This window comes from Prionailurus bengalensis, chromosome C1 (assembly GCF_016509475.1).
Source record: "Prionailurus bengalensis isolate Pbe53 chromosome C1, Fcat_Pben_1.1_paternal_pri, whole genome shotgun sequence".
In the NCBI taxonomy this organism is placed as follows: Eukaryota; Metazoa; Chordata; class Mammalia; order Carnivora; family Felidae; genus Prionailurus; species Prionailurus bengalensis.
Genome location: NC_057345.1, coordinates 214,265,881 through 214,387,776, shown reverse-complemented (window position 1 = coordinate 214,387,776; position 121,896 = coordinate 214,265,881). Strand labels below are relative to the sequence as shown.

At 39.4% G+C, this 121,896-nt stretch overlaps 3 protein-coding genes and 1 pseudogene across 5 annotated transcripts in view; 2 read left to right on the top strand and 2 right to left on the bottom strand.

Annotated features, from left to right (window-relative positions):
* The first annotated feature begins 4,042 nt into the window (after positions 1-4,042).
* On the top strand, positions 4,043-9,494 carry LOC122479533 (annotated as a pseudogene).
* Positions 9,495-13,921: 4,427 nt separating this feature from the next.
* On the bottom strand, positions 13,922-111,510 carry PSMD1 (proteasome 26S subunit, non-ATPase 1). Its single transcript, XM_043578141.1, has 25 exons — positions 111,081-111,510; positions 106,494-106,537; positions 105,796-105,869; positions 105,448-105,617; positions 103,301-103,506; positions 100,640-100,783; positions 97,185-97,411; positions 92,475-92,535; positions 91,448-91,576; positions 89,854-89,942; positions 89,338-89,416; positions 88,426-88,599; positions 86,706-86,817; positions 85,570-85,766; positions 84,515-84,610; positions 83,404-83,468; positions 45,942-46,056; positions 41,292-41,408; positions 33,379-33,481; positions 27,473-27,642; positions 25,400-25,492; positions 23,755-23,841; positions 22,836-22,982; positions 16,265-16,421; positions 13,922-14,142 (listed from the first exon to the last, which is right to left on the bottom strand). The coding sequence occupies exons 1-24, from the start codon at positions 111,094-111,096 to the stop codon at positions 16,275-16,277; spliced, it is 2,862 nt and encodes a 953-aa protein (XP_043434076.1). The 5' UTR covers positions 111,097-111,510; the 3' UTR covers positions 13,922-14,142; positions 16,265-16,274.
* HTR2B (5-hydroxytryptamine receptor 2B) lies at positions 60,639-76,872 on the top strand. The gene is made up of 4 exons (XM_043578143.1): positions 60,639-60,901; positions 61,869-62,480; positions 71,481-71,681; positions 75,696-76,872. Exons 2-4 carry the CDS (start codon positions 62,063-62,065, stop codon positions 76,586-76,588), a joined length of 1,512 nt encoding a protein of 503 aa, XP_043434078.1. The 5' UTR covers positions 60,639-60,901; positions 61,869-62,062; the 3' UTR covers positions 76,589-76,872.
* Positions 111,511-119,020: 7,510 nt separating the features above from the next.
* CC1H2orf72 (chromosome C1 C2orf72 homolog) overlaps positions 119,021-121,896 on the bottom strand; it is a 10,842-nt gene continuing 7,966 nt past the window's right edge. For 2 of the 3 annotated variants that reach the window (XM_043578138.1, XM_043578139.1), the window contains one exon: positions 119,021-121,594. In XM_043578138.1, the coding sequence (XP_043434073.1) occupies positions 121,455-121,594 (140 nt within the window). In that variant the 3' untranslated portion in view covers positions 119,021-121,454. Of the gene's footprint in view, positions 121,595-121,742; positions 121,779-121,896 lie in introns of all 3 variants that reach the window. The other variant, XM_043578140.1, reaches the window with a different exon arrangement.

The window sequence follows — 121,896 nt, the reverse complement described above, 5'->3', positions numbered from 1 at the left end:
ATAAACATCTTTGGTTCCAAGAATAGCTGGGGAGGGAGGTGCAAGGGTAGCTCCTTCTCAGCCTTCTCCCTGGAGCAAGCCTGGAAGTGCCGAAGGGGTGCTGGGGTCTGGGGGGTGGCCCTCCCTCTGGGAAGGCGGGGGTGCTGGCTGACCCACCACTGAATCCAGGGGTACTCTGGAACGGCAGTTTAGTATGGTGGCACTGCCCTGCAGTGTCTACGCCTTGGTCTGGACCCCAAAGCCCCTCGAGTCTATGCTGTCCAGGCCTTTGGGAGGCCAGGTCTCAGGCCAGGCCAGCTGCGACCACACAACTTCCTGAGCAGGCCTTTTGCCATGTCCACTCATGGCACCAAACCCAGAACACAGGTCCGGGGAAGGAGCCAAGATGGGGACAGATTTCCTTCCCCCCAACCCCCACCCCCCACCCCCCCCACCATCTTGGCCCCAAGAGCCCTCAGGATTCTGGTCTGTCCTGACTCACATTTTCTAGAACCATCTGTGTCATAGAAATGTGTGCGTGCCTCTGGCAATGTTCTTTACTTGCACTTGGAGGTCTGCCTCGCTCTGGATTCTCTAATCGGGGGCTCCTGGGGCCGGAACCACAGTGGAGCCCAAGCTCCGGGTGAGGCCCTGTCCTGGGAGGCTGCCTGGCCCCCGGCCCTCCATAGCCCCCACTCCCTCCCTCCGGGAAGCTGTGAGAGCCGCAGGCGCCAGCCAGAAGAGCCCATTCATTTTCTCTGCCTGCTCAGCCTTCACATGTCCTTTTAGGGTAGAGCCTGCCGAAGACGCAGCCAGCGGAGGCCAGGCTGCTGGGGAGGAACAGACGGGGAGGCCTCAGAGGAGCTCCCCCCCCACTGAGGATGCCTAGCTGCCCTGGGTGGTGAGTCTCCAACTTCCCAGACGTCCTTGTTAGCCTCATGTTTTGTAACGTCCTCCTTCCTATCCTAAAATGAAATTCCCAGGTAATTTAACCTGTTTGCCCACATGACTTTAAAATAATCATTATAATGCCCTAACTGTAATAAAAAGAAGAAATCAAAGGAAAGCGATTTGTAAAAACCAAACCTATTTCCGCATTTCAAAGTCTGGAAGTCGAGGCACAGAGCTGCCTCTTGGCTCGGCGTCCTCTGGGTTGGCATCACATCCAGGCCACATCGGAAACGGAAGAGAGGGGGTGGTTCCCAGTAGCCGGAACAGGTGTCCCAGGGTGGGGGGCTTATCGGCCGGGGTCGGCCTGACGGGAGCCGTTGGTTCCTCGCTGTCGCAATACCCATGGCCTGTGGCTGGAGGGTGCTGACCAGTGCCTGAGCGGAGCCGGCGAGCGGAGCCTGCAAGCGGCCCCTTTCCTCGGGGAGAAATGAAGATACAGATGCCAGTTAGCAGAGGGAACGGAAGTGGTGGCTGGACTGCAAAGGTTATAGAAGTTCTCTGGAGAAAGGGCGATATGTGAGTGAATGAGCTTCCTGGGTCCTCTCTAAAGTGGTACAGAAGTAGGGGCTGAACCCAGTCGTTTATGGATCTGACCTCCGCAGTTTGGTTTGTTCCCGCTGGCTTCCGCTCAGACGCAGTGCTCTTCCATATTCCTTCTTTGTGGCGGCTCCACCACCACAGCCTGGCTGCGTTGAAGCAGAGGCTTGGGAATACGAAGGGACCCAGCACGGGTTACCTGTCCCCATTCGGGCCTAGATCAGGGCCCTTGAAGACTCCAGGCACTAAAAAGATTATGGTGCTTCCACTTAACGCCCTTCCTTGCTCCCATTAAAAATAAACACATTTCTTTTCTTAAATTTTTTAATGTTTATTTATTATTGAGAGACAGAGCGAGACAGAGCACGAGCAGGGGAGGGGCAGACAGAGGAGGAGACACAGAATCCGAAGCGGGCTCCGGGCTCCGAGCTGTCGGCACAGGGCCCGACGCGGGGCTCGAACCCACCAACTGCGAGATCGTGACCTGAGCCGGAGTCGGACGCACAACTGAATGAGCCACCCAGGCGCCCCAAAATAAAACATTTCTAAGGCACAAAATAAATGTAAGGAAGTCTAGCAACTTGTTAATTTTTTCCCATCAAGAACGTTTCGACTACAAATATATGTTGATCAAATTATTTTCAGAAGAGGGGCGCCTGGGTGGCGCAGTTGGTTAAGCGTCCGACTTCAGCCAGGTCACGATCTCGCGGTCCGTGAGTTCGAGCCCCGCATCAGGCTCTGGGCTGATGGCTCAGAGCCTGGAGCCTGTTTCTGATTCTGTGTCTCCCTCTCTCTCTGCCCCTCCCCTGTTCATGCTCTGTCTCTCTCTGTCCCCAAAAAATAAATAAACGTTGAAAAAAGAAAAAAAAATTATTTTCAGAAGAATGGAATTACTTCGTCCTGGGCCCCTGCGATGCCGGCTCCAGCATGCGTGTGGCCTGCTGATGGCAGATCTGGTGCTGCCGTCCTCCCCCGCCCCTGAGCGTGACCCTCTTGCCTTCCCCTGGCTGCTGGCGGAGGTGTGACCGCGCTGACTGCTCACGGTTCCCTTTAGAGCACTCGAGAGAGGGGAGGCTGTGTTCAGGCCACTGTGGGGCTGGCCCGAGGCCTGGGGAATCCGGGGCCAGGACCCTCCGGATGGCGTCTACTCCCGGGCGCCGTCGGGTAATGCCGCGTCACGACGAGCCGCAGTCTCAGGCTGGGGCCACAGCGGGGCACCTTCCAGGGAAAGCGGGCATCGTGGCCTCTGGGCTCCTCAGTATGCCCATCACAGGGCTCTAGGAAAGACGGCAAAGAGGCATCTCGTAAAGTGGGGTGCTGCCAGAGTTAGACAAATCCCAAGTCCTTTTTGATGGCGAGTCGCAATCGCAGGGGCGTGTCTAGGAGAGCCTGGAGACGGAGGCCAGTGGGCCTGGGCCGCGTATCGCTTGTACCACAAAGACTCCTCCAAGGGACTGCTGCAGGACGGCACTCCCACTCCTGCCGCTTGGCCGTCAGTTTGGTTTCTGAGGACCTTTCCTTTGGGGAGGACATCCTGTCTCCAGGTGCGCTCACACTGTCTCAGTCGTGAGGTCCTGCATTACCCCCGGAGACACCCCTCTCCTCGGGTGGGCCTTTGCTGAAGGCCACGCTGTTGGAGGGCTCCCCGCTCTCCCCAGATCCACACCCCATCGAGGTGGCAAGGGGACACTGGTCTTGTGGAGGCGGTTTTGTATAGGACGGTGTCTCTCGGCGTGGCTTCGGGTCCATCTGCGTCACGATCATCTGAGCGGGAGCTAAACTTGCTGGATTTCCGAGTTGGACTCTAGATATGCTGAGCCACTGCCATAGTGACTAAAATATACGCAAAAGCAAAAGCAATAAAAAAAGATTTTGTAGTCACACGGATCTGGCTCTGAGCTCCCGTCTCACAACTTACGACGTGCCCTTACCCTCTCTGAGCCCCATTTCCTGGGGCAGAACTATTTACCTCACGATAGAATTGGGAGGATTAAAAATGTCAATGCGAGGGGCACCTGGGTGGCTCAGTGTCTGACTCCTGATGTTCAGGTCATGATCTCACGGTTTGTGAGATCAAGCCCCAAGTCGTGGTCTGCACCGACAGCACAGAGCTCACTTGGGATTCTCTCTCTCTCCTTCTCTCTCTGCTCCTTTCTCACTCCTGCATGCTCTCTCTCAAAATAAGCACACACGGGAGCAAAATACAGGCTTGTCGCTATCTGTCCCTCCAGCCGTCTGTCCATCCGTTCCTCTATGTAATACTTACTGAGTGTCTGCAGTGAACCAGGAACTGCTCTAGGCGCCAAGAATACGGCAAAACCATCTCAAGCTCCTTGTCCTCATGAAGTTTATATGCTAATCATGTGTAAGTCAGAATCACCAGACTCCCCAAGCTAACGCAATTATTTAATCTGAAACCAACAGGCTTTATTTATCAAACATTGTGACAGGGACTTTGGGGGATACTTTGATGCTTGCCCTTCAGGAGCTTATTTATGGACTGGCTTGTTAACAGACATCCTACACAGGAAACCATGGAAGAACAATGAATCGCCTTGCTAACCGTGTGTCGTACATGCCCGAGAGGGGCTTGGAGGAGAGACTGATTCCTGGGGCTGGCAGTGAGGTAAGTGAATAGCCCTTCCTCTCACCCTGAAGGCTTCTAATCTAAGAACAAAGAAAGGAATTTGCTTAGGGACCCGGCCCCCCCCCCACCCGCCCCCCTTATTTTGGACAGGCTAGTTTATACCCCTCATAAGCGAAAGCCTTTGATGCTTGTGAACGTCTTAATCTTTAGAACATGAATCAGGGCTTCTGAGAGATCATGGCACAGGAGTCAGAGGCTGCTCACACCAGGTCCTGGGAATATGACTTAATGGGAAACTCCTTCTGTCTCTTCAACTCTTCGCCAAGTCCCAGCTGTATGTAATGCCTGAGATCTTGGAAAGTAATTATCTCCCGGATGCAAATAAATAACCCACTGATTTGGAAAACACTGAGTGCATGCACCAAAGGAGCTGCCCAGACCCAAGCAAACAGATGGGAAATGCCCATCAGTAGTGGGCTGTGTTGTAGAGGCTCCGGGGATTAGAAAAATACTACTTTTGGAAGACCCACAGATGGCCAACAGACACATGAAAAGATGCTCAACATCACTGATCACCGACGAAATACAAATCAAAACTACAGTGAGCTATCACCTCCCACGTGTCAGAATGGCTAAAATCAACGCAAAAAACAACAGGTGTTGGCAAGGATGTGAAAGGGGACCCCTCGTGCACCGGTGGGAGTGCGAACTGTTGCAGCCACTCCAGAGAAATAGTATGGAGTTTCCTCAAAAAGTTAAAAAATAGAACTACCCTACAATCCAACAAATGCACTACTGTTTAACCAAAGGATACAGAAATACTGATTCAAAGGGATATATGCACGCTGATGTTTAGGGCAGCGTTATCTACCATAGCCAAATTATGGAAACAGCCCAAGTGTTCACTGACTGATGAATGATGTAAGATAGACACACACACACACACACACACACACACACACTATATATGTATATATATAATGGAATATCACAGCCATTAAAGACAATGAAATCTTGCCATTTGCGACGATGTAGATGGGGCTAGAGAGTATTATGCTAAGCGAAATAAGTCCATCAGAGAAAGATACCATCAAATACCATGATTACACATATGTAGAATTTCAGAAACAAAACAAACAAGCAAAGGGAGAAAAGAGAGGGGCAGACCAAGAAACAGACTCTTTTTTTTTTTTTTTTTTTTTAGTCTTTTTTTTTTTTTTCTGAAATTTATTGACAAATTGGTTTCCATACAACACCCAGTGCTCATCCCAAAAGGTGCCCTCCTCAATACCCATCACCCACCCTCTCCTCCCTCCCACCCCCCATCAACCCTCAGTTTGTTCTCAGTTTTTAACAGTCTCTTATGCTTTGGCTCTCTCCCATTCTAACCTCTTTTTTTTTTTTTTTTCCTTCCCCTCCCCCATGGGTTCCTGTTAAGTTTCTCAGGATCCACATAAGAGTGAGACCATATGGTATCTGTCTTTCTCTGTATGGCTTATTTCACTTAGCATCACACTCTCCAGTTCCATCCACGTTGCTACAAAAGGCCATATTTCATTTTTTCTCATTGCCATGTAATATTCCATTGTGTATATAAACCACAATTTCTTTATCCATTCATCAGTTGATGGACATTTAGGCTCTTTCCATAATTTGGCTATTGTTGAGAGTGCTGCTATGAACATTGGGGTACAAGTGGCCCTATGCATCAGTGCTCCTGTATCCCTTGGATAAATTCCTAGCAGTGCTATTGCTGGGTCATAGGGTAGGTCTATTTTTAATTTTCTGAGGAACCTCCACACTGCTTTCCAGAGCGGCTGCACCAATTTGCATTCCCACCAACAGTGCAAGAGGGTTCCCGTTTCTCCACATCCTCTCCAGCATCTATAGTCTCCTGATTTGTTCATTTTGGCCACTCTAACTGGCGTGAGGTGATACCTGAGTGTGGTTTTGATTTGTATTTCCCTGATAAGGAGCGACGCTGAACATCTTTTCATGTGCCTGTTGGCCATCCGGATGTCTTCTTTAGAGAAGTGTCTATTCATGTTTTCTGCCCATTTCTTCACTGGGTTATTTGTTTTTCGGGTGTGGAGTTTGGTGAGCTCTTTATAGATTTTGGATACTAGCCCTTTGTCCGATATGTCATTTGCAAATATCTTTTCCCATTCCGTTGGTTGCCTTTTAGTTTTGTTGGTTGTTTCCTTTGCTGTGCAGAAGCTTTTTATCTTCATAAGGTCCCAGTAATTCACTTTTGCTTTTAATTCCCTTGCCTTTGGGGATGTGTCGAGTAAGAGATTGCTACGGCTGAGGTCAGAGAGGTCTTTTCCTGCTTTCTCCTCTAAGGTTTTGATGGTTTCCTGTCTCACATTTAGGTCCTTTATCCATTTTGAGTTTATTTTTGTGAATGGTGTGAGAAAGTGGTCTAGTTTCAACCTTCTGCATGTTGCTGTCCAGTTCTCCCAGCACCATTTGTTAAAGAGGCTGTCTTTTTTCCATTGGATGTTCTTTCCTGCTTTGTCAAACAATTATCAGGGAATACTATGAAAACTTATATGCCAACAAATTGGACAACCTGGAAGAAATGGACGAATTCCTGAACACCCACACGCTTCCAAAACTCAATCAGGAGGAAATAGAAAGCTTGAACAGACCCATAACCAGCGAAGAAATTGAATCGGTTATCAAAAATCTCCCAACAAATAAGAGTCCAGGACCAGATGGCTTCCCAGGGGAGTTCTACCAGACGTTTAAAGCAGAGATAATACCTATCCTTCTCAAGCTATTCCAAGAAATAGAAAGGGAAGGAAAACTTCCAGACTCATTCTATGAAGCCAGTATTACTTTGATTCCTAAACCAGACAGAGACCCAGTAAAAAAAGAGAACTACAGGCCAATATCCCTGATGAATATGGATGCAAAAATTCTCAATAAGATACTAGCAAATCGAATTCAACGGCATATAAAAAGAATTATTCACCATGATCAAGTGGGATTCATTCCTGGGATGCAGGGCTGGTTCAACATTCGCAAATCAATCAACGTGATACATCACATTAACAAAAAAAGAGAGAAGAACCATATGATCCTGTCAATCGATGCAGAAAAAGCCTTCGACAAAATCCAGCACCCTTTCTTAATAAAAACCCTTGAGAAAGTCGGGATAGAAGGAACATACTTAAAGATCATAAAAGCCATTTATGAAAAGCCCACAGCTAACATCATCCTCAACGGGGAAAAACTGAAAGCTTTTTCCCTGAGATCAGGAACACGACAAGGATGCCCACTCTCACCGCTGCTGTTTAACATAGTGCTGGAAGTTCTAGCATCAGCAATCAGACAACAAAAGGAAATCAAAGGCATCAAAATTGGCAAAGATGAAGTCAAGCTTTCGCTTTTTGCAGATGACATGATATTATACATGGAAAATCCGATAGACTCCACCAAAAGTCTGCTAGAACTGATACAGGAATTCAGCAAAGTTGCAGGATACAAAATCAATGTACAGAAATCAGTTGCATTCTTATACACTAACAATGAAGCAACAGAAAGACAAATAAAGAAACTGATCCCATTCACAATTGCACCAAGAAGCATAAAATACCTAGGAATAAATCTAACCAAAGATGTAAAGGATCTGTATGCTGAAAACTATAGAAAGCTTCTGAAGGAAATTGAAGAAGATTTAAAGAAATGGAAAGACATTCCCTGCTCATGGATTGGAAAAATAAATATTGGCAAAATGTCAATACTACCCAAAGCTATCTACACATTCAATGCAATCCCAATCAAAATTGCACCAGCATTCTTCTCGAAACTAGAACAAGCAATCCTAAAATTCATATGGAACCACAAAAGGCCCCGAATAGCCAAAGGAATTTTGAAGAAGAAGACCAAAGCAGGAGGCATCACAATCCCAGACTTTAGCCTCTACTACAAAGCTGTCATCATCAAGACAGCATGGTATTGGCACCAAAACAGACACATAGACCAATGGAATAGAATAGAAACCCCAGAACTAGACCCACAAACGTATGGCCAACTCATCTTTGACAAAACAGACTCTTAACTATAGAAAACAAACTGATGGTTACCAGAGGGGAGGTGGGTGGGGGAATGGGGATTAGGAGGGCACTTGTGATCATCACCGGATGTTGTAGGGAAATGTTGAATCACTATATTGTACACCTGAAACTAATATTACACTGTATGTTAACTGGAATTTAAATAAAAACTTAAAGAGAGAACAATGAAATAAAATACTGCTTTTGTTGACAACCCCTTTCTAGAAAGGTGTCCTGGCTTAGGAGTGTGGCGGACACAAACTAGGAGCAGAGTCTGGGCATAGGGTAAGCAAAGAAGTAGCTATTTGCCATTTGTCTGTTGCCCCTTTGGATCAAACAAGGCCAGAAAATTAACAGGCCAGAGACCGACCAGCTTAATGGAAAGATGAACTGGAGACACAACTGTACAGATGGCTCTTGATGTTGAACAGGTCCCGTCACTGTTATGAGTGTCCTCATGTGTAAAATGAAGGGTGAGACCATACCGTTATTCAGCTAAAATTTAGTTAAGGCCTACATAAGTACTAGGCTCTTTAATAAAGAAGATCTTGCTCTTTGAGGAAAACGCGCTCGGAGCCACAGCGGAGCTTTGGAGGCCCGTCTCCGGCTCCTGTCTCACCGCTGTTCGCTGTCGCCGAGGAACAAGTCGGTCAGGAAGCCGCGCGGCAGCCGTGGCTTTTAAAGCCACCGGGAAGACACCTGTGGAACCGGAGGTGGCGATTCAGCAAATTAGAATTACTCTAACCAGCCGCAACGTACAATCTTTGGAGAAGGTATGTGCTGACCTGATCAGAGGCGCCAAGGAAAAGAATCTCAAAGTGAAAGGACCAGTTCGGATGCCTACCAAGACTCTGAGAATCACTGCAAGAAAAACTCCTTGAGGTGAAGGTTCTAAGACTTGGGATGGTTTTCAGATGAGGATCCATTAGCGAGTCATTGATTTGCATCGTCCTTCTGAGATTGTTAAACAGATTACTTGCATCAGTATTGAGCCAGGAGTTGACGTTGAGGTTACCACTGCAGATGCTTAAGTCAGCCTTTTTAATACATTGATTATCAGTTAAAAAAAAAAAAGATCTCAAGGTAAATGCGTCCATATCCTAGGGGGTCGTGAGGAATGAGTATATGATGAACACATGTGATTCCCAGTAGTGTCGGGCACATACTGAGGATGTAATAATTAGCCGTTATCATTTAATCCCTGTAACAACCTTGAGGTGAACATTATCTCTTTTGTACAAGTGAGAAAACCACCAAGGGACAAGATCAGGATATGAACCAGTCTGAGGCCAGAGTCCACGATTTTCCCATTACGTAGTTTGGCTTGGAAGGGCCCCCGTGGCTTTTAATCGTAAAAAAGGAAAGGGTAGAAAAGGAATTTGAACTTTAGAAACAATCAAGCTAACCACCTTCTAAGGAATTTTTCGTGGAAAGTGGAAGTGTTGTCTCATTAATAATGAAGATAAGGAGGTTGGGGAGGGGTATGGGACAAAGCCACAAAAGCTTCTTTGCCCAAGCTCATTTCTTCTCATCTCATGCCAATTATAGATTTCAGAGACATGATCTTCCCTACACACACAAAGAAAAGCCTGGGTTCTCCAAGAACAAAACTGAAAAACAGTCCTTAGCGGGAACGTTTAATCACGACAGGAATGAGAAAAGACTTTTATAGATCCCTGGAGAAGGCAGCTCCGAGACAGACGAATTAATCACCTCTTACGTGCTCGTGGACTCCGTCCCAATCCTTCTGTTAGTGCTCAGCTGTGGCTCTCAGTTCTCGATACAGGTAGTCAATGACTAGGTGATCATGCTCTATGTGCTAAGGTTATAAATGTAAGCAAGACAAATGAGGGGGAGGGGTGCCTGGTGGGTCGCTCAGTCTGCTGAGTGTCTGACTTCAGCTCGGGTGATGATCTCACGGTTTGTGAGTTCACGCCCCGCATCGGGCTCCACTGCTGTCAGTGCAGAGCCCGCTTCAGATCCTCTGTCCCCCTCTCTCTCAAAAATAAATAAACATTAAAAAAAAAAAAAACAAAAACAAAGACAAATGAGGGGGAAAATAGGTAACTTAGGTAATGAATGACGGTAGTAAGGACAATAGGGGGTGATACTGGGTGCTGGGGAAGCAGAAGGACCGAGTCCAGCTCTGGGGGTGGGGGAGGGGAGGTGGAATTGGTGTGGGTTTCTTGAAGTAAGTCTCTATAAATTGAAACCTAAAGAACTAACTAGTAGATTCACCAGACCTAGAGGGACAGGGTGGCAGTGAAGAAGAGAAGGGTATTTCAGGAACAGGGAATGGTATGTGCAAAGGCCAGGAGGTGACACAAAGCTTGGATCTTTGGAGGAAGTGTAAGTGGTTCTGGGCGTGAGGTGGGAGAAGTCAAGAGAGAAGCTGGAGAGCTGAGCAGCAGCTAAAGTCTTGTGTAGCTTTGAACACTTACTAAAGAATTTGGGCATTATTCAACAAAGAACCACTGAGAAACTTGAAGCAGATTACTATGATTTGCATTGTAGAAAGCTCAGTTTGGAGAATGGATTAGAGTGGGCTAAGTCTAGAGGCTGATAGACAGTTAAGTGCTTGAACCAGGGGTAGTGACCAGTGGGGGAAGGAGGGTGGATGAACTGAAGAGATAATTGAGGCTAAACATTGAGTCAAGGGGGAAGCGTGGGTTTCTGGTGCGAGCTGCCAGATGGAGGGGTTGTCATTAGCTCCAAAAAGCTAGAGGAGACTGGAAGTGTCTTGGATACACTATATTAAGTGCCCGAGAGGCAGCCCGAATGGGGATCCAGTGAGTGGCTGGATGTGTGTGCCAAGAGCTCAGATGAAGAGCGTGGGAGAGATGTGGACCGGAGAATCATCTGCACAAAGATGGTGGATGAAGGTGTGGGATGGATGGGCTTGCTTGGAGAGTGGACCAAGAAGGTCAAAGACCCAATTCTGAGGAAGGCTAGAGCTCAAAAGCAGTCAGAGGGAGTGGGACCTGCCAAGGTGCCCAAGAATCCTTGCACAAAGAAATGCTCAAATTAAGTGTTTTTTGTATTTGTTAAACGAACAGGTTGGTCAGAGGAGGAAAAGACTTGCTATTGATGCCATGAAGAGTACTTTTATTAATTTTTTAAAAGATAAGGTATCTTTAAGGATTTATTAGTTTGTTATACCTTTACAGTTGGAGGGCGAAGAGGAAAATATCAAAGCTCTTTGTCTAACAAAATGGCTCTTGGAGATTAATTTACGTATCATTACCCATGATAACCAACTAGCATAAAAAGCAGTTAAAAATGGTTATATTCCACTAGAGACATTTACTGAAGTCATGTTTTTTGCCTTAAAGTCTAAGGAGAGTGCTTTTATTTATTTATTATTATTATTTTTAAATTTTCTTCTTAACGTTTATTTATTTTTGAGACAGAGAGAGACAGAGCATGAACGGGGGAGGGTCAGAGAGAGGGAGACACAGAATCTGAAACAGGCTCCAGGCTCTGAGCTATCAGCACAGAGCCCAACGTGGGGCTCGAACTCACAGACCGCAAGATCATGACCTGAGCCGAAGTCGGCCGCTTAACCGACTGAGCCACCCAGGCGCCCCGAGTGCTTTTATTTTTAAAAAAATTTTTAATGTTTATTTTTTGAGAGACAGAGCCTAAGTGGGGGAGGGGCAGAGAGAGATGGAGACACAGGTTCTGAAGCAGGATCTGAGCTCCCAGCTGTCAGCACAGAGCCCGACGCAGGGCTTGAACCCACAAGCTGTGAGATCATGACCTGAGCTAAGTCAGATGCTCAACCCACTGAACCACCCAGGTGCTCCATAAGGAGAGTACTTTTAAAAGCCAGACTCAGCAGTCATTTAACTGCAGATGGGTTTGAGAAAGACAGGATTCTAGTATTCACCCCAGTCCAAGAAATCAATTTCCTTCCATTTGGTTTCCTTGCTGTGCATCTCACTTGCTTTCAAGTCGGCAAGTTCGCCACAATGACATCATCTGGGAGTTAACTGCCGCCACTTTCCCGTTTCTTCTGGTGAATGTGCCAATTCTTAGCTCCTATCCTGTCTTCACACGACTTTATTTCACCCTGTTCTATTTCACCTTAAATTCCTTTGCTCCTTGGTTAGCTCTCAGTGCTATGCACATGCTAGGAAGTCTTCTAGGAGAACAAGTCATCATGAAAACAGACAATCTCATCATAATCTGATCCAAGTGGCCATTTTACTTTACAGCTTACATTTTTTTTTAGAGCTACAACCTCAAGATTTAAGACCAAGTTACAAATCCTAAATTGCATTGCTTACAAGGAACTAAAGCTTGACCGCTCCCTGAAGTTCAATCTATAAGTGTGGAATAACTTTGGCCAGAGGCCAGTGAATGTACCACCTCTCCCAGACTACTCAATTTTGGACAGTGACATCATTGAGAGACTTCTGTTTTATAAACATCTCATATATTAAGGGAAATGTTAGAGATAACTGTCTGAAATGCAAGCAATGTTAAGAGCTTGAACAGGAAGGACATAGCTAATGAGAGGCTAGGAAATGAGATAATCTCTTTTATAGAATCATCTGATATTGAGGAAACAGGAATTTACAAAGGAGGGGATACAATGAAATTAACCAATGAGTGGAGCCATCCTTTGGGATCAGTAACCTTTAGACCTGGGTCTAACAACAAAGCTGTGGTGGAGTGGAACAGGGCTGATCCGTCTGGGCGTTTGTTTCCTCTAATGATAGCACCCCCCGCAGAAGCCCTTAGAAGGCTGTATCCTAAATTAAAAAGTGTAAGGATCAAGGTTGGAGCAAAGAACTATTCTTGTATAAATGCTGGAAGTCACCTTTTATTTTACGCGATTGAAGGCCAAAACACAAAGAACCCCACCCAATCCCCCCCAAACTAGCTCTTATTGCTGCGTCCCAGTACATCAAAGACCCGCTTCATATGGCAAGAAGACAGAAGGGGAGGTTGTCAGAGTAATGACTTGATCTGCTTATTTCAAAAGCCCAACATCTAAGTAAGATCTGATAATACAGAAATCAAAATAGGACTTGCCAAAACATACCAAATTGTATATACTTCAAATTTCTGCATTATTATATTACAGTTTTATTTCAAATTAAAAGGCACATGGGAAAAAAGGGCAGAAAAAAATGAGAAAAAATGTACATTATCAAATCCCGTGGCTAAATGAAATGAATTGTATCTATTGTCCTCAACAGGGTCAAAAGCAGGTAACAATAAGCAAAGCTTATTTAAAAATTATTTTTTAATGTTTATTTTTGAGAGAGAGAGAGAGAGAGAGAGCGAGTGAGTGCGGGGGAGGGGCAGAGAGAGAGGGAGACATAGAATCTGAAGCAGGCTCCAGGCTCTGATTTGTCAGCACAGAGCCTGACACAGGGCTTGAACTCACAGACCATGAAATCATGACCTGAGCTGAAGTCAGAAGCTTAACCGACTGAGCCACCTAGGCACTCCAGCAAAGCTTATTTAAAAACAAATGTTACCGAGCTGCCTAAACATTTCCCTTCGACCACTACAAGGACTTCTTCAGTAGATGATGGCACCCATACCCTCAATCCAATTTTAAAAACTGCAGAGAATTCTTGGAGTCATGAACAAAGGTTGATTTTTTTTTTTTTTGGCATAATTTTTCAAATAACCTATATACTAGTTTAACTTCATCAACATGAAAGTCATGCGTACTCATCCTGACAATCGACGATTTAGCTCTTTGGGTTTAGGCATTTCATGGTGGGGGGGAGGATATTAGGTCCATTCATTTAAAATCGAGGCTGAAAAACAAATTAAAAAGCTCTTGTCCATTTTGAGATTTTAATATATTTATTTGAAAACCAAGTTCTGTAAAGAGCACACTAAATAGTCCTGTATCTTCTCTTCACCAAAGACTTGGAGACAAGGTTCTTCAGGTCAACGCAGAGGCAATGATACATGCAGTGAATAGCGGGTCTCGGCATGAACGTCCTCACAGGCATTTCCCATACGAGCCTGGACAGTCTTCTTCAGAAGAGCAATGAGATCCTAGGGAAGGGGTGAGGGGGAAAGCGAGGGTCATTCTTTTTTTTTTTTTTAAATTGTATTTGAGAGAGAGAGAGAGAGAGAGAGAGAGAGAAAGAGAGAGTGCATATGTGAGCAGGGGAGAAGATCAGAGGGAGGGAGAATCGTGAGCGGGGTCCACACTAGGCATGGAGCCCAACAAGCGGCTCAATATCACAACCATGAGATCATGACCTGAGCCAAAATCAAGAGTCAGATGCTCAACGAGCAGAGCCACCCAGGAGCCCCTAGGGTCATTCTTTAAACATTTTTTTATTTTTTATTTTTATTACTAGCTGTTGAAGTCTAAAACTAGCCTCTAACCCTGCCTGTGTCGTCCTAAAAGCTACTTTTTGCTAAGACAGACTACAGTTTTTACACTCCTACTAGACTATTTTATCCTTTTGAAAAGAATAAGAATCCAATTTCTGTGGTGCCTGGCCTGGCTCAGTTGGTGGAGCGTACGACATTCGAACTCGGGGCTGTGAGTGGGCGCAGAGTTCACTTAAAAAAAAAAAAGGAAGAAAGAAAAAAAAGTCCAATTTCTAACTAAAACTTTTATAAGCCATCTTGTAATTAATTGCCTTGAAAGATTTAATCAGGGGGTTTTCAGTAAGGTGTGAAGGTGTTATAAAGGCTTAATTAAGGGGGCTAATGTGAGTCCGTTCAGTTCCACATAGACACTGAGTGCTCATTGTATCAACAGTGCCTTGTGCTGCTTGGGTAAAGCTTAGGAAACCAAAGGCTGAAAAATAATTTTCAAAAGTAAGTTTACATAACCAGGAAGTTAGTGTAAATCTCCCTCTCTCAAAGGTCCAAACACTCTCAGAGGCTTGAATATAGTTTCCTACTAATGGCAGGGTTTCTGACTTAATATTTATCTGAGACTTCTGTAAAAAGCTTTCATTAAATGCTGGTCAGTGGGTAACACTCATGGTGCTAGACTTACCACCTGACGTTTAAATGTATTTCTTTTGTCATAATGTAATAAATGATACTGTTTTTATTATTTTTATTTCCATTTTATTTTAAGTGTATTTATTTATTTGAGAGAGACAGAGACAGTGTGAGTGGGGGAAGGGCACAGAGAGAATCCCAAGCAGGTTCCACACTGTCAGCACAGAGCCTGACACGGGGCTCGAACTCAAGAAACCGTGAGATCATGACCTGAGCTGAAAGCAAGTTGGACACTTAACTGACTTGAGCCACCCAGGTGCCCCTGTTCTTCTTATCTTCGAAGAGTAGAAGAGTAAATTCTTATTTGTCTGACAATGTACGTGTACTAGGGTGGACTTAGTAAACCTTGATTACATAGTTCATAGGTTATCTTCAAATATGTGATGACTACTAACAAGATGGGGGAAAAAAGTACAATTTCATGACTTCAGATAGATTATTCCAATCTTCTGCACCTAAAGACCTACTCCAACACTGTTAGAATACTGGAATAATAATCTTTTTCAACTGGACAAAGCTTTGTGTTATAGTCTAATGGACTCCAAAGTACCTTTAAGCACCGTGTCTTATCACATTAGATGTTCAACAGCTTCAGTAAATAAATAAATTATTAAGGCTTTCAGTGCCAAAAGAACTGCTAAAGGAAAGGGAGAGAGAGATCAATCAGTGAGAAGCCTAGACCTGTGTGATCCATGAACCAGGCCGGCCCATGAACTGCAACTGATCTCTAATAAGGGGCTTACATCAAAATGTAAATCAACTCTACCGTAAGCAACTTGTTAGTTCAGCAGACTTTTTTCTAGGGGGAGCAGGTAAGTAAGCAAGGTTTTTTTGATGAAAGAAGCATTGAGTAGATTTACATTCTGGAGCAAGCTCCTTACCTCCTCATGGACCTATGACAACAGTTTGTAGCCACTTTAGTAGCATTGGTCAAACACTACAGGGCAGACAGAGTGGAGGGAAAAAGAAAAAGGAACGGGTGGTTATGTGCACAGGAAGAAATCAAAAAGAGGGGAAATTTTAATACATTTAAGTAAATAGGGATTAAGCATAAAAGGAATGGAAGAAGTGAGACAATGTCTCTGCCTAAAACATTTATGACGTACTGACAATAGATTTCCCTTGATACACAATTTTATTCTACACATACCTCTGGGTCCTTAATCATCGATATACTCAAATGGCTCTGGGGGTTCTGGCTCTTGTTCTTCTTCCTCAATTTTTGGGCCGTGGGCTGCCACAGGTTCTACCAGCTCTTCAGTGTCTTCACTGGTATCCTTCAGGATTATGATGCCTCCAATGGAGAGCTGGAAACACAGAGCAAGGAATGAAGAAGCACAAATTCCACTCATATTTTCAGACTGCTTCTGAGTCTAGGGCGCATATTTGTGAAATGGTACCTTTAAGACTCCTCGAATGATTTGGAAGTAAAGGACTGGAATAGAACTACACTTTACTAGACAAAAGTCAGAAAACCTGGGCATCTGTGCCTGTGTGATGCTACAGTGGTGACAGACTGTTCAACAGGGAGAAGGGGCTAATAAGATCTTCCACATCTATTCCTTCAGGAATAGTCTGAAGACTAAACGAGGAAAGCAACGTCAGTGTACATTACAAAGGATAAAGAAAATTGTAATCCATAAGGAATATTTACAAACTTAGCCCAGTGGCTATGGATGGTAGGTTTAGATGATGCATCCCAAGCGAAGAACAGTAAGCACTTCCAGTATTGTCTCAGTCTGAATGTAGTGAGAACGTCTACTGTCTAAGTATAGATATGAATTCTAACGCCCTGCTACTCAACACATGGTCCTGGACCAGCAGCATCATTACTACCTGGGGCTTTGTTAGAAATGCAGAAAACATAGCCCTACCTAGATCTACAGAATCTGCATTTTAATGAGATCCATAGGTGATATGTGTGCACATTCAAGTTTAAGAAGCACGCTAGTCTACTAGATACTTTATTATTTGTGAGAAAACTATCATTTTGGACACAAAAGACAATCTACGAATGAAAAGCCAATTTTTCTCCAGCAATTTCAGAATGACAGAGAGAACGACATAAATATCACAGATTTACCGACTGTTTTTCACTTTAATTTATAAATCCTTGTGATACAAGACAACAAAGTAGTAGATAGGCAACAAAGAAGAACTATAGTGTAAAAGCAATTGCATTAGCCCTCTCCCAAACATATTACAAGTAAATTCAAATACCAAACTCTTCACCCATCTCTGGTGTGCTAATCTTATCTTATTTTCTTGCCTGTGTCAAAGGAAATGGAAAGCTGCTCTCTGTAATTAAATCAGTCGACAGTGGCAGGGCACATCTGGAAAAACATTATTTCTACCAAAGCACATTAATGGGAAGGAAAAGAAGCACAAGCACATTAGTCAAATGATTCATGTATGTACAAGTATCTCTGCAGTTCAACCTAATCTGATTTTTACTCGTCGGAACTCTGCCCTGCCATGCTATAAAACTGGTGTGCCTTCATGAATTTCTATCTATATTCTATTTCTCTTCTCTCAACACCCACATATCCATACACATTAATTTCTGACTCTTTCCCTTAAAAAGTATGCTTTCCTTGCAGAGGAGCCATTTTATGAATGGACCCTGCCTGTGCTATCCATATTCACCCAAGAACAATCACAGTACAAGGCCACTAATCCTCCATGGCCTGCAAGTTTACCTGAACCATTTAAAGGACCAAATGGAGATGAACTGTCTACCAAACAGAAGAAAATATCTATGTTCAACAAATAGGACTTCCAATATTTTGGAAACAGATGGTTCCAGGTTATAACTGTACTATTTTACGCTTAATTGGAATGAAATAATCCAACTCAAATCCTGCAATTATAAACAACATAAGGAAAGAGCCTTTTACAGCTATGTGGTTTAGGTTTATTTTATTCTTTTTTAAGTAATCTTCTATATCCAACATGGTGCTGGAACTTACAACCCTGAGATCAAGAGTCACATACCCTGGGGCGCCTGACTGGCTCAGTCGGAAGAGCACGTGACTCTTGATCTTGGGATCATGAATTCAAGCCCCACGTCAGGTGCAGACATTACTTAAAAAAAAAAAAAAAAAAAAAAAAGAGTTGCATGCTTTATTGACTGAGCCAGTCAGTCCCTGACCTTTTTATAAAATTTTATAAAATGTTCTTTGTCTCTAGCAACAATTTTTGTCTTAAAATATATTTTTTTCTGATTTAGTATAGCTCTTTTTTAGTTACTTGTTTGCATGGGATATCTTTCCCCATCCTTTTGCTTTTAATTTTTGAATCTCTGAATCTAAAGTGTGTGTGTGTGTAAGATTTTATTTTTTTTTTTTGTTTTATTATCATTTTTAAATTTTAATAGTTCATTGTCAAGTTAGCTAACATATAGTGAGTATATATAGTGTAGTCTTAGCTTCGGGAGTAGATTCCTGATTCATCCCTTACATACAACATCCAGTGCCCAACAAGTGCCCAACAAGTGCCCTCCTCAATGCCCAGCTCCCATTTTCCCCACCCATCTCCCCATCAACCCTCAGTTTGTTCTCTGTATTTAAGAGTCTCTTATGGCTTACCTCCCTCTGTTTTATTAAGTAATCTCTACACCAAACATGGGGCTTGAACTCTGAGATCAAGAGTTGCATGCTCTACTGACGGAGGCAGCCAGGCACCTCATAAAGTGTGTCTCTTAATAAGAGAGCATGTAGTTGGGTCCTCTTCTTTTTTATCCATTTGGCTGATCTTTGGCTTTTAACTGGAGTGGTTAGTCCATTTACATCTCATGAGGGTGCCTGGTTGGCTCAGCTGGTAGAGCACAAGACTCTATGTTAGAGCTGTGAGTTCTAGGCCCATGATGGGCCTAGAACTTACTTTAAAAAAAAAAAAAAAGATATTTCATCTGATTACTAAGGTAAGACTTACTCGTACCATTTTTGAAATTTGTTTTTTGTATGTCTTCTATATTTTTGTTTCTCAATTCTTCCACTACTGGCTTCCTTTGGCATTATGTAGGTACTTTCTAGTGTACTAGTTTAATTTCCTTGTTTCTTTCAGTCTACTTTTGAGTTGTTTTGTCTGGTGGTTGTCTTTGGGGTTACAATTAACATCTTAATCTCACTGAAAAATAGCAACTTAACTTCAAAGTATACAAAAACTACACTTCAACATAGCTGTTTCCCCACTCCTTTGTTGTTACTGTGTTATGAACCGAATGTCTGTGTCTTCTCATCCTGCCAATCACATGTTGAAATTCTATCCCCCAAAGTGATAGTATTAGCAGGTGGGCCATTAGCAAGCAATTAGCCCTCATTAATAATGAAATCGGTGCCCTCATAAGGAGAGCCATGAAGAGAGCTTCTTTCCTCTCTGCTCTCTGCCTTGTGAAGACACAATGAGAAGAAGGCCATATGTAAAGTAAGATGAGGGCCTTTACTAAGACCCCAATCATGCTGGCGTCCTAATCTTGGACTTTTAGCCTCCATAACTGTGAGAAATGTTTGTGGTTTAAGCCATTTAGTTTTAAACGATAGGTGGCAATCTGCTTTAGCAGCCAGAACTATGACATAGTTTAATGCAAATTATGCTTTTGTGCATACATCAATACCAATTTATGACTGCTTAATACAGTTGTCTTTTAAACCAGATAGGAGAAGAATTACAAAAATACATTTATACTATCATTCGGATTTACCTATGTAGTTACATTTACCAGTGCTCTTTATTTTTTCATGTGGATTCAAATTACTGTCTAGTGTCCTTTCATTTCAGCCTGAAGCATTCACTTTAGTATTTCCTGTATGGCAAGTTGGCTAGCAACAGATTCTCTTCATTTTTATCTGGAAATGTCTTAATTTCACCTTCATTTTTGAAGGACCATTTTGATGGATACAGAATTTTTGGTTGAGAGTCTTTTCTTTCAGCACTATGAATATATCATCCTACTGCCTCCTGGCCTCCATGGTTTCTGGTGGCAAATCAGCTGTTAATCTTATTTAGGGTTCCAGTATATGAGTTGCTTCTCTCAAGATTTTTCAACAATTTTATCACGATGGGGCTGGGTGTGGATCTCTTTGGGTTTATCACTCTTGCATTTACTGAACATCTGGGATATGTAGATTAGTAACATTTAAAAAATCTGCCAAGTTTTCATCCATTATTTCTTTAAATATTCTATGCTTTTCTTTTTTGGGACTCCCATTATCCCATTTTATGTAGCTTGGTATGCCTGGTAGTGTTCCACAGATCTCTGAGGTTCATTTTTCTTCACCCTTTTTTGGAGAATTGTTCTTCAATTGACCTATCTTCAAGTTTGCCCAAGCCTGCTTGAATCAGCTGTTGAGCTCCTTTAATAGTTTTCATTTCAGTTACTGTATTTTTTAATTCCATAATCTCTTATTTTTTATGATTTCTATCACTTTACTGATACTACTTGTTAAGACATTCTCATACTTTCCTTTAGTTCTTTAAACCTAGTTCCTTTAGGTCTTCAGACATATTTTAAGTAGTTGATTTAGTCTGCCTAAGGCATCTAGGTTCTTATTTCTTTGTATGTCTTGTAATTTTTTGTTGAAACTGGACATTAAAATAATATCATGCAGGCACTCTGGAAATCAGATTCTCTCCCTTCCCCAGGGTTTGCTGTTGTCTGTTTTGTGACTTTTCTGAACTTCTTCCATAAAGTCCGTATTTTTTGCTGTACGTGACCACAGTGAGTCTCTACTCAACTGAGTGGTCAGCTACGATTGGGCAGGGCTTTCCTTAAACACCTGGAACCAGTAAGTCTCCAGTCTTTGCTGAGGGGCTGTGTGTGCATTAGGGAAGCACACCACCAACAGTCAGCCAGGCAGCTGGCAACTCTTCCTTAGCCTTCACTGCTGGCTTGCTCTGACAAAGCCAGTCTTTTGACTCCTAGATGGACAACGGTTGCAGCTTCCTCTCATTCTGAGCAAATGCTAATAAACATTTAATTTCCAACAGAAACATATCAGTCTTCTCATATGGCCTCACGATATGGAGCGTATACTTTGCTGTCTTCGGTTCTTCGTAATTGTCAAGAACACTGGGTGTCTTGTGTGCTTTCTGTATTCACTAGTTATGCACTAATAGATCTATTCTTGATATACCCCACTTAAACTGGCAACAGCAGTTTCTAGACACTGTTAGAATACACTCTCTGTAAACATGCCACTTAGATGAACTGGGTAGTCGAGTAGACAGTGACTGCATTTAAGGTGTGCATTGGTGGTTCTATGAATTCATTCATCGTACACTACAGACCAAGTAGTATTAGGTTCTAGTCATAATGAAGGACTAATAGAAGTAGGAAAAGATCTTCAAACTATTCCTGCCTTCCTGGCCTGACTGCCTTGCTACCTACAGCCATCTGGTGACTTGTTACCACCATCAACCAATATAAATTTTCTTAAAAAAAATTTTTTTTTAACATTTATTCATTTTTGAGAGACTGTGAGTGGGGGAGGGGCAGAGACAGAGAGAGAGAGAGAGAGAGAGAGAGAGAGAGAGGGAGAGAGAGAGGGAGGGAGGGAGACACAGAATCCGAAGCAGGATCCAGGTTCCAAGCTGTCAGCACAGAGCCCAACATGGGGCTTGAACTCACGGACCGGGAGATCATGACCTGAGCTGAAGTCAGGTGCTTAACCAACTGAGCCACCCAGGTGCCCCATCAACTAATATTTATTAAGAATTTACCATGTGCCAGATATTGTTTTAGGCATTTTACATATAATGATCTATTTAATCTTTACAACATTAACAGATGAGGAAATTGAAACATGAAAAGATCAAAAGACTTGTCTCAGTTATACAGCTAAGAAATGGCAGAGCTGGAGTATAAACTCAGTTCTACCCAATTCTAGCTCTTCACCACTAAATACAGCCATCTATCCCTGTCCTTCTCTCCTCTAGCTGATAATCTAGTTAGGTAAGACCTTGGCTCACAAGTGTAGGTAAGAGATGCCTTCCACTCACCACTATCGGGGACCACTTTCAAGTTGATGAGAATGGGTTTACTTTTTTTTTAGAAATCTCATCTATGGCACTGTAGACAGGCCCAGGATCTGGATGTATTAAATGTGTCTACTAACAGCTTTGTTTTCCAGTTATAAGAATGTGGGGGAAAAAAAGACATTTTCATGCTCAAATTATTGTTCAGTGTTTCTAACCTGAAACATTCTTCCTTAGAATAAATTAAATGGCAGAAAGATCCTTTTCAAATTGTAACATTCAATGCTCTAAGTGCTTGTGTATTAACTGTTATCACCTTATTCACTCTTTCATTCCTGAGTTAGGTATAATTCTTATTTTACAGGAGAGGAAACTGAGGCAGAGAGAGGTTTAGTATTAGACTTAAGGTTACACTGGCTGTAAATGGTAGAGTCAGGATTCAAACTCAGGATGTCTGGTCCTGGAGTCTATGCTGACCTCATAGCTATCACCATGCTGTATTAGGAACTTCTATTATGTAAGCCTCTGGTAGATGAAGGATGCTTGTAGGGTTACCCAAAGGAAAAAAAAGATCTCTCCCAAATCTATATGAAATGGAAGGGAATGTCCTCTCTTTTGCTAAGAGACTGATTTGTTCTAGAGAGCTTTCTCCAATGCTTTGGAGATTTATCCTCCTCTATCAATATGTCATTGTTCTACGAATTAATATCCCACTGGCATATAGCTAAGGGCCATAGATAACTTACTGGTTTGAAAGGCTGGTATCTACAGGTCTCTGGCATGGTCAGGACCTTAAGCTGGGCAGGCATAACTCGGGCTGGGTTATCCAATAACTGGAAGTTTGGCTCAGGTTCTTTTTTCTTCTCTTTTTCTTCCTTTTTTTCTGCTTCGTCCTGGAAAATATGAGAAAATAACCCAACAAAGGTTTACTTCTCTTCCACATCACTGAATAACGTTCGATAAGTTTACTGAGCAACTCCTTTAAAAAAAATTTTTTTTAAGTTTATTTATAGTGAGAGGGACAGAGACAGTGTGAGCAGGGGAGGGGCAGAGAGAGAGGGAGAGAGAGAGAATCCCAAGCAGGCTCTGCACTGTTAGCACAGAGCCCGATGTGGGGCTCGAGCTCACAAAATTGTGAGATCATGACCTGAGCCGAAACTGAGAGTTGGATGCTTAACCAACTGGGCCACTCAGACATTCCTTTTACTGAGCAACTCTTAGGTACAAAAGGTAGCTAGGATTAGATGTAATGAAAATACAACTAAAGTCATACCAGACTCAGGATGGACAGGACAACTGTGCTTAGGGGTGAGAATGCTATGTAACTTGGTTTTAAAGGATAAGGAAGTTTTTCTACAAGGAGAGACCATAAAAAGAGGGTCTATTTAAACAAATGATATTCTCTTTGCTTGAAAGGGCCTTTTTTTCTCCCAACATCATCTCATTGTCTGAAAATTCTACTCTGCCCTTCAAAACCCACTTTAGTTGTCATTTCCTCCAAGAACTCAACTCTCTTCCAATTAAAACTTTAGGAGTCTCTATGCTTGGAACAGGATACTTACTTAAGGAAGCCAAGAGCAAGGTATGGAAATGTTCACTTACAAAGAACCTGGACCATGATAAAGATAGATATATCAACCCACATGATCACCAAATTATACTTACCACTTCCATTTTCTCCTCCTCTTTTTTTTCTTTTTCTTTTTCCTTTTTTTTAGCCTTGGCAGTAATAGATAACACAGCAGTGGAAACCTAGAGGAAGTGAACATGGTAAATCATAGTCTCTTACCTACAAGGTACAAGCCCACAGAGAAATCAGTTCTATAATACTTTGTTTCCTGGAAGTAAGTATCATAAATAACAAAATAACCAGGGAATAAATGCAAAAAATAAGCAGGACATTTATTCATATAATTTTCTACTATAGTCCTCAGGTGATTCTTCAGTTCCTAGAGGCCTGCATCCAATATAACTCTTATTATTACTACTTTTTTAATCTGTAGTCTACCTTGGATGTGGATTTGCTGTCATGAGATTCTGAGATATTTGGGTGCTGCATACATTTTTACTTTATAGGGAAAGCACTAGAAAACATAAGAATTTCCTCCAAACTTGGTCATAAAGATCCTCTTACTGAATTAGATGCTCTACAGTTGTAATACACAGTGGGTGAATGGTTAGCCTAGAACTACCCTTCTTGATGGGTCTTGCTAAAATCGAAGGTAAAACAGGGACTTTAAAGACTGGCAGTATTGGTATAAGCTGATTTTGTTTCAGACCTAAAAGCCGGGGGTCTGAAACATAGCTGATGGAACAGGATGTTGTCGTCAGAGATATTCACCACCCACCACCCTCAAATTTGGTCAGTGTATAATTATCCCCACTTACAAAGTTTACAGCAAATAATCAACTGGCTAATACAGAGCACTGTTGAGAGGAAGAAAAGTATTTTCCTTAGTATAAGGTATCAAAAAGGATAATTTTACTGAGAAAACTTCAGGGGCAAGTGCAGCTCTCTAACTCACGATAGTTTGATTTAACACACATCAGTGAGTATTCTCATACATTGCTGTTAGTAGCGTAAGTTGGTTATATCCATTTTGAAAGGAAATTTAGTTAATATCTATGAAAATAAATAATGTACATTACTTCTAATCAATCACATCTAAGATCCTAACCTATAGATATACTCGTACAAGTGCACAAACATACATGTATAAAGACTCTTATTCTAGTCTCATTTGTAACAGTGACAAATTAGAAACCACCTTAAAGTGTTCATCATGCGAGGAACTGAGAAGACAGATAATGGTATTGTACGTAAAGGGAATGCTCTGCAGCAATAAATGAGATCCATATACACTGAAAAACTTAGATACTTTTAAAAATTTTAAGTAGGCTCTACACCCAAAGTGGGGCTTGAGCTCATGATCCTGAGATCAATCAAGTTGCATGCTCTCCCGACTGAGCCAGCCAGGCGTCCCCTAAAGATTAACTGTTAAAGTGAAAACAATAAGCTGCAGAACAGTGTGTCAACAATTATTTGTGGTATAAAAAGTACTGACATGTGCAGAGAAAACATTTGCAAGGATTCACAAATTATGATTCCTGTGACGTGGGACTTGGATGACCAGGAGAGAAAAAGGGCTTTTACTTTACATTCTTGTGTAATGTTGGATTTTACCATAAGAAGTATTACTTTGAAAATATCTAATTTAAAACATTAAAATATTTAAAACAAACCCAAGTAAAACACTAAGCAGCTTCTATATAGAAGTACAAATGCTGCTCGAGGGAACAAAGAACCTACCTTTTCCTTTTCTTTTTCTTTTGGTACTTCCAGAGGGGCAGGATATGCAAATGTGGATGGTTTACAGTTTGATTTATACTGAACTTTCGGCATCTGAAGAAATAAAAGAGTTTTCCTCCTTACATTAAAATAACCCAAATCAAGATTTAAGTATTTTATGCTCTTAACAAGCACACAATGCAAAGGAATGCCAGAAGTTTCAATCTAGGCTAAATGTTCTCTTACAAAACTCCCTTACAGGCATCTGTCTTCTTCACTGAATTTGTTTCTAGGTGCTTTACAAAACTACCTGCAGTTCCTTAGACTTTCCTGAGGCTCTGTGCCTGTTCACGGGCACCCCCTTGATCTCATCTCTACTGGCCACGCACCCTGCTTCATAAGTCTCACTCATGGTGTGAGCATCAGATCAACGGTTACCTCCTTTGTAAAGTGTTCTTTGATTAGTTAGCCTGCACACCTAACTTCCATGTACCTTCCTTATACCACTCTAACAATCTATAAAAGTCCGAACACGGTTTCTATACCATGTAATCACTCCTTACAAGAGCCCAACATGAGCCTGATGAAAAAGTCAGCTTCACATTACTTAGTGATTAGGTTTTAAAGTTCTCTAGTCTGAATTCTTCCCTATTTACCCAATTTACACTGACAGAGAATGGTAACTGGCATCATATTTACAGGATAAGAAATCTTGTCTTTTTTTAAGTTTATTTATTTTGAGAGAGACAGAGAGTGTGAGCAGCGGAAGGGCAGAGAGAGAGAGGGAGAATCTCAAGCAGGTTCTGCGCTATTAGCACAGAGCCCAACACGGAGCTCAAACTCACAAAACTCTGAGATCATGACCTGAGTCGAAATCAAGAGTCAGACGCTCAAATGACTGAGCCACCCTAGCACCCTTGGAATCTTGTCTTTTTCATTCTACTTTCCTTGTAAAGAATGGAAAACAGATATCAGAAGATTGTGTGCTAGAGGGAAAAGTCCCTACAGATTATACAGGATGCTTCACCACAATGTTAAAGGTTAAAGGTTAGGGACTGGGGAACCTAAAGATTCTTGTTTGGAAAGAATATTTACAAATATTTGCTCAATATTTACAAATGTGAGTAGTTTTATTTTGAAACACTTAAAGGATAAATGACTGTATAGCTATACTGGGGTGGGGGGGGGTGGGAGTCAATTGGATGAAATACTCAATCTTCATCAGCTACTTTCTGGTCCCAAATTTTTCCACTTTGAAAATTTAATAGAACATTTTAACAGAAGTGATGACCAGATTTAAGAGTTATTTGAAGGTCAAAAGGCTCTGAGAAGATGGAAGAACAAGAAGGTGAATCATCAGGCCACAGGATTACGAAAGACCTAAGCACAAACCCCGCTAAAAAAAACATGGACGGTGTGATGACAGGGGATGTATCACTTCCAGTCCTTGACTTATGTGACTAGTTTCTGTCAGATTCCTTGGCTTCTCATTGTTGGTCTTGTTTTCTGCCACTACCAAAGAGACATCCTCCTATTTTGCTTTTCCCTTTAGAAATAATCCTTTCTTCCATCAAATACTCTAGCATCATACAACTCTGAAACATGGCCCTGCCTCAAAGCCTCACTCCTTATTAAGATTTAGTTCAGGTCCTCTTTCTTCCTTGCCCAGATGATTACAATAGCATTCACTGTAATGGACTTCCACGGATACCAGAATGAGGTTTCTAGAGTGCAAACCTCATCATGTCATTTATCTGCATGAAATCCTTCAATGGCTCTTACAGAACTTCAGTATTAAATAAAATTGGTAACAGTGAGCTATAAAACCTTTTCGTATTTTTAAATTTGCCTCCTCTCTTACCATTCCCTCTCAACTGATTCATCCAAGGTTACACAGTTAGTAAGGAGACCTGATTTTCAAAACTTCCACTGACACACTCCACTCAACAAGGTGATGACTCAATTTGAAGGGGAAACAAATATTGGCGAGATGCCAATTCATCTTTAAAATTTCATGAAAATCCTTGTGAGTGGGTGATTACGTAGGATACAGTGAAGAAGACACACTATAAACGTGAAGTCTTACAAACATACCTTTAAGTCCTTGTTAAGGCCAATGACACAGGTAGGGGTATAAGCCAATGACAGGAAGTGTGAAAGAGGAAACCAGAACCAGAACTGGGTAAAGACAAGGACGCCAACTACAGAAGGCATATGGGTGTGCCCAGTCCTGGACTGCAAGGAGATTGTGACATTATGACCACCTGTAGAAAAAGAGAGAAACCATGAACATGAAACCAGTAGGGCCATAATAAAGATTTCTAAGCACTGCACTACGGAAGCATTTGGTGATTATTTTAAGCATACAGTTCACAAAATATTATATGGAGTAGCTGGAGTTTTTTAGCCAGTGAATTATCTAGGGTCTCCAAAACTGAAGTGCTGTATTTTACAGCACTAGACCTTCATTCTGTATAAGTAGGCATTTTCCAAAAACGAAGCCTAAAGGATATAAAAACTGAATGCTAAATTAAATATTAAAAAAATTTTAATGTTTATTTATTTTTGAGAGAGAGAGACAGACAGACAGAGCATTGAGTGGGGGAGGGGCAGACAGACGAAAACACAGAATCCGAAGCAGGCTCCAGGCTCTGGGCTGTCAGCACAGAGCCTGATGTGGGGCTCGACCCCACAAACCATGAGATCATGACCTGAGCTGAAGTTGGACACTTAACTGACTGAGCCACCCAGGTGTCCCACTAAATTAAATATTAATCTACATTCTACACTGGGGCTTTTAATGCTAACAAAAAGTAAAATTTCAGTACACATATTTGCAAACAATAGCAAAGAGGCAAGAGGCAGATATTGTTTGCTTAGTTTTACTCTTTCTGCTTTAGTTATGTCTGATAGTAGATTGCTCCAACATTTTAACTAGCCTTATGACCTTGGACAAATGACTTTACCTCTTAAAGTCTCATTTCCCATTGGCAATATGAAGGTTTGAACTTGAGCACTTGAACTAGAGTACTATCACTAACAAAAGAAAAATTTTAATCTCTAATCCTTGATTCAGATGAAATTTTTTGAGGACGCACAATATGTGAAACAATGAAACCAGAGCTAATTCTATGTAATCAGAAGTTTGGGCGATTGAGAGTATTATGGCTCAGAGCCTGTCCTGTTCGCCCATTCCTTGCCACATGCCCTAGACTATCCCTTGAAGGAGTGCAGAGAAACAGTTTGAAAACTAGTGAACAAGAGTGAAGATCCAACCATCAGTTAGACAGCTGGATCATTATTGGGCCCTTGAAAGACTAAGAATCTAAGGCTAATAGGGGTTGAAAAGTTGAATGCCTTTAGGAACCAGTCAGGCAAACAAATAAGAAAACTTGGATTGGAAGCAATGGGAAATTGAGGCAAATGGAAAGTTCATGTCATATTTAGAGAGGACATGTTACCAAGGGTGTAGGTCCAGGGTCACTAGGTAATTTTGTTTTTAAAAGCAGATTAGAATCTGGATTTTGTCCAATATTTTGCACATTTTGTTAGGCACACAAAACAAAACATGTTTAAGTCCGATGTGGCCCACAGGCTGCTGTGTTGAAGACTCTATATAAAGTATTAGTGCTGGACCCCAGAACTTTGAGACCCCAATCTTTTAGTTTATATAACATAGCCTATAAATGGCACTTGTCTGTGCCTAGTCACCATCCTAATTGAATTCCAATTCTGGATCCCTACTGCTCACATTTCACTTTTTTTTTTTTGGAGATTTTATTTTTAAGTAATCTCTATACCCAACACGGGTTCAAACTTACTACCCAAGATCAAGAGTCACATGCTCCTCCAAGTGAGCCAGCCAGGTGCCCCATACATTTCACTTCTTTAAACCTCAGTCTCTCCCAGATGCCTCCATATTAGAGTCAGGAAGTACTAATTCTACTACACTAAAAAGCACTTTAATTTTTTATAAGAATCAGGGTTCAGGGGCGCCTGGGTGGCGCAGTCGGTTAAGCGTCCGACTTCAGCCAGGTCACGATCTCGCGGTCCGTGGGTTCGAGCCCCACGTCAGGCTCTGGGCTAATGGCTCAGAGCCTGGAGCCTGTTTCCGATTCTGTGTCTCCCTCTCTCTCTGCCCCTCCCCCATTCATGCTCTGTCTCTCTCTGTCCCAAAAATAAATAAACGTTGAAAAAAAAAATTAAAAAAAAAAGAATCAGGGTTCAATTGTTCAACCAAATAACCTAGATTTTATCTGGAAAAAAAATCAGGTGTACTTTGTTTTCCAACAGGAATGAGTTATACACATTTATTGTCTGCTTGTATTTTTCTCTACTCAACCTCCCCCATTCACTGAATGCTTACAATACATATTGAGAATCTTGAACAAAATGCTGAAAGCGATCCTGAGGAGTCTCTAGTCTAGTGGGGAAGACAGATAACTAGATAATTAGACCAGAGCAGGCAAGCATTAGGATAGAAACCTGTGCACTAGTGAGAACATACAGCTAAGCATGCCTTGGCACCTACCCCAACATGAGGCTGGGCAGGGTAGAGCAGAGGGGAAGGCTTCCTAAAGAATGTGATCTTTGATTTAAGTTTTGAAGCCGAATTCCCTTTCATTTCAATGAAACCCATTTTCTTCAGACTTAGAAACTAAACTAGCTTTCTGTTCTAACAGTCGGGAGATTTACTACAAAACAAGAAAGAGTTTGTCCTACTAATAGTGTTTACACAGTTTTGCAAACTTCAACCATAAACCTTAATTTTTGGCTTTTCTCCCTGAAGAGACCATATCATTGAGTGAATTCTCAAATTTCAGTCATTCCTTTGAAGTTGCCCTCCAGATTTTCTCCATTACCACTAACTTCTGAGAGCCAGAATACATGACTACACATTTTTTCTAATGCAGTTGCAGCCTAGTTTGTAGGGGGACAGGACACTGACAAAGTAGAAAGGGGTGACAGAATAATTATGCTTGTAATAGTGAACACGACACTACAGAACCTTTATATACTAAATGACACTAAAATAAGTAAGGCAAAAAAACATAAATAAAAAGAGAAATGCAAAAAAAGCATCAAAACTTGACTGGTCCATAACAATTCAAAGAGATATTCACAAAAGGAAGTGAAGGGAGAAAGGCCTGAAAGAGTAAGGAAGAGTGGAGAGAAAGGACTTCCAGTAAAGACAGCGAAATGAAGCCGAAACAAGAGAATTATCCTCCCCCAGTTTTTTGTTTTTTTTTTTTTAATTTTAGAGAGAGGGCAGAGTGGGGGAAAGGGGCAGAGGGAGGGGAGGAGGAGTGGGGGAGAGAAAGAGCAAGAGAGGGAGAGACAGAGTGAGAGCCAAGAGAGGTAGTGCGCGTGTGCGCATGAAATAGATAGACAGAGAGAGAGAGAGGAGAGGGGGAGAGAGAGAGAGAGAGAGAGAGAGAGAGAGAGAGAGAGAGAATGAGAATCTTAAGCAGGCCTGAGCTGCTTGACCTGAGCTGAAATCAAGAGTCACACACTCAACCGACTAACCAACCCAAGCACCCTTATTTTCCCCTAATTCTTAACAACTCTGATATAGCAGAAACCAGCAAGAAACCATAGTAGCTCTGAATGAACACGTAAAGGGTTGTAGTATAAAAGTACAAACTTCAAAAACTGCAGCTAAAAAATAAATGAATACATAGAAGATTATGGAATAGTAAAATGTTACTCCTAAACCCTACTTAAAAACCAATTATCCAAAGTAGCCGATCTCAGGGGCGCCTGGGTGGCGCAGTCGGTTAAGCGTCCGACTTCAGCCAGGTCACGATCTCGCGGTCCGTGAGTTCGAGCCCCACGTCAGGCTCTGGGCTGATGGCTCAGAGCCTGGAGCCTGTTTCCAATTCTGTGTCTCCCTCTCTCTCTGCCCATCCCCCGTTCATGCTCTGTCTCTCTGTCCCAAAAATAAATAAACGTTGAAAAAAAAAAAATTTTTAAAACAAAGTAGCCGATCTCAAATGGCTACATACTGTATGATTCCAACTATACAATACTCTGGACAAGGAAAAACTAAAGCTACAGTGACAGTAAAAAGTTCAGGGGTTGCCAGGGACTGTGTGAAAGGAGGGAGAGATGAAAAGGTGGCACAGAGGATTTTTAGGACAGTGAAACTACTGTGTATGATGTAATGGCGGGTATATATTTATGCATTTGTCAAAACTCATAGAAAGTGAACCTGAATGTGGGATGCTTGGGTGGCTCAGTCGGTTAAGCGTCCGACTCTAGATTTCAGCTCAGGTCACGATCCCAGGGTTGTGGGATCGAGTCCCATGTCAGGCTATGTTCTGAGCATGGAGTCTGCCTGGGATTCTCTTTCTCTCTCTCTGCCCCTCTCCCCACCTTGTGCACTCTCTCTAAAAATAAAAAAAAAAAAAATTAAATTAATGAAATTAAAAGAAAAAGAAAGTGAACCTGAATGTAAACTAGGGACTGATAAAATCCAGCTAATTAAGTGTCAAGCCGTAGTACAGATACCCAGGAAAAAGCAGCAGTAATTAAAGAAATGGTGATGAGCACTGAATCCATTCAAATATGGAACTAAGACTAAACTGTAAGAATTACAACTTCACAAGAGGATGTAAACATTATAAACCATGACAATATAAAAATATTAGAAGGCGATGAAGAATAAGGAAGAAGAAATTATGACATGTCAATGTCTGTATTATTCATATATGGGAGAGAATCGATACCACTGAGAACTGAAATGTTTTACTAAAGTATCTATGGAGTATTTTCCTTATTTATACACAGCTACAAAGAACTGTCTTTAAATTAAAAAGACACAAATAAATTGTGCCTTAACCACTAAAAATTTAAGCAAAAAACTCTTTTTGGACAATGAAAACAAAACAAAAACCCCCATGTGACAATGGATTAAAAGAGAAGACTATCTGCCTCAAACATTTAGGGAAAAAAAAACAAAAAAACCACAAAACACTAACTCCTGAGAAAAGAGAGAAAAAAGAGAGAAAAAGACAAGAGAGAAAAAGCAAATAAAAGATTTCAGCAAAATGAAAAGAATTTAGGGAGGAAAAAAAGTAGCATCAGCAAAGAAACATAAAAAGAAATCTCTGGCAAATATAATCAAGAAAACACTCTGAGCAAGTGAAAACCTGGAGAGACTAAGAAAACTTTAAAGACATAAAAGGACTGCAACTTCTTTTCCTGACCTCCTACAGAAATATACATGCATTTCTAGTTGACCAAGAAAAGACTGACTGTAGTAGCTACGGCTGAGAGTGTTTTCATTAGAAGCTATACAGATGGCTAATCAATTTGAGAAAATATTCATTGAGTAACAGAACTGTTATGAAAACCTTGAGATACTATTCTTCACAGCTTTCAAATTAGCAAAGATCCAGGTACTAGAGCACACGCTTCTACCTTGGAAGGGTAGCCTGTCTCTGACATCAAGCATAATGTAGAGGTGAAGAGTGTGAATTCAGGAGCTAGATGGTGGTTACACTCTGTATTTATTAGGTAAATATTCCATACATCCTATTTTAAGATGATTTGGCTGCTAGAATTTGTCTAAAACCTATTTTTTTTTCTCAAAATCTTTCCAGTGTCAACTTGTTTCAAACGGATATATACTAAGAAAATTAGAGAAAAAAAATCCACGCTGAGCACTTTATTAAGTGATAGGTACTGTTTTAAAAGCTTTACATGGATTTTTAACCCTCCCAACACCACAAGGTAGACTTTACAAGACAAGAATATAAACATGGGGGAAAACTTCTCAAGGTTATACAGCTACTACTATAAAGGGCCTGGGACTCAAACCCTAACGGTCTGCACGCTTAACAACTCTACTAAAGTATTTCTATGAATTCGAGGCTCCACATTTTCTACAGGAATAATTTCCCCCAGACTCAATTTCTACTATGTCATAGAGCACATAGTTATTACTTCAATAGATTTAGTTTAAATAGATTAACACATCTGGAAGATTTAACATTTACCTGCATCCAGTATGCCCTGGGCCAAAATAGCGCCAAACTTGGCCATGACATCATCATGTTTATCATTGATAACTTTGGAATACAGCTGTCTGAACTGATTCACCTGTATGAACAAGAAAAAGATTTATAGTCAAATTCTATACATTTGCGGTGTCATTTCAGAACAGGGAATAGATTGCTCAAATTATAATGAAACTTGAGTTCTGAATTTTACAACATTTAAAAAGAGAGAGAGATATAAACCAGACTTGAAAGCAGAAAAGTTCCATGGCTGAAATCATGGGTGTTATGACTTTTCTTGTGTGGGAGTACCAGTTCTGTTTTCAATCCTCATTCCACAATGGATGATTCACACTCATGGGAATGCTGAAATGCGATTTCATATCGCACCACGGTTAGTCAGTAGGCTTAAACAGTTCAAGCAAACACTGAGGACTTCATTGTACTGTGAATTACAGCTATTTTGCTTACCATAACCACTACTAGCAGGCATAGTCCTTCAATTCTATCTTCAAATAAACTACCCTTTACTGAAGTTGTGTGAGGTATATTTTGGATTTAGTGTATATGTACACGTATTAATTTTTGAGAACATGTCACAATAATTAGTCTCATCAAAAAAAACACCAAAATGGAACATGTGCTAACTTAGGATGGGATACCCAGTAATTTTGTTTGTTTCTTTATTCTTTTCTATATTTTCTAAAATTAATATATCTTACTTTTACAATTAAAAAAATAAAGTTTATAAAATAAATATTATCAATGTATTTGCGATTCCTTTAAATCTGTTTGGGTGACAACAAAGGAACTATTTTACGCTTCTTCCAGGTCTTACACTTCTCTGTTTTCCCACCAGTGCTTTTCAAGTGGTAGGCACCCAGGAAGTCTGCTTGTTCAAGAAGCACATAATCAGGGAGCTCCCCAAATCTGCCAAAAGCAGAAAATATTGAATTTGAGTTTCCTAATATAATGACTTTATCTGCATTATATATTCTTTCAGAATCTCTTCCCTTCTTCACTTGCCTTGGTCTTAGAGGCCACACTGTGATACAGTGCAGGGTAATCTAGAATCAGACAAGCTTGGCTTATAAATATCTCCGCTCCAATAAGCTGTTTAGGTAAGCTACTTAGATTTTATGAGCTTCAGTTTCGTCATCCCTACAGGGATTAGAGTGCCTACACCTTACACGGCTGCTGTTAGGACTACCTGATGTAAATATATATGTAATGTAATGTGTAAAAGGCATTTTTGACTTCAATAGCATGGCCATCCTACCATACTAGGGCAGAATCCTACCAGTCCCCCTTGACTATGATCTCGGCAACCTAATACTGCTAACAAAACAATATTCCTTAAACACGCTTCTCATTTTTTATTCACAGGCAGCAATAAAAGGTGATGGGAAAAACAATGAAGTCACTCTGCCAATACCTAGCAACTAACCATTAGTAAGCCATTTCTATCGGTCTTACTTTCTCTTAACTATAAAACCCAGCATGATTAGATCATTGTAAAATTCCCTTCTAGTTTTACAAATCCTAAGGTTTGATGCTTTTACTCTGGTTCCACAGGTCAAATTCCTTTGATTCTGAACTTATTTTAGATGAACACTTACATTACCTTATATAGGATGGAAATTTTATGTGCTAAAGGTTTATGAAATATGTCATGATCTTATAAAAAGAAACACTGGACAAAGCACTGTATGTACATTATGAGGAAGAATTTAAATATAAAACTACACCCAAAACAATAGGAAAACATTCAGTGAAACTGAAAGATTGGTAAAAAAAAAAATCAACACAAATGTATAACAGGATTATCCAATTACTATTAAGTACACTACTTAAAGAGCTACTTTTATGTTTATCATTTAAACGTTTTTCCCCCCTCACATTTTATTACTTATGCAGCAGTAACTTAATTCTCATGTTTATGATTCTTCAGAAAGCATTATTGTTTTGGGGCACTGAGGTGGCTCAGTGGCTCAGCCACTGGGGTGGCTCAGTCAGTTGAGTGTCTGATTCTTGATTTCTGCTCAGGTCATAATCTTGTGTTTCATGAGTTGATGCCCTGTGTGAGGCTCCATACTGACGGTGTGGAGCCTGACTGGGATTCTCTCCCTCCCTCTCTCTCTGCCCCTCTGCTGCTCTCTCTGTCTCTCAAAATAAATAGATAGCTTAAAAAAATCTTTAAAAAATTATTTTAGTAGGTGAGGGCAGTTATCTTAAATTTGAAAGGCAAGTTTGAGATCATGTACTCCCTCTATTTACAGATGTGAAACTGAAGTAAGATGGGTGAAATGCCTGGTTTGCTTGTAATCACAAAAAAACTAATTGCAACCATAGTTAGGATCATGATTTTCTGCTTCAATTTCACTGTTATGCATAGTATGGCGCCCCCATATAAAGTAGAATTTGTGGGAGAAAAGCATATTTATTTCCCATTTTATATTATGATAATCTCACAGAAAAGACAATTAAACTCTAGGCAATCCTGTGATCCATGCTTTCTACTGGGCATGATTATCTAAAAACCTACCTTTTCCAAATTCATGCATTTTTAACATTCATCATATTTTTAACTCTATACCTTACACGGCTGGGGGTGGGGTGGGAAATCACTCTCAGAAAAAAAAAATGGGGAGAAGGGAATAAAGTTTTTTGGGGTCATTTCTGTTGGTACTTATCACCTGGGAATGTCTCCTTTCAATTTTCTTCTATTTTGCCAAATACAGAAATAAAGCAGCACATTGGCGATCAGTTTTAAAGTTGTTTTTCTTTTCTTTTCCATGAGATTTCATCTCCTCTTATGACTTAAACTAGAGGTCTATAACTCCTTCCATGAAATCCTTGAGGCCAGATGAATTTTGGAATTCAGAATTCAGAAAGATAGCATTATACATATACCCTACATTATGCAATACTCTCAATGGAGCATGGGGGCAATAAGTTATAATCAAACAAATTAATATTTTAAAAGCAGCTAAATGACTGAATATTAACACTAAATGGGCTAAAGGCTATAGATGAGTTCATATTAGGTCAAGTTCTGCAGCCAGTGAGTCCTTAAAAATTTTTTAATTTTTATGTTTTTGATGGAGCAAAATAGTGCATGAGTGGGGAAGGGGGAGGGGCAGAGAGAGAGAGAGAGAGAGAGAGAGGTAAGGACAGAATCCCCAGCACTTAAGCTCCATGCTCAGCAGGAAACCCGATGTAGGGCTCGACCCCACCAATGTGAGATCATGACCTGAGCTGAAATCAAGAGTCGAACGCTTAACTCACTGAGCCACCCAGATGCCCCCCAAATTGAGTCCTTAAAAATAAACAAACCTCTCTTCAATTTTCAGAGCTTTTTAGATTTTGGAACTGCAGATAATGGGCTATGACTTATATAATTTCTTTATGGCTAGTCCCAAATCTCTTTGGTTCTGACTTTTTTCCTATGCTCTCATCTTATTTCCAGCTGACTTGCTAACATCTCAAACTCAACATGCTTAAAACAAAAAAATGATCTTTATTCTTCTTTCAAGATATTGTCAATGCTACCATGATTTCCCCATTATCAATATGCCAAATGATGTTTTTAGCTCCCTTCGTAATTTTATGAGTATTATTTTGCTTACGGTAGTTGCTTGCAGCCCTTTCTTTATATTACCACTGACACTATTAGAGTCCAAGTTCCTACCTAAGGTGACAGTATGGTAATATATATTATTACTTATAGATGTATTATGCTGTAAACTATCACCTTATAATACAAAATTTCATTCTTATAATTTCATCCTATACAAGTTCAAACTTTCTCCATAGAAATACTTCTAGGTTACTATGATATTTCACAAAAGCCTCGTCTACTTAAATAGTGATTTTAGAACTGCAAAAGCTTATCAAGCTTGGCCAAACATGATCCTACTGCCAAAAATGTACCTGTCAGTGGTGGGAGAAGCTTTCCCCCAGCAGGTAACCTCAGGCCAGGGGATATTAGGCCAGGAAGAGCACCAAATATTTTATTCCTACACTGTGATATTTTTATCTGATTCTATATATGATAATATGTATGTGTTCAAAAATGCTAAAGGTAGATTTCATTTAATAAGGAAAATAAAAGATAGATCCTTCATAAAGAGTAGAGTTGGGTTCTTCAGAGAAAATAGTTCCAAGGACGTATAAAAGTACATTATTCTAGTTAAATGGTTCTGAGTCTGGTGTAAAGGCTTTTTAAATTGGGTTTGTAATCACCCAGGGGTATATGCATGTTCCTGGGTCTATGTTGGTGAGAGTGAGTGAGCAAAAAACCAGCAGAAGAAAAGCAAAGATGCACTGGGATTACTTAAACCAAAACCATAACGTATCAAATTAAGCATTAAGACAGCATTCTGTAAATGGATGTGATGTATATCATGATTACATAAAACATTTCCTTTGGAACGTCTCATTGTGCATTTCATAAACTGAGAAACGTCCCTTTTGGATTCCTTTGAGGGGTGGTTATAGTTTGATGAAATTAGCACTTGATCTCCACTTTACTTCCACTTTATTTCATGCACCAGTTTGCAACCTTGTGACTAGGACTCATAATCTTGAGAACTTCTCTTCAAGCTTAACAGCTTTTTCTTTTCAGCAAAATGTCACATACCATTCCAAAAGAATCTCAAGTTGTCTTGTTAGCAATTATCAGATAAAAGAGAAATGATATAAATGACAGTCCACAAAAGTCTTTACTGCATGCTTAATAGCAGAAAACAATGAAATAGAACTTAAATTTTAGAATTCATGAGCTGAGTAACAGTTTCCCTTTAAGGAATAGCGTTTCCTGGGGCGCCTGGGTGGCGCAGTCGGTTAAGCGTCCGACTTCAGCCAGGTCACGATCTCGCGGTCCGTGAGTTCGAGCCCCGCGTCGGGCTCTGGGCTGATGGCTGAGCCTGGAGCCTGTTTCCGATTCTGTGTCTCCCTCTCTCTCTGCCCCTCCCCGTTCATGCTCTGTCTCTCTCTGTCCCAAAAATAAATAAACGTTGGAAGGAATAGCGTTTCCTGAAAACTGGAGCTTTATACTGCCATACACAGGTTTGCTTTCATAGTTGGCAGGGTATACATTTAACTTTCCCTGTGGAGTTTATATTAATGGCAATGGCTACCAGCTCTAAATGCATTTCAACATTCTTAATCAATACTCAGGATTCTGGTACAATCTGAAGATGGAAGTGTGTCCCATGTATTCACATCAGCTAAGACTTGGTTCAACAGTATTTTATGGAATGATTAAAAAAAATTTTTTTTTTTTAACGTTTTATTTGTTTTTGAGACAGGGAGAGACAGAACATGAACAGGGGAGGGTCAGAGAGAGGGAGACACAGAATCTGAAACAGGCTCCAGGCTCTGAGCTGTCAGCACAGAGACCGACGCGGGGCTTGAACTCACGGACCACGAGATCATGACCTGAGCCGAAGTCGGCCGCTTAACCGACTGAGCCACCCAGGTGCCCCTATGGAATGATTTTAAAAATGCGAATTAAATTCTGTATTTTTTCACTTTTTCTAAATGTGAGAAAGTTTTATTTATTAGAATAAATAGTTGAATGCTTTTTCAAACTACACAGCCTATATCCTACCCCACCCCCATTCCAAAGGACTCTGCCATTGTTGGTGCAGAGTTTATGATTGAAAAATCAACAAAATCCTACAGCAGAGGATGGAAAGATAGTAAAACATTTGTCTTGTTCACAATACAAATAACATGAAAGCAACATGCAAGGTCAAAGTGAATAAGTATCTATATATTACTATTAGGGGAGGTGCATTCCATGGTCTAAACTTTCTTCTTTAATGACATTACTCAATTGGATAACCTCCAGCTGATAAAGCTCAGAAGATCAAAAACAGAAATAAAAGATGTGAAAACTATTCATACTATAACTGCTATATTTAAAAATAAAAACCAAAAAGAAATGCACTCTTTGAAAAGATGTTTATGTTTTAAAAGATATAATATATGAAGTAATATATTATTAAAACAGAATGAGAAGTTAGATTCTATTTTTGCAATAATACAATTTTTGGAAGTCTTACAAATTATTTTGACAGAAAGAGCAGCACTGGATAAATGAAATAAAAATGACAGCAAATGCTTAGAAATGGAAATCTATTAAACAAAGTTTCATAAAATGAGAATGAATAATCCAGCATCGATGAGTTCTGGCAATTCTTCTCTTCTCCACCCGCCCCATCAATCTACTTTGCTGAAAATGAGGATGTTCTACACTTGGCAGATGAGGCAGAAGACAGTATACTAATGGTTTTTCCACTTGTTAATTTTTACTGTTCTCAAACAGAAGCAAAATTAACACAAAACTATTAAATACCCTAATTTCAAGTTAACGAAAAGATCTGAAATTAGTGCATAAGCTCTACATATCTACTTAATATAGTAAACGTGGTAAGTTATAGTACACGTGAATAAGATCTACGCATTTTCTGTTTCTGAACAAAACGAAACGTTTTGGCTGAGGTGCCAATTTACATTAGATATTATACTCTTAACGTGATGTCTAGGGGATTGTCATGAGGAAATTTTAAAATAGATGTCTCTGTGAGGGGAGTCATCCACAGGGTTTATCTGAGAAAACGGGACTGCAGGCTATGTGAAGGGGATTTCTGTGGGTCTTTCCCCCTCACTCCAAGCCTAAAGATGGGCTTCAGAGGGATCACTTAGAGAGCTTAATATGATCAGTGGTCACTGTGCATTGACATCTGACATGAAAAATAGGAGGCATTAGCTATCGATTGAGGTACTAGTGGAGAGGGAGTAGGACGAAGAGGAGGGAAAGGAAGACAGAGAGGAGGGAGCAGATGAAGCTGCACTAAGAGCCATACTTCCAGCTACAAGGGTAAATATGCAGGACTGCCTATGTGAACAGAAGGGGTCAAGAGGGAAAGAAGGCCGTCCTGCAGCCATGTGAAACTCTGCCCAAAAGATCACCTAGGAGGGCAGTGACACTCCAAGAGAGTCTGGATGTACTCATTTTCCTTCCTTTTTTTTTTTTTTTTTTTTTTAAAGTTTATTTATTTTGGGGCACCCAGGTGGCTCAGTTGGTTGAGTGTGTGACTTCAGCTCAGGTCATGATCTTGTAGTTTGTGAGTTTGAGCCCCGTGTCGGGCTGTGCGCTGACAGCTCAGAGCCTGGAGCCTGCTTCGAATTCTGTGTCTTTCTCTCTCTGCCCCTCCCCTGCTCATACTCTCTCAAGAATAAATAAAAATGTTAAAAATTAAAAAAAATAAAGTTTATTTATTTTGAGAGAGAGACAGAGAGATAGTGAGCAGGAGAGGGGGAGACAGAATCCCAAGCAGGCTCTGTGTTGCCAGCACAGAGCCCAACACGGGGCTCGATCTCACGAACTATGAAATCATGACCTGAGCCAAAATCAAGAGTCAGGTGCTTAACCAACTAAGCCATCCAGGTGCCCCTGGATGTACTCATTTTCTAAACTGAGACTGGATATATCATATAAAGTGAATGTAAGACTTTTTATTATCTTAGAAAGATGGGATCAAAAACTCATGGACCACCTGAGTTTGCATCCTGTATCAGAGGAACAATTATCCTACTAAATACATTTTAAAAGGACAGCAGGAGGCAAAAATTAAAGTTCATTTTTATGATTTCATCAATCTGTAAGTTTTAATTTTTCAATTATGGCTATATAGCTGAATTAACAAACTGACTATAAATCTGTAAAAAATGCACTTAGGGAGTATTACTACATATTTAAAGTTTCCCCATTCTCACACCTTTTTACTTCCTGTGAGTTCAGTGTTCATTATATTTGAGTTACAAATGTCCTTAAAAGAACATAAGTTACTAAAGAAAAGCCTGCACCAGCTCTCTTCTACAGAGTTTTTTTGTTTGCTTACCTTTGGACAAGTGATTTCCGTCTGCTGGATCATGATGAGAGCTGAAGCTATAAGAGCTCCTTGCCTCACATAGTTCACAGGATCATTTGTCATCGGTTCTAGCAAATTAATTGCCTCCTGAAAGCATTAAAAAAACTTTAAATAAAGCTGGTATCGCTGGATTTTCAAATTAGTCACTGTCATTCTAAGTCAGTATTTTCATCTAACATTGTAATAAGTTCATTAAAGACTACCTGGAACTGAGTATACTTTAAGTTTCAATACAATTGATGGTAAATGCAAAGGAAGCTTATAGAACACAAGCACTCCTGTTGTGAAGTAAAAGAAGTCAAAAACAAAGTAACAGAAAATGAGATTAATGTTTGATAAACACCTATTATTTTCCAAGCACAGCACTATTTTATATGTGTTATCCCATATAGTTCTATTAATCCCAAAACAAACAAACAAACAAAAAACCCACAACATAAAACCATCTTTATAAACAAAGAAACAGAGTAAGAAAGGTTAAGAAATTTGCCCAAAGTCACACAAGTAGAATGACTCCAGGCTAGTCTGACCCCAAAGCCTGGATTAAGTATCCAACTTCCTTCAAATACTAGGGTAAGGTAATGTCTTTGATGATTTTATAAGACCTAACTTAAAAAATTAAATTGATATTTAGCAGGATTTCCCTAAAATCATATTCATCAGAATAATCAGTCCTATGAAAAAAAAGGATTCCTTGGTGAAATAAGTTTGGGAGTTCCTGTGTACTATATATCACCCCCTCTTACAGATTCAAAATATATACTGCTTATCAAATACTCTACAAATGTACATATCCTAGCAAAAGCTCCAAAAAGCCTTATTAAAGAAATCACTTGAACTTTGTATTTGTCCACTGTATTTGACCAAGAACTCTTTTGCCCTACTAACTTCTATTAACACCCTGTGGAACCTTAGTTAAGTGCCACGTTATAACATTCCTTCTAAGGTCCTTGGTAGGTATAAATCTAGAGGAACAGAGAAATGGGTTTACAAGATAATCAAACTGATTTCTTAATATAATATACCATTTCTTAAATATCCTTTGTTTCAAGGCCAAGGAAAGAAAAAGTTAAATCCTTTTTCTTGGGAAAACAATTTCAGTTTTCTTTACACGTGGATTTATTTATTTTAAATCAGTGCTGTTAACAGATACTATACACACCAGGTAAGTGTATTCTTTCTCCCCATTTCACTGAAAAATGTCATGACATTATGCAGAGGAGTAAGTTTTTCGACTATCACTCATAATGTTGGCAATACTGTTTCTAAGATAGTCATGATACAAATATAACCAAATTTCCAGCTTGTAAGTTAAAAGACACTAACTTGGTCTTTGAACTATGTGATATAACCTCAACGATAGATATTTTAGAATAAACAGGTGTTTCAGGTTTTTTTTTTTTTTTTAATTTTTTTTTTTCAATGTTTTTTATTTATTTTTGGGACAGAGAGAGACAGAGCATGAACGGGGGAGGGGCAGAGAGAAAGGGAGACACAGAACCGGAAACAGGCTCCAGGCTCCGAGCCATCAGCCCAGAGCCTGACGCGGGGCTCGAACTCACGGACCGCGAGATCGTGACCTGGCTGAAGTCGGACGCTTAACCGACCAAGCCACCCAGGCGCCCCATCAGGTTTTTAAGAACCAAACATAAAGCACCAAACCTTGGTCAGATAGGTACTGATATGGAGACGACACAAACTATCTAGAAACAAAGCAGACTTGCTTAGTAGGAGTAATAAAAATTTCTCATTGAATTAACTTGTTCAGATGCTGTGTCTCAAACAACATTTGCTCCTAGATATCATATTAAGGTTAGAATAATCTGGAAAGAAAAAAAAAATCTAATTTAAAATATTTAACTTATGAGGCCTGCCATAAATGTCTACTGAAGACCTGAGGGAGAAAATACTTTGAAAAACATCTATATTTTTCCTTTGTTTACAGATGTATCCCAGAAAAAAAAAATGAAGGCCAATTTCTATAAACTGTATTTTATATACTCAATGATATTTGTATATTATTAAAAAAATTTTTTTTTTTGAGAGAGAGAGAGAAAGACATCACATGTGACTGGGGGAGAGGGGCAGAGGGAGACAGAATCTTAAGCAGGTGCCATACTCAGGGCGGAGCCCAATGTGGGGCTTGATCCCATGACCTGGGATCCCATGATCTCATAACCTGAGATGAAATCAAGAGTCAGATGCTCAACCAACTGAGCCACCCAGGTGCCCCTACCCAATGATATTTCCAATAAAACTGCAGATATATTCTCATGTAAGAAATCTCCCCCAAAAGAAACAAAAGCATTTTAAAAACAAATCTCTGTGATGACAGACTATGTCCAACTTGTTCACTATCATATCCTTAAATGATCTCCACCCATCATTGATTTTTTTAAATTAAAATTTTTTGTGTTTATTTATTTTTGAGAGAGAGAGAGCACGCGCGCGCGTGCACATGAGTGGGGGAGGGGCAGAGAAGAGCGAGACAAAGAATCTGAAGCAGGTTCCAGGCTCTAAGCTGTCAGCACAGAGCCTGACACAGGGCTTGAACTCATGAAAAGTGAGATCATGTCCTGAGCTGAAGTTGGACTATTAACCAACTGAGCCACCCAGGCCCCCCAGCCCCCAATCACCGGTTTGACAAATATTTACTGAAACCTACTGTGTGCCAGGTCTGACCTTAGATTCCAGCAATGAACATTGTGTTCTCAGGGACCTTACAATTCAGTGGAGAGGAGATAGACAACAAATAAATAGGTGTAAAAATATGCTGGGTGGTGGTAAGTGCCATGATGAAAAATAAAGCAGGGTAAGGAGATGAATGAGAAATACTGGAAGGGAATGTTTCTCTATAAATTTTTATGTAATTCTTGTCACATGTAGTGAAAATGCCCATATTAATTCCTAGCTTCAGTAACATTTTACAGGACTAGGAAAAGTTATTAGTATCCAATACTAATACCCTTTATTTGAGAAAAAGTCAAGCAAATTAAAATTTAATTCCTGGATCAATCAATAAATACCTATGTTTTATTTTATCTAGTTTGGACAACAGAGGATAAAAAAATGATTCCTTCTGGGGCACTGGGGTGGCTCAGCTGAGTGTATGACTAGCTCAGGTCACGATCTCATGGTTTGTGAGTTCGAGCCCCACATCGGGCTTGCTGCTGTCAACACAGAGCTTGCTTTGGATCCTTTGTCTCCCTCTTTCTCTGCCCCTCTCCGCTCATGCTCTCTCTCAAAAATGAATAAACATTCAAAGTGTTCTCCTTCTCTCTGATGTAAAGACATCAGGAGCATACCCTAATTATGTTCTTGTTCTAGATGTTCTCATTCTCGTTATGTTTGTGTTCCCTCATGCACTCCATTAAAACAAAAAAGTTTGGGGCGCCTGAGTGTCTCAGTCCTTAAGCATCTGACTTTGGCTCAGGTCATGATCTCACAGTTCGTGAGTTTGAGTCCCAGGTCCAGTGAGCTCGAGCTCTGCTTCAGGGGAGCCCTGCTTCTCTCCCTCTCTGCCCCTTGCTCATTTGCACCCTCTCTCTCTCAAAAACAAAAAAGGAAAAAAAAGTGTAGCTTGGGGCAGTGGTCAAGGTGTGTCCGTCTGTGTTATGAAAGGCAAAAAATGTTATGATTAGGTCACTGCTATAAATCAAGAATACTTGTTTAAGCAACAGTGCATTTCTTTATGAATCTCATGATAAACTGTACTTTCCAATCATCTACTTATCTAACCCAACTCCTTATTTTGTCACTTTTGAGAACTTAACAAATATCAGGTTATCTGTTATGTTTGTGAGGAGAGATCAGGCAAATGGCACTTAAAGTGATTTGTTTAAAGTAAAACAAAAAAAGAAATCAAAGTGGATTGATTTTGGTGCTCTTATATGAGAATTTTGATTCTCTATCAAAATCATGAAAATTAAACATGTAAATTACCATTTAAAATGACCAAATTCTTTAAAGAAAAAAGTATTTTATCTTTTTCTTTTTTGAAAGAAATCAATGCTCTCAAAGAGAAATTCAACAGCATGTCTCCATTATAGCCACCCCATGGAATGTGGTTTGTTCTATTTTAATTTTTTTTTTTTTTTAATTTAAATAATCTCTGGGGCACCTGGGTGGCTTAGTCAGTTAAGTGTCCAACTCTGGCTCAGGTCATGATCTCATGGTTCCTGAGTTTGAGCCCTGCGTCGGGCTCTATGCTGACAGCTCAGAGCCTGGAGCCTGCTTCAGATTCTATGCCTCCTTCTCTCTCTGCTCCTCCCCTCCTTGAGCTCTGTCTCTCTCTCAAAAAATAAACAAACAGTAAAAAAAATTAAAAAAAAAATTTAAGTACTCTCTATACCCAACACGGGGCTCAACTCATGACCCCGAGATCAAGAGTCACACACTCTTCCAACTGAGCCAGGTAGGCTCCCCTGGTTTGTTCATAACTGGCTTTGAGCAATCCAGCATAGTAAAGTGAGGAAGGAAGTTCTGGTAAGCTTTGTGAGGCAAGTTTACTCTTACAGATCACACCACACTTGTATTTTTGCAGCGGATGCATAAACTTCTCTGCGAGGGAAAACAGTCTGGTGCCAGGAAAGAACTGACCCCACCGGCTTTGGACTTTACCTTGTTTCCGGTACCAGCACAGCAGATGCCTAGGGCCATAGCAGCTCCATAACGCACGTGAGGATTGTAACTCTCTGACAACAATGAAACAACGCTGGGGCACTGTTCAGGGGTCCTGAAGAATAGAGAAAGTGAAGACAGTGTTATAGGTAAAATATTCTAAATCAAGATGGAAGAATTTTAACCAAATTTTTTTTAACTTATGGAAAACAATAATTATTTCACACAGAAGTCGGAGAATTAAAAATCCACGGAATTCCAATTATTGATATTAAAAATCTATCTTCAATATTCAGAGTACACAAAGAAAGTGGAACGGATCAGTGATTCCTCAACCACAGCTCTGCCTTAGAGCATTACAGTCATTCCCTCATGCCTCCTCCATTGTGGAAACTAACCACGGGGAGCACACAATGCTCTACATCAATTCTTGTATTTCCTGCTTACTGTGTTTTGTTTCAGAAGACAAAAGTTGTTACAGAGACTCCGTATGTTTCCAAAGTGGAACACAAGATTTGAGTCACCCAGTATTACTGATTGAATATAAAATTGGTAAATATGCCTTAATAATGAAAAAATTCTGTTTTCAATTATTTTTGTGTTGGTAAGAACAGAAACTGTTCTCTTCTCATCCTCTTCATATACTTCGGCCAAGACCAAAAAATAGGATGACCCTGACTAATGAAGTACCTGACTCATTAAAAGACTACCCTGTTATAGTGGTTACTCTTTAGGGGGCAGCAGGATAGGGGTAGTAACTAGAAGTGAGTGTAAGGGGAATGTATGGGAGGCTGATAATGATCTTGAACTGGGTGTGTGTTATACACTGTGTTTGTTCAGTTGTGAAAATTCATGAAGCTGTTGGCTGATTATGTGCATATTTTTGGATATTATATTCAATAACAACTTTAAAAAAACACTACCATATACTACACTTAATAAAAATCTTTTAAAAGACTATCTTGTTGTGAATGAAACAGTAATTACCTACAGACCAATTAAAATCTATAACTCTGTTTGAACTATCCTCTAGCCTCAAATTCTAGTAAGTGGCAAACTCAAATTTCAAATGCAATAGAGGCAAATTGATGAAAACCATCCAGAAAAGTGGAATTTTGCTACAAGAGAAAGTTGGATTATTTACTGCTTACAGCAGGGTCCATCATTCTTTCTCGAAAATGTTCTCAGTTTGACTAAGTTTCCTAGTAGGAATAATCTGTAAATAATACTAATGGCAACACCATGGAGAAAAAGTTTGGGGCTGTGAAAGATTCAGTGTACTAGGAAATAGAAGATCTGGGTTGTAGTCCTAGTTTTGCTAATTTCTTAGTATGTGACATTAGGCAAGTCACTTTCTTCTTTTTGTAATTACAGATAACTTAAAAAAAAACTTTTTTTTTAACGTTTATTTACTTTTGAGACAGAGAGAGACAGAGCATGAACGGGGAGGGTCAGAGAGAGAGGGAGACACAGAATCTGAAACAGGCTCCAGGCTCTGAGCTGTCAGCACAGAGCCCGACGCGGGGCTCAAACTCACAAACCGTGAGATCATGACCTGAGGTGAAATCGGACGCTTAACCAACTGAGCCACCCAGGCGCTCCGATAACTTTTCTTTTTGCAGGAGTAATATAAAAAACAAAATGAGCAAATAATTAAAAATATAGTAATAACATACATACCTTCAGTTAATGCATAGTGACATAAATAACAATATGTTACATAAAAGGAAGCCATAAAGTCAGAAACCCATGTTCCAGTTCCTGTTTTGTCTCTAAATAGCTGGGATAATTTAGACAAGATTCAATGAACCAAACATTCTGGGCTTCCTTTCTATGTATGAAAAAAGAAAAATGGGACTAGAAGTTCCATAATGTCTGTCCCACTTTACAATTAGCTTTGGTTCATAGCTTTTAATGAACCAAACATCAAAGGTTTTCAATGTTCATTATTACAGGACATTTCTTCAGTGAGAAATATTCCTATGAGACTTAAAGTGGTATTACACCAATACGTTGTTGGAGAGTCATTCTGCAACTTACAGTTTACTTTTATTTAACTTTTATTTTTCACTCCTATTAGGCTAAGAACTTAGAGCTCTGTCCATAACTCGATACTAAAATTCTCTGACCAACTCAAGGATTCTGTCACCAAATTAATTACAAATAAAACCAACTCAAGACTGCACATATCCCAAGGGCTAATACTGTGTTTTCTATATATTTTATTTTCCATAAATTATTAGCAGAGTGCTTGATACTAAAGACAAAATAATTTTTATTATTTAGTAAAATGTAAAGGGAACCAAGACAAATTTATAGTTACAGACTTAAACAGTAAGTATTTTTACTAGGTTCAAAGCCTAATGGTTAATTAACCTCTGGCAGAGGGTGGGGTGAGGGTGGGGGCAGGAATCAAACCCTTTCCTGTTCCCTTGCCCTCTGAAGTTTATAATTTAGCTGCATAATCAAAAAAAGGGAAAGTTAACAAGTACCTGTGCTGCCCCATTCGGGCTAATTGAGTGTCTTAATTTTATTGTGCTTTAAAGTTCTCAGTAGGGAGACCACACAGAGGGCTAGGTAAAGCCTGCTTGAAAAAATGAAACACCAGTTGAAATAGGTACCTAATTCTTTTTTTTAAGGTTTTTTTATTTATTTGTGGGGAGGGGCAGAGAGAGAGAGAGAGAGAGAGAAAGAGAGAGAGAGAAAGAGAGAGTCTCAAGCAGGCTCCGCACTGTCAGTGCAGTGGCCAATGCAGGGCTCAAACTCAGGAACCATGAGATCATGACCTGAGCCAGTTGGACACTTAACCATTTGAGCCACCCAAGTGCTCCAGTACCTAATTCTAATTTGTTGTTTCAGTACAATTTCTTGGCTTGTAGTCAACAGTCAACTTGCCAACTTTATTATCTATACAAACTTACCGTAGAGCAGGAACTATGCAAGGGCATATGCACAAGCCACTGCTATATCATCTGATCATACATGCATATATGAACTCCTTTCTCTCAACATACTGGCTATTAACTGCTGTTTCTTTACTGAATATTTTGTGTAACCTCAACATCAAATCATATTAATAAATCAAATGTTTTCAAGAATATGGTGTCTTTTTTCTAATCCTTCACTAGAGAAGGAAAAATACAGCAATGTAAGTATATAGGCAGAAACACTGTTCTATGCACATGGGGTCTATCACACTGGCAATCTGCTGAGGCCATAAACCTCAGGGTAGTCCTTCGGTATAACTGTGAATTTATAATTCTCACTAGGTTAAGTGCCATAGGAATAACATAATGACAAAGGAATTAAGAATACAGGGGCGTCTGGGTGGCTCAACCTGTTAAGCGTCTGACTTTGGCTCCAGTCATGATCTCACAGTTGGTGAGTTCAAGCCCCACATGGGGCTCTCTGCTGTCAGCGTGGAGCCTGCTTCAGATCCTCTGTCCCCTTTCCCTTTTGCCCTTCCCCTGCTCTCTCTCAAAAACTAAACTTTAAAAAAGAATTAAAAAAAAAAAAAAAAGGATATACACTCTGTTACCCCAAATAGTCAAAGTAATGTTGAAAAGGAAAATCAAAACTGGAGGCATCATAATTCTGGACTTTACACTGCATTACAAAACTCTAATCATCAAGACAGTATGGTACTGGTACAAAAACAGACACATAGATCAATGGAATAGAATAGAGAACCCAGAAATGGACTCACGTATGTATGGCCAATTAATCATCAACAAAGCAGGAAAGAATATCCAATGGAAAAAAGACAGCCTCTTCAGGAAATGGTGTTGGGAAAACCGGACACCAACATGCAGAAGAATGAACCTAAACCACTTTCTTACACCATACACAAAAATAAACTCAAAATGGATGAAAGACCTAAATATAAGACAGGAAACCATCAAAATCCTACAGAAGAAAACAGGCAACAATCTCTTTGACCTTGGCCGCAGCAATTTCTTACTAGACATGTTGCCTGGAGGCAAGGGAAACAAAGCAAAAATGTACTGGGACCTCATCAAGATAAAAGGCTTCTGCACAGCAAAGGAAACAATCAGCAAAACTAAAAGGCAACCACAGGAATGAGAGAAGATATTTGCAAATGACATATCAGATAAAGGGTTAGTATCCAAAATCTAAAAAGAAGTTATCAAACTCAACACCCCAAAAATGAGTAATCCAGTAAAGAAATGGGCAAAAGACATGAACAGACACTTCGAAAGAAGACATCCAGATGGCTAACAGATACATGAAAAGATAGTCAACATCACTCATCATCAGGGAAATACAAATCAAAACCACAATGAGATATTACCTCACACCTGTCAGAATGGCTAAAATTAACAACTCAGGCAACAATAGATGTTGGCAAGGATGCGGAGAAAGGGGAACACTTTCGCACTGCTGGTGGGAATGCAAATTGGAAATACAGCCACCCTGGAAAACAGTATGGAGGTTCCTCAAAAAATTAAAAATAGAACTACCCTACGATCCAATTGCACTACTAAGTATTTATCCAAAGGATAAAAAAATGCTGATTTGAAGGGGCACATGCACACCAATGTTTATAGTAGTGCTATCAACAATAGCCGAATTATGGTAAGAGCCCAAATGTCCATCAACTTACGAATGGATAAAGAAGATGTGGTGTATGTATTATATATATATATATATATATATATATATATATATATATATATATATACACATATATATATATATATTATATGTATATATATGTGTGTGTGTGTATAGTATATACACAATGGAATATTACTCAGTGATCAAAAGAATGAAATCTTGCCATTTGCAACAATGTGGATGGAACTAGAGTGTATTATGCTAAGCTAAATAAGTCAGAGAAAGATAAATATCATTTGATTTCACTCATGTAGAATATAAGAAACAAAACAGATGAACATAGGGGAAGGGAAGGAAAAATAAGATAAAAACAGAGAGGGAGGCAAACAATAAGAGACTCTTAAACAGAACAAAACTGATGGCTGCTGGAGGGGTGTTGGGTGGGGATATGGGTTAAATCAGTGATGGGCATTAAGGAGGGCCCTTGTTGAGAATAGACCTGGATGTTATACGTAAGTGATGAATAACTAAATTCTATTCCTGAAACTATTATTACACTATGTTAACTAACTTGGATTTAAATAAAATAAATAAAATGAATATACACCCTATTAAACTCCCTTGTATTCACTACCAAAAGATTAAATAAGCTAAGTAGTACCCTGAATTTCAAAGTGCCTACTGAATGTCTTCAACCAAATATACGACAAACACCTCAACCAACAGACAGAATTCCATACAGAAAGAGGAATAAGGGCCAGCCCTCCCATAAACGGCTTCCCTTCCCATGACATTTCATTTACACACCCAGGAAACTCACATCTTTCTTTAATCATTCTATTCTCTCATTCCCCGTATCTTATCTACCACCAAGTCATGTGAAACCCTTAAATCTTGTTTCTGTTTCCACTGCCTGTTTCAGGCCTCAATAATCTCTCACTGGAAGTAACAGTGACTCCTTAAATAATCTCTCTGCCTTCTTTTCCTCTTGCCTTCATTTTGCTGTGGTAGGGAGAACAACATGGGTTTGGAATCAGAAAGACCTGAATTCCAATTCCAGCACAGCCATTTAATAACAGAGTGGCAACCACTAAATCTCTCTGAGCCTTAACTGCATTATCCATAATATGGTATCTGTTCCACCTTATTTATGCTGGGGAGAGTTGGTGGGATGTATGACAGACAGAGTAGAATACTGTATTATAATGACTGAAATCTAAATGCATTACCAGAAATTGTCTTTGGATCAGAACCAGGAATTTAGTTACTCTAGCTGTGGTTTGGGTTCTTACTTGTAAAAAAGGGAAGGTAGTAACTCATGCCCAAATATTCATGCAAAATAACATAAAGTGAGTTGGATATTAAACCTAGAAAGCTCATTGTATTCAGGGTCCTGACCTCCAGATATCCTCACCAAGTTTTTAAGGAGCTAATGGCACAGAACATTTACCCACTCATCCCCCGGCTGCAGCCAGGGTAAGACATTCCAGGGAAAACTGACTAACACAAAAGAGCTTATTCTAAATGTATCTTAAAACTTCATTTATTTCATGATGTTCACTTATTAAAAAAGTATTATACTTAGAGTAAGATATTAATAGTTTCATAAGGTTCAGAGAAAATTTTGCCAGCAAACATAAATACTGGGAGCTTAATGCAGAGCTTTATCTAGTTGATTACCATAAAGACTGAAATAGGTTGTGAGGCTATAAAAAAATTCTTGTCAAATTTCTCAGTCTATAACAGTTCCAATCCTGACACATTCTTCGGTTTAAGTGTTAAGACAAGAAATTATAAATTCTTTAATAAATTAGCTTAGACATTCAGTCCCTTCAAGAGTACAATAAAGCCAGAATATTCTATGTTTACTTTAATTTTTAGCAAGTAGCTCTAAAAGGACAAAAGATCTTTCTAAGCAATGATTGGAATGTAAATATTCGCTGAAAGCAAAATTTCTACACATTAATCTTTGTCTAAACATTATAATATATGTAGAATGTATGTATAAATATAAAAATTTTAAAGTAACAGTTAATAAATGAATAAGTGGTAAAATAATTATCAACATCACTTTGAGGCTTGGAATGAATTAATGGACTTCAGGATAATTATCAATGACTACTGATATCATAAAAATTGAAACAAGTACACCTTATGTGTACTGCCAGCCCTGTCCCTCCAAAGGCGGAAGGGGAGGGGGAAGGGAGGGAGGGAGGGAGAGAGAGAGGGAGAGGGAGAGAGAGAGAGAGAGAGAGAGAGAGAGAGGAGAGAGAGAGGGAGGAAGGGAGAGAAACTGAGCCTCAATGTGATCAACCAAGCTCCGATATCCAATTATCAATTTACAGGAAATAGAGAAGACTAAAAACCACACTATTTTACATACAGGGATGCAGGGTGCAATTAGCAAAACCCATACTGTGGAAACTTGACAGTAATAATGACCTTGTTTCTTCAACAAATAAACTGCAAGAAGGAAACAAAAAGAGGCGAGGAAAGGCAAGAGATGGGGAGAAATTAAATTAAAAGAAAATACACCAAATCTTTAATAGTAGCCCATAAGGCTTTCTTTCAGTTATTTTAGATAATTCTGACACTACTTAACTCTTAGCTTTTCTAAACAATTCTCTCAGATAACATCACAAAATAATTCCTGTCATTTGATATACTTTCCTCAGACTCAGATAAGCATTTATAATAAAGTATTTAAATGACTTATCCCTGATCAGCAATAAAAACTCACCTCATCTCTATGTCTCCATGAACATATTTTAAAAAATAAATGTCTAGAAGTGATCAAGTCACAGGAAAATAGTGGATTTTGTTTTATTGGAGAGGGGGAGGTAGAGAGCAAGGGATTCAACAGTTTGGAAACCACTGTACTAGCATAAAATGTATCACATATGACAGCTTTTTTTCACATATTTATGTTTTGGTATGTTAAATTTAAAAGTATATTTACTCAATTATAAATCTGTTAGCTGCATTTGTTTTTAACAATGGAGCTAAAAGTAGTGGGAATTGTAGAAACTTTTCTTGTTCTCCTTTACTTTTTGGTTTATAAAAATAAAAAAGTGAGTATCATTAGGATAAAAAGCAGAGAGAGAGATTTTTTGAATTTTATTTTCATCACAATATAAAAAAGATACATCAAATATGCATTATCAGGAAAATAACTGAAAAAGAAGGAAGCAGTTCTGTTTCCCAAGCGTACTTTTATCCCATAAACTTCCATAGCACAAGCTACTGCTATGTGTGGATTTCCACTTTATCAGTTTATATCTACCTACTACATGTAAAGTACCAAGAAAACAAAAACAAAATTACACAGATCCTGTCCTAAACCTTACAAATTTAGTCCTACCTTTAATATATACATATATTTTTAAAATCATTTTACTAGACTTCAGATAACTAAAAATAGCTACAGTTTTAGATAAGCTTTTGCTTTATTTCCAAACAGATTGATTTCTTTCAGGTGCTACCAAAGTAGGGCAAAAATATCTCAAAAGGGAGAAGAGAGCAGCTTCATAAGATTTATAAATACAAAAGGGCATCTGGGTGGCTCAGTCAGTTAAGTGTCTGACCTCAGCTCAGGTCATGATCTCATGGTTCACGAGTTTGAGTCCCACATCAGGCTCTCTGCTGACAGTGTGGAGCCTGCTTTGGATCCTGTCCCCACCTCTCTCTGCCTCTCCTGCTTGTGTGCTCTCTCTCAAAAATAAACATTAAAAAAATTATAAATACAAAGAAATTGCTACTTCACCATAATAAGAAACATGGCTCTTAAAATATCAAATTTCAGGGGTTCCTGGTGGCTCAGTCGCTTAAGCATCTGACTGTTGGTTTCAGCTCAGGTCATGATCTCATCATATGTGAGTTCGAGCCCCTGCTTGGGATTCTCTCTCTCTCTCTCTCTCTCTCTCTCTCTCTCCCTCACTCATGTTATCACATTCTCTCAAAATAAATAAACTTTAAAAAAAAGGAGGGACTTCTTTAAAAATATATCAAATTGCATCCCTGTATCTAGAGAAATCTGTAATGTTAAAAAAGTTATAGTATATTATTAGTACATTCCCACCAGCCCTTAAAATGAGCAAACCAAGAAAAGTCTACAGTATGAGTGGGATGCTATTAACTTGTAGATTATTAAAGATTTCATTGGTATTTCCTTGATTTTATAAAAATGAAAATGTACCTCAATTCTCAGAAAATTTAATTCATTTCTGATATTTAAATAAGTGTCCTGATGATAAAAGTCTGTTTCTAATAGCTGATTACAGGGATTACTGAAGACTTGCAGAGCTGAGCAACTTTACATAAAAATATTTGGATCATGGGGCGCCTGGGTGGCGCAGTCGGTTAAGCGTCCGACTTCAGCCAGGTCACGATCTCGCGGTCTGTGAGTTCGAGCCCTGCGTCGGGCTCTGGGCTGATGGCTCGGAGCCTGGAGCCTGTTTCCAATTCTGTGTCTCCCTCTCTCTCTGCCCCTCCCCCATTCATGTTCTGTCTCTCTCTGTCCCAAAAATAAATAAACATTGAAAAAAAAAAATTTAAAAATATTTGGATCTTTTATGATCATCAACTATAATTCCAGGTATAAGAGTTCTTTTGATTAAAGGACATTGCCACTTCATGACATCAAGTTGTATTACAGAGTTTCACTGATATTTTAAGAAATCTTATTCTTGGGGCGCCTGGGTGGCGCAGTCGGTTAAGCGTCCGACTTCAGCCAGGTCACGATCTCGCGGTCCGTGAGTTCGAGCCCCGCGTCAGGCTCTGGGCTGATGGCTCAGAGCCTGGAGCCTGTTTCCGATTCTGTGTCTCCCTCTCTCTCTGCCCCTCCCCCGTTCATGCTCTGTCTCTCTCTGTCCCAAAATTAAACAAATGTTGAAAAAAAAAAAAAGAAATCTTATTCTTCTGTTCTTGACAAAAGTAGATACAGTCATAAGCAGCTCTGTCTGGCATTAACAATCTGGCAAAAACTGTCGGAATCAACTTTTATAGAACTCTGCAATCTAGTCAAAAACTTACAACAACCAGGGGACAGCTTAAGGAATCACTGTTGTAAGGGAGGGCTGTGACATTTTCAACTACCTGCCTACCACCCCTACTCCCGAGATTGGTGGGTTCAGTGGAGAGCATGGCCTGTGTCCTGGTAAGGTTGCTAATGAGAGGGAGACAGAAAGACTATTCTCACAGAATTGTGGCTATGTTTCAACCTGTCTGGTGGCTCCTTGATCTCCAGTGCACAGTCTGCCTTTGTTTTACCAAACTTAGAGTACTCCCAGGGCTGCAGCAACTTCCCAGGTGATATTTGCTGAAAACACTTAAAGGCAAAAGTATCGCCCATAACCCTTATAAAAGGGGTTAATAGGATAGGAAATAAACAGACCAAAAAGCTTGGAAAGAAAGAGGCTGGGAAAGGAGATATGTGGAGTTAATAAGGGCTTTTAAAAGCTCCCGAGTATACTGGGGGAATTAAGAATACCACATGCATACTCAGGGCTGGATGCATACTCAGGAAAGACCTGAGAACTGTAAACTTTCATCTCAGGCTGTGCACAAACAGGAAGCGAAGGCTAAGGCAGAGTGGTAAATGACCTGGTTAAGTGTTGAAGGAGCGCCCCAGCACACAGCCAATTTGCAAATAGTCTTTTTCCTTTTCCTTTGATTTTTCTTTTCTTGGCTCCAGGCATTGAAGGAAACTCTAGCAAAAACACTAGCTCAACACTAAGCTAATGTAACACAGACTTCAGTGGCCATTCATGAGAAAGAATACAGACTTTATAAAACTACTTTAGAAAAGTCACCAATCTATAACAAGCAGCAATAATAAACCCTTGGAAGGGGGGGAAGAGTCTGATTTCCTTTGTTGCCACAGTATAATATTCAAAATACCCAGTTTTCAATAAAAAATTAAGAGTCATGCAAAGAAGTAAGAAAGTACAGCCCATTCAGAGGAAGAAAAGAAATTAATAGGGGTGCCTGGGTGGCTGGCTCAGTCGGTTAAGTATCCGACTCCTTGATTTCAGCTCAGGTCATGATCTCACAGTTCCATGAGTTGGAGTGCCACTCTGTGCCGGTAATGTGGAGCCTGCCTGGGATTCTCTCTCTCCCTCTGCCCCTCCCCACTCATGCGTGCTCTCCCCCCCCAACCCCCTCTCTTTCAAAAAAAAAAAAAAGTAAGTCACGGTAAGGGGTACTGGAAGAGCCAGTAGAGGAGCGTTTAACAGTATTAATTATGGCACTCAGAGTAGGCTTCAATGATAAAGTGATATTTAGGCAAGGACAGGAAGGCAGTGAGGAAGCAAGCCAAGTGGTTATGTGGGGGAAGAGTGTATCAGGTAGAGGAAACAGCTCATGCATATCCCTATGCTGGAACAATGCCAGGCATGTTTGCGAAGCAACAAAGGCCAATGGTTTGAGTGTCATGAAGAAGGGGAAGAATAGTTGAAACTATGGCCAAATCATAAAAGCTTTACAGGAACTTTACGGGCCAGGAGTTTATTAGAACTTTGGCTTTTACTGTGAGTGAAATTAAGGACCAATGGAGAATTCTGAACAAAGGAATTATATGCTCTGACTTGTTTTAAAAGGGTCATTTTGGCTGCTTTACTGAGAATAGAGGGCAAAGGTAGAAGAAAGAAGACTGGTTAAGAGGCTACCTGGAAATCCAGTCAAGATATGATGGTGACTTAGTAAGGTAAGATGGCAGCAGTAGATGTGGGGGGGAAATTCAGTGTGTATATATATACATGTATATACGTACATATGTGTGTGTGTGTGTGTGTGTGTGTGTGTGTGTATACACACACATACTGAAGGTAGAACCAACAAGATATTTTAAGTTTATTTTTTTATTTTGAAGTGAAAGGGGGGGGGGCGGGCAGAGGCAGAGAGAATGGCAAGCAGGCTCTGTGCCACTAGCACAGAGCCATATGCGGGCTCAAACTCACACACTGGGAGATCACGACCTGAGCCGAAATGAGGAGTTGGGACGCTTAAACGACCGAGCCTTCCAAGTGCCCCAACAAGATTTCTTGACGGATAACATGCAGAATGTGAGAAAAAGAGAGTGGAAGGATGCAAATACCTTTGCCAGAGATAAAGAAACCAATACATAGAGCAGATTTGGAGGGAAAGAGCAGAAGTTCAGTTTTAGACAATCTGAGTCTTAGACTGCTCTTTTAAGTCAAAGATAGAATCTGTTCCATAAATTAAAAGGAGGTGCCTGGATGGCTCAGTCAGTTAAACACCTGACTCTTGATCTCGGTTCAGGTCATGATTTCAGGGTTCGTGGGATCAAGCCCCATATTGGGATCTGCACTGAAATCTTGGAGCCTGCCTGGGATTCTTTCTCTCCCTCTCTCTCTGCCCCGTCTCTGCTCGTGCACTCTCTCTTTCAAAATAAATAAATAAACTTAAAAAATAAAAAAGTTAATTAAAAAGGCACCAGGGACAAAATTCATTATTTTAGAAAAAATGCACCAAATATTAGAGTCTGAATCTGAACTTTAAGCTACTTTAGTAAGAATTTATCTGGAGTTCTTGGTAAATGAGATATTCCACACAAATGAAGTTTCCAGATATTTGAAATTTCATACAACTAGTTAAGAATCATACTTTTATATAATTGTCATTTGGGATGGCAATCTTTTAAAAAATGCATTTCACATATTCCTGCTATCTAAAACAGAGCTAAATAAAGATGACTTAACCTTTTCTTAAATATGTAGAAGTAACCACTCTGGTAGCAAGTATTATACAACATAAAATTGTGAAGGGCTGAGTTACAGGTGAGCCACAAGCCTCTATTCTGAGTAGACCTACATGCCTATACTTTGTATTTCCTGTTTCTTCAGCGGACCCCTCCTGCTATCACCAAAGTGCTTGTCCACCTTTTAATTTGTTAATCTACTTATGGAGTAGGCATCGAAATGTTTGTTAAAATGGTCTCAAGAGTGAATTTATCACTGAACTTTTTCCTGAAGTTTCTTTATTTATTTTTGAGAGAGAAAGTGAGTGCGAGCAGGGGAAAAGCAGAGAGAGAGGGAGATAGAGAATCCCAAGCAGACTCTGCACTCATGTGGAACCCAATGCAGGGCTCGATCTCACGACCGTTAGTTAGATCATGACCTGATATGAAATCAAGAGACACTTAATCGACTGAGCCACCCAGGCGCCCCTATCACTGACCATTCTTTTGTACTATTTAGATTTACCACCACGTGCAAGTGGTATTTTCATTAAAGAGGAGAGAGAGACATGTTTCTGTGAGTATATATGTAAAGGGATTGGGATTGAGGACTTATAGGCTGCTTTCCATCTATAACATGCGTGAGTTTTTAGAGGGCTTATAGTTATTGCCAACTGAGAGATTTGTCTACCTTTCATCTATTTATTATTATTTTGCTTTTTTCCTGATTATCAGCTATGCTTCTAAGAACCCAAAATTGCCAAACAAGTAGTTTGAACTAGCTATGTTCCCTACCCATTAAACTAATTTAAAAATAGAAAAAAATAATCCAACCACCAATTTTAACTACTTATACTTACGATTAAAAAAAAGGTGAGCGAATGTGGGTGAGAGGGTTAGTACTGGTAAAGTAGTATAATAGTAATAATGGTCATCATTTTAAAAATATATTCCATGAATATTTTAATAAATTTTATCTAGAGGGGCACCTGGGTGGTTCTGTAGGTTAAGCGTCTGATTTTGGCTCAGGTCATGATCTTACGGTTCATGAGTTCAAAACCCCTGTCAGGCTTTGTGCTGACAGTTTGGAGCCTGAAGCCTGCTTCAGATTCTGTGTCTCCCTCTCTCTCTGCCTCTCCTTTGTTTGTGCGCCCTCTCTCTCTCTCTCTCAAAAATAAATAAACATTGAAAGAATAAACAAACAAACATGGTATCTATAAACACAAATCCATGAAGGTATCTATAAACATAAACTTGTTTCAGACAAGTCTTTTCATTGAATATAATGTTCCTATTGTGTGACAGGTACTAAACTGTGATTCAGAATAAAGCAGTGCTTCAGAATATTTCCATATTCCTGCAGAGAATCCTGGAACATTAAAATCCACTTGAATATTATTTTATATGTTTTCATACTCAAAATTCATAGCAAATATTTTTTATAAAATACTGAATTTTGAGTTAAAAAAATATTGAACAAAATCTCAATTGCTCAGTAGAACTGAAATGAATCAAGTATTTTCCACACAAGCTAAGGAATATAAATTTGAAACAGAAAAAGGGCACAAATGCTATGGCTGACCTGGAAGTAATTAAACTTTAAAAATGAAGATCTATGGGGCACCTGGGTGGCTCAATTGGTAAAGTGTCCGACTTCAACTCAGGTCATTATCTTGTGGTTCATAAGTCGAGCCCCACATTGGGCTCTGTGCTGACAACTCAGAGCCTGGAGCCTACTTCGGATTCTGTCTCCCTATCTCTGCCCCTCCCCCACTAGTGCTCTGTCTCTCTCTGTCTTCCAAAAATAAATAAATGTCAAAAAAAAATTAAAATGAGGGATCTATGATGATCTTTTAAAAGGAAATTTTGAGAACGCTAGAAGTTCTAATGCTAATAAGCTAGTCTTACAGTTTAGAAAAACTTTGCATAGCTGTTAAAATTTTTATATCAATTTTCTAAAATAAGGCAGGAATATATTTTCATTACATTCTGTATGCTTTCCCCAATATATCTGTGGAGGAAAAAAAAAAAAAACTGCCAAAGAACCGACTCCCCAATCCAGAGGACATCTGTTTAAAAAATGAGCAATGAAAGTTTCTGCTAAAACCTATGTATACAAGTAGAATGCAGACCTTTCTGCACTCTTCTATATAAGGTTGCAACCAGAGAGAATTAATTGTGTTCCACAGCAAACACATAAAAGCTGGATAAGAATCATGTTTTGAAACTAGAACTCTGGAAATTACTGTAAGGCTCACAGGGCAGAATCTTCACAGAATGCAAGCTCCAGAATTTCTAGACTTATTTTTTCTCAAATGGGAAAAACAGCTCAGTATTAATCTGAAACAAAACTATCTTAAACTAGAATGACAGAGGCTTATTTCATTCCCCCAAATATCAAAGAAAGCTCTTACAAACATAACATGAATAGGGTCATGAACTGGTTCAACATACTTAACTGGTAGTTTTATGAATTATAATGAATGCTGCTACTCTCTAAAAATGAATGTATCAAAGAGGAAATAACCTTCTTGGCAGGCTTGCAGCTATACAACACATTTGTTTCACTGCTTTCAAGTGCCAGTGCTGGAGGCTCTGAATAAGTCCACGGGAGAACTTCAGTCACAGCAGCAAACAGGTCTACCGAGCAGATAAGATAACATGCTTGGGAGATTGACAATACGAGGTAAGTATTTAACAAATAATCTAAAAGTTTTTTTTTTCTTTCTTCAAAAAAAACTGCTATCTTTCATTTCTATTCAGTGATTTAAAAGCCTAAATGAAAATTTACTGATGTTAAAGGAGAGATATTTAATAGGGGATTTACAGATTTTATGAATAAATGGTTTAACCTTCCTCTTAGCTTACCCTCCATTCCTAAGGAAACTGGAGAGGTTAAGGGAGAAAACGATTACTTAAAACCAAAAGAAGGAACTGTTTGAAATTTGGTGTAAAGTGATAAATTTGGAGAATATTTGTTGTTGCAGAAACAGGCTTTCTTTGAAAGATAAAGTTACTAAAAACAATTATTTGGATTCTAGTAATTATTTTTTTCCTTCTCTCAAACTAAAGGACTTATAATATGTTTCATAAAAATGTTATTTACATCAGTATTAAGATAAACTTGATCAGATAAACCCAACTACAAACAAGGATTCGTAGCTGGTAAATAATTTATTTGGACCTAACATGGGTTTGAAGTATTTCTAGGTGAATGTGTACCAAAAAGTTCTATTCAGAACTATTTAGTGCTTTGATGTTTCTATTCTTATGTACGTATTCTAGAGTAAAGGTAAAAAGACATTCAAGGATCGGAAACAGCTAGCCTTTTTTTATGACTACTGAAAAAATTAATGTATCTCCTGTTTCATAACCTGAGGCATATCAGGAATATGACTATGGAACTAAGTTGCATTGCCACAAGTGCACAAGAGACTTGTTCAGATGGTAAGGGCTACTAAGCTCAAGTGTTTAACTATTTTTTTAAAATAAAGAAATAAAATAATGCAATTCACATATTTTATACATCTAGGGAGAAACTCGGAACTCACTGGCATTCAAATTCAAACAGGAGTCTACCACTACAGCAAAAAAAAAAAAAAAAAAAAAAAAAAGAGAGCAAGAGAAACTAATCAACAGTCTTTCTTTCACAGCTATCAGTTTCTTTCACTAAGCCTTACGAAAGTGGAGCCTCTGCTGAAGACTAAACACTTGGGCCTTACCTACAGAAATGGACAGATGATGTACGCTCTCATTTTAGAGAACCTGAAAATATTTTTTAAAGGAAGGAGTCAACTTTGGCTTTTGAGTGTTTCTGTGGCCTGGGTACAATGCCTTTAAAAAGCAGATGACCAGCTTAGCTACTGACCATGCTGACCATTGTCCGGAATTGGATCAAATCACACAAAAACAGCAAATGGCCTTCTCTTATAGAATATCAGAACAAAGCAGAATTCCTGAGCACATTTTGCGGAGCTCATTTGATCACTTAATCTTTGCTAACTGGTCTGGATTACAGACAGAATCAATACCAGAAGAAATGAAACAGATTGGTGAGCAACAGGGAAATAAACTGCGCTGGGCTGCTCTTCTGATACTCATGGTGATAATACCCACGATTGGTGGGAACATCCTGGTTATTCTGGCGGTTTCACTGGAGAAAAAGCTGCAATACGCTACCAATTATTTTCTAATGTCCTTAGCAGTGGCTGATTTGCTGGTTGGATTGTTTGTGATGCCGATTGCCCTCTTGACAATAATGTTTGGTAAGTATTTCACTTTGTTCCTGACATCAAACCACAGAACTGTGATATACTGTTAGAAAAATGGATACTCATTTAGTCTTTAAAGATGAACTTAGACTATTTAAAGATACAGTGAGTAAACAGACTCTTATTCCCATCATTTCCTATGGCTGATAATCAATTTTAAAGAGCAAAAAATAATTTCTTAGAAATTCTACTCCTTCCTAGCCATCATTTAAAAAATCATCCAAGTTAGCAATATTCATAGATTCCGCATTCATCACCTAAAAATTATAGTGAAGAACAGACCTATACTTTAACTTCCCCATTATTAATATATTTTTCCCTTGACAAAGTAATAGCTAGGACACTTCTGTGACAGTTATATGCTGAGTTACTTATTAATGATAAAATCTTTAGTAACTAAATTCCAATTTGAATCACCAAACCCAAATTAAAAACTGGAATTGTTTTAAAATTCTTGTTATATTTATCATTTGTGTACTTTAGACCAGTGTCATGTTAAGAAAATACTATGTTTAGTTGCTAAAGGAAATGGTCTGGCTCACAGTGTTCTAAAAGATGATTCATCTGTTTAATTTTTATGATTTCTGACCATCCAGGTCCTTGATACATGTAAGAAAAATCGGACTTTAAATTGTTATTTAAAATAACATCAAAAATTATTAAACATAAGTTATTACAATCAGTGATCAAAACCTGAGTTATTACAATAAAATGTAGTTCAATATTAAAGTATTAGTTTGTTATAATAAAAAGATAATGATATTATAATGAACTAGTTTTGATTTATGCATATCCTCTCTAGTTAATAGAATGTGGGTAAATTCAAATAATTCTAATAAATTATGAGGGCTTCTAAGAATCAGAATTAAAAGGATATTTAACGTATTCATTGCCTGGCATAAATTGATATTCCATCCATTAACTGCATAAGAAAAATGATTATTTGCAGCAGATAGGGCTTCTTGAAATTATGTTTATATAGTGAGTATAAAAATACTTCAGGTTAGAAAAGTAAAGTTTATTTAACTAGAATACATATTAGAAGGAGAAGAAAAACTCCAATTTAAACTATTATATTTAGGTTAAATGTTACATTTTTAAGTAATTATCGAGATATCTAAAATTAAGTGTTTGATCCCCCAAATATCAGATGGTGACAGATTAAAACTTCTCATTCTAAATCAACATTTATCCAGGCTTGAAATTCTGTAGCAGGACACGCAGTAAGAAATAAGTTTCCACTGCTTTAATTGACTCTCTAATCATTAATAATGTCTATCTTTCCCCTTCTCTTCTGTAAATCTGTAACCTTCTGAATAATTTAGTGCTACATGTAACCATGGAAAATAATTAATAAATCATACTCGAAAGGAGAACCTAAAGGATCTTAATCCTGAATAAAGTTTAAAAGAAATAAAATGAGGATTATACAGAACCATTTATGTATATTTGGTAAAGACTGTACAGAGATTTGATTCAAGCTCTTTTCTCTGCACACACAATAGTAACTTAACAGTAAAATCACTCTTTAAATAGGCATACAGCAAATGTTACAATGCTCATCTTATACTACCATAAAATTTAATTGATGTTATATTGAACAAATGAGATAGAATGAGTTACACAGAACTAAATTTTAACTTTAAAGTCCACGAGTCCAAAAATATCAAAAATCTACTACATACAAAAAAATACTGTGGTAGATATTCAAGTTATCAGCTAAATAGTTAAGGAATCTTAAAAAGCAAAGTTCCATAGTATTAAAGTGACCTGACAAAACACAAAAACAGATGAGAGATAATTCCATGTATTCCACAGGAAAATAGTAGGTATGTGCAACTGATAACTAAGTTTATATTTACATTTTTTGGGCCCAACATATTCTTGCCAATAAATGTTAGCAGAAAACCCAACATATTTTAACATAAAATATATGGAATGTCTTCCTATTTTTGTCCTAATAATATGTTTTAACTACACTTCATTCTTTCAAATGTTAATTTTTAATTACAAAATAAAATCTTTCATAGTCCCAAACACTTTTACTATCAGTAATTAAACTCTATAGGGGGATTCGATTTTTAAAAAATAAACTAACCTGGGAATTTAACTTCTATTTAAAAAATTATTGCATTAAATTCATTATTGAAAACACTGTTCTTTTTTTTTTTTTAATGCTGTTCTTTTTCTTTTTCTTTTTTTTTTTTTTTTAAATTTTCAACGTTTATTTATTTTTTTTGGGACAGAGAGAGACAGAGCATGAACGGGAGAGGGGCAGAGAGAGAGGGAGACACAGAATCGGAAACAGGCTCCAGGCTCTGAGCCATCAGCCCAGAGCCTGACGCGGGGCTCGAACTCACGGACCGCGAGATCGTGACCTGGCTGAAGTCGGACGCTCAACCGACTGCGCCACCCAGGCGCCCCAACGCTGTTCTTTTTCTATGAGAAAGTATATGAGAAAATACATGCTCTGCCTTCTAAAAAGCTTCAAAAGGATACATTCATAAATTGGGAACTGCACATACTACAAATTGGGACCTGACTTCAAATACTAAGATTTTTTGATAGGCATTCACATGTTAACAAAGACTTTCTAAATTAATGCATTTATAAGAATTTCTAATAAATCTAAAAGACAGGAACAGATTTTGTGTATTTTTCTCTCATTACAGGAATAATCTTCCAAACTTCTGAAGTCGGTACAGTGTCCCCAATTCTGTAAACATAAAAAAATTAACTACTACTGAGTGGTATGAGTGATTTTAGTCATCTCAGGGAAATTTAATGAAATTATCATAAGAAACTTTATATTAACTAATGTTCTACTAAAACTAAGTTTAAAAAAAGGAGAGAAGTTAAACATTTTAAAACTGGTTCTTATGGTACAGAGTATTTTATTCAACCAATGATTTATATACTATTTGATCATAAACTGTCTGAATTTTTTTTTTCAATATTGTCTGAATTTTTTTTTTATAGAATTTCTATTTTACCAAGATTATGACTGGCCCAACATGGGCTCTCAAATGAATTGTGATACCTATGTCAATGCTCTGGGAGCACTAACTTTGCTTTATAGTTCTAGTTTTTACTGTCCTGCATGTAATTCCAAAAATGCACAATCACAAGTTAGTAGCTTACGACAGAAGGCTTGGAAATGCCTACATTAGAAATACTTGAATAGGATGCAAAGGAAAACAGAACATCATGTGCTAATACCAAAAAGACAGAACGTTCACTCACAGTTTAAGAAATTCTCTGGACTTTCCCTTCTCTCCTTAAATAAATGATTAAAAATGTAAAGGAGAAAATAACAGTGTTTGGTCATTCATTGATCATTACTAGTTTATTTATAACTTAAGTTTTAACTCATGCCTCACGATTATAGCTGGAACAGTATCTGTCATACAGCTGGAAGAGGGTGTATAAAATAAAATGGCTGAAAGAGGTTACAGAGGTTTAAAGCAAGACAACACACGCTCTGAATCCGGGTTCTCCTGTGTTGGCTTAGGAAACTCACTCACATCAGTTCAATCACCTTGTCTGGAAAACGGATATGCTAAAACTGACATTGCAGATATCTTGTTAAATGGTCAAATAGGGACACATTATAGGCACAAATAATTGGCAAGTGGAGTATGAGAAGAGTTTATATACTTAAATATGTGATTTAGTTTAGGTGTAAGTCTGACCAGAAATGAAACAGATGTACAGCAGTAAAAGAAAAAACATCAGTTATTCACTTACGCAGTGAAATGTTGCTCTAATTCTTAAATGAGGGAGCAAAGCAATTAAAGCACTTCTTCTTGGAAAAGTGGAAATGTAAAAACCAAGAAAAAAATTTTCCTAAGTATTAAATCACTTGAAACATTTAAAACACTATCATATTAGACATCTAATCCCAGAATATTTTATATGATCTAATGTAATAGGAAAATGACAACAAAAACAAAACAGAAGCTTCATAATAAAGACTGAAGCACTGATCTATGTCTCTCTTTTCTGGAAGATAAAGATACAAACGTAAGAATTTCTGAGGTTTAAAAAAATGGCTATTTTGAGAACTATGCCTTTTCGGATTATTAGGCCTTGTCCTGCTCTAACACTGTTTACCTCGGTAATCTCTAAAGGCACAGCCCTCTTGGGATAGCTTTAAAAAGAGTCTTTTAGGGGCATCTGGGTGGCTCACTCAGTTAAGCGTCAGACTCTTGATTTTGGCTCAGGTCAGCATCTCACGGACTGTGAGTTCAAGCCCCATGTCTGGCTCTGTGCTGACAGTGTGGAACCTGCTTAGGATTCTCTTTCTCTTCCTCTTTGCCCCTCCCCAATTCATTCTCTCTCTCTCAAAATAAATAAAAAAGCATTAAAAAAAAGTCTTTTAAAATACTCAAAAGGCAAATATCTTATATCCCAGACTTACATATTAATTTTAATTACTTTCTAAACTAATAATTCAGCTTTCCAAACTAAAAACTTGCCCAAAGATTAAGCAAGGTTCAGATAAAATGAGTCTATCTCATCAAGAAATGGAGTTTCTGGTTAAAAAATTTAGGTTTTTATACCAGTTAAAAAGAAAGCAAAATAAACAAACAAATAAATACACATAAATAGCCAAGCATGGCAATGAACATAAGTTATTTATGTTTGCTATTTATAGTTAGACACACACATATAGACAGCTAAAAAGGCATACTTTCATGACAAATTTAAACAGTTAAACATGTTCCCATGCTTTTTAAAGAGTACAGATTTAAATTCAATTGGATACATGCACTCATTTTTTCCCCCCCTTTGGAAACAAAATTTTTTTCTTTGAGAGAGAGAGAGAGAGCACGTGGAAACAAGGGAGAAGGGCAGAGGGAGAGTGAGAGAGAGAGAGCGAGAGAGACAGAGAGAGAATGAATGAATGAATCCCAAGCAGACTCCATGCTCAGCATGGAGCCTGATGCAGGGGGCTCAATCCCACAAACCTGGGATCATGACCTGAGCCAAAATCAAGAGTTTTGGCTGCTCAACCTACTGCATCACCAGGTGCCCCTGGATACATGCACTCTTGCTACAGCAGTCAGGAAGACAAACATACTGATTTTTTTTTTTTTTTTAACATTTATTTATTTTTGGGACAGAGAGAGACAGAGCACGAACGGGGGAGGGGCAGAGAGAGAGGGAGACACAGAATCGGAAACAGGCTCCAGGCTCTGAGCCATCAGCCCAGAGCCTGACGCGGGGCTCGAACTCACGGATCGTGAGACCGTGACCTGAGCTGAAGTCGGACGCTTAACCGACTGAGCCACCCAGGCGCCCCTAAACATACTGATTTTATAGCAATGATACGACTTACATTTCTAAGTAGCAGTGTTTTAATGGCTACGCTACTTGGCTAGTTTTTGTCAGATAATAATAGTAATAAGAACTAACATTTATTGAGTGCTTTCTCTATGCCAGACATTTTCTAAACACTCTACATGTAGTACAGCATTTAATCTTCAAAGCAAACCTATAAAATGGGCATCATCACCATATCCCTACTTTACAAGAGAGAACATAGGAATAAATAAATGGAAGAGACATAATTTGAATCTGGGAGAATGACTCCAGAATTCATACTCTTAACCTCTTCTACATTGCTTTCTCAAATGAAATGAGAAATCATACCAACCTAAACAGTCATATTTGGCAAACAGCCAACATTTATATCTTAAATAACTATCTAACAAGACAGCCATTGGGGTACCTAGGTGGCTCAGTCAGTTAAGAATCTGACTCTTGATTTCAGCTCAGGTCAAGATTTTGAGGTTTGTGAGATTGAGCCCTGTGACAGGCTCTGCACTCACAGTGCACAGCCCACTTGGGATTCTCACTCTCAAAATAAATACAAATAAAAGCTTAAAAAAAAAAGACAGCCACAGAATTTTCTCTAGGGACAGCCAAAGCCCAATATTTTTAAATTTTTTTATTTATTAAAAAAAGTTTTTTAAACATTCATTCATTTTTGAGAGACAGAGTGTGAGTGGGGGAGGGGGGAGAGAGAGAGAGAGAGAGAGAGAGAGAGAGACAGACAGACAGACAGACACAGAATCCAAAGCAGGCTCCAGGCTCTGAGCTGTCAGCACAGAGCCCAATGCGGGGCTCGAACTCCCGGACTGCAAGATCATGCCCTGAACTTAAGTCTGACACTTAACCGACTGAGCCACCCAGGTGCCCCTAGTTACTCTAGTAAGAAACTTTTCTGACCTTGAGCCTATCAAATTAATGCTAACTGAAAAGACAATTTGAGAATGATAACTTGAGAATGTCTAGAACTGCTTTTAATTTGTATAAATTCTTGCATTACCTGAACCTACTTAAGCAATTAGACAAGCATATAAAAGATTTCTGTTAATTAAATGCAGTCATGTTACTTTTATATTCATTTCATAAAAAGTCTACTGACTAGTATTTCATGAAACTTGCAATTATAAAGGTTAATCATAGAGATCCATCTCTCTTAATCCTAAACCTATTACAGTCTCTTTTTCTATCACGCCTCAGTACTTAGCAATACTTTTTCTATTACGCCTCAGTACTTCTACTGTTAGCAGTAAGTACTGACTGAAATAATAAAATTCTAGTGATCTGCATTAATTTTAATACCCACTTTGTGTTCCAAAATTGGAGTTTATAAAATAAATTCATTCTATTGGAAAGTGAGCTTAACAAGGCTTCACAGGCTTAATTAAATGAGCACTAAAGAGCTTTAGCTCACAACTAGGAATATGTAGGTCAAATAGTCTATTTTCCAAAGATCTGTCCTTTTTACATGAGAGTTCTATTGTGGCTTCCTATCACAGCTACTAGATTTATGACTAGAATTTTCCAGATCTTAATTTAAAGACAAAGAACCCATAATTAGAAAACCTATATAGGCACATTTAAAACTATAATCAGTATCTCTTGTTGTAGCTCTAGACTTGAGTATTTTTCTACTACTCAGTCCTAAATGTAGAACTTTACTACAGAATGTAGCCTCATTTCAAGTCATTTCCACTGCAAAACTCTCTTAATCATATGTCATTATTTTCACTCACTTAGACTCTTAGTTTACTTAAGCTCAGGTCCATTGCTGTCTTTCACTGTCCAAAGTCCTTTTCTACTTAACAGAAAATCTAAATACTATAGATTCTTTAAAAATAGTATTAGATTCTTTTAAAGACAGATTTCTCTACCATACTTGATTAATTTTGAGAAGTCTTCCATAAATTTTTTCATATGAGGCATTCTGAGCACCTAACCTATATCAGCAAACAAATGTAGGTGCATCTTTTAAGACCCAAGACACAATCTTTCTCAGAGCCTTCTCAAACATTAATTTGCATACTTTTGAAAATAACATATTCAAGTCTATTTCAAAACTCTTTTCCTACACTATAGTCTTTTTTGTTGTTGTTCTGGGATACTAACCTCTCTTCACTCTCAGGATTCCTGAATTTAAACAGATCACAACTAATGAGTTTCTTCTTGGTGCTCTGAAATCCTAAAATGGTTATCTTGGTCCTCCTTCAATTATCCTAATCATTTTATACCTATCAAAGTCAGATCATTGTGGAAAAACCAACAAAAGTAATTTATGTTGTCTGTGCGCATACAACAGTTAAACTGTAAAAAGATTTAGATATTCTCATATATATGACATTTGTTTCAAATAGAAGTAATTTGCTTTTTATAGCAAGTTCTAAAATCTGTGAGTGTGTGTTTTAGTAAAGTGGATTCTAACTGAAATATTCTAGGGCAAACCCTAAAATAAATTTTTGGTGTTTTAGAACTGTAAATATATATATACTGGGTGTGTGTATAATATATGATGTGTCAAACCCACATATGTATGGATACTTGTCTAAGTAAATTTATTGGAAAGCTATGTAGAATATAGTTATCATATCCAAACCCTGAAAATTTTCAAAGTGTTTCTTAAGTGCTCAAGACTATATTGAGTAAATGCTTTTTTATAAGAGTTTGTTACATAAATTAAGTACTATGTCTAATACTTGAGACTTTTTAAACCATAGTCTCCAGTGCCTGGAGTGAATGAAGGAATACGGAAGGATAACAATCTACTTTTCTTCAAAATGATCTGAAGCCATTCCTTTTGCAAACTTTATTAAAGAAGTACTTCTGTCAAAAAGAAAACTCAAATCATTCCACTTAATTATTTCACCAAATGAGAGTTTGGTATAAACAAAGATCATACTACTAGTTATTGCTAGAACTGAGCCCAAATCCCAGGCCTCATTGAGACTCCCATTCACTTAAAAAAAATTTTTTTTTAATTTTTCATTACAGAGAGAGGGAGAGACAGAATTAAAAAAAAATTTTTTTTATTACTTTTGAGAGAGAATGTGCGTGCACACACACAAGTGGGGAGGGGTGGAGAGAGATGGAGACACAGCATCCAAAGCAGTCTCTAGGCTCTAAGCGGTCAGCACAGAGCCTGACACAGGGCTCAAACTCATGAACCATGAGATGATGACTTGAGTCGAAGTCAAACGCTTAACCAACTGAGCCACCCAGGCGCCTGAGACAGAATCTTAAGTGGTCTTCACGCTCATTTCAGAGCGCAACACGGGGCTTGATCCCACAACCCTGAGATCATGACCTAAGCTGAAATCAAAAGTGGAATGCTCAACTGAATGAGCCACCCAGGCGCCCCGTGATCTTTTTAAAAGATCACAAAAGGAATAGACAAAAGAGCAATGGTATGTTAAAAATATTAAACTGCAGATTTTGAAAGAGTGTTGTAATTATTATATGAAATAGAAAATGTATTTAAAAGGGGTCATTTGCAGAAATATACTTAATATTATTGACTCCATTGTCTTAAACATCTTGTGGAGGATAAACCATAAAATTTCAGATGAATAACATAAAAAGTTTAAAAATCTATTATCACTTTAAAAAGAAACTACAGATTGAAGATTGCCCTTTTGCAGGAGAGTATGTTTTTGTTTTGTTTTTCAGAGGCTGTGTGGCCCCTCCCACTTGTTCTCTGCCCTGCCTGGTTATTTCTTGATGTTCTTTTTTCTACTGCATCCATCATGCATCTCTGTGCCATTTCAGTGGATCGTTATATAGCCATCAAAAAGCCAATCCAGGCCAATCAATATAACTCACGAGCTACAGCATTCATCAAGATTACAGTGGTATGGTTAATTTCAATAGGTATGTGGGGAATGTCGGGGTGTGTGGGGTGGTGTAAATAAAGTCTTTGGTTCCATTTGGCTAGGAAATATAGCAGACCTAGTAGGTTGTGAAACCCAACAAAAGACGCCAAGGCAGGCTACTGATATACAAACACAAGCTCCTTATGCCATGTCATCATACAGCTACTAACCCACACTATCAGCAATACGTGTAAAAATGGAGAAAAGTTCATGTGCTCTGAAGGAACCATCTTCACAATGTTTACTGAGATATCTTCCTGCTTTAATTTTGACATGTAGGAAGACTAAGTCTGAAAACAGTTTTCATTTTTGTCAAACAGATCATTAAGGTCTAGGCAGCATGCAAAATCGCAAGTGACAAAAAAAAAAAGTATCATCACATTTAAGAAGATAAACAGGAAAAAAGAAAAAAAATCCAAATGTTTTATATGTGGATATTAAAGATCATAAATTCATCTTGGAAGCCAGTATGTGTATAGACTAAAGTCAGTAAATGTCTACGTGTTTTGGATATGTGTTTAATCAGAGATTTTAAGAGAGATGCAAGTGATATTCACAAATGATTTACAGAAGGAAATATTTCTTCTAAACTGTTTTATGCCGTTGTGCTCATCTTTAATGCTCAAAGATAGCTACTAAAATAGACTATCTTAGCATCAAGTATAGCATAAAAAACTCAAACCGTTTATAAGTTAACATCAGAAAAACAAATAGATTCACAACAGTTACTATGATCATTACATTAATAGTCCGACAAGTGGATTCATTTCTTCCTAGCAAAAAAAGAATTTAAAGAGGAATAAAATCAAGAGAGATCTGGAATGCTAAAAGGAAAAAAAGAAAAAGATGGTCTCTCTCTCTAATCATAATAAGGACACTTGGTTAAAAAAAAAAAAAAAGGCAAGAAAGCAAGACAACGAAAATGACCTCTACATTCCTGAAATGATGACACCAGGGCCAAACCTCTTCTGCATAGTTTGGAGGTAAAAGTAAGGAGTGTTACTATTCTGGCTTGGGAAGAAAGTTAGGGTCAAGGAAAAGTCTATTCAGAATGGACAGATATGCAAGTGGTGAGAGGATAGTTTTAGGAACAGATGCTGACTGACAGAACAGAAGAGGCCCCCCAAAAAGAAGTTAGAGAAAGGGCATGGGAGATAATGGGTAACAGTTACCAAAATTTAAAGTGCGAAGAAGGACAACTATAGTAGCTCATGGCAAAAGACCCACATCTTTCTGGTAAGCTCACTGCAATGAGGGAGAGGAAAGGGAAGACAGTGTGACGTATGTGTGTTGGGGTAGGGTGGGGAAATGGGACAAAGGCAGGGAGAAAACAGGAGAAATGATCTTTAAGAAGAATTAAAACATTTGAAACCATGAAATATGATCAAGCCAATAAATAGCCTATTGTTAGAAGTGATACCTCAAGGCTGGATCATATGAATCCATAAACAGATCAAATCTTTGAGTACCTATGACATGCTAGGTACCAAGAATACAAAGAAAGATAAATAAAAAAGAGCCTTTATATTCAAGGAAGGTAGATAATAAATTAGACTAATACAAAGTGTTAAGTATGCAGAGGGGAAAGAATAAAAAGAAGACTCCAGATTTATAGCTTCAGAAGGGATCTTATAAGTTCACTTTTTCCTTGTACAGAGGAGAAAAGAAACCTAGAAGTTTTAAATAGTTGGCTTAAAGACTGCTTTCAGCTTTTCAGCACCAAGGCCAAGATCAATGCTCTGTTCATTTCATCACACTCTGTTTTGTAGAACCAGTGACAATTAAGTAACCTTGTAAAAGAAAAAGCAGAGGATAGTAAAGGTTAGTTTAGGTTTAAATTCTGCAAAGTGCTTTGAAAAGAGTTCAGTTATCCTAGGTAAGACCTGGCATATAAGCTAAGGTATGAAAGAATAAGGGGAAAAGGGTATAAGAAGTACCAGTGAAGGAGTGTCTGGGTGGCTCAGTTGGTTGAGTGTCTGACTTCGGCTCAGGTCACAATCTCACAGTTCAGTTCGTGAGTTTGAGTCCCATACCTGATGACTCTGCTGCTGTCAGTGCAGAGTCCCCTTCTGATCCTGTCTCCCTTTCTCTCTACTCCTCCCCCACTCTCTCTCTCTCCCTCTAAAATAAATAAACATTAAAAAAAAAAACAAGTACCAGTGAAAATGTAACTTACTGACCACCAAGTTGGTTGAGACAGGTATTGTGAGCCTTGATAGAGGGTTAATGGAGTGTGAAAACAGAAGGAAGAATGGACTAGAGGTCAAGATAATAGGAAAGAGAAGTTCCACAGTAATGAAGAGTAGCAGGACAAGAAAGGGAAATAGCAAACAAAGTTCATAGCTTTAGATATGGGACAGTTTTAAGAGCGCTTATGGATGGCTTCAGGAGTCCAAAATACTACTACTACTACTAAGAGATGATACACCTGAAAGTAATATAACAATGTATGTTTAACTACATTGGAATTAAAATTTTAAAAATAATTTTAAGAATTAGAGTTGAGTTCAAGAGACATAAAATGACGGTGTTAGAAGGGTCATCAGTGAGGTGAAATCATGGAAGGTAACGGCAACGGATCAGCAGACAGGCAACAGCAAAGCACTGAATCCATTGAGGAAGACGGACAAATGTTCTGAGGGCTGCGTAGATGACCCGGATGGGGAACAGAGTGGTGTAAGTAGATTAAATAGACTTCAAAAGGGAAGGGTTTAGGGGGGAAAGAACAGTGGAATGATTACCTAGAAATAACAGGGTACATACAGCAGGGGTTAGCCGACTTTTCCTACAAAGGGTAAGATAGTAAACATTTTGGGCTTGCAGGCTCTATATGGTTTCTGTCACCACTACTGAACTCTGCAGTACAGTAAAAGCGGCCATAGATTTGAGGAAAATATTTACGGCAAAGGTTCTTCAGTAACCATAAAAAGGCTGTGTACATGACAAAGTACTTTCAGATTCATAAAACACAAGCGTTCTACGGGTTTCCAAAGATTAGTTAACTCAGACTTCTTTTAAGGATCTGCTGTTTCAAAGGGAAAGGATGAGGATAACACCTGTGTACTTTCTTCCTAATTAGCTACTTCGCTAGGCAAGATCATATTTAATTACCTACTTCATGGCACTTACAGTATTAGAAGATTAGCATAAGATACATTTCTTTCATATCTATGAGAGGAACTCTCAACTTGAAAATAAATTTTATGATCCACATCCTCTCAAATTTTTAAGTAGCGTTTTTTAAAAAAACAATGAAACCTTTAGTTTTCCCTAAATCAAAGGAAAAGATGAAGACATTCATGAATTTCAAAAAATGAAAATGTCTGTTCAATGAAACTGTGTAGGTCTCTATCCAGAATTAAGATATTCTATGAACGTACTGTGAAGTCTCTTTAAGTCAACTACATCGAATATAAAGATAAAAGCAAATTCTCCTCTGAATTCATTTTCCTTAACCTGGGATAGATCAATAAACAGATACAAATGGACACATTCTTTGCCATTTCGTGGACATACTGCAGATTTAGGAAGCTTTTTTTTCTTTTTGGTTTATTTATTTTGAAAGAGAGAGAGAGACAGTGTATGCACACATGTGAGAGTGGGGAAGGGGCAGAGAGAGAGTGAGAAAGAAAAACTCAAACAACCTCTGCATTGCCAGCACTGAGCCCAATGCAGGGCTCGATCCCACAAACTGTGAGATCATGACCTGAGCCAAAACCAAGAATCAGATGGTTAACCGACTGAGCCACCCAGGCACCCCAGGGAAGTTTTAATTATAAACTCGAAATCAGTAATCAATGTCTGTTTAAAAACAGCAGGTTTGCTTACTGAGGTTCTATTGGTTAAATCTTCCAAGGATTAAGTGCTTTGACAAATTCTGCATTGTGTATCAGGAATTACAATACACTAACCACTAACCACATTAAGTCACTAAGATAAAGTCTAAAAGGACATAATCTAAGAGTTGAAAGTCATAAAATTAACTAGATTTATCTCGTTTCTTCTTCCTTAGGCATTGCCATTCCAGTCCCTATTAAAGGCATAGAAACTGATGTGGATAACCCAAGCAACATCACCTGTGTGCTAACAAAGGACCGTTTTGGCAACTTCATGCTCTTTGGCTCACTGGCTTCCTTCTTTACACCTCTGGCAATCATGATTGTCACCTACTTTCTCACTATCCACGCTTTACAGAAGAAAGCTTACTTGGTCAAAAACAAGCCACCTCAACGCCTAACATGGCTGACAGTGTCTACAGTTTTCCAAAGGGATGAAACACCTTGCTCATCACCTGAAAAGGTGGCAATGCTGGATGGTACTCACAAGGACAAAACTCTGCCCAACTCAAAGAATGATCTACTCATGCGAAGAATGTCGACAGTTGGAAAAAAGTCAGTGCAGACCATTTCCAATGAACAGAGAGCCTCCAAGGTTCTAGGGATTGTTTTTTTTCTCTTTTTGCTTATGTGGTGCCCCTTTTTTATTACAAATATAACTTTCGTTTTATGTGATTCCTGCAACCAGACTACTCTCCAAATGCTCCTGGAGATATTTGTGTGGATAGGCTATGTTTCCTCAGGGGTGAATCCTTTGGTCTACACCCTCTTCAACAAGACATTTCGGAATGCATTTGGCCGATACATCACCTGCAATTACCAGGCCACAAAATCAGTAAAAACTGTCAGAAAATGCTCCAGCAATATCTACTTTCGAAACCCGATGGCAGAGAACTCTAAGTTTTTCATGAAACATGGAATGCGAAAAGGGATTAATCCTTCCATGTACCAAAGCCCAATGAGGCTCTGCAGTTCAACTATTCAGTCTTCATCAATCATTCTACTAGATACACTTCTCCTCACAGAAAATGAAGGTGACAAAACTGAAGAGCAAGTCAGTTATGTATAGAAGGAATGTCAATTTTCATCTAATATAACGAGTATGGTGATGAAACAGATATAAATGTGCCAAGAATCGTATAAAGAGGAACTTTATGCCATGTATCAAATCATCTCTTCATCGAGATTATGTAATTTTCTTTATTTGGACAAAACTACTCCATGAAAAAAAATCATTTTGTACAGCTGCAAACGAAAATGACCTAGCACTCTGGCTAAATGTTACGGCATTCAAATGAAATAAAATTAAATAAATAATTTTAAGCTTAAAAATAAATAATGTCACTGTAAGAATTCGTTTAGTTCCTAATTGTATGCAAAGCTGTGCTAAGAGTGTCATTTTATTAAATGAGAAAACACATTAACCCCCTCAAAGCCTTAAAAATATAAGGCATAACAGAACAACAGTGATAGGAAGAGAAGACTAAAACTGAATGCATAAAATGATCACATGTGGTGGTAAGCTAAGACTGTCATTTACAGTCTGACTTACTTAGATGTAGTCATGATTTTGCTTTGATCAGGAAACTTGTCTTGATGGAAGGGATAGGGACGATAGTGGTTGGATATCACACAAAATAACAGCATCTTAGAACTGGAGCTCTTTGTTAAATGGCTGATATCAGGAATCTACTCAGCAGAGGTGGGGCTAACTTAGAGAAGGAGGAGGAAGCAAATGAAGTCAGTCCTGGGTACCTGAAGCTCAGTTTGTTCCTTAAAGAACACGTACAAACTGGAGCTGTGGGATCTCAATCCAGGAATCTAACCTTTAATGGCCACATAAAACTGTGATCATGGTTGCCCAAGCTCACCCAAAGAGTCTGTTGAACTTCTGGCGCAACATTTTTTTTTTTTTTTTTAATTTTTTTCAACGTTTATTTATTTTTGGGACAGAGAGAGACAGAGCATGAACGGGGGAGGGGCAGAGAGAGAGGGAGACACAGAATCGGAAACAGGCTCCAGGCTCTGAGCCATCAGCCCAGAGCCCGACGCGGGGCTCGAACCCATGGACGGTGAGATTGTGACCTGGCTGAAGTCGGACGCTTAACTGACTGCGCCACCCAGGCGCCCCCTGGCGCAACATTTTTTATTCACCCTTTCCTCATTTCATTTTGCATTGCAAGATCTGGGAATAAATCCAAACCATGTCACTTACTAGCTAACTGACTGAATTTATGAGAGGTACTTAAATTTCTCAGTTTTCTCATCTACATTTCATACGGTTCTTATGAGAATTAGTACATGTGCACAGTCTGTACATGCTAGCCAATTCTATTTACATTTGATATTTTATTGTCACACTATTCCCATAAATGGTAAAGAAATTTAGGCTGAGGGGGTCTGCAGTGAAGCCAGTCCATATCTTAGCTTTTCCTTTTCGTGTTGACCCATTCTTATGTCTCAACCTATTTATTACTACTGTATCGCTGTCCCTTTCCAGGTGATTAAGTTTAAGAAAATTACTTCAAGAAATGCGTTGGCTGTGGAGCTCAGCATAAGTGAACCAGATACATATTCTCCACATGGTAGGATCCTTTCCTAGAACACAGTTAGAACATAGACCTAATGGGCTCTATGTCATCTGCCAGAAAGAAAAGATTACAAATTTAATCCCTAAATCTCAAAGCTTTAGGCACTTTTCCCTACCAGTCTAAGGTTCTTCAGCAGCATTAAGGGTGGCCCATTTAAGATAGGCAAAATAATCTACATTCCTAAAAAAAAAAAAAAAAAAAATTGTTATCTATTTTGGTTCTAGTCTCTAATATGATGGGTTTGACATATATTAAGATTTATATTCTTGCAAAGTCACAGAAGATTAAGTTTTCTGGTGTCACTTTAAAAGTATCACAAACTGAATCTTATCTATGTAAAGGCATATAAAATTGTTTCCGGAAAATCTAGAGATGGCACTCACACTGCCAAAGCTCTACCCCTAGACGAACTAGATTAGATGGACTACCTTCTCACATGCTCTATACTGCCTCCAAATTCATGTATGTACTTAAACAATCACACACTTACAAAATTAACTATATGACTAGTTAGCTTCAATTCCTGGGGAAAAAAATCTTTGCTTTATAGTTAGCTGAGATATCTTTCTCTAGTTAATCATTCTAATACTTCCAGAAGATTGTAGAAAATGAAATACAACTCCAATATAAACTATTTCTGAAAAAGTACAACATAGCACAAACTTTTACCATTTTGATACAAAACTGACACTTCCATTTCAAAATACTTTTAAAAAATCTGTAATTTGAAAGCAAATTTCAGATGTTAACCACATTTATGGTAATAAAAAGACTATGAAAAAGAGTAGACTGTATGTCTTTAAAAATAATTTTGGAAGAAAACTTTCATTAAATTTCATATTTATTAATTACTGGAGGGGGCAAAGGTATAGAAAACGTTTAAAAAGACAGAAATAAAATAAGGAAGTTATGGCATCAAGAACCTAAACACAAAGACAATGAGGCAGAAACAGAACAGAATACAGACAATATGTATCAAAGTGATAAAAAAATCGGAATGGAGATATTGTAAAGATGATTCATGCACTTGGTGGTAACTAGCTGATTGCTGGGGTTCCTTCAAATTCTAAGACTCTATAATGGTGCAACATTTTTATATTCAAGGAAACATATCTTACGGTCTAAAGAAATATCTGCACCAAGACTCTCCCTCATATCTTATAAGATCCATCCGTATCTGAAAGCAAATTAATGTATACATTGGAAAATATGCAGTTATTGTTATAACGTAAAGTTATAGCAAAGATGTCCAGGGGCCTCTAGGATTGTCTAATTTTAAGAAGAATCTGTATCAGATCATTATAGCAACTTAATTTTAACAAGTATATAAAGACCAATGCTTCTTTTAACTTTTCTTCACTTTGCTTTCCAATGTCAAGTTAAAATAATTCAGATTATGCTCAGTTCCAACTGAGTTTCAGTCAATGCCAAGCATTGTATCATAAAAAGAGTTGTTATAATAAAATGTGCTTACTCGATAGATAACAATGGGCCTAATAATCACCTATTTATTAAACAAAAATGTACTAGGTTCATTTCAACTTGGCAAGAATGTTTTCAACTCAATTCTCAATATTTATATACATTATAAACAAATAACCCACAAATATCAGGAGAAAGAAACAGTGAAAATATTGTAACTGTCTGGACTACTTCAGGGTAAAAGAGATAACACACATAAGAATTTTTAGTTTCCCACGAAGACAATTTCACCTTAGTGGTTGAAGTACAAATACATGTTTACCCACATATTTTCAGTATTCATGTCCAGTAAGTACATTTGAAAGGAAGATTAAAAAAGTAAGAAGAAATAAATTCTTAAAATATGGTTCAAGAAGGTGAAATGTCTGCAGTTATCTTAAAAGTAAATCTAAAAGGGAAGAAATGATAAAATGGAGCAATTTCTAAGAAAATAAATGATGATGCACCAGAAAACATTAACTATTCTTAAGAGAAAGGACAGAAACTTTCCAAATATTAAAGGTAATGAGGAAATTTGAGAATAAAAATGTTCCGTGAGAGTTGCTCAGGAAAATAGTACTCTGATAGAAAGGCATGATGTAGGGGCGCCTGGGTGGCGCAGTCGGTTAAGCGTCCGACTTCAGCCAGGTCACCATCTCGCGGTCCGGGAGTTCGAGCCCCGCGTCGGGCTCTGGGCTGACGGCTCGGAGCCTGGAGCCTGTTTCCGATTCTGTGTCTCCCTCTCTCTCTGCCCCTCCCCCGTTCATGCTCTGTCTCTCTCTGTCCCAAAAATAAATAAACGTTGAAAAAAAAAAAAAAAAAAAAAAAAAAAAGGCATGATGTAGAAAGCCCTGGTCTCTAACAAGACCTGTTTTGAATTTCAGTTCTACCATTTAGCTCTATGACAACGGGAAATTTTATTAACTATTTTAGAATTGAATTTTCTTCTCTTTCAAAAAAATATTTCTAAGTTTCTTTCATCTTTAAAGATTCTCCCTCCAGGGAAATGACACTAATCTAAAATTTAGAGAATTTGGTTTCAACGGCAATTTCTTAGACAAGTTGATTACATTTAATTTTCTTCATCTATAAAGTAACTTTTAGACAAAATCATCTCTAAAAACTTTTCCAGTTTCTTCTACTTATAAAGAATCCTATCATGAAAATAAAACTCAGAATGATCCCTAAGAAATAACAAACACATAGAACCACTCATTAGCTGGATCTATCGTAAGTAACTGAGATCTTAGCAAAGCCTAAAAGCAGCTCGTGGGAGACATCTGCTGCTGAAACTGGGAGTTTAGCATGAGTGTGAACTACAGGAAATGCAAAGGCAGAAATGAATTTTGTTAGAGAGCAAAGTGCTGTCAGGTTAAAAAGGGAAGAGAAACAGTCTTCATGAAGCTCAACTTCCTATGTGGCAGAATATACATACTAGACCACTGATGTAGAGAACATGAAATGGAAAATCACCAGTAAAAATTAACAGCTGACAACAAAGAAACAAAACAGAGACCATGATGAGTAGAATGGTTTACACAAACCAACAGTTATTAAAGGTACTCCTAGTGGGGCGCCTGGGTGGCTCAGTCGGTTGGGCGTCCGACTTCGGCTCAGGTCACGATCTCGCGGTCCGTGAGTTCGAGCCCTGCGTCGGGCTCTGGGCTGATGGCTCAGAGCCTGGAGCCTGTTTCAGATTCTGTGTCTCCCTCTCTCTGCCCCTCCCCCATTCATGCTCTGTCTCTCTCTGTCTCAAAAATAAATAAACGTTGAAAAAAAAAATTAAAAAAAAAAAAAAAAAAGGGTACTCCTAGAAAAATATACTTTCCAAATCAAAATTACCTAGTTCTCTGATAAGAATTAGAACAAAAACAAAAACAAAACAAAAGAACCTCTCTGGATGGCAATAATTATCCATGCCCAACCCTACATTGTGTCTAAATTCTAAAGCAAAACCAGTGAAAGTTTAGGGTCATAACTTGGCCAAAGATGACAGGCAGAAAAGAGAACTATTCAACCTCTGTTTTGCTTTTTTTTTTTTCCCCTCAGGATAATGAATTTTAGACCAGCAAGATAAAAAGTAATGGAAAGAGTGATCAAAATGCAGACTGGGTGAAAAGACTAGCTGCCTTAAATGAGTTCAACTCTCTAAGCTAAATGAATCACCTCCCTGAAACAGAACTTTGTGGTTGTAATTATGGAACCACTGCTGACAAATCTGAGAAAAAAAGAAAATGGCAAAGGTACAAAAAGACTGTAAGTGGCTAAATGTTCTGATGTTCAAAAAAAGATAAGAGAAATAGGAATCAAGAAATAAAGTGTGTAGTCTACTGCAGATCTTTTTTAAAAATGTAGAATAGCTTAACGCACATAGGCTCTGTCATCTTAGAAAAACAATCAATGAATATCTGACACTTGTATGGATTTACTAAAAGCAGTAATAACCAACTAATCACATATTCTACTTTGGAGGTGTTAGACAGTAGATCTGTGTAAATACTATGTCTTTGGATTTCAAGAAAGCTCTCTACTGTCTTTGTGAACAAGTTGAGCAAATAAGGGTTTGAGGACAACACAATGAAGGAGGTTAGTATGAACAACCTTATTTAACAAAACTGGTGTGAGGAGAAACCTATTAGCATGTCATATGGGTCTGTACTTTGCTGTTTTACTCAACATTTTTATCCACAATAAGAATAAAATTATTTACAGCCTTTCTGGATAACTTCCCGATAAATGGAATAAGCTCCTACCAAGATGTTATGAAGAAGATCCTATAACCAGTTCACGGTGGACGTTCAGTATTTGTAAACTTATATTATGACCTTTGCAACAAAGGTTCACTCCCAGGGACTTGGGGTAGAAAATCTATCCCAGATTTAAACGGACATGAATGAGACTCATCTGACTCATCTAACATATATCCTGGGAACTTTACTGTGTAATTTCATCAAAAACAAGTTGTTATAAGCAGTGTACAAATAGAGCTAAATGAAGCTCTTTTAATCTGCCTTTGTTAGGTTTTAATGTAAAGTATCTTAGCTAAAAGAAACAATGGTATGAGATTGGAGATAATAAGCAGACGGGAAGAAGAACTACTGCAAGAAGTACTATCGCAACTACCACTATTACAGTTACCACCACTATCACACGCTTAAATAACACGTAGTAGTGCCAGACACTGTTCTGAGGGCTTTAGATATTAACTCAGTTATTCATCTAAAGACACATTTCTTAAATAGGCACTATAATTGTACCCGAAATCAGAGATTCAAAAAGGCTAAGTAACAAGCCCAAAGTCACTCAGCTTGTAAGTGGCAGAGCCAGGATTCAATCCTGGCAGACTGGTTTCAGAGTATGTCCTCTTCATCACAACTGTACTAAGCCAAGGCATCTCCAAATCTCAAGTCCAAAACAGTTTTCTTAACTCCGCAAATCTTTTAGCCTTCTTTAAACAAAGTCCATTACCTTTTATTCTCATTAAAGAGCTTCAAGAACTCTACAAATCTTGTAAGAGACAGCATCCAATTTGAATTACCAATGTTCACGGAAAGAGGAGTACTAAATATGTTATCTGGATTTAAAAAACTAAACAAATACACTGAATGTTATGAAAAAACAAATAATAAAGTCATTTTACTATTTCTCAAATAGGTTCTTGGAATCTCAAGACACACTTGCTTCCTTTTTCAGATGAACAGTACTAATCTTATTGTTAAATGGTCTTCACTCTGAACCTGGACATATTTCTCAGACACTAGTTTCTGTTTAGTTACAATTAAAAAAAAAAAAAAAAAAAGGACTATAAAGAGAACCAGAAATTAGAAATTACCTGAAAAGAATGAACCCAAGTGATTCTACTGCTGCCCTCCTGACATCATCATTAACGTCACTTACCTAGGAAAAATTTTAAAGGATTACATTATACCATGCATTCCATTACTGGAATAAACTGGTATGAGGTTCACATCATTCAAATGTAAATTAGACCTCATTAATTTATTACTATTTAATTAGAATGTCCTCCTCACTTTAGAAAAACTCATCTGATATAGTTTTCATTTCAGGGCTTTTAAGCTTGGTGAAGTTTAGGATTCAGGGCTACTTCTAAAGATTATTTCAGCTGCACTATATAGCTTTTGTGGGCTACACTGAAAATGTAACCATTTCTTCAAAGTTATTTTCAAAAAAGTATGTCCTAAATTCAAGCAAAATACAAACATTTAATATTTACAACATACCACATGTTGCACTGATAAAAGATAAATTAATAATAAATACAGCGGAATGTGAGTATTTCTGGGAAGAAGATAATAATAGTTCTAAACCCTTTCTGCATGGGAAGATGACCTGAGGTTTACCTTCTCCTGGCACCAAGATGGTAGAAACCTACTAAGTGAAGACACATGTACAATGTCCTCTGTGTTACCAGGCAACATTACTGTTCATAAACTCCATCTGGATTGGGAGGACTAGGAGTGGGAAAAGCCTGTTGGAAAACACGGACACTGGCTTTCCTGTATAATGTATCTCTTGTAACAGACCATGTCACTTAGGGCTGCCTGGAAGCTAACTTCACAGGTTGTAAAAAAGAAGTGATTTTTACTGTTCATTAGATTTCCCTATCCTAGGGTGGCTGCACACACTCATGTGGTCTTGTTCCTTACAAATGAGGATGCCCCTTGGAGTAGGTTTTCAGAAGTTGCCCCTGAATGATTTTAAGGACTTCTATTCATATCGACTTACTGTTATCCTGTACTACATCCTTCTGAAAAGCCAAGTGAACCTGGTGCTTAGGTTATAGCTGATTGTGTCCAGCGAATGATAATCTGTACCTGAGATCACTGGTGGTGATCATGTAGTGTGGGTGCTGCAATAACCTAGACATTTAGTGTCCATCTGCAAACTTTCCTTTCCCCCTCCAGCCAAGAAAGAGTACTTACAGCAACATGTAGCAGGCGCCGGATAGCTTTGTTGTTACCCGAGCCACAATAAGCCATGGCTACAGTGTACATTCCAGATCGTCGAAGAATTGGGTCCTAAGAAGAATAATGTACATCAATAGACAAGTTAGCATTTCAAATAGTAACTGGCATCCACCAGGAGAGTTGGTTTTAGGTAGGAAACGATGGAAACAATAAACTTAAGGAGAACTATTTTGTGGTTGGTAATTTGCTAAAACAAATGTGGAAATAAAAGACTCTAATACAGGAGGAGTTAACTTCTAATTCTCAACATTCTGTGCAACATGCCTGTACTGCCTCACACTTACTAGGAAGTATAAACTCAAGTCCAATACCAACACTATCCTCTGACACTCAACTTCCATTATTAAACGAATAAGAAAGAAGCTCGCTTCTAATTCCACATTGTAACCTCCTTTTACCTTGTTTAATTCTTGGGCACTGATGAGCACTGAATGGAAGAGATACGGAGTCTGAGAGCTGAGCAAAATAATCAGTAGCTTTATCATTTAATACAGTAGTAGTTCTTTTTATCAAGACTATAGAGGACAGCATTATTTACCACTGAGTACCCACCATATACCACTGTCAAAATAAAACAATACAAAAGGCAATGAAAAACACTTACCCAAATAAATAAGCATGGGGATTGGCACTGGTTTTTGATGCAAAAACAATAAATTTGTATCTCATTAAATGATTATGAAATAATTCCAAAAATACTATTTCTAAAAGAAATCATCAACTTGTAAATTTCTAAATACCTTTTCTGGATCTGCTTATCTGAAAATTACCGGTCTGAAATCTTGGTTAAATTTAAAATCCTCAAATTAGTCCTGTTCATCCCTTCTAATCAGTGTTTTTCTTTCCTACATTCTATTAGGCTTTATATACCTTGTTTCATCAACGAGTATAGTTACGCGTTCTGTCAAGAACAGAGATAATTTCTAATGAAAAGTATTTCTGTAAATGCAGGTGATAACTAGGGCATGAGGGAGTACAGGGGGAAAAGGATAAACAATGTATCGTCTCACCTTATCACGGCAGAGAGATTCAATGAGAGCATCAGCCTCCTCCATCCTCCCATACATCACTAATGCAATGCCAACTGCAAGACCACGCAGAATCTTCTCATGTTGAGTTTCCTGTGCATAGCCGACCATGTCCTCAATAGCCTGGGCATTTTTAGAGCCCAACATAACCAAACCTAGGGCCAGGCCAGCTGCTTCCCCTAGTGAGTAAAAAATAAAACATTAGAAAATATAGGGCGTCTGGGTGGCTCAATTGGTTGAACGTCTGACTTTGGCTCAGGTCAAGGTCTTGAGGTTTGTGGGTTCAAGACCCACATTGGGCTGTCAGCGCGGAGCTCACTTCAGATCCTCTGTCCCCTTCTCTCTCTGCCCCTCCCCGACTCATGCTCGCTCTCTCTCCCTCTCAAAAATAAACATTAAAAAATAAAATTACATATGTAACTCAATAAAACATATCCTATTGGAAGTGGCACTTATTATCATCAACTATCAAAACATCTATTAAATGAAAATGAAGGCATTTTTTCAAGCCAGCTGATAAAAAGCACATCCATATATTTATAGCTATTTTCCTTTTAAATCGTGACAGAATGTACCATCAATCCAACAGTGATTTCAAAAGAGACACAATGATGTTTTTCTATGTTATCACCAAGCAGTACAGATAGCTCTGTGATACAAATAGATCACTCTAATAAATTTGTTTGCAAAAATCAATTATACACACACACAGGATGTATCATTTTTAAAAACTTATACGTCACAAAATCTATTTTTATGAGTTTGACAAATGGGGCAAAATCCACTCCCTATACAAGTAATCTATTAGATTTTTAAGAGGCTACAAAACAGAAGTAGAGGGGCGCCTGAGTGGCTCAGCTGGTTAAATGTTGGGACTCTTGATTTCAGCTCAGGTCATGATCTTACAGTTCACGAGATCAAGCTCCACGTCAGATTCCATGCTGACAGCGCGGGTTCTTTCTTTCTTCTCTCTCTCTGCCTCTCCCCACCCCTGAACCCCTGCTCACACTCTCTCTCAAAATACTTAAAAAACAAGACAAAACAAAATATAAGTAGAAAACAAATTTAGTCATGTTAATTAATCCTAAAGTGAGTTGTCTTTGCAAAGAATCACTTACCTGTCACAGCATCATCCTGATAAAGGTTCGTTTTTAGCAAGTCATATACATCCTGGCGTGCAGTCCCCATGGCAGCCAAACCCAGGCCCAGGCTGCCCCCATGTCGAACGATCTAGGGAAAAAGCATGGGTTCCAGTGATTTGGAATACTGTACTTAAAAATCCAAGCTTTTATTCTAACTTCAAAATGTATTGTGATATTAAACATGCAGGGCAGTTGACCTAGGGAGTATGACCAAAGGATTTGACTCAGATCGCCAGTGGTACCCTCAGCAATTTCAGTTTCAAAAGAATGGTGCTTGCTGATGCAAAATAATAGTAAGTTGAGAAGTGAATGAGAGATAAAGTGGAGAGAGAGGGTATAGCTCTTTTTTAATAAGTTTACATGAGAAAGGGAGAAATATGATAACTAAGAAGGAGAAGCAAGTGTCAAGGAAAGATTTTTTTAGGATAGGTGAGACCTGAATATGCTTACTGGCTAAGGGGAAGGAGGCTGAAGAGAGGAGGAAAAGGTATCTATGGAACACAGTCATGAAGAAGTAGGAAAAACGGGGTCAAGGGCAAAAGCTGGTCTTTATTTCAAGACGGACACATTAGTGGTCATCTGTCATTTTTGAGTGCAGTCTCCTTTTACAGGAGACAGCACCTCAACGTTGCTTGGGAAATACTCTTCTCCCACTGGTTAGTTTTGGTGGAATCGCCAACTTAATACGTGCCCACTTTCTCCTACCCAAAGTATGGGACTGTGAGACCCAAGACAGGCCAACTGAATGCTCTTTCTCTGAAATTCCAATCTTTCTTAAGTGAAATGACCCAAGGACAAAAAACATTTCAAATTCCTTCATCCTGATAGCAGGGCCCTAGAAAAATGATACAATTAGTTCCTGTTATCTAGATCTCTAGAATTGCCCTGGCTCTTAACTGTTGTGAGAATTGGTTCATCAGCTTTTCCTTTAATTATATAAACTACTTCCAATAAACATTTTGTTTAAAGTCAATCAGTGGAGGTTTATATTGCTGGTAACCAAAGAGATTTGTCTGATTAGAAAATTTTTACCTGAGAAGGAAATGAGGCAAAGCCATGAATAAATGTATATAAAATTCGTGGATGAGGGGCTTATTAGTGGAGACAGATCATCCTATTGGCCTCAATCTTTTCACTGAAATAGGAGGACAAAGTTATCTTTCTTACTTAGCTAATCTCCTAATAGCCTTCTAAAAAAGAGTCTACTCTAACATAAAAGTTAAAGTCTAAAATCCTATTTCAAAGTTCTGTAAAATAAGAACAAGCTGCTTAGTAAGTTTTTCCAAAACAATTACATGTAACAAATTATAAAACACCAAATAACTAAGAATTGATTCCTGACAGTTACTTCTTTGGGACTTAGTGTCCTATAAAATAACAAGATTAAACCAAATGATCATTAAGGTCACTTACAGTTCTAACATTCCAAAACTCTTAAGTGTGGAAATACAACATATATTTTACAAACATATGGTACTTTATTTTGCTTGTCACATACCAATTTTAAAGGACTGAGAAGCACAATTTTAGTTTATAGAACAGGAAGGAAAATTCCCTTAAAAAAGAATTCTTTAAGAACAGTTCCATTTTGGGAATTTCAAAATGTATAACATTTCTATTCACTAAAGTAATTTGGCAAATGTAATATTTTCTTGGACTCTTAAGTAACAGACTAGTTTTCCATTTTCGTACTTACATCATTGCTGGCATTCTTAAGCTGGTTAAGCAGATAGTCAATTATATCACCACCATGATTGGCATGAATAAGACCTAATGCATAGAGACCTCCACCTTCCTGATAGGCGGATCCTGGAGAAGTGTCCTTGGGAAGATATGTTGCCATTAACTGTAATGCCTCCTTCTCGTGACCCTGTAAAATTGAGCCACAATAAAGATGTCAGGAAGAGAAAAGTGAGAGAAAAAAGATGTAATATTTTCTAGAATGATTTTCTTTCCTCCAGAATGTTCACTTTCTAAAAGAGGAGGAAGTGGGGCTCTCTCCTATACAACTTTATAACTCAAATGAGGAGAATCTTTAAGAGATTGAATCACATCCTTGTTAGAAACAAACGCTTCAATTTTTTCCCTTGTTTTATAACATTTCCCCAAATTCATTTCAGACTATACAAATAATTTATTTCAATTCATCCTGTGAGAAATGGCTTAGTCTTCATAAGGAAAGGATTTCCAACTTTTATTAAAATCAAACACATACAGGGGCGCCTGGGTGGCGCAGTCAGTCGGTTAAGCGTCCGACTTCAGCCAGGTCACGATCTCGCGGTCCGTGAGTTCGAGCCCCGCATCAGGCTCTGGGCTGATGGCTCAGAGCCTGGAGCCTGTTTCCGATTCTGTGTCTCCCTCTCTCTCTGCCCCTCCCCCGTTCATGCTCTGTCTCTCTCTGTCCCCAAAATAAATAAATGTTGAAAAAAAAAAATTTATTAAAATCAAACACATACATATGTATTTTCATTTCTTATTTACTTTATTCTTTCCTGTAAGAGAATCTATCTGATTTAAAAAAATTTACTTATGAAAGAAATACGATAAACTTTTACGTTTTTTAACTCCAGAAAAATTGGTTCCGTTCACACTGATCATTGTATATTACCTTATGAATTACACCCAAACTGGCTGTAGCTGTAAATTTCGCCCAGTTAGTGGCTCTGGCCAACCATTCCAAGTTATCTCTGCAAGAAAATTCAGCAATACTATTGAAATGAATGCCATAAAGTTTTTTATAATACTAAAGTCAAAGCATTAAAATTTTACCTTGAACTATTACAAATCATTTTACTTTATGGAGCTCAAATTACTGGTGATTCTATTTTATCTACTAAGTTCTTAGTATTCTAGAGACTTTAAAAAAATGCATGATATGTAATTTCACTATGAACAAAAGCAGAATTACATTAATATTATGTCATGAAAAAGCCTAGATTCAAGCCAACTAATAAAGGGAATTAATTTTACCTTAAAATAAGCAGGCATATGCATTAAAAAAATGTATAAAATAGCAAAAACAGAATTTAAAATTCAGGACTGGCAGCTACATCTATGTAACAATGTCAAGTGTCTCTATTAAAGATGATTTTAAACCAAAGTGGAAACCTTCGAGTATATTTACCTAAGAAACTGGTCACTGGTAGTCCCACAGTGCATAAAAGAATTTGCTATAACGGTTGCTGTGTGACATACAGAATTCCGTACTGCATCCTATAAAAACAAATACATTTGTACCACTGGCAAAGTATTCATACATACACAAAGTCACATGTAGGTACACAATCAGAGGCCCTGTTTTGTGATGAAAATATTAACAAACTGAACTGACATTAAACTATGAATCTTGGACATTATAATTTTTAATGTTTACTTATTTTTGAGAGAGAGAGAATGAGAGAGTGGGGGAGGGGCAGAGGATCTGAAGTAGGCTCTGTGCTGACAGCAGAGAGCCCAATGCAGGGCTCAAACTCATGAATTGTGAGATCATGACCTGAGCCGAAGTCCGATGCTTAACCGAGTCACCCAGGCGCCTCTGGATAATTCTTTATAAAGATTAAATAGGTAGTTTATAAACACAAGCAAGTCAGAGTTTTATCTGTAGTCTTGAGATCAGTAGGTTTTAGGTAGCAATTTAGGTAGTAGATTTTCTATTTATTGGTTTCTGAATAGTTTAATTTGCCATTTCTTTTCAGCATCTTGTCTAAGGTCTCCAAGGTATCAGGCTAGCCTAGAGAACAATGCTGCATCTCTTCTCACTCTGCACCTCTGGCAGTAACCAAAGGGATTTTGTTTATTTCTAATGAGACTATATTATAAAGATTAGTTTCAAAAAACTGTCATAAATACAAACTGTGTAACTGTGTCCATCTGACATTTGTAATTATTAAAAATTTGAGAAGTATGATTGCATATTTCAGTCAAACAACTGTGTAGTATTGAAATAGTATATAGCTATAAAAGAGGAATAAATGACTTTATCAAAAGCCACTGGGTAGATAAGACAGGAAAGGGAAGAAAAATACTAAGTTTTTTCGTATGAAAACATTTTCTTGAACCAGGTGAATATATTATCTATTCAAAGATTAAAATTAATCCTACTGTTAGGATCAGTATCTCAACAAACATTACACAATATCAAAAACCTGTATACTCAAGCAGTTTGCAGTTCAATGGGAAAACAGACACATAAACAAACTGCATCAGTGCTCTGATTGGGCCATTCGTCCAAGTGCTACTTGTACATATTAAAAAGTTAACTTAAAAAAATTAAACCAAGGAGCACCTGCGTGGCTCAGTCCGCTAAGTGTCTGATTCTTGATTTCGGCTCAGGCAATGATCTCACGGTTTGTGAGTTCTAACCCCAAGTCAGGCTCTGACAACCTAAAGCCTACTTGGGATTCTCTGTTGTCTCCTTCTCTCTCTGCCCCTCCCCTGCTCACACACTCTCAGAAATAAACAAATGAACGTTAAAAAACAAAACAAAACAAAACAAACCACTAAACTTCCCAATGAATGTGAAACACAAAAACAGGAACTCAATTTTAATTTCCTTTCTTCTCTCAACAAATTCAAGAATTTCTCTCTTTGTTCTTTTTAAGTTACTTTCTTGATTAGAATAAAATGCAACAAAGTATTCAATAACAAATAAGTATACATACTAATAATCAACAAAGAAATAAATATAAGAAAGCCTCCATTACAGATGAATTTCCTACCTTTGTGTTTTTTAGAATCATGAGATCTGTGTTATTATTTCGTATTAAAAACTGTAGATGTAACTCAATAGCCATTTCACCGCTTAAAATTTTAATCATTTTCAAAGTCTGGTCCTTGGGCTCTGGACTCTGCCAAAATAAACAAACAAGAAGAAAAATTCATATATTACTGATATCCACCAATTGTGCTTTAACAGCCCTAAACCAGTGAAATTCACAGAGCAAAACTTGTATTTTAATAGTAGGATCTAGAATACTCATGTATCACTTATTTGAAAGAAAGAATATTTCTTTAATAGCTACCACTGAAATATGATACCAGTTTAATGAAAGAATATAATTCACTCTGAAGAAACTTCCAATGTAAAATTATTTTAATGTTAAAAAAAAACCCCAAACTGTAAAAGAATGACTACTGATGATATGCAAGGAAAACTATTTTATACAGAACAACTCATAGTTTAGGTGAGAAACTGCCTACTCCAAACTGGAAAAATCAAAAACACATTTAACCAACACATACATATGATCTCATCAACTACCAAGCTGTCCAGGTAAATAATAGTTGACATTTATATACCTGAGTATCAAAAATCAAAAGTCTTGGTGGAGGAAACATTTACATCCAACAGACCACTGTTCTAATACTTACCCCATTCCTCCATACGCCATGAATATTAAAAATAACAAAGACAACTAAAGTACCCTGCCCCGTCTACAACTAAGTTGTCATTTAGTTGTTAGAGGCCATACTTTTTTCTCATCCTGTGACAAATAATTCAGAGTTATTCTAGACAGAGGTCAATCTTTTGTAAGGATCTAAGGATTTGCTTTCTTCTAAGTTAAGCACTTTCTAGGGTCAGTCTTTAAAATTTTACTTTTTTACAGAAGATCTATTTTTATAAAATAACGTTGGTATTAAACTTAATATTAAACCACTAACAAAGACAGATATATAACACTTTAAAATAACTTACAATATAATTGTATGTTAAATGGTAACCTCAACTTCAAACAACACACTTACCACTTCTGGTGTCTTTCCTACAAGTACACTACCTGGCTTTTCTTCTGTTTCCATTGAGTCACTAAAATGAAGAGAATCAACAGTTACTAATCTGATAAATCTTTTCTGAATAGTATGTATAGGTAACTAGTTATCAAACTAAAGAATCTGAACCATGTTCAAATAAATATTTTGCAAGGAAAAAATGTTTAATTACCTAAGTATTTCCCTTAAGAAACAGAGACAATTCTATTAAGATGGAAGCAGCCCAGTGATTTAATTTCCTCCAAATAAATTCATAAAACCACACAACTAACTAGGTTAGCACAAACAACAAATACAACAAAACCAGATGACAAAGCACCCACCAAACTCCTAAAACACAGCCAGGTGGAGATACACCATCACCAGCTACAACACCAGTTTGAAGTGAAGCAGCTGAGGACCCCAACGACTCTGAAAAACAACCAGCCAATACTCCCTTCTAGGCAAAAGCATTTCAATGGGGATAAAATGCTGGATACAGAATCCAATTACCATGGCAGAAAGAAAGAAAAAAGAAAGACCAAATAAAAGTGAGAAAGTAAGGGGGATTGGGTGGCTCAGTAGGTTGAGCATCTGACTCTTGGTTTTGGCTCAGGTTACGACCTCACAGTTTGTGAGTTTGAGACCCGCATCAGGCTCTGCACTGGCAGGGAGGAGCCTGGTTGGGATTCCCTCCCTCCCTCCCTCCCTCTCTCTCTACTTCTCCTTCCTCATGCTGTCTCTGTCTCTCTCGAAAGAAATAAACTTAAAAAAAAAAAAAAAAAGCAAGAAAGAGAGTTAAGAGATCTCAAGTTGTAAGATACCATTTTAAAACTCAGTAACACAACAGAAGAGGAAATTCTAGAGAGCAGTAAAATTAGAAAAACTATCCTAAATAAGCCTCCTTTGCAAAAATTTAGGAAAACTAATTTCAGTAAAGACAAGCTACTGACAAGGATCAAAGTTAAAGCCCATATAATATTAAAAGAAAAAAATTATTTCAAAAGAGGTAGAAGACATTAATAAAATTATACAAGATATAAAAGAATAAAACATACCAGAATTAGATAATTCAGAAATGAAATTATAAAACTGGGGGGAAATTATAAATGAAGGAAGCAAAATAATAATTTCAGAAAATTAATTCAGAGGAAACATAAGACCAGATAAACACAAATCAAATAAAGGAGAAGGTATGAAAGAAAAAATTTAAATTAACAAGAAATAAAACAAATGCCATTCCCCTAAGATCAGGAATGAAGGATGTTCACTCTTATATCTACCCAGTAACATTGGAAATCCTAGCCAATGCAGAAAAACAAGGGTGGAAAAGTCATGAAAATTATGAAGGAAGAAGTAAAATTGTTTCTATTAAGGTAACAGGATCCCTATGTACAAAAGTCTATAGAAGGATCTATAAAAAAAAATTACTAGACCTAATAAGTGATTTAAGCAAGGTTGTGGGATTCACATTAATATAAAAAATCAACTGTATTTCTACATATTAGTAACAAACAAATAGAAATTGAAATTTAACATACCACTTACAATAGCATCAAAAAACATACTTAGGAATTAATTTAAGACGTACAAAATCTCTGAACTAAAATCTATAAAATGCTGCTGAGAAAATTTAAAGAAAATCTAAATAAATTAAGAACAAAACTATGCTTATGGATTGTAAGACCCAATATTGTGAGGGTCTCAATTTGTTCCAAATTGAAGAGATTCGACACAATCCCAACCAGAATCCCCTCAGGCTTACAGAAATGCAAGAGACCCAAAACAATCTTGGTGGTGAGGAGAGAAGGGAGGTCATAACTGTATGTCTTCCACTGACCTGATTTCAAGACTATAAGCTTTAGTAATAAAGACACTGTTTCCTTATACTGGTATAAGGAAAGACAAATAAATGGAAAAGAATAGAGAAATCGATCCACATATCACATGTCCAAGGTTCCAAGGCAATTCCACAGGGAAAGGACAGTCTTTCAAACAAATGCTAATGGAATTACTAGACATCCATGTTTTTAAACAAACTCTTTATTCCTGACACCGTATTACAAACCTTAAACTATACAGTTTCTAGGAGTGTGGCAGAACAGCAGAATACCTTTGTAACTGTGAGACTGACAAAGAATTGCTTAGATTGGGATCCCAAAATGGAAAACAGGATTATAAAATATAAAAACTTTTGGGGTGCTTGGGTGGCTCAGTCAGTAAAGTGTCCAGCTCTTGATTTCGGCTCAGGTCATGATCTAACGGTTCATGAGATCGAGTGCCGTCTTGATAGTATTCTTTCTCTCCCTCTCCCCACTTATTTATTTAAGTAAACATTTTTTTTAATTAAAAAAAATTTTTAATGTTTATTTTTGAGAGAGAGAAAGAGTGCAAGTGGAGGAGGGGCAGAGAGAGAGAGGGAGATGGAGACACAGAATCCCAAGCAGGCTCCAGGCTCTGTCAGCACAGAGCCCAACACGGGGCTCAAACTCATGAACTGTGAGATCATGACCTGAGCCGAAGTAGGACACTTAACTGACTGAGCCCCAAATAAATAAACATTTAAAAAAAAAAAGTAAAAACTTGTGTTCATCAAAAAATACCACTAATAAAATAAGCCAAAGACTGGGAGAAAATGTTCAAAACAATGTATCTGACAAATTACTTGTATAAAAATTAACAACAAAATATCACTTTATACCACTAAAATGAGTAGTATTAAAGAGACTGATAACATCTGATGTTGGCAAACAAACAAATGGAATGCTAATACATTGCTGTTGGGAGGGTAAAATGGGCAACCATGTTGGAAAATATTTCGGCAGATTCTTACCAATTTAAACATATACCCTGTGACCCAGCTATTCTAATCCTAGGTATTTACCCAAGAGAAATGAAAATATTTGTCCACAAAAAGACTTGTATAGGAATGTTCTAGTAGCCTTGTTTTGAAACAACCCAAATGTCCATCAGTATAAGAATGAATAAACAAACTGTGGTATATTCATACAATGAAATGCTGCTCAATGATAAAAAGAAATCAGTTACTATTTCATCCAAAAAACACAGATATATATAACATGTGCAGTGAAAGAAGCAGAAACAAAAGAATACATGCTATATGAACCATTTATATGAAGTTTAAGAACTGGCAAAACTAATCTATTCTGACGGAAATCAAACCAGTGGTTGCCTCAGGGGCAGTGGGTTGACCTCGAAGGGCACAGGGCAAGTTTCTGGGATGATAATACAGATGATGGTTATATGGGTGTTTACACTGTCAGAACTCATTGAACTGGATCATTAGGATATGTGTATTTAACAGTATTTAAATTATCATTCAATTAAAAGAAAGAATTGAAGGGGTGCCTGGCTGGTTCAGTCAGTCAAGTGTCTGACTCTTGATTTTGGCTTAGGTCATGATTTCACAGTTGGTTTGTGAGATGGAGTCCCAAGCTGGGCTCTGCACTGACAGCACGGAAGCTGTTTGGAATTCTCTATCTCCCTCGCTCTGTCCCTCCCACAGTTGCATATGTGCTCTCTCTCCCCAAATAAATATTTCCTTTTAAATAAAAGAAAGAGGGGCGCCTGGGTGGCTCAGTCGGTTAAGTAGCCGACTTCAGCTCGGGTCGTGATCTCGCGGTCCGTGAGTTCGAGCCCCGCGTCGGGCTCTGTGCTGACAGCTCAGAGCCTGGAGCCTGTTTCAGATTCTGTGTCTCCCTCTCTCTGACCCTCCCCTGTTCATGCTCTGTCTCTCCCTGTCTCAAAAATAAATAAAACGTTAAAAATAAATAAATAAATATAGATAGATAGATAGAAAGAAAGAAAGAAAGAAAGAAAGAAAGAAATGAAGAGCTGAAAAGGATTCAAAAGAAATGAGAAATACAGAAGATGGGCAAAGAAAATCCAACTTACATATTAACCGTAAGCCCCAAATAAAGAAAAATAAAGGGCAGAAAACAAATACTAAAAACTAAAATTCAAGAAAACCTTACCGAAGCAGGACTATTTCTAGTGTTTTTGAGTAATAGTAAAAAGGCCACTGAGATCGGAGGGCAGTAAGTAAGGAAGAAAGCAGCAAGAGATGAGTTGAGGGGTATGGAGAGGACAGATCATGTATAACCTTGAAGGCCATGTTCAAGACTCAGAATTTTATATGAAATGTGTCCATCAAGTATTGGAGATTCAAAGAGTTGTGACATTTGTTTCAGAAAAATAACTCTCACTGCTGTGTGAACTTTAAAAGGAAAAAAGGAGGCATAAGAAAAACATTTAAACATTTTAAATAAGTGGTCTAAATGCATAAAAAAATACAGTAAAATAAAATCTAACATTGCATCAGCCTAAGATAAATGTATATTTAGTTCTAGTAAAAGCACAAAAAGCTGGAAATGTTTACTTTCCAAATACTAGAATCTAGCCCACCTAACCTGAGATTTTTAATTTACTTGGTTAGATAGCACACATGCAATTAGCCCTCCCCGTCAATCACTTCCATTTCTTTCCAGAAGAGTTCCCAGTTTTGATTTTCCTTAATGTACCCAGCACAGTGCAAAACAGAGCAATAGCCTTAATAAGACTTTACAATCTATGAAAGCTAATTCTGAAAATAATTCTTAGACTACACAGTCGATGAATATTCCACCTATTCTCAAAATGAAATAAAGGTTGTCCAATTAGTTCTGATGCAGAAGAAGATACTTATACCTGTCTTTCTCTGATCCTGGGACAGTACCCGTATTGGTGGATCCAGGCACAGAAGCAATAGGGGTGCCAACAGTTCGAAGATTCTGGATTACAGATGACAAAAACTGCTGGCTAGCACTTTCATACAAATCAAAACAAATCTGATAAGCCATCAGGAGGTTGTCTTCCTTGACCAGTTTTTCTAAGATATCACTCACGGCCTGAGGATCATCTAAGAAAATTAAGCACTGAAATGCAGATAAAAAACAATTACATAATAATCGAAAACTGTGTATACAAGATACTTAGAGACTGACGAACAGTTGATAGTAATACAGGAAACCTGAAAATATAAGCACAGGCAAACTGGGGCAGATAAATTGTTCCAGCACTCCATTTCTTTTTTTCTTTTTTTCAATTAATTTTTAATTTTAATTCCAGTGTTAGCACTCTATTTCTGATCCTGGCACTAGACAAATTTTTCCTGAAAACGGCATCTGCTTTCCATAAGAAAACCCATACAGATCATACTCACAGCTCCTAATTACTGTGTCTGGCAATTAGCAGTACTTAATGACTGATAGGTAAATGAATCTTGGATTCTTCAAATCTTATCTGTATATTATTGTCAAGTGCTCCTTAATTTGAATTTTCTGCTTAACCATAAATTGTAGGAGTCATTGATTCATTTAACACATGTTGTATAGCGCTGGGCCAGAACAAGGGGCACTGAAATGACCATTTTGAAGTATTTCTCTTATCACTCTTACAATCTGTCATGTTTTAACAAAATTATCTGATAAATTTAGGATTTTTTTAAGAATTCAATTAAAATTTTCTTGTTCCCTTAAAGTAGCAAATAACTAATTTCAAAATGGACACATTAACCAAAGTTATTACAAATTAAGAATGAAAATAATGGAGGAGCACCTGGGTGGCTCAGTCAGTTAAGCATCCAACTCTAGAGCTCAGCCCAGGTCTTGATCTCAGGGTCCTGAGTTCGAGCCCCGTGTTGGGCTCAGCACTGGGCGTGGAGCCTACTTAAAAAAAGAATAGGAAATAATGGGGCTCCTGGGTGGCTCAGTCAGTTAAGCATCTGACTTTGGCTCAGGTCATGATCTCACGGTTCTTGAGTTCAGGCCCAGTGTCAGGCTCTGTGATGACAGCTGGGAGCCTGGAGCCTGCTTTGGATTCTACGTCTTCCTCTCTATTTGTTCCTCCCAAGCTTGCGCTCTGTCCCTCTTCCTCTCTCTTTCAAAAATAAACATTTAAAAAAAATTTTAAAAGAATAGGAAATAATGGAAATAAGATAAATAAAACCAATAGGGAAATGGTTAAGTAAGGCAAAGTACATCCACTAAATGCCTACTGCACATTCAAGAAAGTTGGAACAAGAGTTTGTGAAGACTTAAATATGGAAAAATGTTAAAACTGAAGGATTTATATAACTGATAACTGTTTGCCTCCAGAGAAAGGAACTTAGGAGCCAAAGGAAAGGAGTGGGAAGACTTCTCCCTGTATACCCTTTGGTTCTTTTTTTTTAATACTTATTTATTTTTGAGCCAATGCGAGAGACAGAGTGCAAGCAGCGGAGGGGCAGACAGAGGGAGACACAGAATCCGAAGCGGGCTCCAGGCTCTGAGCTGTCAGTGCAGAGCCCGACGTGGGGCTCAAACTCATGAACCGTGAGATCATGACCTGAGCTGAAGTCGGACGCTTAACCATCTGAGCCACTCAGGCACCCCACCCTTTGGTTCTTTTTAAATTTTGAATCGCATGAATGTATTATTACCTGTTCAAAAAAAATGTATTTTTGAAATGTAAAATAAAGTTTTAAAAAACCTTGAAAGGACAAAAAATAAAACAACTACAAAGAAATAAAATTGCCTCTGAGGAATAAAACTGAAATACACAGGTGAGCAGAAGACTATTGTTTCTCATGTATGTTTTAAAACACAATTATTTAAAAAACAAACACAAACAAACAAAACCTATTAAAAACTACTTAGAAGCAAACAAAACTCCAAAAAGCTATACAGGGAAAACTGAAAGGAAATACACTTAAATGTTGCCATTGGGTGATATATATGATTTTTCTTCCAGCCTTTTCTGTGTTTCAAACTTGCTTCAAAAAGCATTTAAAAAAGGATACATTACTCTAAATTTTAAAAACATATAGATGATGAAATTATATGAGAACACATTATAGTGACAAAGTAACAAAATCTGTGATGAAATGCTATGCTCTAAGCAGAATACAAAAATTGATACAGTGTGACAATTGTTAAAAAGCAAACTCATGCGCTTCTAGTCAATAAAATACAGCCATTTAAAAGAAATGTGCTAATGAGTGAAAGAAAAACATCTATGCATTATCTTTGAGAAAAGGCCCAAGGAAAGGGAAAGATACACTTTTCATTTTCTGGGCCATCTGAATTTTTTAAAAATGTGCAAACAAATTCATACATGAAGAGGGGAGCCTGGCTGGCTCAGTCAGGGAAGTGTGCAGTTCTTGATCTCGGGATTATGAGTTTGAGTGCACACTGGATGCAGAGATTACTTGAAAATAAAATCCTTTAAAAATTTTCAAACATAAAAAGAGATAAAATATACCCAAATGTGTTGGTTGTGTTTGGGTAATAAAACCAGAGATCATTTACCTGAAATTCTTTTTTTTTTTTAAATTTTTTTTTTTTTTTTCAACGTTTATTTATTTTTGGGACAGAGAGAGACAGAGCACGAATGGGGGAGGGGCAGAGAGAGAGGGAGACACAGAATCGGAAACAGGCTCCAGGCTCTGAGCCATCAGCCCAGAGCCCGACGCGGGGCTCGAACTCACGGACCGCGAGATCGTGACCTGGCTGAAGTCGGACGCTTAACCGACTGCGCCACCCAGGCGCCCCTACCTGAAATTCTTTTTAGAATGACACAACAAAGGTACTGTTTTTATCTTTTCTTCTATCTTTTATTTTTTTTAACCTAGTTTTCAAATTTTCCATAAATGTTTGGAATACTTTCAAAATGAAAAAGAATACAGGGGTGCCTGGGTGGCTCAGTCGGTTAAACATCCATCTCGACTTCGGCTCAGGTCATGATCTCACAATTCTGCACTATCTGCACAGAGCCTGCTTGGGATTCTCTTTCCTCCTTTCTCTGTCCCTCCCCTGCCCGCGCACACACATGCTCTGTTTCTCAAAATAAATAAACATTAAAAACAAAAAAGAATACATAGGATGCGTTGTAACAAAAGTTTTTTAGTTTTTTAACATTCAGTTTCTTATCAGTAAAAAGGAATATAAGCATATACCTTATCTTCACAGAGCTGTTGTGAAAATCAACTCAGATACATGTATGAAACCATTACAGTAACATAAAGTAATGTAATGTGGTAAGGTCTAGCCCACCAATGCAGCATAAAGTAGTGTGACATAAGATAAGGTAACATAAAGTAATACAACATAATGTAATGTAAGTACCTGACAAACATTGATGAAATCGGGTTTCTCCAAATTCATGTAGATTTTCACTAGAACCCTTAGTACCTTATTCCGAAACTGTTTATTCTGCATTAAAGACATGCAGAGCTTGAGGCTATAGGCTAGCATTCCTGGGACATCATTCTGAAAGAGATCATTTAAAGATATATCATTATCTGGTTACTGAAGTATTATGTTTATTTAGAAATCAAATTATTTTAATCTACATTCTTTAGTTATTTTAAGCAACCAAAGATTTATTTGCTACTTAAACAGCAAAACTTAAAAACAACCATTTTAAGCAGATGCCTGGATGGCTCAGTTAGAAAAGCATGCAACGCTCAGGGGCGCCTGGGTGGCTCAGTCGGTTGAGCATCTGACTTCGGCTCAGGTCATGATCTCGCGGTCTGTGAGTTCAAGCCCCGCATCGGGCTCTGTGCTGACTGCTCAGAGCCTGGAGCCTGTTTCGGATTCTGTGTCTCCCTCTCTCTGACCCTCCCTGTTCATGTTCTGTCTCTCTCTGTCTCAAAAATAAATAAACATTAAAAAAAAAAAAATTATTCAGTAAAAAAAAAAAAAGAAAAGCATGGAACTCTCGATCTCAGAGTCATGAGTTTGAGCCCCATGTTGGGTAGAGATTAAATAAATAAAACTGAAACAAAATAACTGTTTTTAGGGGTGCCTGGGTGTTTCAGCCAATTAAGTATCCAACTCTTGATTTCAGCTCAGGTCATGATCTCATGGTTCATGGGATCAAGCCTGCAACAGGCTCTATGCTGATAGCATGGAGCCTGCTTGGGATTCTCTCTCCCCCTGCCCCTCCCCCAAGCTCTCTCACACATGTATGCATGCACTCTCTCTCAAAATAAACTTTACAAAAGTTTAAAAAATTAAAAAGTAACCATTTTAAATAAAAATCTTTAAAAGGGGCGCCTGGGTGGCTCAGTCGGTTGAGTGTCTGACTTCAGCTCTGGTTGTGATCTCACGGATAGTCAGTTCGAGCTCCATGTCAGGCTCTCTGCTGTTGGCACAGAGCCGATTTCAGATCCTCTATCCCCTTCTCTCTCTGCCCCTCCCCGGCTCTCTCTCAAAAATAAACATTTAAAAAATAAAAAAATAAAAATATCAGAGCTATATCATAAGTAGTAAAAGCAGGTACTGTTTCATAAAACCTAAGTTATATCCATATGTATATGTGCACTGGGATGCAAAATAAGATGCATTTCTTACTGAGCTTTGTTCTTGATTTGAACATGTCACCCCTTGACTTTAAATTTTTACTTGCTCAACTGCCTATTCCCCTAATGGTTTGTTCCATCTGGTCAGAAACTCTGTTGGTCTTATTTGCCACTGCATCTCCAAAGCCTAGAATAGTTGTCTGACATACAGGAGTCAGTCAAAAAATATTTGTTGAGTGAATGAAAACAAATTCTATTCACACGAAGACAAGGAGAAGCTACAACTGCACAAAAATGAAACAGTATAAAACAAGGTCCAATTCTTTTTTTTTTTTTTTTTTGGATTTACTTTGATGGATGCAAACTTTTTATTTTATTTATTTATTTTTAATATATGAAATTTATTGTCAAATTGGTTTCCATACAACACCCAGTGCTCATCCCAAAAGGTGCCCTCCTCAATACCCATCACCCACCCTCCCCTCCCTCCCACCCCCCATCAACCCTCAGTTTGTTCTCAGTTTTTAACAGTCTCAAACAAGGTCCAATTCTATCACACAAGGTTGCTCATTCATTTACTCGTTTAAACAAATCCTATCACACTGCTGCTAAACACTGCCTCTGGCTTTGGAGACACAGTGGTGAATAAGGCACAAAGTACCTGTCCTTATGGAAGTTATAATCTAGTGGCGAAGACAGATGTTAACTACCAAGTAACACAATGAGTTAATTACTTTAATAGTAAACCCTATGAAAAAAAAACACAAGGCTCCAAGAGGTTAATAAAAGAATTGGAGCTAGTCTGCAGTAGGGGTTGAGGAGGTATGGGTGCTGGGAATCGATGGATCTGTAAAATAGTGACAGTTGAGCTAAACTCTGTATCTTGTACAGGAATAAAACAGGTAAAGAAAGGAAGGAACATTTTTGGCAGAGGCAGTATTTCTGGTAAGGAGAATGGGGCAGGGTACATCTAGGAACTGAAGTGAGGTTAAACTGGCTGGAGAACAGAGCCAGCTTATGGAGACAGGTGGTTAAGCAGGCCAAGTGGGCATAAAAATCAATGCCCACTTAACTCAGTCTTATACCTTCCTGACCACTTCCTTACACTAACTTACTACAAATGTTATAATTACTGCAAAACACCCTCAAACAAGAATCTAGTCTGTAGTTTTAACCATAATAAATGCATTAAAATAGCTTATCAGTATAGTCTTCTTAACAAGGGTAGGATAATGAAAAACAACTTCCCTATGCAAGACTTCAAAGGAACGAATGTGATAGGATAAAAGCAGGGATTTGATGACCACAAAACCTAGCCAAAGTTCATATATATACACATGAAAATAAAACGTTTGGTTAAAAAGCATCTTATTATTTCTAAACTAGATTTTCTTTTCACTACCCTTGAGGTTTTTTAGTTTTAACGACTTGCTTTGCTGATTCCCCATTAATTACAGTCTCTAAAATCACATCATCTACCTACCGACTCCAGTATAGTCTTCTCAAAGACGTCCAGTCTTCGTGTCTCCAGAGCAATGCCAATAGCTTGCTTATACTTGTGATCATCTAGACATCGCTGGAACATTTTATTTACAATTCCTTCTAATCTCTGGTCAATTGGTTTTTTTTCTCCTTCTGGCAAATCTGCATTTTCCACACATTGTTTGGTGTAGTGATCAATGCATTTTGCTATGAAGAAAATAAAATAACGAATCACCTTATAAACAGGACTGAACTACTAGAAAAGAGAAATGCCTACATTTACAATCATAAAAACTTATGGGATAACTATAGAGTAATAAGCAAACTTCAAAAATTTTAAATTCTAGAAGTTATACATTCAAATTAATATTGTTCCCTTCGAAAGTTATACTGGAGGGCTTACACACTAATTCCAGTAAGGCTGATGTCATTCACTATATTTCTACTTTGTTACTGTATTTTAACCAAAATTATACTCTTCAACTTCACTGTGCTGCTTATTAGACAGAATTGGCTACAAGTGCTCTTTCACTTTCAAAAACAAATATTTGCTATCATTGAGGATATTAAAAAAGACCTACTGTAACAATTATCACAGAGCAATAAATTATTAGACTTCTTCACGTTAGTAAAACAGTAGAAACCATGTCTAAATCATCTCTTTAAAATAATGGTGGGGGCGCCTGGGTGGCTCAGTAGGTTAAGCGTCTGACTCTTGCTTGTGGCTCAGGTCATGATCTCACGGTTTGTGAATTGCGGCCCCATGTTGGGTTCTGCACTGGCAGGGTGAAGCCTGCTTGGGATTCTGTCTCCCTCTCTCTCTGCCCCTCCTCTACTCTCGCTTTCTCTCAAAATAAATAAAACTTAAAAACATGAACGTAGAATTCTAGTTACAACATCAGACACATTTGAAAGTATCCCTTTGGACCACCTTGTGCAGCACTTCCCAATTTCTGAGAAAGAATACCAAATCTCTCCTTTTAAGGGTTCAGGTGAATAATGCAGATCTCTTCTAAATCAGCAATTCAAAAAAATACCTACACCGCACACTCCTGAAAAAACACACCCTTGGGCTCTCTCTAGAACTATGACTGAAAACTTGATATTCATACACTTGCCTGGAGAGTATGCAGTCCTTTTTCCATCTATTAGATCAGTTTCCAATCGCTTTTTTAAAGTGACACATCTTTGAACAAAACCTTACATAGTTATAATTCAACTTGTAAGATAGAGAGCCTAAAGCCTTGCCAGTATCCTACCCCCCACTTCAAAAATAAAGAAACAAATTAGAAAATGATGGTTTCTAGTAGAAACAGTATGGACTCTGAAGTGAGTAAGCCTCAGTTTTAAATTCTGACCCTCCTATGTAATAGCCCTGCGTCTTTATCATCTCGAAACCTGAGTTAGAGCGCCTTCCTCACAGGGGAGCTGTGGAATAAACCACACCATGCAGAAAGAGTGGCACAGTGCCTAGCACAATGAAGGCAGTCAATAATGGTTTCTGGTATTAGAAACAACTCTATAAATTGCTGTCATTTAATTTGTCACTCATAATAATCTGACTGGACTTTTTCATGCTACAGAATGCTCACTGGAGTAGCAATAACCATAATGTAAGATAACTATCTTTGTGTTGATTAGGCAGTTTCTGAATAATTTACCAGATTAATTCTTAAAATGTTTTGTGAGGTAGGCTTCTTCATTATTACTGTTACTAATGTTACTGCTCATTATGTCAAAAGATAATAAAGCACAAAACTGGAAGGCAGATCTAAAAACTCAGCTTGCATAAAATTATAAGATTATAAACTTCCAATTAAAATTAAATTTGGCAGGGTGCCTAGGTGGCTCAGTCAGTTAAGCATCCAACTCCTGGTTGTGGCTCAGGTCACAATCTGACAGTCTGTGAGATCAAGCCCTGCACAGAGCCTGCTTGGGATTCTCTCTTCCCCTCTGTCTCTCTGCCACTCCCCTGCCCTTGCTCTCCTTCTCTCTCAAAAACTAAATAAATAAACTTTAAGAAAAAAAAAAAAGATTAAGAATTAAATTTGGCAAGAGCAAGAAGTAATCGGAAAAAAAAAATGTTATGTGCACTACGGCAAGAGAGAAGCCAACAAGATAAAGCCTTACCAGATGGAGAATAATTACCTATAATAGTCTCCACGTATTCAGAGTTATCATTGACATTGAAGAGGTCACCGGCTCCAAGTGCATAATTCAGAGATTCCTCAAAAGCCCCAAGGTGATAAAATACTTTAGATGCCACTAAGGCTGCAAACTGCCGACTCCGGAAACCTTCATCTTCATACAAAACTTCTCTGAAAGAAATTTGGAAGTATGGGCAATCTTAAGCTGTGGTTCTTCTCAAAAATCCCAAATCTAAATATGTTTAGTAGCAGCAAATTTCTAAAGGAATCAATAAGCCATATGATCCACATCCACAGAGATTAGTTGATCTACTTGAATCCAGTTTATAGAAATAAAATAATTTCTTACATTTTATCTACAGACTCAGAAATTTCTGCCCAGAAATCATTGACAACTGCATTCAATTTGTGTAGTGCAAATTCCTGTAGAAGATAAAACCAAAATTCAATTTTGAGAGAGACTTACAATTACATTTTCTTAAAAAAAAAAAAAAAAGTTTCCAATAAATCAGTGGCCAAATTCTCAGTCACATTTACTAAAATTTTTACTATGACAAACACAAAAATTAACTGACTTATGTTGTCTCTTAGGTCTACACATTTCCTTGGTTTTTAATCATAAAACATCAGACTAGCCATAGGTCATTCCTTACAAAGTTGGAATACAAAGTATATACAAAGTTGACTATAACTCTGGACATAAATGAATTCAGGTGCGTAGAGCCTCTTAACATACATTCCAGATTTCAATCAAATAAAAATAATTTAAAAATACGTGACACACGAGCATCAATTTTATGTGCTTTCCTTTGATAAAGAAACAAGGATGAAGGGAGTGTTCTGGTGGCATATTGAGAATTATTTACCTTAGCTTTGTTAAATGAACAACTGCTATTGCCAAAATACTGTCCTTTGGGGCTAGATCTGAATGGGTATAGACTGGGTAAGATGGCTATTTTAAATGATGGAAAATACACAAATATCACTATAGCCAAAGAGTTTCACAGCACTCCTATTAACCCCAGTTAATTTTTCTTCAACTCATACCTTAAGCTGTGGTTCTTCCTCATCCAGAAGAGAAATAATTCCAGCTATAAAACAAAAGGTTTATCGTGATAATGAAGTATATGCGAAGAAAAGCTACTGCTTATTCAAAAATATATCACAGTTGGAAAAAATAAGTATTTTTTGAGGAGTGACTTCACTACAATAATTATTTTTCTTTATATCTATAAATGCGTATATTTTCAAGTTTAAGAATTATGTTATCAAATCCTTATGATACCATGACACCACATATATCACATTATTTGCCAAATTCAATAGTTTTCTAAGTGTAGTCCTTGCATCCACAGCATTAGCATTACCTGGGAACTTGTTAAAAATGCAATTCTTGGCCTCATTCCAGATCTACTAAATCAGAAAATGTGGGGGTGGGGTCCAGTTACAGGGCAACAAGTTTTCCTTGGGATACCGATAATACAGTTTGATAATCACTGGCCTAGTTACTGATCAAGGGGAAACCTTCCCAGACAATTTGTTTGAGGACAAATTTATTCACACAAAATAAACCAACAGTTATAAAATTATTTACCAAAAAAAAAAAAAAAAAAAAAGAGAGTAATCAACTCAACAGGGTAAAATACATCAATTATTTCAAGGCACCTCCTTGTTATCACAAGTAAGTTAGAAGTTATGTGAAATGATGAGCAATTTGACTTGTTCTGAATTCTAAGTACCCAAGCACAGTGTTCCTCCCGTGACCCTGAAGTGTTAACACGAACACTGGAGAGTAAAGGAAACAACTAACCTCTCCAAAAGAATACACCTTGAAATACAGTCAAAGGGATTATTAGAAAAAATACATGGGAAATTACTGTCCTTAGACCACAAAGAAACTGCCTTTCAGATACAGGTTTTCCATGTAGGTCTTAAATTCATTCTGGAACACTGAGTTCAAACTGTGAGTTGATTAAAGTTGATCAAGACAACTTTACTTAGGAGATGTCGCCATTTTTAATTGGTGTCAGTCTGCCAAATAACTCCAGCAGTCTTTAGAGAGCCATACAGGAAAGGATACAAAATATAGCCAACGAAATCACACCATGGTGCTGGCTAGGTCATAATGCTATTCTAAAAGCAAAAAGCACATAGAAAGAACTTCTTGGTACTCTAGTTTGGTAGGACAAGTCCAGAACAGAGAGGCTAAACTGACAGAGTGGAGAGAAAACAAATTAAAAAACGTAATGGGTGGGATTTTGAACTGGTGACGTGGATAGCTGATAGACAAGAATGCTTTAAATGTGGAACAGATCATGAACAACCGAACACTTTATCAACGTACTACAAATGCTACCCATTGCCCATCATCAATGATGTGTCTGAACTGCTTTTACCAAAAGAGATAATGAATTTTTTACACTCTCCTATTTGGCTTCACTTATGACTAGCTTGTTACATGGTTATCCTGGCTTAGAAATACAGCCTTTGTTCATGGAACACAACTAAATCAGATACTCTACACTCCATACACAAATCTTTCTCATCTTAAAAACAAAATAGAACACTCCTTTGGACAGGGGAGGGGAGATACACAAGGCATGTGAAAAGTTTAGCATGCTAGAAAAATCTCTCCTGCCCTAATAAAAAGTAAGCAGATACTATGTAACTTATCCAATCAGTTTATAGAAAACTTTGGATGTGATTTATAAATAGTGACGTATGTTCCAGTGGAAACAGCTTAAATGCTGAAAGTGGCTGTCTCCAGGAATTAAGAAGAGGCAAGAGGAGTGGGAGGCTACTGTTTTAAAGCTTTGTAGCATAATTTCTCTTTCTGTGCCTATATTATGTTAAAAAAACAAACAAACAATTTTCCATCTCTCTCCTGTAACCACCTATCTTTCTATCTCTCCACTGCCTTTCTCTGCCAAATGGTTTGAAAAATGTAACAATCCACATTCACCTCTTATTCATCACTGTGTTCTTAGTGCCTAGCAAGTGAGTAGAGAGATAAACAAATGAACGGATGAATCCACACCAGAACCATGAAGCTAGCCTGTTTAGCACCTGGGACAGATCCTAAGCCACTGTGAGCCAAAGGACAGGAGCAGAAGGTTTGGAGCAGAAGCTAAGTAATTCAGTAAACATAACAAATGATAGTAACAAATACACACTCACCACAAATATAGCACATCACCACAGTCTCAGAGTAGGACCTCAAAGGCCTTTATTCTTACCACCAAAAGGCTTAAATTCTTCCCATTATATTCCCACCAAGCGCTTTTTCAGCCTCCAAAACACTTCAGGGATTGATTTATTGATTTGATTAGCTGACTAACGATTTCTTCCTTCAAGACATACTTGTGAACTTCTGCCATCTGCCTGACGGTGCTCGAAGAATTATGAAAACGACAAGTCTGTCGCCCAAAATTGTACCAGAGAGAAAGCTATCAGGCCAGTAAACAAAGTAATCACAGGACTTTGATGAAGGGAGGGGACAGCCAAGGGGAAGAGAGGCAGGCAGCACGTTTTAACAGAATGATCAGGAAAGACTAACATTCGAACCGAGACTAAAGACGGAGAAGTTAAGGGAAAACTCGAGGAAAAAGAGTCTAAAAAGAGGGAAGGGTCCTCAGGTAGGAGAGAAACTGACATACTCAAGGAACAGAAAGGCCGGTAAGATTCGGATGCAGTGAGTGGTGTAGGACAAGGCAGGTATCCAGCCAGGTAAGTCTCGGGTTACGAGACTGGATCTGGTTCTAAACACAGTGGAAATCACTGGAGATTCAAAGCCAGAAAGATGACATTGTGTGATTAAAGTTTGAAAAAAAAGGGGCGCCTGGGTGGCTCAGTCGGTTAAGCGTCCGACTTCAGCTCGGGTCATGATCTCGCGGTCCGTGAGTTCGAGCCCTGCATCGGGCTCTGTGCTGACAGCTCGGAGCCTGGAGCCTGCTTCGGATTCTGTGTCTCCCTCTCTCTCTGCCCCTCCCCCGTTCATGCTCTGTCTCTCTCTGTCCCAAAAATAAATAAACGTTAAAAAAAAAATTTAGGGGCGCCTGGGTGGCGCAGTCGGTTAAGCGCCGGACTTCAGCTCAGGTCACGATCTCGCGGTCCGGGAGTTCGAGCCCCGCGTCGGGCTCTGGGCTGATGGCTCGGACCCTGGAGCCTGTTTCCGATTCTGTGTCTCCCTCTCTCTCTGCCCCTCCCCCGCTCATGCTCTGCCTCTCTCTGTCCCAAAAATAAATAAACGTTAAAAAAAAAAATTTTTTTTAAGTTTGAAAAAAAATACCCTGACTACGACAAGGAGAACGGAATGTATGCAGGTAACAGTGGCAAAACCTAATCTTCAGGCTGTTACGGTAACCCAGGCAAAAGAAAAGGCGGCCTCTGGCAAAGGAGCAGTGGTAGTGGACGGATGCGAAGTAGAATGAGGCCTCCGTTCACAAATGGCAAGAGACTTCATGCTGATTGTACCTTTAGAGAGCCGGGACTGGAAAAACTCTTCCCTGTTCAACTCAAATTCATCTCATTTGTATTCTCTGGGGGCAAAAGTCTGATTCCAGGCGCAGGTGGACGGCTCTTGAAGTCTTTGAAAGTAGCTATTACGTCCCTGGGGTCTCCACCAATTTCTTTAAGCAATCCTCCCAAATGCATGGTTTTGAGCTCCTTACAAGTTATTCTGACCGCCAGCCAAGCTCACAACAAAACGCTTGAGGGACAAGCGTAAATAAAACAGGAGGAGAAAAGGGTGTGTAAGCAGGCAAGCAGACAAGGAAGAAAGAAAGGAAGAAAGAAAGAAAGAGAAAGAAAGAAATGAAAAAAGAAAAGAAAAGAAAAGAAAAAAGAAAAGAGACATCAAGGCTGTGGGCAGCTACACGCCAATCAATTTGTAGCAGGGGGCTCAAAAATCGCCGCCAGACCTGTCCAGCTTATCCCATTTCGAATGTCATTACCCGAATCTACATCTACAGCGTTAAGCGTGGGAAGCCCGCTCCGCACACCCGCGAATTCTCTGCTCAATGCAGAACGTTTACTGAGCACCTCGCCTCCAAACCGCACAATGATTCGCAGCGTAATGCTGTCTCCGGGTGTTGTCTTCACCGCACACAAAAGTTGTCTCTGGGCGTTTTAACTGAATCCTCTTGGAATAGGCCCAGAAACCACCCGCCTCAATATAATTATCAGGAGGATGGGGCCAGAGCACTTGCAGGGAGGCCGCCTTATCGGCCGACCGCACAGGGGGACCGGCCCATCCTAAGCACCTGCGAGGAAGCCCTGGGATGGATGAGACGGCCGCACAGGGCCGACTTCGGGAGGCGCAGAACTTAGAACCTCCACCGCCCCGGGGCCGGAGAAGGGCCCAGGTAGCTCCTCGGGACCGGGCACGGGGGTGTGACTGGGGAGGGATGCCCAGGCGGTCGAGCCGGCGCGATTCCCCCGAGCCCGAGGGGGGACGCGGGGCCCTCAGAGAGGCCGGACCGGACCGCCAGCCCCCGGCCCGGGGGCTGGGCCGTGGGCAGCGAGGGGCCGCGCGGGCCGGCGCTCCGCCGGGAGGTGCCCAGTCACCGGCCCTGACTCAGCTAAAAGCCGGCGTGGCGGCTCCTCCCTTTCGGCGCCGGCTGCGGTCGCACTCACCAGCTGAGGTGATCATGGCTGCGTCCCGCACAGGCCTGCCCGCTCGCTCGCCGTCCCGGCCGCGCCGTGTATCTGTCAGCTCCGGGCCCGTCCACTCCGCCGCGCCTGCTCGCTCTCCCGGTGCGCTGCTCAGTCAGTAGCCTCCTCAGGCCGCCGGCTCGCTTCTCTTCCAGGACCCCGCCCGCTCCGGGGCTGCCCGCCTCCCCGCCTGCTGCTCGGCGCGAATTCTCCCCCGGCCTGCGGTTCTCTGCGCCCCGACCGCCGCCCTGGCCCTCGCTGAAGGGTGCAGGAGAGCTCCATGTTTTTCTTCAACCCTCCTCGAGGTTCGGCGCTCCCGCTGGGGCGCGGACACCACTGCGCACCTGCGATCAGGCTTCAGAATGGCCACCCCCAGAAAGAGGACCCCACCATCACCCGCCATTGCTCAGAGAAAGGGTGTTGCGGGCAGGTGCTCGCGGAGCTCGCAGCGCCACCTGCCGCCTGGGCGGTCTCTCTGCAGCATCCACCTCAGCCAAACCTTTGGCATCAGGGCAAAGAGCGTTTTCTTAGAGAAACGAGTTTCAAAAGTTTTTATTTCTTTGGTAAAAAAACACTTTTTAATGTTTATTTATTTTTGAGAGAGGGAGAGAGAGAGAGACAACGTGCAAGTGGGGTGGGGGCAGAGAGAGAAGGAGACACAGAATCCGAAGCCGGCTCCAGGCTCTGACCTGTCAGAGCCTGTCGTGGGGCTCAAACTCACCAACCGTGAGCCGGGGTCGGATGCTTAACCGACTGAGCCACCGAGGCGCCCCGAGTCTCAAAAGTTTTTAAGAAGCAGAACCCGTCTTCTAAAGAAATCCTCACAGAAATGCTTTATTGTCATAATGAATCCCTAAGTATTCACTGCTTTCGAATAAAATTAAACCATGAGAATTTTGTTTTACATTTAGAGTCATTAACACAGTACATTGTTTTTTAAAAATTTTTTTCAACGTTTATTTATTTTTGGGACAGAGAGAGACAGAGCATGAACAGGGGAGGGGCAAAGAGAGAGGGAGACACAGAATCGGAAACAGGCTCCAGGCTCTGAGCCATCAGCCCAGAGCCTGACGCGGGGCTCGAACCCACGGACCGCGAGATCGTGACCTGGCTGAAGTCGGACGCTCAACCGACTGCGCCACCCAGGCGCCCCCACAGTACATTGTTTTATAGAAGTGTAGAAACATATACAGTGAAAATGTCCCAAAGGGAAAAAAAAAAAAAAAGCTTTCCATTCTTGTTTTCCACTTGCCTAATTCTTCTTTCCTCCAATAACAACAGGTTCTTGGTGTTTCATATACCTAATTTGAAATGGCAGTTGGGGTCCCTGTTTGCAGTCATACACCAGCTTCAATGGCCAATTTGCTTCAATAGCCAGTACTGAGAAAGCCTTGACAAAGGTTAGAGACAGATGGTGGCATTTTTAAGCCACTTGCCTTACATCATCAAGTTGCTCAGCGATTGGATAGCAGTTAGAAAAGATTATTTCTGAAAGAGAAAAATCAGGATTATGTCTGAGGCCTTGTGAAAGCAATGGAACCTACTGGCACAAAAACATTTTGCGGTGCAATTAAAATTTGCTTGATAACATGTTGGAGTGTATGTGTGAATTTTTTAAATTGGTATTCTTAAGCTAAGCTTGTTAAAATATATCAAATATAACTATGAAACACTTTTGAAGACCCTATAGCTCAGGATGAAAGGCGCCGCCCTGGGAAGTGTGCACAAAAAAATAAACAGATGTCTGGGAGTATCATTTTACGGATGCATTTTGGCCAATCCCTCATATAAAGACGCTTGTATGCCCGAAACTTCTAGAGGAATCACAAATGTAACAGGTGATGTAAAGGAGTGAAGCAGTCTGAGTATAATATTAGATCAGCATGATGGTGAATGGCAACTAACAGTGTCAGGGAGGCAGGAGGGCGTGGTGATAACTGTACCAACACGAAGAATGAGTGTCCCATTGAAAGAGAGTGGGGGCTGAGTAGCCCAGCGTTGCTGTGCAAAATGTAGGGCTGCTGTTGTGAAAGCTTATGACCTTTTTAATTTTTTAAACGTTTATTTATTATTGAGAGACAGAGAGACACAGAGCGTGAGCAGGGGAGAGGTGGAGAGAAGGGAAGACACAGAATCTGAAGTAGGCTCCAGGCTCTGAGCTGTCAGCACAGAGCCTGACATGGGGCTCGAACTCATGAACTGTGAGATCATGACCTGAGCGGAAGTCAGTCACCCAACCAACTGAGTCACCCAGGCGCCCCTGAAAGCTTATGACTTTTGTAAGAAAAGCCAGAAATCAGAATTTCATATGAAATATGACTTTTAAATGGTGATAACTTGGGGGCACTTGAGTGGCTCAGTCAGTTAAGTGTCCGAATCTCGGTTTCAGCCCAGGTCATGATCCCACTGTTTGTGGGATTGAGCCCCACGTTGGACCCTGTGCTGACAGCATGGAGCCTGCTTGGGATTCTCTCTCTCTCTCTCTCTCTCTCTCTCTCTCTCTCCCTCTTTGCCCCTCCGCCGTTTATGTGCATGCTCTCTCTCTCCCTTTCAAAATAAATTCTTAAAAAATTGTTTTTTAGTTTAAAAAAATGGTGGTAACTTGGATGAAATGGGTGAAGATAGTAGTCAAAAGTACAAACTTCCAGTTATAAGATAAATAGGTCTATTAACCTGAAACTAATGTATAATTGTGTGTCAACTATACTTCAATCTAAAAAGATGTCCTGGGGATGTTACAGTATGGTGACTATAGTTAAGGATGTTCTATTGTATATATGAAAGTTTTTAGAGTTCTAAACACAAGAAAAAATTTATACTGATACCCTGCTGGATGGTAACTAAACTTATTGTGGTGATCATTTTCCAATGTATACACATACCCAGTCATTATGTTGTATACCTAAAACTAACCACAATGTTACGTTATATCTCAATAAAAAAAAAAATGTTGGCAACTAATTCAAAATGTTTTAAAACAAGAGGAGGGGTGCCTGGGTGGCTCAGTCAAGTTGAGTGCCCAACTCTTGATTTTGGCTCAGGTCATGATCTCACAGTGGTGAGATCCAGCCCCACGTGGGGCTCTGCACTGAGGTATGAAGCCTGCTTAAGATTCTCCCTCTCCCTCTGGCCCCACCCATCTCTCATAAAAAAAAAAAAACACCCAAAAACAAAAACAAAAAACAAAACAAACGAGGAGGCCAGTCGCCACCCCTGCTCTTCAAAGAGTAGAAATTCCCTGTGGGAGGAAAATCATGTCTCTGGCTTGGATACTGTGCTTGCAGCTGCCACAACCTCATCTGAGCCCTGTGGGAACCCTGTGAGGGGCTCCCTCTCTTCCTGGGGATTCTGCTTTTCCACCTGGATGGCTGTTCCAGGCCTTTGGTTTCTTCCTCTCCATTCAATTGTGCATTCTTTACTCAGGGCGATCTTTTCAAAACTCAACTCTGACCACTGCCTCTACTCCTTGAAACCCTCAGCCCTCATCCCGAGCTCCATTCTTATGCTTTGTTCTTCTGAGTTTCTTTCTGTCCATAGCCTTTGTCTCATTCCGCATTCTCCCTGTGAGAGATCAATGCCTCCCATTGCTATAATCTAAAATAGATCCCTGCATGCCTGTCCTCTCTCTCGAGCACCAGACCCACACACGCACCATACATCTCTGCTAGATAATCCTTAGCTCAACAACCTCAAAGCTCCATTCTTGTCTCCTGCCTTGATCTCAGTGTGGTGAAGGGCACCCAACAGCTACCGTAGCGGAGCCCTGGGGCGTGCACTTGACTGTTCACTGCCCCTCACCTGGTCTGTACCCGATCTGGTCAGTCTAATGTCTCTCACATTAGTGCAGCTCCATTTCCCAACGGTCTTGGCTGCCCCTTTTCTTTCCTGGCTGCAACAGCTTCCTACAGCTTTGACTTCCTGCTTACCATCTCATGATTCCCCAGTCCATTCTTCCCAGCCAGCCCAGAGCACAATCAAAAACAAGGAAGACAAGGACTCTCTCCCCCAAGACCTTCACCCAACCCTGCTTACCCTCAATCTTTATGTCCCAGAGTGGCCATGCTGCCATGCACCTCGTGTCTGACCTTGGTACTTGCTCTTCCCTCTGTCTTCCTCTCCCTCTCCCCCTCAGCTAACAAGCAGCTCCTCCTCTGAGTAGACCTTCTTGACCGCTCCACTATGTGCCCTCTTACAGACTTTACCCCACACAGTTAGTATCCTGTCTCCTTGCCCATGTTCCAACTGGACCAGGACCTTCTCAAGGGAACAAGCTACGTCTTATTCATCTCAGTATCACCTATAGTAACTAGCACGGTGTTAGGCACACAGTAGGTGCTCAACAAATGTTTGTTGAATGAATGGATGAACGCAGGGTCAGTTATTTATGGCACAATGCTAGAACTCACACCTATGTCTCTCAAACCCTTGCCCTCTGCAAGATTTTTTTTTAAGTTTATTTATTTATTTTGAGAGAGAGAGTGAGAGAGAGAGGGGAGGAGCAGTGAGAAAGGGAGAGAGAGAGAGAGAGAGAGAGAGAGAGAGAGAGAGAATCCCAAGCAGGCTCTGTGCTGCCAGTGCATAACTGGGCACAGGGCTCAAACCCACGAACCATGAGATCGTGACCAGAGCAGAAATCAAGAGTCTGATGCTTAACCAACTGAGCCACCCAGGCTCCCATCCCTCTCCAAGATTTTGAAAATGAGATATATTTATCTTCAAAGAAGTTTGAGGACATACCAACATCACAGAAATAATTCTTAGCCAGTGCTCTGTTCATAAACAACTATCTCCCTCCAAATTTAGGAGCGACACAAAAGTTCTCAGAGCCCAGACAAGGTCATCTGTGGGCTCACACGGGTATCGGCCTGGCCCGGGTCTCTGTCAGGGTGAAGGGAAGAAACCAGTGGGCCCACCTCAAAAAGGGTTCAGTACCACGCTCTGCCTGGAGCCACTCCCTGATCGGCGCGGCGCCCTCTAGAGGCCACAGTGCTCCCCAGAAGGCAGAAAACTCCGCTACGTGCGAGACCCTCTGGCCACCCACATCCCCCGCTCCCTGCCACCCCGGCGCCCCACCTCCAGGCATTTGAATCCTGGGTCTTAGGAGGGCTCATTCCTGCCAAGAATCGAGCTTGATTGCTTTTTGAGCAGCAGCGTGATGAGTTGATTAGGGCAGGCGTCGGAGCCAGGAACAGCAGGATCAAATCTCCGATATTTTGCCGCTTAGCGGCGCTGTGGCGGTGGGGTCACTCGATCCCAGGCGTAAAGGGGGCGGGTCCACCTGCCTGGCGGGGCCACTCGTCCGGGGTGGGGGGTGCTCTAGTCAAGGGTTTGGCACAGAGCAGCGTTCAATGAACCTCAGATCTTATGTCACAGGGCCTGGCGGAGAGGCTGCTGACTGCTTCACGTACAGCACGCCTGCCACGTGCTTTTAGAGGGAAGGCATTTGTTCTCGGGAGTAGAAGCGTGAAACGCAGCGGGTGACGTGGGCCTCCGGTGGGCGGGTGCTTGGTGGGAGGGAAAGGCCTGGATGGGGCCAGAATCGCCCTGGGTGGACCGAGGCCCAGAGACCTGCAAAGCCATCTGAGATGCTGAAATCTCTCCACCCTAGGCATGGTCTCCATGAGGACAACTCCTTGCTGGGAGTCCCGGGGGTGGGGTGGGAACCTCACAGTGAACCCCCAAGACAGGTCTCCACCTTTCCAGTGTTCTCTAGACTCTTGCTTTCACATCCGGTGGCCACTAGCAACAGGCGATATTGAGCCCTGGATATGTGGCTGTTCAATCCAGGAACCGACTTTTAAATTAAATTTTATTTTATCTCATTGAAACTTAAAGACTGGCACCCAATTCAGTTATGGGAAACTTCTAAGTATGTTTGGAACAATATCAAGTACTTTGAACAAAAATTTAGTGTCTGAATTGAGCTCGAAGTGTAAAATTCTCACAATTTCAAAGATGCCAAATGTCCCAAAATCTTTCTATATTTAAGTTGAAATAATATTATTTTGGATATATGGGCTAAATAAGATATATTATTTAAATTAATTTCATTGCTTTGTCAATTATTTTTCTTTCCTTGTTTTCAAGTTTATTTATTTTGAGAGAGAGTGAGAGAGAGAGTGCTCATGAGCAAGGGAGGAGCAGAGAGAGGGGGAGAAAATCCCAAGCAGGCTCCACGATCAGTGCAGAGCCCGATGTGGGGCTTGACCTCACAAACTGTGAGATCGTGACCTGAGCCAAAATCACGAGTTGGATGTTTAACCAACTGAGCCACCCAGGCGCCCCTACTTTTTTCTAATGTGGCTACTAGAAAATCTAAACCGACATATATACGTCCCTGATGTTAGATTTCTCTTAGACAGGGCCGGTCTAGACCTACCCAGAACTCTCATTCCGACTTGCCATTTGGGCCTGGTTCTGCTCTTTGGTGCTGGCACGTGCTGGACCAGACCGGACTGAGGGGCAGAGGCTAAGGGTGAGACCCACTCCCATCAGGGAGCAAGGGGCTTGGAGTGGCTGTCCTGGCAGCCAGGAGTTCTGGAGTGGGCGATATATCTGGGACAGCAGGTGGTCAGGGTTAGAATAGTCTGGGGTTGGGGAAATGATCTGAGAAGACCTCACTAACCAGTGAGGAAAAGGGAACGCAGGGTGACAAGACAGAGGCCCAGTATTGGTAACCAGAACTCGAAATGAGAGCTTAGTCACAAGGACTAAGTGCCTAACTACTCCAAATGAGTGCAGAGAACGATAGTAACAAGCCTGACTTAAGACTTAACATCTGAACTCCTACTGGAGTGCCTCTGAATTTCACCAGCCATGGAACATGCAGGTGTGGGTCTGCGTTTGAAGCAGGAGCCCTGGCTGGGGCTGGGGAGCTCAGGGAAGAAGCCAGAAGGGTCTCTCGCCCTTGCCAAGCCCTGGACCCACAGTGGCCCTAGTGCCCAGCCCAACTTTGGACCCAAGCAATCCCACACCCTAGTCCCTTCGGTAGGTCTGTGAGCCATGGCATGGCCCGGCTGGTAGGCTCTGTTTCTGTTCCCGATTCAGCAGCCCCAAGTATAATGCAACCAGAGGGCTCTGGCTCAGGGGCCAAAGGCACCTGAGGAATTCATGCAGGATCCTGGTCATCCACGCTGCCTTGTACCTCATTTCCTTTGAACTCTAAAATTACACAAACAACGGTCTGTCTCAATCCTTGATCCACTAACACACAAAACCAGGTCAGAGGGGAGTTGTGCAGCCCCTGGGTACAAACCAAAAGGCTGTCTCCACTGCGCTGGTCGTGTTTGCCATCCAAACAGGACAAAGTGCAGGCCTGCTGACCACAGGGAACCCAGCCCCGCAGCGCGGTTCTGTTACACTTTGAAGTGCAGCCGCCATCAGGTTAACATGGCTGTCGTCACCTTTTCCGGTGAGGCTGGGCCCTGGGTTCTCTGTCTGGGATAAGGACTTGTTTCGAGCACACAGGTATGGGGGGCTCGGCCCTTGGCCCCTTTGCAGCTTTGCCTTGTTTTTGGTTTGACAACCAAGGGATTCCTTCTGTGTGGCAAGTCTTGGAGACAAATTCTTTGAGAGGAAAGGCACCATGACACAAATGATAAAGGGCTGAGACTCAGGCAAGGCCATTTGATCTCATTAAACATGCTCATATGGGCACACAAAACACACACATCCTGTTAAATACCAAGCTAAATGTTATCTTTTTAAAAAATTTCAAGTATTTACTTTCCAGCTATAGATTTTCCAATTCTAGCCAATAGGGTGGTGGAGGTGTGATCTAGGGCGGGAATGGAAGGGTTTCAGGCCAAACTATTCCAGAAGTTCCCACCTTTTGCCCAGATGCTCTGCTCCCAGGGGCCCTTGCAAGGAACACCTTATGAAAATGAAAGGGAAGATCCATTCTGGTTTTGATTAGACAGCAATGAGGTACCGTTTGGTTTTATTAGATATAAGGAATTATTGATTCAAGTCAGAAGCAGCACAATTACTGCCATATTAGAAGGATTAATACCCAACAGTCCAGACCATGACTTGACCGGAGGCCTTCGCCAATGGCTCCTGGTACCACCGACTTAATCCGGGGCCTCTATTCTCGGACAGGCCCGTCCAATCTTCATGCCTTGGAAGAGTCCTTGGAAGAGATCTATCACCAAGGTCATCCCTTCCAGCACCTAACTCCTCTGTCTGCTAGAAAATATCAACTAGACTGTTCCTAAACGGACAGTGCTTATCTTAGCCATGTGTCAAGGAAGCCAAGCTAGACCCGGAAGGATCTCAGTCTTGTGTTTATCTGTTGGGAGGCAGAACACAAATCTCAGTAAAGACCTTCTCTCTTCAACTATTCACCAGAGATACTGAAAGCAATGAACAAATAATATGCAAACCACCCTTTACCCCACAGGCTTGCAAACTCATATGTCCTCCAGGATCAGGCAGGTGGCTTACATGAGTGAAGTGCAGTGGATGGGGGGTGGTGTAGATGGCGGGGAGGGGGCCTCCAATCAGGGGAGGGGGTTGCAGCAAACCGGAGATGATGGCATTGCCCCATCCTCCACCCTAGAAAACTAGCTTTTTTATGTGCAATCTCTCAAGTCTCAAATATTGTTAACAAATGCAAGAGATTTTTGAACACAGCAGAGGCGGGCTGCCTTGGAACTTCTGCCTTAGGTAACTTCCTAACTTAATAAAAGCTCCCTCCCCCAACCAAATAACAAAACTCCAACCCGATTATTACAAAGAAATTAACAGAGAAATAGAAAAATATAGCAGCTTCAAAAATACCAGTCTCCCCATTTTAAAACAAAATCAAAAGTTAATTCATTGAGTTCATTCTTGCGGAGAAGGAGGTCAGCTGGGTCCACTTATCGGTGAGACAGCCTTGCATTATTAAAATGACACCTGCTGTTAACCAAGCCCCGAATAAGATGTCACCCTGTCTGCCCTTACACTATCCCCATGAGGCAGAGAGGGGTTGAATTAGGCTGATTATGAAGAATAAATTGAAGCATAGAGCCAGGAGGGACCCTCCTTGATCTCATACAGCCCCTCAACCCCAATTCCACATTTTGGTACCAGAAATGGAAACCAAAATAACTACTGGAAGTCATGCAGCATCTTGCAGAACCCTGGGCAGAAACCTGCCCAACAGCACGTCTGCTGAGCAAACCGTGCACGAATGAATGAATTCAGCTACTTTGCTTAGATAGCGCTTCCTACCACGGACAATCAGGAGATGCGCTTGCCACTCCAAAGACTGTATTCACTCCAGGGGCAGGCAAGGAAGGCAATGGAGGTAATGCGGAGCTCCTTCTACAAGTGAACGGATGGCTTTCCTGGCTTTTAAGGGAACATCGTCGACCCTGTCTGACTCATAAACAGAGAAAAAATGATTCAGGAACTTGGCACCTCTGGGCTGGGTTTGCTTTGACCTTGGACAAGGGCCTGAGATCGAGAGAAAGTCCCATGTCTTTATTCCTACCTTTCCTTGTTTGGTGCTGTGGGCCATTCCTAGCATTCTTATTCTCAAAGGCTTTGGCACAGATCAATGTCAACATGAGGAAGAGAGAGGGCATGCAAAGTACTTGGACGTCTTGTCTCTGGCCCAATAGGCCCCCAGGGCAGCAATGCAGTCTTTATTTTGGCTTGTTCTGGGAGCCAGGGTCTTGGGAAGCCCAACCCTCTCTGCTCCAGGGGACTCTTCCTAGAATTTCACAGGGAGAAGGGATTGGCTCATCCAGAGTTTCTCAAGGTTGCCATGATGAGCAATTTGGATGGAACAATAATTGGCTGTTTGAGATTGTCCTGTACGTTGTAAAATAACCACTAGGTGCCAAGGGCACCTCATAGTTACAGTAACCCTCCCAACACACACACACACACACACACACACACACACACACACACACACACACTCAAAGTTTCCGATGCTGCCTGGAGCAGCAGCCTGGCCCTTGGGTGAGAGCCTCTAAGACCACTCCCCCCAGATCTGATGACTTCTGGTCCAGAGTTCTTTCCAGTCGCATTTGAAATGATGGATGCTCATGCAAACACACCACAGGCTGCCACAGCACCACAGAGCCTCAAAGGAGACAGCCATCTGTCCCAATGGCACAGAGAAACTGAGGTACAGAAAGAACAAATAACCTCACTGTGATCAGAGATTGAGCAAATTATGAGGTGGGGGCAGGTTCCAGGAAAATAAGTTTTCCCAGCTGGCTCAACGCGGCAGCCCCCTGGCAGCAGGGGCCTTTGTGGTTACCACCATTCCAAGGTCACCATGGAGGCAAGGGGGCTCAGTGAGAAGGCGCCAGTCCCCAGAGTGCAGGTTCGAGCCCAGGCAGTCCGGGTGTCCGGCCTTCATCTTGAGTCTCCAGCGGGCTCAGCCGGAGCGTGGACAAATCCATCACAGGCTCTCAGCCCCTTTCTGGGGTCCTCACAGTCTCCATTGGGAAACACGTCTGTCAGGGCCAGCTCCTCCTCAGGGTCCTGGAGGTGATCTGGAACACAAGAGCAGGAACCACCCGATCAGAAGGTCAAGTTTGGGAGTGAATAAGCTAGGAATGAAAGGGAGAGAGTTGGCCTCAGCAAATATCTACTTAAAAACCACAGTGAAATACATATCAAAAACCTTAAACATGTACATACCCTTTGACCCATGAATTCCACTTCTAGGATTTTATCCTATGGACATAATTAGGGATAATTAGTGGAGCTGCTGCGGCTGTCTTGCTGCCAGCCCAAGGATGAAACAAGAGTGAGGGCAGCCCAGCGGAGAGAAGGAAAGAACCTGGGCCCCTGA

Coding starts and splice junctions, on each gene's coding strand:
- PSMD1 (XM_043578141.1), bottom strand. Junction 88,600..89,337: donor GTTTGGGTGTAATTCATAAG/GTAATATACAAT, acceptor TCAATTTTACAG/GGTCACGAGAAGGAGGCATT. Junction 25,493..27,472: donor GCCTTAACAAGGACTTAAAG/GTATGTTTGTAA, acceptor TTATTTCTTCAG/ATGCCGAAAGTTCAGTATAA.
- HTR2B (XM_043578143.1), top strand. CDS start 62,063: ATGACCAGCTTAGCTACTGACCATGCTGACCATTGTCCGGAATTGGAT. Junction 62,481..71,480: donor CCTCTTGACAATAATGTTTG/GTAAGTATTTCA, acceptor TTTGTTTTTCAG/AGGCTGTGTGGCCCCTCCCA. Junction 71,682..75,695: donor GGTATGGTTAATTTCAATAG/GTATGTGGGGAA, acceptor CTTCTTCCTTAG/GCATTGCCATTCCAGTCCCT.